Source organism: Bufo bufo, chromosome 2 (genome assembly GCF_905171765.1).
Source record: "Bufo bufo chromosome 2, aBufBuf1.1, whole genome shotgun sequence".
Classification (NCBI taxonomy): Eukaryota; Metazoa; Chordata; class Amphibia; order Anura; family Bufonidae; genus Bufo; species Bufo bufo.
The window spans coordinates 585,332,545-585,476,723 of NC_053390.1; the positions used below are offsets into that span (position 1 = coordinate 585,332,545).

Below are 144,179 nucleotides of genomic sequence, written 5' to 3' on the forward strand. Positions count from 1 at the left end.
GAGTATTCCGGAGTGACGTCACCACAGGTCCTTTTCCTGTAATTAATGCTCACCACAGGTCCTGTTCAACAAAGGAGACAGACGAGAAGCCGGGCTTCGCGATCAAGTGGATTAAGGTGAGTTAATTATTATTATTATTTTTTAACCCCTCCAGCGCTATTTTACTATGCATTCTGTATTCAGAATGCTATTATTTTCCCTCATAAACATGTTATAATGGAAAATAATACAATCTACAGAACACCGATCCCAAGCCCGAACTTCTGTGAAGAAGTTCGGGTTTGGGTACCAAACATGCACGATTTTTCTCACGCGAGTGCAAAATGCATTACAATCTTTTGCACTCGCGCGGAAAAATCACGGGTGTTCCCGTAACGCACCCGCACCTTTTCCCGCAACGCCCGTCTGAAAGAGGCCTAAATGTTTCTCCTCTATTAGTCTGCAGCGGTCATTTCATACAGAAGTATTGCAGGTTCCAGGGGTGTTCTGCCTACTGTAACTTGGGGCATTAATGGGGCTTTCAGAGACTTATATACTAATACCCTATTCTCAGGATAGGTTATCAATATCTGATCATTGGGGGGTTTGATGTGGGCCAATGTTGCGGCCTTTTCCTTAGTCCGTGATGTCAAATCCATTGGTCACATGGCCTTTCTGCAGCTCAGTCCTATTTAAGTGAATGGGACTGATCAGCAAAACCAAGCACAGCTGCTATACAATGTACATCACTGTGCTAGGTATACTAGGAGCACTCATCCAGGCCCCACAACCCCTGCAAACGGACCATCACCGTGGATACTGAGAGTGGGCCTCCACCGATCTGATATTGATGATCCTATCCTAGTCTAGGACAAAATCCTTTGAAGGGAAACTGTGACATGGATTTGTCATACTAAGGCCTCATGCACACGACAGTATTTTTTCACGGTCCGCAAAACGAGGTTCCGTTGGTCTGTGATCCGTGACCGTTTTTTCGTCCGTGGGTCTTCCTTGATTTTTGGAGGATCCACGGACATGAAAAAAAAGTCATTTTGGTGTCTGCCTGGCCGTGCGGAGCCAAACGGATCCGTCCTGAATTACAGTGCAAGTCAATGGGGACGGATCCGTTTGACGTTGACACAATATGGTGCAATTTCAAACGGATCCGTCCCCCATTGACTTTCAATGTAAAGTAAGGAGTTAATATACCATAGGATCAGAGTTTTCTCCAATCCGATGGTATATTTTAACTTGAAGCGTCCCTATCACCATGGGAACGCCTCTATGTTAGAATATACTGTCGGATATGAGTTAGATCGTAAAACTCATATCCAACAGTATATTCTAACACAGAGGCGTTCCCATAGTGATGGGGATGCTTCTAGTTAGAATATACTACGAACTGTGTACATGACTGCCCCCTGCCCAGCACCCGATCTCTTACAGGGGGCTGTGATCCGCACAATTAACCCCTCAGGTGCTGCACCTGAGGGGTTAATTGTGCATATCATAGCCCCCTATAAGAGATCAGGGGCTGCCAGGCAGCAGGGGGCAGACCCCCCTCCCTCCCCAGTTTTAATTTCATTGGTGGCGAGTGCAGCCCCCCCCCGGCCCCCCTCCTCCCTCCCATTATTGTATTATCATTGGTGGCCAGTGTGCGGCCCCCCCGGCCCCCCCTCCCTCTATTGTATTATCATTGGTGGCCAGTGTGCGGCCCCCCGGCCCCCCCCTCCCTTTATTGTAATATCATTGGTGGCCAGTGTGCGGCCTCCCCCAGCCCCCTCCCTCCCTTTATTGTATTATCATTGGTGGCCAGTGTGCGCCCCCCCCTCAATTGTATTATCATTGGTGGCCAGTGTGCGGCCCCCCCCGGCCCCCCCTCTATTGTATTAATATCATTGGTGGCCAGTGTGCGGCCTCCCCTCTCCCCCCCCCGATCATTGGTGGCAGCGGAGATTCCGATCGGAGTCCCAGTTTAATCGCTCTGGGGCTCCGATCGGTAACCATGGCAACCAGGACGCTACTGCAGGCGTGGTTGCCATGGTTACTTAGCAATATTACAATATTAGAAGCATCATACTTACCTGCTGCGCTGTCTGTGACCGGCCGGGAGCTCCTCCTACTGGTAAGTGACAGATCATTAAGCAATGCGCCGCACAGACCTGTCACTTACCAGTAGGAGGAGCTCCCGGCCGGTGGCAGCGGAGATGTGCTATTACAATAGAGGGAGGGGGGGGGCCATGAAAACTCATATCCGACAGTATATTCTAACACAGAGGCGTTCCCATGGTGATGGGGACGCTTCTAGGTAGAATATACTATGAACTGTGTACATGAATGCCCCCTGCTGCCTGGCAGCCCCTGATCTCTTATAGGGGGCTATGATATGCACAATTAACCCCTCAGGTGCAGCACCTGAGGGGTTAATTGTGCGGATCACAGCCCCCTGTAAGAGATCGGGTGCTGCCAGGCAGCAGGGGGCATTCATGTACACAGTTCGTAGTATATTCTACCTAGAAGCGTACCCATCACCATGGGAACGCCTCTGTGTTAGAATATACTGTCGGATATGAGTTTTCACGAAGTGAAAACTCATCTCTGAAAAAGCTTTTATGCAGACGGATCTTTGGATCTGTCTGTATGAAAGTAACCTACGGCCACGGATCACGGACGCGGATGCCAATCTTGTGTGCATCCGTGTTCTTTCACGGACCCATTGACTTGAATGGGTCCGTGAACCGTTGTCCGTCAAAAAAATAGGACAGGTCCTATTTTTTTGACGGACAGGAAACACGGATCACGGATGCGGCTGCAAAACGGTGCATTTTCCGATTTTTCCACGGACCCATTGAAAGTCAATGGGTCCACGAAAAAAAACGGAAAACGGCACAACGGCCACGGATGCACACAACGGTCGTGTGCATGAGGCCTAAACCAACATCAGCCCCACGTATTGGCAGTTTGGTGTACCAAATCCAAGTGACAGGTTTCCTTTAAGTTGCAACCTTCCTCAGCCATTTTGGAATTATTGATTTAACTCTTCTGGTCACATGATGAAGTATATTTCGACTTCCATATCCTGTTGAATTTCCTCCTCATCTTAGTATTGCTGCACACTCCCATAGGCACAACCCTGCACCTTCGTGCCTAGTCGGATTTAATACATACAGGAAAGGTAGGAAAACTTGCATAACAATACATATGCACCTCTTAAAAAATAAACTTATTGCTTTCTTAAAGTTCTTACGGACGTAAAGATGTTGTCCCATTACACCAACTTATCCCCTATCCACACGATATGGTATAAGTGTCTGATCGGTCTGGGTCTGACCACAGGAGCCCCTGCCGGTCACGAGAACGGAGCTGTGTTCTCCTCTTTACATGGAGATGCAGACACACGTGTGTCTGCCTCTTCAGTCAGCTCTATGGGACTGCTGGAGTTAGCGGACTACAAGCATTCACAATTTTAGCATAAAATGCTCTACACGTTGATTGCAGTGTATAGATGATTAACCCCTTAAGGACCGAGGACAAGAATGCTCATTTTAAATGGCCGGTACTTTGCGCCCCAGCATTCTCGCCCTGTGGTCCTCCCCCCCCCATGTGCGGTGACGCGATCAGCAGCACGGATCTGGCTGTTACTGACAGCCGGATCCCTGCTGCATCCACCAGCATCGGTGATACCGCGGCAATTGGGAGGTTTCCGCTTCCTCTCCTTAACCATCGGGTCCTCGCGCTGTGGTGGCGGGGACCCAAAGGTTGCCATGGCAGCCCCAAGCTGCTCCAAGGCCTTGGGGCCCGGCACGAACGGAGGCCTACAAGGCCCAGCCCACAGGCTGGGTCTCATAGGCAAACTATCAGTGTATTACACCTTGTAATACACTGATAGTCAATGCAGTACAATACAGATGTATTGTGCTGCATTGAAACAGGGCTCAGACCCTGTGGGTCCCATAGAGGGAAAAAAATAAAAGAATTATAAAAGTGAAAAAAAAGTGTTTTTAACAATAAAAAAAGGTTTCAATTAAAAAAAAGCCCCTTTCTCATAAAAAGAGACATATAAAATTGTAAAAAATTGAAAAATAAATAAAAAACAGACATATTAGGTATCACCGCGTGCATAACAACCTGCTCTATAAAAATATCACATGATCCACCCCATCTGGTCAACAGCGTAAAAAAATAAATAATAAAAACTGTGCAAAAAAAAGCAATTTTTTGTCACCTTATATCACAAAAAGTGTAATACCAAGCGATCGAAAACTCATCCCAAAATTGTACCAATCAAACCATCATCACATCCCGCAAAAAATGAGATCCTACCTAAGACAATCACCCAAAAAATAAAAAAAACTATGGCTCTAAGAATATGGAGACACTAAAACATGATTATTATTTTTTGTTTCAGAAATGCTGTCATTGTGTAAAACTTAAATAAGCAAAAAAAGTAGACATATTAGGTATCGCCGAGTCTAAAAACAACATGCTCTATAAAAATACCACATGACCTAACCCCTCAGGTGAACACCGCAAAAAAATAAAAATAAAAAATAAAAGTGTCAAAAAAGCCATTTTTGTCACCTTACATCACTTGGCTTATGCACCCTAAAATAGTACCAATCAAACCGACATCTCATACCGAAAAAAATGAGCTCCTACATAAGACAGTCACCAAAAACAAAAACAAAAAAAACTATGGCTTTCAGAATATGATGTGAAACTGAAACAAACAACCCAAAAAAGTAGTCATATTTGGTATTGTCACGTCCATAACGACCTGCTTTATAAAAATACCACATGATCTAACCTGTCAGATGAACATTGTAAATAAAAAAAATAAAAACGGTGCCAAAACAGCTATTTTTTGCTACCTTGCCTTACAAAAATGTAATATAGAGCAACCAAAAACCATATGTACCCTGAAATAGTACCAACAAAACTGCCACCTTATCTCGTAGTTTCCAAAATGGGGTCTTTTTTTGGGAGTTTCTACTCTAGGGGTGCATCAGGGGGTCTTCAACTGTGACATGGAAACTTATAATTATCCCAGTGAAATCTGCCTTCCAAAAACCAAATGGAATTCCTTTCCTTCTACGCCCTGCAATGTGCCTGTACAGCAGTTTATGATCACAAATAGGGTGTTTCTGTAAACTACAGAATCAGGGTAATAAATATAGAGTTTTGTTTGGCTGTTAACCCTTGCGTGGCTACTGGAAAAAATGGATTAAAATGGAAAATCTGTTAAAAAAGTCAAATTCTGAAAATTTCACCTCCATTTCCCTTTAATTCTTGTGGAACACCTAAAGGCCTCTTTCACACGGGCGTCGCGTGTGAGGGCCGGATAGGATGCGGGTGCGTCGCGGGAAAATCTTGCAATTTTGCCTGTGAGTGGGGTGAGTTTTGTATGCGATTACGTTGCGTCAAGTGCAATGAATGTAATACCCAAACCCGGACTTCTTCACTGAAGTGTGGGTTTGGGTTAGGTATTCAGTAGATTTTAATATTTTCCCTTATAACATGGTTATAAGGGAAAATAATAGCATTCTTAATACAGAATACTAAGTAAATTAGTGTCACGGCCATGCCCATGACCGTGACTCCTTTACCGCATGCGGTTGCCTGCGGTTTTGTATGGGCGTTCAACCACGGGTGAGGGTTGCTTGTCTGTGGCCTCACTTGTGGTTGCCGCGGGCAACCAGTGTTGTTGTTAGCAGCAGAGCAGCCTGAGCGTCGCTAGGCAGCTTGCTGCCCTGGCATGCGGTCTCACCTGACGTTCCTTTTGTTAGGTGTGTTTGTTGTGTGCACTGTGTTGTAAGTTATTGTGTGCACTTTCCCTTTATGTATGTTTGTTTTCCCTTCTGTGTTACTGGAAGGGTTAACTTCCTTCCCAGTGTGTGTGTGATGTCACTGGGTGTGTCCAATCCTTGGGTGTGGCCACTTGGGCCTATAAAGACCCTCTCTCTTGCAGAGCTCAGTAGGTTGCTTCAGCATGCTTGCTGATAGCAGCCTCCTGTGTTTGTTCATCCGCCAGTGAGAGCCACCACTGTGGTCATAGTTCATAGTATAGGTTTAAGTTAAAGTTTTATGTATGCCTATGTCTTTATGTGTGTGTTGTAGCAAGTTTGTCTGTTGGGATTTTCATATGTGTTTGTGCAGCATAACGGTTCTGGATCCCTGTCTGTTTAGGGATCCAGTCAGCAGGGCTGTGGCAGGTTGGTGAATGTCTGTTCACCTGCCATTTCCGTATTGCTGTTTCTGTCCCCCTTTTCCCAACAGCTTGGCCATTGAGGCTCCTGCTCCTCCGTGTCAAGGAGGAGTAGGTTGCCTTACCCAGCTCCTAGCTCAGGGATCTGCGGAGGGTAAGACAGGGCTCCGAGGTTCCGGCGCATGGGCCCTCCTACCTTAAAGGTCGGCCCATGCAGGTTAGGAGTTAGGGTCAGGGTAGGGACGCTGTAGGAGGTGACCTGCTCCCTGTCCTGTGGCTTCATGGCCGAGTAGCTACTTAAACACCTGGCACCTCACGGCTGAGGGTTTCCCCCATCCTCAGCCGTGACAGTATGACCACAGAGGCTTCCCGCGTGGCGTTCCCTCGAAAGAGGGTAAAGCATGCACCGCTATCTGCTGATGGGGTGCATGCTCGTTCTCCGGAGGGAGAGCGTTATGGGGCGTTCACCATTTACGGCGCGGTGAGTGGCATTCCCCGCCATTCCTTGCTCACCGTTGTCCGTGTTAGTGTCCCCTTTTGTTTGTCTTTCCCCTCCCCCCCTCCCACTGTTTCTTATGCCTCACCAACTTTCCCCTTTTGTTGTTGGGAGGGGCTTTGAGGGGTGGGAGTATGCATACCCTCGAAAGAGGGTGTAGCATGTACCGCCGTCTACGGATGGGGTGCATGCGCGCTCTTCGGAGGGAGAGCGTTCTGGGGGTTTCGCCGCTGACGGCACGGTGAGTGGCTTTTCCCCGCCACTTCCTCACCGTGTTCGTTTGGCATCCCCTGATATTTTTATCACACGTGGTGTTCGTTTGGTGTGCGTTTTGCATACCTTCGAAAGAGGGTGCAGCATGCAGTGCCATCTGTTTGTGGCCTGCATGCGCGTTCTCCGGAGGGAGAGCGTTCCTGGGGGATCTCCGTTAACGGCACGGTTGGTGGCTTTCCCCGCCACCTTACCTTCCGTGTCCGTGTTTGGGATCCCTCGTCCCTCTCCATGTTCCCATCTCTGGTCGTTTGCTGGCAGCACTCCGTAAGTGGTCCGGCTGCGTGCTGGTTAGGAGTGTCTGCTGGCAGCGACTGGAGTGGGGACGTGAGTGGAGAGTCCCCTCGTCCACTCTCTGTGGTTCCATTCCTTGTCGCTGGTGCGGGCTGCAGGCCTCGTCGGACTGGCTAGTGTGAGCTGGGAGAGGATGCAGCTGACAGTGACCCCCTGGGAACCATGTCCTGAGAGTGGACGTCTCCTTCTCCCATCCCCTTGTGTGAGTTCCTCACCAGTTTCCTTTTTTTTTGGTGGGGGGGCTTTGAGGGGTGGGAGTGTCACGGCCATGCCCATGACCGTGACTCCTTTACCGCATGCGGTTGCCTGCGGTTTTGTATGGGCGTTCAACCACGGGTGAGGGTTGCTTGTCTGTGGCCTCACTTGTGGTTGCCGCGGGCAACCAGTGTTGTTGTTAGCAGCAGAGCAGCCTGAGCGTCGCTAGGCAGCTTGCTGCCCTGGCATGCGGTCTCACCTGACGTTCCTTTTGTTAGGTGTGTTTGTTGTGTGCACTGTGTTGTAAGTTATTGTGTGCACTTTCCCTTTATGTATGTTTGTTTTCCCTTCTGTGTTACTGGAAGGGTTAACTTCCTTCCCAGTGTGTGTGTGATGTCACTGGGTGTGTCCAATCCTTGGGTGTGGCCACTTGGGCCTATAAAGACCCTCTCTCTTGCAGAGCTCAGTAGGTTGCTTCAGCATGCTTGCTGATAGCAGCCTCCTGTGTTTGTTCATCCGCCAGTGAGAGCCACCACTGTGGTCATAGTTCAAAGTATAGGTTTAAGTTAAAGTTTTATGTATGCCTATGTCTTTATGTGTGTGTTGTAGCAAGTTTGTCTGTTGGGATTTTCATATGTGTTTGTGCAGCATAACGGTTCTGGATCCCTGTCTGTTTAGGGATCCAGTCAGCAGGGCTGTGGCAGGTTGGTGAATGTCTGTTCACCTGCCATTTCCGTATTGCTGTTTCTGTCCCCCTTTTCCCAACAGCTTGGCCATTGAGGCTCCTGCTCCTCCGTGTCAAGGAGGAGTAGGTTGCCTTACCCAGCTCCTAGCTCAGGGATCTGCGGAGGGTAAGACAGGGCTCCGAGGTTCCGGCGCATGGGCCCTCCTACCTTAAAGGTCGGCCCATGCAGGTTAGGAGTTAGGGTCAGGGTAGGGACGCTGTAGGAGGTGACCTGCTCCCTGTCCTGTGGCTTCATGGCCGAGTAGCTACTTAAACACCTGGCACCTCACGGCTGAGGGTTTCCCCCATCCTCAGCCGTGACAATTAGGGATGGAGGGGTTAAAAAATTTTTTTTTTAAATTAAACTCACCTCATCCACTTGTTCGCGCAGCCCAGCTTGTCTTCTTTCTTCTTCTTTGAGGACCTGGGAGAAAAGGACCTTTGGTGACATCACTGCACTCATCACATGGTCCATCAACATGGTGATGGACCATGTGATGGACCATGTGATGAGCGCAGTGACGTCACTCAAGGTCCTTTTCTCCCAGGTCCTCAAAGAAGAAGAAAGAAAACAAGCCGGGCTGTGCGAACAAGTGGATGAGGTGAGTTTAATTTTTTATTTTATTTTTTTAACTCCTCTATACCTAATTTACTTAGCATGTATTAAGAATGCTATTATTTTCCCTTATAACAATGTTATAAGGGAAAATAATAAAGATCGGGTCCCCATCCCGATCGTCACGTAGCAACCATGCATGAAAATCGCACCGCATCCGCACTTACTTGCGGATGCTTGCGATTTTTGCGCAGCCCCATTCACTTCTATGGGGCCTGCGTTGCGTGAAAAATGCACAATATAGAGCTTGCTGCGATTTTTCACACAACGCACAAGTGATGCATGACAATCACCGCTCATTTGCACAGCCCCATTGAAGTGAATGGGTCCGGATTCAGTGGGGGTGCAATGCGTTCACCTCACGCATTGTACCCGCGTGGAATTCTCGCCCGTGTGAAAGGGGCCAAAGGGTTAACACAGTTTGTAAAATCAGTTTTGAATACCATGAGGGGTGTCGTTTCTAAAATGGGGCCATTTATGGGTGGTTTCTATTATGTAAGCCTCACAAAGTGACTTCAGACCTGAACTGGTCCTTAGAAAGTGGGTTTTGGAAATTTTCTGAAAAATTTCAAGATTTGCTTCTAAACTTCTAACGTCCCAAAAAAAGAAAATATAATTTACAAAATTATCCAAACCTGAAGTAGACATATAATGTAACTATTTTAGAAGGTATCACTATCTGTTTTAGAAGCAGAGAAATTGAAATTTTGAAAATTGCAAATTTTAAAAAATTTGGGGTAAATTTGGTATTTTTTTATAAATAAAAATTAAATATTTTAATTCAAATTTACCACTGTCATGAAGTACAATATGTGACGAGAAAACGATCTCAGAATGGCTTGGATAAGTAAAAGCGTTTTAAATTTATCACCACATAAACTGACATGTCAGATTTGCAAAAAATGGCCTGGTCCTTAAAGGGAACCTGTCACCGGGATTTTGTGTATAGAGCTGAGGACATGGGTTGCTAGTTGGCCGCTAGCACATCCGCAATACCCAGTCCCCATAGCTCTGTGTGCTTTTATTGTGTCAAAAAAAGATTTGATACATATGCAAGTTAACCTGAGATGAGTCCTGTTCCTGACACATCTCACGTACAGGACACATCTCAGGTTAATTTGCATATGTATCAAATCGTTTTTTGACACAATAAAAGCACACAGAGCTATGGGGACTGGGTATTGCGGATGTGCTAGCGGCCATACACAAAATCCTGGTGACAGGTTCCCTTTAAGTTGAAAAATGGCAAGAACCTTAAGGGGTTAAAAGCAATGTAGTAAAAGGTAAATAAAAATAAGAAAACATCATCTAGAGATGAGCAAAGCATGCAAAAATGTGATTTGGCTGCTTCGCCGAATTTGTAAAAATAAATAAATTTGTGACTTCGTCATGAAGCACATTTTTCTGTAAGTAGTGGGTGCAATGACAGGAAGCGGCAATTGCGCCGCTCCCCATCATTGTACCCTTCAGATGCCGGGTTCATAATGTAAAATTTCAAAAAAAAATAAAAAAATCATACTTACCTCATCCATTTGCTCGTGACTAGCAGGCCGCTGCCGCCGTCTTGACTGAAGATCTGGCGTGAAAGCTCGGCAGGCATGGTGACGTTATACCTCACCACGCATATGATTTCGTGCAAGATCTTCAAGAAAGATGGCAGTGGCCGGCCCATCGCGAGCAAATGTATGGCTTTTTTTTTGTTTTTTACACTATTTCAGGTAAAATCGGTTCGCTACCACAAAGCACGAGGAAATTTGGCTTTGCTGCGAATCTAATTTATCCTGTCACTAGGTGGACTATAATTCGCTCAACACTAATCATTGGTATCACCACATACAAAAATGCCCGAACTATTAAAATATAAAAACATTTATTCCGAACACAGTAACATAAAAAAAAAAAATTAAATGGCAAAATCTCAGTTTTTTGGTCACTTTGACTTTCAATTGAATAAAAAGTTATCAAAAAGTCATACATACTCCAAAATAGTATCAATAAAGAATACATCTTGCCCCACAAAGAAACAAGCCATCACACAACCCTAAACACGGAAAAAGAAAAAAGGTTATAGGTGTCAGAATATGGCAAGATTTTTGTTCCATTTTTTAGAGTATTAAAACTTTTTTTTTTAAACGATGTAAATCGTACTGACCAGTAAAAAAAAGGTGACATAATTTTTACTGCCCATTGAACCTTGCAAATACCAAACCCATAAGATCATGTTTGTTTGTTTTTAGATAATTATGTCTATCCCTGTGATAACTACATTATCACATATTGCGTTATATATCTTCAGTTCTGAGAAGCTCTGTATACCTTTCCATACATGTCTAAAAATTGTATCAGCTACTGTTGTTATCAGCCATATTAAGCCATGAGCTGCGTTCTGTGGGTTTATTGTGCCTTTAAGGTAAAGATAACTGAAAATCGGGTTGAATCTAGGGCAATTTCATTCAAAGCAACAACAAAAGTTGGACAATTGAAGAACGACTATTCTTACATATATGTCCGATGTCTCACTCAGTTTGCATTTTATTGGCAGTAACAAGTGTATGGCCATATGACAGTAGCCGTTACTTCACTGGTTTTAGCCACCTCATTGCTATTGAGACCTGGAAGGAATCTCTACTTTCTGAATTCATTGAAGCATGTCGTTTTTACAGCCTTTAACCAAACTTTGATGGCTATGTCAGATGTTTTTGCAGAGACATGATAATATCCTACAACAGCACACATAGGCACTATAGTAGCTTCTGGGTTTTTTCATGAATTTCTATTAATGCAGCTCAAAGTGGCAGATGTGGTGATGCTAACGATGGCTTGTTGGCCCTGTGGCTCTTTTTCAGAATCAATGGATGCTTAATCAGATTTCTCTTTTTATTTCCCTAATGTCCAATTCATTTGGTTCATTGTTAAAGAGGCTGAGAACTGCAATCTGCTCTTGCGTGAAAACCTTGGCAAACTTTGCCCTGGGTTGGTCCCCTTGTAATTAAACTTTCGCTGCTGGTTGCAAACCTCTGCTGTTCAAGGCAGCAATTAGTAAGCATGACACACTTTGCCTGCTAGGAAAATCTTATGAGTGATATTAACCTGTTAATAAGATGTACTCTGCCGAATATAGTTCTTTTTATCTATATTTTTAATCTTTATTTTTTATCTTTATTTATACCTATTTGGCTTATATTCCCCGTATATTATCCATGAATGGTCAGTTACTTGTGAATGGTTAACATTAAAGTTAGTAGTTACACATAAAATATAGAAATCCCACAACATCCCTTTTATCTCTTTTGATCCTGTCTCATATTGCAAAACTGTAAGAAATACACAAATAATTATTTTAGATGTGTCCTAGGAGTTCAACCACTTCTGTCTCCTGCTTTAGTTATAGAAGGCTGTAAGGAAGTTGGCTGAAGAAGAACCCCTTCAGTGTCTGCAGTAGGAGACCAAACTCTGCCCCTTGGTTAAGCACCACCCTGTCAGCCACAAAAAGTGGGTAAAAATTAAAGGTGTATTCCCATCTAGACAATCTTCTTTCATAGTGTACTTTTTGTAAAAATTAGGCACTTACCCAATGGATGTATTTTTCAAATGTTCCTCCTTTTCTTTTTGGGATTTCCTTTCCTCTTTGTTTATAGCTCATTGTCAGGGGTTATGGTCTCTAACACGGGTGGACAAGTGTGTGTGGTGCAATCTCTTCAGTTTATGAGTCTTGGGAACCTGCATACTCACACATGCATGGATGCTCTTGGCCCAGGCAACTATCTGCAACAGGAAGAGGAATTGGAAAAGGCTTGATTTTGAACAGGGTGGAAAATCCTCTTACAATTGGGTAAAAGTCCCACAAAGTTAATGCTCCCTATTAAAACTTCTATTAGTAGCATCATATAGGCAAGTGGTTTGATGATGTCACAATTTTGTGCCAAAGCAAGGGTTAACAACCAGAATCAATATTTATGGCCCTGATTCTGTAGTTTACAGAAACACCCCACATGTGGTCATAAACTGCTGTATGGGCAAACGGCAGGGCACAGAAGAAAAGGAACTCCACATGGTTTTTAGATGCCATGTCCCATTTGAAGCCCCCTGATGCACCCTTACAGTAGAAACTCCCAAGAAGTGATCCCATTTTGGAAACTAGGGGATAAGGTGCCAGTTTAATTGCTACTATTTTTGGGTACATATGATTTTTTGATCATTCGTTATAACACTTTATGGGGCAAGGTGACCAAAAAATTGGTTGTTTTAGCACAGTTTCTATTTATTTATTTTTACAGCGTTCACCTGAGGGGTTCAGTCAAGTGACATTTTTATAGAGCAGATTGTTACGGACGTGGCGATACCTAATATGTATACTTTTTCTTATTTATTAAAGTTTTACACAATAATAGCATTTTTGAAACAAAAAAAATTATAGAGAGCTATAGTTTTCTTTATTTTTTGAGAGATTTTCTTATGTAGGGGCTCATTTTTTGCGGGATGAGGTGACGGTTTTATTGGTACCATTTTGTGGGACATACGCCTTTATTGATCACTTGGTGTTGCACTTTTTGTGATGTAAGGTGACAAAAATTGCTTGTTTTGACACATTTTTTTTTTCTTCTTTTTACGGTGTTCACTTGAGGGGTTAGGTCATGTGATATTTTTATAGAGCTGTTTTTTACGGAAGTGGCAATACCTAATATGTATACTTTTTTTATTTGTTTCACTTTAACACAATAATAGCATTTTTGAAACCAAAAAAATTATGTTTTAGTGTCTCCATGTTCTAAGAGCTATAATTTTTTTATTTTTTGAGAGATTTACTTATGTAGGGGCTCATTTTTTGCGGGATGAGGTGACGGTTTTATTGGTACCATTTTGTGGGACATACGCGGTTTTGATCACTTGGTGTTGCATTTTTTGTGCTGTAAGGTGACAAAAATTGCTTGTTTTGACACAGTTTTTTTTTTTTTTTTTTACGGTGTTCACCCGAGGGGTTAGGTCATGTGATATTTTTATAGAGCTGGTTTTTACGGACATGGCAATACCAAATATGTCTATTTTATTTAATTTTTTCTATTTTTAACATTTTTTTTTTATTCCTTACTTGGGTAATTTTTTTTTTACATGTGAAACCTTTTTTTTATTTGATTTTTTTCAACCCTTTATTTTTTTTTTATTTTTTTTACACTTTTCGTCCCCCATAAGGTCATACAAGACCTCTGGGGGACATTTACTTCACTTTTTCATTTTTTTTTCACTTTTGATTTCTCCTGTAACTGGGGCTGACATAGTAGCCCCAGTTACAGGAGAAGTACACCCCCCAGAGAGGCTGTACAGCACAATACAACGCTGTACAGCCTCAGTGCAGGGCTGATCGAGGTCTGTGAAAGACCTCACACAGCTCCTGCACTCTCCGGTCCCGGCGGTCACATGACCGCCGGAACAGGAAGCGCATAGCGCTTCCTGCTCTGCATACACAGCACTCGGTGAGCGCTGTGTATGCAGCGATCTAGAAGGCAGGGACACCTGGGCACTGTCCCTGCCTTCTCTCTGGGTTGCCCTGCTGTCACTGACAGCGGGCAACCCGATCAGCAGCTGCACAATTAGCGTGCAGCTGCAGTTTCTGAACGGACGTTCTGGAACGTCCATTCAGAAATAGAGATCCACCTCCCAGACGTTTATATCCTATGGGCGGACGGGAGGTGGTTAATAAATAAAATGAACACACACTTTATACATATTGAATAACACATTTTACACACCCCAATAAAAATACATACAAATGTCCCTTTTTATCCCAAAGAGTATATTCAGCTGAGGAGGCATACATCATCATTGCCTCTGATACTGATATGGTTACAATGTTCCTCTACTCCTCCTCATCATGATCCAGTGATGAGGGACCCTCAGGAAGGCACACCTGGAGAACATCTGAGGCAGCCTCTCAGAGTGATCCCGTATGGAATCCACCACCTGAGGATCATCAGCCCCAAATTCATCAGTGTGTGGGCAGCTCAGAAATCCAGGTTGATGCTGCATGCTTTACAGAAATCTATTTCCCTGAGGATTTTATACATTTTTGGTGGCCCAAACTAACGTATATGCCAGGCAATTTATTGCCCATCATCCAATATCAGCATTTGCTCAACTCCTGATGTGGACACCAGCAAATGCTACAGAGATTATGACATGTTGAGGGTTCGCGCTACATATGGGGCTTGTTCAAAAGCCAGAAATTGCGCAATATTGGAGCACAAATGTTTTGTACCACACTCCATTTAACAGTATGGCCATGGCACGGAAATGATTCAAATGAATTTAAATCAATTCTGAAATGACCCAAGATTTGACCTATTTAAAATTAGGCCAGTCATTGACCACTTTAGTACCATGTTTGTTGAGGTGTACACCCCCAAAAAACATCTGCATAGATGAGTACTTTATATATTTTAAAGGGAGGATACAATTCAGCCAATACCTGCACAGCAAGAGGGAAATGTATGGCAATAAAATGTACAAGCTCTGTGAGAGTACCGTTGGGCACACCCACAGGTTTATAAAGTAAACCACACCCAGATTGAATCCCAGAATGTCCCCTGTCCTAGGAGTTAGTGGGAAAATAGTGTGCTGGATCAGGGTTACCACCTCTGTGTGGATAATTATTACATCAGCGTAACCCTGTTCAAGTCCCTATGTTCCAGCAGTACTGTAGCTTGTGGCACAATATGCAAAAATCAGAAAGGCCTCCCTTCTTGGGCAAGTCAGTCAGAAATCGAGACAGCAGGGCTCTCTGCAATGAGAACATGTTGGTGGTTAAGTACAAAGACAAGAGCAATGTCCTTGTACTGACAACCGTTTACAGAAACAGCAGCTCCCCTGACCCTCTATTAGGTATCCCTACCACTACATCCAAGCCAAACTGCATCCTAGACTACATTAGGCACATGGGAGGGGTTGATATTTCATATCAAGCACTGAAGCTGTACAGTGCCATGTGGAAAACACAAAAATGGTACAAAAATCTGGCAGTGCACATTGTACAGATGGCACTTATGTGTTAATTCAATCTGCAGGAAAGACAGGAACATTCTTTGAGTTTCAGAAGGTGGTGATCAAGGCCCTAATTTTTAAAAACCAGGAAGGAGAGGGCCCCAGTATTTATGTAAGTTATGACACCCATATTGTATAATGCTTAATAGGGTTATTCTATGAGTGATGCAAAAAAAATGAAAATCTGACATCATATAGTACATGGCAATCTCTTTCTCACAAAGCTAAAACCTGCCCTGTACTTCATGTAAACACCCATTAATTGCTACATTTATTTCCAGCTGGCAGCTCACGAGGCATGTCCTTGCTCAGGGGGAGTGTCCTGTAACTGTCATAGTTTCTAACAGAAGATATAGCTGTTGGCAGTTGAATGATGGAACAGAGGTTGTGCCAGAGACATGAGGAAAAAAAGAAACAGCAGGTAGCGTTATACATAGTGATTTTATTGAATAGCTCAGTAGCTAAACTACATTTTCAATTACATGTTATTATGAAAATATTCAGATCCAGGTGCTTGTTTTAAAAATATGGAATTTTTTTTTTTTTGGGCATTCTCTTTAAGAATACTTAGTATTCCAAAGTATTATACTGACAGGCAACCAATTAGGTAAACCTCTGTTATGGCTTAATAGGCAGATACTGATGGCAGACCTGGGGCCTGGCTATTGTAAGACAGCCCCACTCGTGCCACAATCTTGTGGTTATATTGGACAGTACACAAAAGGTTATTATGACAGATATGAGCTTTCAGCAAATGGTTGGAACTCCGCTAATTGTGTGGCGCATGGGGAAAGACTTGCGTCTTGCAATATTTTTGTATTTTGTTTATCCTAACATCATAGCAAGTACAATCTCTGGCGTTTCGGCTGCCCACAGCCTCTTTCAACTGCATGAACACACAATGTGCTAGTATCATATATACTTAATTCAGGGCTCTCTCTGATTGGGGAAGACATTATCCAGTTAATGAACATAAACAATCCATTATATAGATCAGTGATACTTATATTACAACAAAACATACACTAATAACAAAGTAATAAAATAAGGAACAATATGTTGAACCCATATTCCTCCCACTAGTAATATCAGCGTGGTTGTTGCATCTGTAAGAAGAAAAGATTAAAATCAATTTCATATGGACAATAATACATTATGATTAATTGATTAAATGCTTTGCATTATACACTCTTGAGTCACATTATTATGACTTCCAGCTAATATCCAGAGGAACCTCCGTGTGCAACGAGGACAGCAGCTATAGTCGTGGCCAAAAGTTTTGAGAATTACATAAATATTGGAAATTGGAAAAGTTGCTGCTTAAGTTTTTATAATAGCAATTTGCATATACTCCAGAATGTTATGAAGAGTGATCCAATGAATTGCATAGTCCTTCTTTGCCATGAAAATTAACTTAATCCCAAAAAAACCCTTTCCACTGCATTTCATTGCTGTCATTAAAGGACCTGCTGAGATCATTTCAGTAATCGTCTTGTTAACTCAGGTGAGAATGTTGACGAGCACAAGGCTGGAGATCATTATGTCAGGCTGATTGGGTTAAAATGGCAGACTTGACATGTTAAAAGGAGGGTGATGCTTGAAATCATTGTTCTTCCATTGTTAACCATGGTGACCTGCAAAGAAACGCGTGCAGCCATCATTGCGTTGCATAAAAATGGCTTCACAGGCAAGGATATTGTGGCTACTCAGATTGCACCTCAATCAACAATTTATAGGATCATCAAGAACTTCGAGGAAAGAGGTTCAATTCTTGTTAAGAAGGCTTCAGGGCGTCCAAGAAAGTCCAGCAAGCGCCAGGATCATCTCCTAAAGAGGATTCAGCTGCGGGATCGGAGTGCCAACAGTGTAAAGCTTGCTCAGGAATGGCAGCAGGCAGGTGTGAGCGCATCTGCACGCACAGTGAGGCAAAGACTTTTGGAAGATGGCCTGGTGTCAAGAAGGCCAGCAAAGAAGCCACTTCTATCCAAAAAAAACCCATCAGGGACAGATTGATCTTCTGCAGAAAGTATGGTGAATGGACTGCTGAGGACTGGGGCAAAGTCATATTCTCCGATGAAGCCTCTTTCCGATTGTTTGGGGCATCTGGAAAAAGGCTTGTCCGGAGAAGAAAAGGTCAACGCTACCATCAGTCCTGTGTCATGCCAACAGTAAAGCATCCTGAGACCAATTATTTGTGGGGTTGCTTCTCATCCAAGGGAGTGGGCTCACTCACAATTTTGCCCAAAAACATAGCCATGAATAAAGAATGGTACCAAAACACCCTCCAACAGCAACTTCTTCCAACAATCCAACAACAGTTTGGTGAAGAACAATGCATTTTCCAGCACGATGGAGCACCGTGCCATAAGGCAAAAGTGATAACTAAGTGACTCGGGGACCAAAACGTTGACATTTTGGGTCCATGGCCTGGAAACTCCCCAGATCTTAATCCCATTGAGAACTTGTGGTCAATCCTCAAGAGGCGGGTGGACAAACAAAAACCCACTAATTCTGACAAACTCCAAGAAGTGATTATGAAAGAATGGGTTGCTATCAGTCAGGAATTGGCCCAGAAGTTGATTGAGAGCATGCCCAGTCGAATTGCAGAGGTCCTGAAAAAGAAGGGCCAACACTGCAAATACTGACTCTTTGCCTAAATGTCATGTAAATGTCGATAAAAGCCTTTGAAACGTATGAAGTGCGTGTAATTATATTTCACTACATCACAGAAACAACTGAAAACAAAGATCTAAAAGCAGTTTAGCAGCAAACTTTGTGAAAACTAATATTTGTGTCATTCTCAAAACTTTTGGCCACGACTGTAGACAGGCTGGGAGTTACTCAATAAGGTCCTAATTAGTACAGAAGTAAATTACACAAAAGAATGGCGTGAAGCCGCAGTAAGACCCCTCAAAAGAGCTTAACTCAGAAACTGATAGAAAACCTACAAAAGAACACTGAAAGCTGATAAACTATAAAAATATTGTTTTATTTGGGTACATGATTAAAAGCATACATAGAGATGACAGACAAATGCACAAAGTGCAGCACAATCCTGGGAGAGTTAGTAGATTACAAAAAGGGTAAAAAGACAGAAATGACCCGAGTATGGATATATCTAAATGAGGCAAAGTTACCATATAAAATATATGTTAAAGGGATACCCACTATTGGTAAGAGTACACATGATCTCGTCAAATATAAAGTGCAAGTGCAAGCTTATATATATAAGCAAAGGAGAGGAGAAATAACCCTTCAATGTGGGTCCCTAAATACATATATATATATATACCTATTCAAGTAATCTAAGCGGGTAAATAAAGTGCATGTGCAAATCACGTAACAATTTACAAGAAAAAACACATAATGAGTGTTTGATCAAAAAACACAAGACGACCGCAGAAGTTTAAAAGGTAAGCAGGTGAACAGGAATGAGGTCACATACCGTATGTAAAATGATGGTAAGTCCACAGGAAGACTGCACACCCCGACGCGCGTTTCGATTTTAAACCTTCCTCTGGGGGTCCAGAGGAAGGTTTCAAATCGAAACGCGCGTCGGGGTGTGCAGTCTTCTGTGGTATTTTGTGCCAGAGTTGTATTTTGTGCCGCAATATGTTATGGCTGGCTCCGCTTTTTTTCTTAGCTATCACTTCTGTCAATTTGGACCCACCTACAACACGAGGCCACTTTTATTTTTGTTTTCCAGGGCCACTTTAACCCATTCACCCCTGTAGTTTTTTTATTTTTTGAGTTTTTGTTTTGCGCTCCCTGCCTTCCCAGAGCCATAACTTTTTTATTTGTCTGTTCACATAGGCATATAAGGGCTTTTTGCAGGACAAGTTGTACTTTCCAACGCTACCATTTAATATTGCATATGATGTAGTGGGGAGCGGGAAAAGAATTCCAAATGGGGTGAATGTTTAAAAAAAAAAAGCAATTCCACCAGTTTTACGGGTTTTTTATTTACGACGTTCAATGTGCGATAAAACTGACCAGTTACTTTTATTTAACAGGTCAGTACGAATCCGACAATACCTTATATGTATAGTTTTCCTTGCGTTTTGGTAGTGCTAAAAAAAATTCAATCAGTTTTATTTTTTTGTCGCCATATTTTGACCCCTGTAACTTTTTTGTAATTATGTGTACGGAGCTGTATGGGGGCTCATTTTTTGCGGGGCGAATTGAACTTTTCATTGATACCATTCTGGGGTGTGTATGACTTTTTGTAGAAAATGAAGCAAAATAACTGAAATAAAGTGGCCTAAATGGGAGGAAATGCTCAAAAACCCCAAACACTGTGGTGTGTTTATAACCGGGGGAGCAATTCCTCCGCATGTGATCTGTTGCTAATGGCAATCCCCAGCAAAAATGCATACAATGGAGGATGTCGGCAGCGGACCACATGGACCACAAAAGCATCCTACACAAGATGGGATAATGTGTGGATGCAAATATAAAAATACATAAATCACTGCGAAAGTTGCACCACAATGATATGCAACTGACAACACTGGCTAATCCCTCAAGCTGATGTTAAGAACTGAGACTTTAGCCAATGTATTCCTGTCAGGAACACATCGGAGCCCTTTTGCACCACCGTCAAGGTATCTCAGTGTGGCATGGGTTCCTACCACTAGACTACCTACGGTGTGTGAACACAGTCTGAGAGGTGCTAAGATACAACTTACAGCCAAGCCAATACTATGCAGCAGTCTCCTGTCATTCACAAAGACAGGGGCTGCTGCAAACAAGCTCCGGCTTCTCCGATCGCCACATGTGTGAGGCGGAGAATCACCGTAATCGTGCGCTTTTGGTTTTCAGCGCGCTCAGATGCCATAGTCAGGATTAATCATGGCATCTGAGGGGTTAATGTCCGCAATCGGCATTACTGCCGGTTGCGAACATGAGCCACGGGTGTCTGCTATAAGAAGCAGGCGGCCACCTGCTGCTATGGCGGCCACGGCACCATCTTCAAGCTCCCAGTCTGCCTCTGGTTTGAAGGGTGTTAATTCAGTAGGCCTCTCTACACAGTAACAATTTTTTTTATGTTACCAACTCATCTAGGAAATGCTATCTGCTCTATGATCTGAAATTTGAGTTGGGCAATAGAGTGGCATTTTTCTTTGAATTGATGTGGAATTGGCAAAAGTAAATTACCTCATTGGATTGTAGACTTATGCTTGGCTATGCAATTATATAAATGGTAAATAAAAGTTAAACCTTTAAGTGTTAGTGTTTTAAGCAGTGATGAGGGGTGAGTTGTAAAGGGTGATAAGGAGAAAGCAAATTTATTAAATATTTTTTTCTCCACTGTATTCACTGAGGAAGATGAAATGTCAGATAAAATGCAGTGTCAAAGTAAACTTCCCATTAAATGTGGCCTGTCTGACCCAGAAAGAAGTGCAGTAGCATCTTAAAAAGATTAAAATAGACAAATCTCCAGGTCCAGATGGCATGCACCCTTACTTAGAGAATTAAAGGGAATCTGTCACCTTTTTTGACTATATAAAACCGTTAACATAGCAATGTGCAATAAAGTACCTTCTTACCTACATGTGTCTTCTTTCTTTTATTCAACTTTTCATTCTTATTAAAAAGCGATTTTTCTGATATGCAAATGAAGTCTCAAGGTGCCCAGAGGGGCGTTATTACTCTGCTCTAGTGCCCAGTAACATCCCCCTGCGGTGCCCAGCCGGCCTTTCTTCAAAGCCCAGCACGCCTCCTAAGAAATAAATGTCCTCCCACATACTTGCCATACGGCGCCGCCCCCTCCTACTACGTCATTTAATTTATTCACTGCATCGTCTGTGCTCCCTCCTCTCTTTGCCTACGGCGCTGCCCCCTCCCCACTACGTCATTTAATTTATTCACTGCATCGGCCCTTGCTTCCTCCTCTCTTGGCCTACGGCGCCGCCCCCTCCCCACTAAGTCATTTAATTTATTCACTGCACGCACTGGCCCTTGCTCTGAAGATCAGATCACATTTTATGACCAATTTGTGCAGAAATCCATATCATTCCAAAGGGTTCACATACTTTTTCTTGCAACTGTATATTACAAAATTATAGCTACCTTTATAAATGATATTTGAAAGGAATATGGTGCTGGAAACCCCCTTTAAAATTTACATTTTCTGCATTCATACAGATATTTGATAAAGGGTATAAGGCTGTATAATATGCGGATGACATAGGAGGTGCAAAAATTTGAGGTCAGTTAGTGACCCTTGCTTTGTTAGCGCTGGAGATGGTTATAGTAGACTATCATTTTTGTAATTGCCTTTGAGATTACCCTCTCTAAAGCTGGCATATAGGCAAATGGTTGAATAATACAAGACAAAAAAAAGTTCACCTGCGTATCAGGCTGTTAAGCATTATTCGCAATAAAAATCTGTAGTTAAGAATTCATTTTTCCTTATTAGACATGAGATTATTTTAAGCTTATTTAGTGTTTTATGGTTATATATTCTTATGGAGGGAGTGGCTGCATGACCTCTTGATTGGTCTGGGTGCGGTTTCCTCCTCCTATAAATGTGAAGATTTAGTGAGTGTTCAATGGTCATGAGTAAGGTCTGTAACTGTTTTGTTGCCTGAACCGCGTAGACCAATATTCCCTGTACCTGGATGTTTTTAAATTTGATATGAAATAAAGTGCCACTGGAACTTCTCAACAAAAGGCTGGACAACCTCTCTTTTCATTTAAGAATTCAGAAGTATGCTGGAGCTTTGATCTACACAGATTACTGGGTTGGGATTAGGACTGAGTTGGGATCTCATGGCCAGCACCTATACACGGTGCAGTGTGCCGTGGTTTATTTTGTTATCTTGTAAGAAAATTGTAAGTCACCTTTAGATGACAGGAACCATATATTAAAGTATAACTGTCGTATTTTTATTTTTTGGGGAGTATTCGATTGTGGTGATTAATATCACCTTGGTGGCCCTATTTCAACTTTTCACTGTTTATTCAATTACCCCTTAATTCCAAATTTTTGTTCCCTGTGCTGCCTATTTTTACCTGTGCTTAAAATAGGGTTGCTAGGTATGGTCCGTCTATCTCTTGATAGAAGGAGCAGGCAGAAGCAGGCTGAGTGCAAGGTCACATTACTGACAGCCAGGGACTGTAAGTAAATGATTAAAGCCAGGTCCTCCCCAGCAGCTGATAACAGTGCCTGGTCTGTGTGCACTTCTACCTGTCCCTGCGCTTGGACGCTCCCTCACTCAGCAGAGCTGAAGAATGCAGAGTTGAAGCAGCGCAGACCAGGAAAGGGAGATCTGCCATCTGCTCAGTGTATAAATGAAAGCAACATGTGGTAAGAGGACCCCTTTGTGCTGCAGGAGATTAACCCTTTAGGGGGGAGGGCTCTGGTTACTGACACTTTTGGGGGGCTATTGTTACTGGCTAGTGAGGGCAGGCAGGATTAGCCTCAGGGTGAGGGCAGTGGCGGCCATCTTAACTGAATAGTGAAATTGCAGTTTTATGCAGACTGGTTGCTAAGGGCTGAATCTTATTAAATGGGGTAAGTCAGTCTAATAGTAACTGATTCTGGAATATCATGTTATTAGTAACTACATATATGAAAATTGAAATTAGGGTCTAAATGTGACAGTTATCCTTTAATGATAAATTGAGGATAAATTGATGATGGCCCAAATGGATTAAGTTGATGACAATCAGGTAATGGAGCAGAATGAACAAACAACTGATCCTAACTAAAAGTGGATTTACATGGCCCAATGTTCAGGCCAATTATCAGGAAGGAATGTTACTACGAACCCCGTTCTTGATAATCTGCTCATCTAAAGGTGCCGCAGATCAACCCAAGAACGAGTGAAATGCTTGTTCATCGGGTGAAATGATCGGAGGTGCAGTCACCTGAATCATCATTCCCAGGCAGCAGATTGTGCTGTCTAAACAACACTCTGCTGCTCAGGAGCAGTGATTTTGTATGGGGACGAGCAGTCCTCATACCGTGGAGGTGATCGCTTCCCTTAACGAACAGCCGACTGTCGAAAAGGAAGAGTTCTTTCGGCCTCTCCTCACTATGTGTAAATCTACTTTTACTCTCCCTGAATCTTTCCAAGATCTATTCCTGAACAATAGTTATAAAGATATCAAATACCCAAATCTGCAATATTGACAGTAACTCAACAAGAGGTGGGTACTACGACCCTGGAAACACAAACTATGCAGAACAGAACTAGAAGCAAGGTAAGGCTACTTTCACACTCTGGTTTTGGGTGAGGCAGCGTTTTGGTGTCCGCCTCCAGACCGGAATGGAGACTGAACGGAGGCAAACTGATGCATTCTGAACGGATCCTTTTCCATTCAGAATGCATTAGGGCAAAACTGATCCGTTTTGGACCGCTTGTGAGAGCCCATGACGGATCTCACAAACGGAAAGCCAAAATGCCAGTGTGAAAGTACCCTAAGATAGATCCAAACAGAAAGAAAATAAACAAAATGCAAGACTAAGAAGCAAACAGGCTAGAATAACCTCAAGAACAAAACTATGCTTTAACAAGAAGAAAACTAGACAAAGAGAAAGATACTAGAAATATACAAGGATACTGAATTTAATCGCACATAGCTTACAGTATAACCAGCAACTCAATGCAAAAGCCCAAAATATTTAATGCTGGATTTACAAAGCCCGATGGAGCAGGCGATTATCAGGAAGGAAGCATTCCTTTCCAATAAATGCCTGCTCCCCAGTGGATCTGAAGAGCTGCATTTACATGCAGTGATCACCTCCACTGTATGAGGATAAGCGATGACTATTGCTATCACTCATACAAATTCACTTTGCTGCCCATAAACGATGATTGAGGTGTCTGCATAAAAAGATTGTTTCACCCGCCCGACAATTGGCTAATGTAAATTCAGCTTAAAGAAAGGCTTACTGGCTTTCCAAAGGAGCCAGGCTGCAACAGAGAGATGAGCTAACCCGTGCTAAAGAATCAGCTGTGAGGTAGTTGCATAGTTACTGACATAAAGAAATAGAGTAGACAGAACCACAGTATTCCTGCAGATAGTAACATTACCCCACTTCCTTCAAGAAGGACTGAAGAGCCCTTAATCCTGAGTGTACCGGGAATGGCTGCATAAAAGGCTCTTATCAATCTATCGACATGAAAGTTCCAAGGATCTTTCTTCAGGAGCAAAACCCTGCAATTCTACAACATAATGGAACAGCCTGCCACACCACTTAGTGTAAAAAATCTTTGTATATTGGACAAGAATAGGTGGGGGTCTTCTAAAAGGACACACAGGCTTAAAAAGAGAACAACGATAGGTCTTTGGAAGTTCCATGCTTTAGGGCAGGTCCAACAAAAAAAAAAAAAGACTAGATTAATTTGTCTTAAAATCATCTTACAGACCAACAAACCTGGATCAGGTGGAGATGCAATTACATGTTTTCAAACCAGTATATAACTACCAGAGGAGACACTGTTCATTGTTAAGAATAAGAACTTTGTTCGAAACGCGTCAATGTTGCTGCACTAGTGGGTGGATGTCCTGTTTACTTTTTCTACTGCCTGAATAAAAAACGAAGATTTTAGCTACCAAGAAAACGTGAGTGCTGGAACCTTATTTGTTTTCATATCAACAAACCTGGGCCTCAACTTGCTACATGGCTGCTTTACCTGGTCAGTTTTTACATACAGTATATATAACTGTCCTTATATACCGTATAACTGCTTCTTCCTACTTTCTATACTTAAGGTCAATGGTGAGCGCTGACTGTCAACTATATCATGAAAAAGTAGTAATGTAGAGTCGCACTCACCAGATCTTGCGGTCATCCGGAATGCAACAGCCTGCCTGGAGCCCTAGATCCATAAAGGCTCCTACATGTAGAGTCCAGTAAGTGATAACGGAGGCAGCATGTCCGGTGAAAGAAATCCCTTTATTAGGAAATGCTTACATGAACAAACGTGTAAAAAAGTTGCTACGTTTCGGCTAATACATAGCCTTTAACAAGCACCAAGTGTTATCAAAAAGCTCCTGTTTAAAAAGTATAAGCCACCCCCACACGTGGCCAATGACATAATTGCACACTATAGTAATTAATCACAGTATCTCAAATGTGTACATATAAATCCGCTTTACCTAAACATCAGTGTTCTCCCATATGGAGCATAAAATCTAGTAGAGCACATACCTCTATGGTGCACACTTCCAGAGCGTCCCTCATCGGCCAGTGCGCATGTCCGGGGAGGAGGGGCCGTTCACTCACGTGTCCGTCACTCGTCACATGATCGCAGACTAACGTGCCCAAGCGATCATCAGTGACGCTCGTAAGAAGGGTGGTGAACAAAAAGTAAAGAAATCTCCTCATGGTGGATACTTTGCACCTGGAGTTTGGAATCTTGACAATCCCTCAGTCTACAAAAGTGTGCAGTGACCCACCATCTAAATTCTGCAGAAAATCCCTCTACTGTCCTGCTTCCATCTTTCAAGGCACAAAGATGGGCCGTGACTGAGAACACATGATGTTTGTCAACATATAGGACCCCTATGGAGGAAAGCATCCACACTTTGTAAAGCAGATTCCCAGGCTTGAGACTGAATGCTCAAGATTGGGGTTCCCCTTCCAGTGAGTCCTAATAACCCCCACTCTTTAGTCTCTGATTCTAAGGATCTGGGTCTTAATGAAAAATAAAGTTTACAACTTTCACAGAGATTAGCACAAACTCCAGAAAAAAACTGATTTGTAAATTAATGCAAGGTTAAAGGGAATCTATGGGAGTAGCTTTTTCTTGCATGTTTCATGAGTTGTTATTGTTTAAAGAGGACCTTTCACCACTCTTGGGGAATGCATGTAGGCATGTCCGGAGTGGGGAAAGGTCCCCTTTAACTAAACAAGTACTGTAAGAACACCGTGCATAAGTGAATTCAAAGTCTGAATGTGGGAAGTAAGAATAGTAATGCCAGAAATAATGTTTCCAGTTTTTAGGCTGGTGATTTTACAACAAAGCTGGCTAAACACTAAATAACAGAACTGGACTTTACCTATTACAGTTGCCTTTCCTGGGTACTAACAGTTTCTCATAGTACTCAGATACCCCTGGTCAAACTGTGCAACAGTCGGACAATCGCATGAACAATAATACAAAGCACGTATCAGAGATCTACTGACCCACAGTAATAGATAAGCTGTGACATAGTTGCATAGCTACTTCTCCAACTAAACCAATAGACAGGTGAACAAGAAGCAGTAGAAGTATTCCTGTTGATCTTAACAGATTTTGGCAATGCTTTTACTCATCAAGTGATTCTGACAGTGTTTTTCATGACATATTGTACTTTATGTTAGTGGAAAGTTTTGGGCAATGTGTGATTACTTGTAAAAACATCAACATTTACTACAAAATTTAGGGTTTTCCAAGACTTTTTAGGTTTTTCAAGACTTTTATACTGATGACCTATCATCTGGATATGTCACCAGTATCTGATCAGTGGTGGTCCAACACCCGAGACCCCCACCGATCAGCTTTTTGAGAAGGCACCGGGGCTCCTGTGAGCGCTGCTGCATTCTCCGTGCTTACCAAGCACAGCCCCGTACCTTGAATGGCGGCTGTGCTTGGTATCGCATTCAGCCCTATTCAGTTGAATGAGGCTGAGCTGGGCCTACGCCACGTGCCCGATGAATGTGTCATCACTGACCTAGAGAAAGTTGTGAAAAGGTTAGCGCGCTACTGCAAGCGCCGCTGCCTTTTCAAACAGATGATCGACAGGGGTTCTGGGTGTTGTACGCCCACTGATCAGATACTGATGACCTATCCTGAGGTTAGGTCATCAGTATTAAAGTCTATGAAGACCCCTTCAACTAGTAACATTTACAATATGTCTAATCTGTGTTGCCATTTTTTTTTCTTTTAGGACATTAGAAGTTAAGAATCAATTTTTCAAACTTTCAAGAACACATTTGAAGCATATTTTTTAGGTACCAAGTCAATTCTGAAGTGACTTAGAGGAGCCTATATATTAAAACTGCTCCTATAATTATTACCCCAATTTAAAAACTACATATCTAAAGGTATGCACAACAGCAGTTACTAAGTAATTTTTTGTACATATTCAATTGGTATTCATTTTTTTCTGTAACACAACAGGTGTTAGCTAAAAAAAAACCTGAATATGTATTACCCTAATTCTGTTATTTTTTAAATAAACCATATTTTGCTCTAGTGTACAAACTGACTGATCCACAGGTCTCAGAAATTCAGGTACACCTTTTTGGATTTTGGAGCCTACTTATTAGGAATTTTTCAGGTACTCGTTCATGTTTTCAGAGGCCTTGAGATGCATATTAGATGGACATGTACATCTGACATGCAGCAGTACCCTCTAGGTGATGAAAATCTGTAACCTGGAGTCCCTGGACATTTGTTTGGAAATTTTGCACCTCTGGTAGCCTGGACAATTTTTGCAGTTTTTACATGTACAAATAAAATCTAAATTATGAAATTAAAAAAATCATACTAACCATGCTGAGATATTTTTATGAAAGTAGACACTTGGCGCATTGTCAAAATTCCACTTAGCACTTAATACACACAGACACCTTCATGCAACTTTAAGTTAAAGTGTAATTTTTAATTAAAAAATGCAATGCAAAGTTGATATTAGTGGGTAAAAGTGTGACTCAAGTTATATGCACAACACGTTAAAAAAATTTAATTTCAACATGCTCAGCGTTTATACATACAAGATCTAAAGTTACATGCACATATCTTCAAGATCTGAAAATGCTTTAAATCTGGTTCTCAGACAGATATTAGTTTGAAAAAGCATGAAAACAAACATTTGCACATAAAATTCAGAGGTTTATACATAAAAGCAATGTAAAGATATATATTGAGATGCACAAAGCTCGTATATACCACAAGCATATACATCAACAAGATCAAAAACACAGAGGCCATACAATATTTGGAAGTCATTCACAAATGCGTTCAAATGTATACTGCATGTGGCAAACAACTGCCATGTTAACAAAATCTGTTTTCCGAGAGTGCACAGCATACTATGTATAAAATTATAACCTAATAATTAAAATGAATAACCACCTTCATTCAACTTTGCAGTAAACAGTGATTATATAAAAAAAATTGGGCGAAAAGTTCTAATTTGCAACTAATGTGTACTTAAGCAGAGTTTTCATGATAACTAACATATAGTATGCAAAGATCTGTAAGATATGATGAGTTCATGTATACCACACAATGCTGAAAAAAAACACAGAAGCGGGCAAACCGTTTGTATGCAAGTATTGGAAATTATGTGTTCGGCCTATAAGACGCACCTTGGTTTTAGAGGAGGACTTTAAAGTAGATGATCACCCGCTGTCTAGGCATTATAGAGAACAGCATAGGGGTAGGTTTGAAGGCTCCTCATTTTGAGGGGTTGAAACAGTTAAGGTGGACATACGTGGAGGAGATTACATCAAATATATCACAAAAAAAGAGACACAGTTGATTTTTAATATGGACACATTGGAACCGAGGGGAACCGAGAAATTGAGTTATTTGGGTTTGATTAAACAAACTACAGCAGGAGAAGGGTTAAACAGATAAGGATCACAGCTGATAAAAGATAGAAGAAGGCACCTAAGTGAATCCCTGACAAAGAGCACCGTAGTGCTAGAAACGCGTTGGGTAATCCCTTTTGGTGTCTGTGAGGAACCGTAGCTCTGGTGACGTCACCCGCTCCATTCCGTGAGCGAAATACGAAAGTAGAAGCTGCGCCACCGGCCGGGGCGAGCTTTGAAAAATTCTGAAAATAACTTTGCCTACTATCAGCGGAGATCCCTGAAGCCCTCTGAAGAAGAAGAATAATATTAAAATTACTCCACAAGTGGACTTACTAGCAGTCGCGAGGAGGACCTATTAAGAGAATAAGGTAAATCCTTCCCTTATATCTGATATCAGGTAGTACCCCCCTACCTTAGCGTGCAGAAGTCCAGTGGAGGTGCGCGGTGCTCCTGTACTTATTTAGAAGTCACTATATTTTACTCTATAGATCAGGTATGAACAGGATAGGGACAGTGTAAAATGTCAATTTTATTAAGCAAGAATGCTTCCTGATTGATGGGGGAAGGAAGATTGATACCATGAACAGAAATCAATTTTATTCTCCCCTGGGGATAAGTACAGTTAGACAGGGATAAAGAACATTTTGCTTCTGTTTTCTCCTCCTGCAGACTGTCAGCACTCACCCACTGGCACCCCTCACTTCCTCCAGGCTGGCTGACATCTCAGTAGGCTGGAGGGGAGGCTGCTGTATCATGGCAAATCTCGGGCTGTGTAGCTGCTACAAAAGTGAGCCTAGTTAATGCTGACAGTGTAAGCTTTAAAACAAAACCAAGATCACATCGTTAGGACCTCTAAATCAGGAGATATAGAAAGTTTAAAACTTCTGCAATCTGCAACTGGTCATCCTTCAACGATCATGTACCACAGGTGAGTGACTGCACATTCCTGCATGGTTGACCCATTACATACAGCATGTGCCACCACAGGGATCAACCTAAAATCTGCTACTATGGTATCACAATACCCCATATATGGTTGTAATCTGCTAATAGGAGTGGGATAAAGATGTATGGCATTTGAGGCCACACTTTGATCATTTTGCACCATTGTGGCATACAGGCTTTAGGTAATGGAATATTAGAAAACCAAAACAAATGACACCATTTTGAGAACATACTGCATTTGTTTTAACTAAGGCTGTACTAAATGTTTTAACCTCTCAAGAGGTTTCTAAAAAATTAATGCACAATACTGGGTGTAGAATAAAAATTTCAATTACTTTCCATTGCTTTCACATTCAGTCCTGCACAGGGGATTTGCTAAAAAATATCTTTAGTGCAGTAAGAGCAGACAGCTTAACAATGTATTTATTCAATGTCAGTACCTCAATTTATTTCATTTTACCTCATCGTAGAATTCCACATATTAGCCCAAGCATAATAAGGTGGGGTTTGAAGAGATACATTTCATGAAGTTTACTAAAGTTTCATCCACGATTTGGGTGATTAAATCTTTAGTGAAGAACAAACTAAAAATGTCAAATTCATTATACCCTAAGGTTTTATAGTCGCTACAGGAATTGAAATTAAAACAGAAGGGGGTATAATTAACCCCTTTGCCCAGGTAGGCAGAGATTGCATGAAGCAAGATCACAGCAGAGGGAGATGACTGTTTTATAGACCAATCCTGGCTGTTTAACCCCGGAGATGCAGTTGTCAATAGCAATTGTGGCATATAAGCAGTTATACAGACAGAGGGGCCTATCTTTGTCTCCCATCTGGCCTCTCCACTATGCAATGGTGGGGGTTCCAGTTGGTTGCCATGAAGGTCCATAGTCCTGCCATTGTAGTACTTCCATTAAATCTATTCTATAAATTAGAAAAAAAATATAAAACAGATATTTGCCTTTGAAAATATCCAAATTATTGAAAAATCATGTTGATTCTGTAAGCTCAATGTTGAAAAAAAATGCAAGAACTGACGTTTTTTGGTCACCCTGCCTCTCAAAAAATGATTGAAAATTTCTATGTACGGTACCCCAAAATGAAACCAATGGAAACTACAGCTAGCCCCACAAAAAAAGCCTTCACACAGATCTATTAACAGAAAAATAAAAAAGTAGTAAAACAAAAATTATAAATATGAGAGTTCCATAATCATACTGACCTGCAGAATAAACTTAATATGTCATTTTTGCTGCACAATGAATGCCAATAAAACAAAACCCAACAACAGATTTCTGATTGATGTTTGTGGGTAAATGCTAGATCCCGATAGAAAATACATGCAAAGGTAAAGTATAGCTTAACAAAAAAAAAGAGATTGTATCTAATTCAAGAGCAGTTCTCAATCATCTAGCTCTGAGGAGACATCGCAAAATTGTCTTATAGGACCCTTTGAATAGCATGCCCTCATAGTGCACTCTCAAGTAAATATGAGCATACACATGAGATTAGCGTAATTTTGGCTGACCACGTATAAAAATATTAGTGTGCTAACAACAGTCTTTTGTCTGATGAAAATGTTATTGATAGGTTGGCTGGCTGAAACTTATGCAGTTGGCCCATAACTAGCCAATCATTTGCCATTGTGCTCAAGGACCTGGTAGACAGTTTAAAAAAATAATAAAATGACTTCCTGGTTGGCCAGTTTAGTCTGGCATGTTTGCTGATGGGATCATTCAATAACTATTATAACTCGAGACCATAACTCTATGGAAAACTAGACCCTGGTTCTGAAGCCAAAATGTCAACCCAAGATAAGAGTCGATGTAGATGCAAGAAAAGTAAGCAGATAACTAATAAAGATAAAGCAAGTACTAAAAGCTAATGGAAGCTAATGGAAGATGGTGCATTACTTTGTACATTGAAAATAGGAGCAGCTTTAGTAAACACATCGTACAGTAATAATTGAAAAGAACCACCCTCACTTGGTACCCAAAACAGCTCATCCGGGCATGGTTAAAGGCCCTTTCCACAGGCTGAAACAGCAAGCAATTATTGGAAAAGAATTGTTTGTTCCCAATAACTGCCTGCTCATCAGAGAAGGTGACAGCTGCATCTACAGATGTAGCCAAGCTAAAATTGACTCTGATAACTCTGATAACACGTCACAGTATTTTTGTGCCATTTTGTACTTAACATGTTAACCATTAGGTTTAGCTCAGCTGCATCTGTAGCAATCATCTCCTCTTATAAGGAGACTAGCAATCACTTCAGTGATCTCTTATCCCCATACACAATCATTGCTTCTGGGCAGCATATCATTATTTTGACAGTGTGATCTGCTGGCCAATAACAATGATCGAGGTGACCGCATCAATATTGCTTTCACTAGATGAACAAGCTTTTACACTTTCACTAAGGACAATTATCGGGAACGAGAATTTCTAGGAACCCTCCTTCCCAATAATTGCCCATAACATTGGCCAATGTATAGGTGCCTTAACAAATGTTTTTAAAGTGTTACAGGATAAAATTAGTTAACTAGAAAAGCTACAATTTCTGGGGAAATTGTATGAAGTGTTCTTGCCTTCACTAGTAGTCTACAACTGGAGTGGGCGAAGTAACTGGGTGGAGTGGCTTGAGTAACTGTTGTGTGGATGGAGTGGCTGTAGTAACTGTGGAAAGGTTGGACTGGGCAGAGTAACTGTGTGGAGTGTTTGGAGAGAGTAAATATAGTAAACATTACACTAACCAATTGATTGATCAGATTTAAAAAGTGCACATGGCAAGCTTGATAGAGTGAGAAATGCATTTCAACTTTTATTTATTTATATAGCACATTTAATTGCAATATTGTTGCCCAAAGTACTTCACAGTTACATTAAAATATACATTTATAAAAAACATTAGCAGCCGATTTGTGTAGGATCTGCCTGAAAATGAGGGAGTGGTGGCAGTTTAGAAATCATTTCCTGATTTTTCAGCTCACACTCTAGCTTTTGTCCCTCTGCTGGCTGCTCACACACCTGGGTTCCTATGGCAACTCACTCTACAGCAAGGGCAGAGAAGAGCGGTTAAAAACAAACTGCTCCAACTTGCTCACTTCACTGGCGGTTGCCATCTTCAACCAGTTGTAGTTTAAAAATTATAAATCCTACAGCGAAGAGCTTTATATTGTGAGAATCACAAGATCCAGACATTTTGATGCATAATATGTCTCTGAAATATTAAAAATGAAGGCACAGTCGCAGTTTAGAAATTGCCCTTGAAATGTGAGGTGGCTAGAGTTTCAATGAATGTCAATGGGCGGCGTGAGTTGCAAACAAATGGTCATATTGTAAAAACTATCAGGACTATGGCTTAGTCATGGACATTTTTAGTGGCAGCAGGGATAGCTGAACGTTTTGATATAAGATTTGTGTAGGTGGGCTTAAAAGTGATGGAGTGGTGGCAGTTTAGAAATCATGTCCTGATTTTTCAGCTCCCACTCTAGTTTTGAACATTCCGCCATTTATTCCTATGGGACCAATTTCGCCACAAAAACGCTGATATTTCGTGAACCATTCGGCGAATCGTTCCACAAAGTAATAGCACACCAATCGGGAACAATCCGCACATTTCGGAATATTACTGTCTATGTAGTGTAAAAACTGTGGGAGGAGTTAGGGTGGTAAATTTGGCTATAATAATAAGAATATATATGTGAGATAACAGTGGTCTGTTAACAGTGCCATGCAAGAACACTTAATAATAAAAAACTAAATGTACTGCACACACATTAAAGGATCCCTATCAATTCATAAAATTTCTGACATGTCATAGTGACGTCAAAAGTTTTGATTGGTGGGGGTCTGGGTTCATAGAAATGATGCAGTTTTTGAAGTCAAAACCTAGTGTGGATCAAAAAGGCATCATTAAGGGATAGAGAAAGCGTACAAGGCATATTCTACTTCTCTTTTGTGAATCCACACCTGGATTTAGCTTCAAACCTGCATCAGAAAACCTGAATGTGTACGGGTAGCCTAAGGCTTTTACTACATCGAATGTACTCCATTACATGGTAACATTTTACACAGTACACTTTTGAATTCTACATACCCACCTAATCTCTAAAGTGTGCTCCAATTAACCTCAAATTAAAAACAGCCAGTGGCTAATTACAGAAATCGTACTAAGCTCATTGCATTTATCAGGGGAAATAAAAATTCAGCAGAGCCGCAACTAATATTTGGTGATTTGCATATGGTGCTTGTACCATAAGGTTCCATCACTTTCAAAGGAAAAATGTATGCAATAAGCATGCATTGCCGGATCATAGGATGAAAGGTTCTACCAGAAACAGGTAAAAGTTTCCTATCATGGCCCCATGGAATTCATGGTGATCAAATTACTGCTGCAGAGGTAACCAACAAATTTAAAACTCCTTTTTTTATTCACATATCTGGTGGACTTTCTTCGCTTTATGTGGGTGGGCAGCAGCTCATCATGAGACAATCAATCACACACATCTCCCAGGATGCATTGCAATCAGCTCTTGTTAGCCCCTTGTTAACAGAAATTGGTCCCTCTCATATAGCCGTAGAGATACGTATTGTATGTAATACCCCAATAATTTCCTTCTCCTGACAGAGGAAGAAGAGAGCAGGGAAACCACTAAGCATAATAATCCATGTAATTAATCCCTGTAGTGCCGCAAGTAATTATGATGGCCCACTGTAGTGCCCAATATATGTATATAATATATTTATCTCCTTGCAGTGCTCTCAGTAGGTATAATGCACTCTGTAGTGCCCCCAGTAGGTATGCCTCATACACTGCCCTGAGCAGGTATAATTCCCCTCTGAAGTGCCCCTAGCAGGTATACTGCCCCTCTTTAATACCGTCCATAACTTTAATGCCCCCTGTAGGTATAATGATGCTCTGGAGGACTCCCCTGCATAACGGAAACTGGACGGATCCGTTTTGCAGCCCATAGACTTCTATTATGACTGAATGAATAACGGAATGCCTGAACAAATTTCATAAGCGGAAATTCGCTCATCTCTAATCATTTTGCCATCTGAGACCAGGCACAGGGAGTCACGATGATGGCATCATTTCACGACCACCTGCGCCGGTATACTGCCTCATAGGCCTCAGGCCTGATGGCCTATGAGAGTACACTGTAGGGCACAGAGCCATTGACCCTAGACAGAATATGTAGATGCAAAGAAAAAAAAATGCTTTTTTCAAACCTTTTATTTTTTTTATGTATTAAAACAAACAATAAAAAAAACTTTATAAATTTTGCTATTGCTGTAATTGTACTGACATTCAGGTTGTCATGTCATTTTTAGCAGACAGTGAACTGTCACGGCTGAGGATGGGGGAAATCCTCAGCCGTGTAGAACCAGGTGATGTTATGGCCTACTAGGCCAGGAGAACAGGATAGGGAGCAGGTCACCTCCTAAACGCATCCCTAACCTGACCCTGGCTCCTAGCTACATGAGCCAACCTTGATGGTAGGAGGGCTCATGCTCTGGAACCTAGAAGTCCCTGCTAGCCCTCAAGATGACCCTAAGCTAGGAGCTGAGTAGACAACCCACTCCTCCTAGGCACGGAGGAGCAGGAGTCTCAACGGCCAAGCTGCTGGGAAAAAGGGGAAACACAAACAGACTAACGGAAATGGCAGGTGAACTCAGTAGCTCAACCAACCTGCCACAGCCTTGCTGACTGGATCCCTGACACAGAGAAACCAGAACCATTAGCTGCACAAACCAACATAGGAAAATCCCAACAGACCATCACCCAGACATGACACATACAGGTAAGCATAAACTTAATAAGACATAAAACCTGAACTTAAACCTATGACCACAGTGGTGGCTCTCACAGAGGAATGGAAAGCACAGGAGGCTGCCTCAGCTAACAAGACTAAAGCAACCTACTGAGCCCTGCTAGAGAGAGGGTATATATAGGCCAAAGTGGCCACACCCAAAGGTTGGACACACCCAGTGACATCACACACACACTGGGAAGGAAGTTAACCCTTCCAATGCCACAGAAGGGAAAACACACATACATAAAGGGAAAGTGCACACAATAACATACCACACGGTGCACACAACACACACACCTAACAAAAGGTTGCTAGGTGTGACCGCATGCCAGGGCAGCAAGCTACCTAGCAACGCTCAGGCTGCTCTGCTGCTAAAAACAACACTGGTTGCCCGCGGCAACCACAAGTGAGGTCACAGACAAGCGGCCCTCACCCGTGGTTGAACGCCCATACAAAACCGCAGGCAACCGGTAAAGGAGTCACGGTCATGGGCATGGCCGTGACATGAACGCTATAAAAACAAAGCCCAAAAATCTATGGCAAAAAAAAAAAATTTCCCCCCAATTTTATACCCCGAAAAAGTTTTTCAATACAAGATATGGTAAACTAATTGGTGCCATAAAAAAAAAAAAAAATACAACTTGTTCCTCCAAAAAAAATTTAAATAGACCTGAAAGGGTTAAGAATATGAAATTAGAAAATGTTAAAAAATGTAATTAGTTTAAAACAAATAGCACAAAATATTAAAAGCCGTGTTCTGTATGAACACAGAAGAATCTGTCACAAAACTTTATAAGGAATAAACCCATAGCAGAGCATATTGTTCATCTTTGTCGTACATGTCATATTTTCCATACCTTCATGGAATTTACCGTTTCTCACTTAAGAAATTTTCCATTACTCATTAATAGAACGAAGCTGTTTCTCAAGCAGCAAATTAGAGTTTCAGAACTAAATAACTGCAGACTCAAGAACGTACGAGTTCAAAAAGGCTCTTGACTCAGATCACGTGTTCATGAACTTGGATATGTCAGACTGAACAGAAACTACACTGGACTGAGATTCAGTGATGTCAACACAACTAATCTCTAGCCAAAGTACAGTAAGGGCCCATTCACACGACTGTATGACTGCTGTGATTGTGTTGCGGATTGCAAGTAGTCTGCAAAACACGGGCCTTAGCAGTGTGAACTCTGTGCTGCAGTGCTGTCCCATTGACTTGAATGGGTCTGCGATCCGCAAGATAAGGAAGAACATAGGACATATCCTATATTTTGTGGTGCAGAGGCACAGACCCGAAAGCCCACGGAAGCCCTTCTGATCCGTGCCTCTGCACCACAAAAGATAGGACGTGTCCTATCTTTATCCGTATCTTGCGGTTCGCTGACTCATTCAAGTTGAGGTCCGCAACACAGGCACGGCAGCCATTTGGTCATGTGAATGGGCCCTAAGGCTGGGTTCACACTTTGTGTAGATTTACTAAGACTGGCATTTCCTACACCAGACTTAATGTAGTTTATACTGGAGTGAGATGCCTAATTTCTGAAGTTACATAGAAAAAATGCACGTCAAGTGTGTGAAGAAAAGCGCACTTTTTTTTTTAATGCAGTTTTATGGCTTTTTTGTGGCAAAAAAAAAAAACTACGGAAAATTTATGTGTGGAATAATGCAACAGGAAAATGCGGATATTAAGTGTGCTGACAAAAATGGGCATGAAGTAACTATGTCTAAGGGTACAGCCACCCCCACCCATGGCAGGCATTGGCTTCAGTTGGTGTGGCTTGCCCATGTGCAGCTAGAAGTGCTCTATGGCTGTATCTTCAAGATCCAAATTAAACAGCAAAATGTACAATTATAGCATAAAGGGTTAAAGAGGCTATCCACTTATGACAATCCTGTTCATATATCCTAAAAGGGCATATGGGTGTCATCTCAGCCAGAGAGGCAAGAAAGACAGTGCCCTGCCCTGAATGACATGGTATGACCATGTACTACATGGATGTTTAGGCCGGCTTCACACATGACTGATTAGCTGCGAATCTGCCCTTACAGATCTTCGTGTGGCATATCCACAGTCTTGTACAGTACCAGCAAAGTGGATGAGAATCTCTGAATTGTCATCCATGATTTTTTGTTAAAAAAAAATAAAATGCAGCGGAAAATGTGCGGCATTGTAGATTTAAAATCTACAGCATCTCAATTTATACTGTGGATCTCTCCTGCAGATTTCACCCTTTGCAATGGAGAGCGTGAAATCTGCTGGGTTTCCCACAGAAAAAACCACATACTGTATATATGCATTTTTTTGTGGTTTCTGCAGCGGAAATGCAGCAAAAACCGCTGTGAAATCAAACTGTCCACTTAGGAAGCAACACTGAGTGACAATCAATTTCACATGCTGTTGTGCAAATGGGATAGACAACAGGTGGAAATTATAGGCAATTAGCAAGACACCCCCAATAAAGGAGTGGTTCTGCAGGTGGTGACCACAGACCACTTCTCAGTTCCTATGCTTCCTGGCTGATGTTTTGGTCACTTTTGAATGCTGGCGGTGCTTTCACTCTAGTGGTAGCATGAGACGGAGTCTACAACCCACACAAGTGGCTCAGGTAGTGCAGCTTATCCAGGATGGCACATCAATGCGAGCTGTGGCAAGAAGGTTTGCTGTGTCTGTCAGCGTAGTGTCCAGAGCATGGAGGCGCTACCAGGAGACAGGCCAGTACATCAGGAGACGTGGAGGAGGCCGTAGGAGGGCAACAACCCAGCAGCAGGACCGCTACCTCCGCCTTTGTGCAAAGAGGAACAGGAGGAGCAATGCCAGAGCCCTGCAAAATGACCTCCAGCAGGCCACAAATGTGCATGTGTCTGCTCAAACAGTCAGAAACAGACTCCATGAGGGTGATATGAGGGCCCGACGTCCACAGGTGGGGTTGTATTTACTGGCGCCCTGTGCTCTTCACAGATGAAAGCAGGTTCACACTGAGCACATGTGACAGACGTGACAGAGTCTGGAGACGCCATGGAGAACGTTCTGCTGCCTGCAACATCCTCCAGCATGACCGGTTTGGCATTTGGTCAGTAATGGTGTGGGGTGGCATTTCTTTGGAGGGCCGCACAGCCCTCCATGTGCTCGCCAGAGGTAGCCTGACTGCCATTAGGTACCGAGATGAGATCCTCAGACCCCTTGTGAGACCATATGCTGGTGCGGTTGGCCCTGGGTTCCTTCTAATGCAAGACAATGCTAGACCTCATGTGGCTGGAGTATGTCAGCAGTTCCTGCAAGACGAAGGCATTGATGCTATGGACTGGCCCGCCCGTTCCCCAGACCTGAATCCAATTGAGCACATCTGGGACATCATGTCTCACTCTATCCACCAACGTCACGTTGCACCACAGACTGTCCAGGAGTTGGCAGATGCTTTAGTCCAGGTCTGGGAGGAGATCCCTCAGGAGACCGTCCGCCACCTCATCAGGAGCATGCACAGGCGTTGTAGGGAGGTCATACAGGCACGTGGAGGCCACACACACTACTGAGCCTCATTTTGACTTGTTTTAAGGACATTACATCAAAGTTGGTTCAGCCTGTAGTGAGTTTTTCCACTTTAATTTTGAGTGTGACTCCAAATCCAGACCTCCATGGGTTGAAAAATTTGATTTCCATTTTTTAATTTTTGTGTGATTTTGTTGTCAGCACATTCAACTATGTAAAGAACAAAGTATTTCAAAAGAATATTTAATTTTATTTTATTTTTTTGAGCAGTGTATATATAAAAAAAATGCCAATGGTTCCCGGGTCTCCGCTGTTCTTGGCAGGAAATAAGTATGAATACCGCCCAGCCTATCATTGGCTACAGTGATAGCCTGACATTCCCAGCCATTTCCTGCCGTGTCAAGATCTCTGCAGGAAGTACAGCACAACGTTTGTATCCAACTGCAACCTTTCTTTAGCTGTAATACCCCTATAATATTTGATAACCTGGTGCCCTTTTACTCTCCCCATAAGATTACAAAGCAGAAAAAAGTTCTTAAAAAGCCATTCTGCTAAACTTGTAGTCACTATAAGGGGACATTAACACATTAGGTTTTACAGCCGAATTTTGGCTGAGACAGCCGCTCTGAAATTCACTGAAAACCCGCCAGCAACCCCATTCCTTCTGCCTCCCATACATCTTTTCAGTGGAATTTCAGCATGGCTGTCTGAGCCAAAGTTCCTCTGTAAAAAGCGTCAAGTGAATGTGCCCTAATACTACTAGGATATTACAAAATCGAACCTTTCCACTCCTCCTTACATTCCATATTAAGACAATAGGCAGTACATTGACTATCACTATTGTTATTCAGCACTGAGGTCTTCGGTTTGAATCAGATCAAGAGTGACAGGAGGTTTCTTCTAGGTACTTGGATTTCCTCCCTAAAACATGCTGAGGGCTTAATTTCATAGCTAGTTTTCTTATTGTGAATGTCTGAGATATGGGGATGAATATGTAGAGCCCTTTTGAAGACAGGAACTTTATAAGCAATGGGAAAAACATCAGGAGAAACAGGAAACCATTTACCTCAGATGTAAATGTCTAATAGACTCTTACAAAGTGGTTCTCCTTGGATAACAAATGACTACATAATGCTTTATCTATACTATGGATGAGCAAGGCAACCTCACCATTAGGTCATCGTGTCTTAGGTCTTTATTTGGCTTTGCACAAAGATGCATTGCTCATTGTAACAGTCCTTTACCGGTTGAGAGATTAAGTTTATACTGGAAGTTCTCCAGTAGATCATTTACCAAACTGAAAATGACCTCAGTCAACGTGCTTATTTCACCCCATTGTTTCTATACAGCAATGGAAATGACAGAACCTGCTAGAGGGAAGATATCGCTATAGATTTACTGGTGGTGATGGCACTCAATGTGACTATGCAGAATAGCTTAAATAAATCACCAGGCAGTGTAACTGGGGGGTGTCTTAATATCTTTACTTCACACATTGCATGAATCAAGAATTGCATTAAACAGTTTGCCAATATGTTTGCATGCTGTCAGTGGAAAGAGAAAAAGCCAAGCACTTGACTCCATGCCAATATTCTGAAAGGTTCTGGGGAATGGAATTTCAAACTACTAGCATTCAAAGAACATCTGCAAAGAATCAATGAGCTCTTTAAGAATACTCACAGGAAACATTTAAGTCGAAGAAAAAACTGATCTTGTGTTTGCATTAGAAGATTTCTGCAGGTTTCAAAGTACATTTAAATATGCTCATCCTTCCGTTTCCGCAACACAAATCAGAACAGATCCTAGCATGGACTCTAATGCAAAAGCTGCATGTTGGCCACAACTGTCTGACCACTGAAGGCTAGGCCTCCCAACTCAATCACAATGTACTGTATGGTGTTCCCCTTTACATCGACAATGTGGAACATCTCTGGGCTGATAGCTACATGTGTGAAGGGCAATCTCCGGACCGGATATTCATGAGTTTAGGTATGAAAACAGATTAAGCCTGTTTTTCTTTGTACCAGTTTTGATAAATCTCACCCTATGTGCAAACCCATATCTACTACTAGTCTGGTTATCGAGATTCTCGCCTTTCTCAGGTACTGTACATAAAAGGGACGCTGATAAAATATTCAATAAATCCCAAACGATATTTAGTCCAGTATCAAAAGAGAAGCTGAAATGTAGAAAAAATGCAAATGTGAACTGTCATTGAAATTTTTTTTTTCTGGATTAGTAGAATCCAGAGATGAAGAATTATCAGCTCACTGAGATATCAGTTTACAGCTACTGTCTATTGGACTCTATGGAGGCAGAGGAGCTACTGGCTTTACTATATCTTCCCAGTGCTGGACTCACAGATTCACTGCTCAGTACTGCTGTATAATATCCTTCATTCTACTGCACTTGAGGGTGTGCTAAAGACATAGGAAAGCAGGATCTTCTGTACATGTTCAGTGTATTGGAGACAGCATAGCAGCTAGTCTCCATCCACTTGTATAGTGTCAGACTGTGCAGGAGAACACACCTACTGGTAACACACAGTTACAATTTACTAAAGTCCTAGTAGGAATAATAAGGGAACTGCAAAACAAAGTAATATGAAACTGCCCCAGTATCAATTTTTCATGGGGAGTAGTTACTAAAGCAGGCATGTGAGGAAAACCAACATGTCCTCTTTAACCGACATGTCCTCTAACTGCATTCACCCCAGGGTTTGCCAAAACATAAAATAACTGCTGCTCCATGCTGGACTTTGTTTGCCTGGCTGAGCACTGGCCTCAGTTGGGCAACAGTGAGGCCATTGATTGGCTGCAGTGTCATGTTTTGTCGTCATGATGTCTTTGCTGCACCCATGTATAGAAAGGCCTGTGGGGAGAGACAGAACAGTAGTACTCAAACAGGTCATTCATAGCTAATCTAATAGCTGCCTTTATTATTTTACGGTTTATCCCAAAATTGCCCATTTTTTTGTTGAAAGGGGTCTGACAACCTCTTTAATAAGGGGTGTTAAAATGGATGGTCACATCCATGGATAGATGGTGTGGTGGGTAGATTTGTTTTACCACTTCTGAACTCCCCTTTTAAAAGAATGTATCACCTATGTAATGTTTACAAATTAAAACCAGATTTTTTTTTACATTTTCTGTATATGAGGGCTGCCATCACATATACACTGCTCATAAAAATAAAGGGAACACTTAAACAACACAATGTAACTCCAAGTCAATCACACTTCTGTGAAATCAAACTGTCCACTTAGGAAGCAACACTGAGTGACAATCAATTTCACATGCTGTTGTGCAAATGGGATAGACAACAGGTGGAAATTATAGGCAATTAGCAAGACACCCCCAATAAAGGAGTGGTTCTGCAGGTGGTGACCACAGACCACTTCTCAGTTCCTATGCTTCCTGGCTGATGTTTTGGTCACTTTTGAATGCTGGCAGTGCTTTCACTCTAGTGGTAGCATGAGACGGAGTCTACAACCCACACAAGTGGCTCAGGTAGTGCAGCTTATCCAGGATGGCACATCAATGCGAGCTGTGGCAAGAAGGTTTGCTCTGTCTGTCAGCGTAGTGTCCAGAGCATGGAGGCGCTACCAGGAGACAGGCCAGTACATCAGGAGACGTGGAGGAGGCCGTAGGAGGGCAACAACCCAGTAGCAGGACCGCTACCTCTGCCTTTGTGCAAGGAGGAACAGGAGAAGCTCTGCCAGACCCCTTCAAAATGACCTCCAGCAGGCCACAAATGTGCATGTGTCTGCTCAAACGGTCAGAAACAGACTCCATGAGGGTGATATGAGGGCCCGACGTCCACAGGTGGGGGTTGTGCTTACAGCCCAACACCGTGCAGGACTTTTGGCATTTGCCAGAGAACACCAAGATTGGCAAATTCGCCACTGGCGCCCTGTGCTCTTCACAGATAAAAGCAGGTTCACACTGAGCACATGTGACAGAGTCTGGAGACGCCGTGGAGAACGTTCTGCTGCCTGCAACATCCTCCAGCATGACCAGTTTGGCATTGGGTCAGTAATGGTGTGGGGTGGCATTTCTTTGGAGGGCCGCACAGCCCTCCATGTGCTCGCCAGAGGTAGCCTGACTGCCATTAGGTACCGAGATGAGATCCTCAGACCCCTTGTGAGACCATATGCTGGTGCGGTTGGCCCTGGGTTCCTCCTAATGCAAGACAATGCTAGACCTCATGTGGCTGGAGTGTGTCAGCAGTTCCTGCAAGACGAAGGCATTGATGCTATGGACTGGCCCGCCCGTTCCCCAGACTTGAATCCAATTGAGCGCATCTGGGACATCATGTCTCGCTCTATCCACCAAAGTCACGTTGCACCACAGACTGTCCAGGAGTTGGCAGATGCTTTAGTCCAGGTCTGGGAGGAGATCCCTCAGGAGACCGTCCGCCACCTCATCAGGAGCATGCACAGGCGTTGTAGGGAGGTCATACAGGCACGTGGAGGCCACACACACAAGACTGAGCCTCATTTTGACTTGTTTTAAGGACATTACATCAAAGTTGGATCAGCCTGTAGTGTGTTTTTCCACTTTAATTTTGAGTGTGACTCCAAATCCAGACCTCCATGGGTTGAAAAATTTGATTTCCATTTTTTTATTTTTGTATGATTTTGTTGTCAGCACATTCAACTATGTAAAGAACAAAGTATTTCAGAAGAATATTTAATTAACTCAGATCTAGGATGTGTTATTTTTGTGCTCCCTTTATTTTTTTGAGCAGTGTATTTCAAGATATGTTTGCAGCAGCCACATGGACTAAGGGCCACAATGCACAGGATAAAACTTACTGACTTCCATGAGAGCATTTTCTAGGCATGCTCCGTGTCTTGCACAGAGGTCATTGTAAAGGGATAATGGTGGATCCAGCAATATCTACATGGTGTTCTCTGTCACTGAAACCATACCTGTGGTTATGAGAGGACTGCTAAAAGTGATCACTTCATAATAAGTCTATAATTTGGTTTAGTGTGAAAATTGCAAGATTTTAGGATTTTGTTTAAATATAGCGACAAGAAAATGAAAAATATCACAAATTTTAAAAATAAAACTTCATTTAAATATGTAATTATTTAGGGTACATTCATGTGACCGTATTTATGAACCCATTCATTTCAATAGGGCAACAAAAGATGTGGACAGCACACTGTACTTCTGTTCCACGGGCCAGCAAAAAAGATAGAGCATGTCCTATTCTTGTCAGAGGGGCTCGCCCCCTTAAAGGGAGCCTGTCACCGGGATTTTGTGTATAGAGCTGAGGACATGGGTGGCTAGATGGCCGCTAGCACATCCGAAGTACCCAGTTACCATAGCTCTGTGTGCTTTTATTGTGTCAAAAAACTGATTTGAATCATATGCAAATTACCCTGAGATAAGTCCTGTCCCTGACTCATCTTACATACAGGACTCATCTCAGGTTAATTTGCATATGTATCAAATCGTTTTCTTTTACACAATAAAAGCACACAGAGCTATGGGGACTGGGTATTGCGGATGTGCTAGCGGCCATCTAGCAACCCATGTCCTCAGCTCTATACACAAAATCATCCCGGTGACAGGTTCCCTTTAACAGTGGCCTTTACAGCAATCTGCCCCTTAACACTGACCTCCCTGTCTTCCGTCTGGTGCAGGGCTTGGATGGACACAAGGATGTCCTTTTCAACAGCTCACTCTCAGACAGCAGCACTGTGCTGTCTGTGTGAGCTGCGGGAAGAAAGTCACCATCCCTCCAAACTCTGCAGCTGACAGAAGTTGATTATTTACTTCATTTTTGCAATCCCTGTCGGCTGAGTGGGAAGAGGTGTGGCCTATCAAGATCGGGTGTGACTTAGCAGGACCTAGAAGTTTATTTTTAACTTCATTTTTTCAATCCCTGTCAGCTGAGTGGGCGTGGCCTTTTGAACTCACTCTAAGACATCAGCACTGTGCAGTCTGAGGGGGCGTGTCTGGGCTCCTTCCTGCAAGAGTGACTCCCCTCTGGGCACCTTACTGGCTCATTTGCATACCAAATAAACTGGATTTTCAGAGGATAAAAACATCTATTGCTGGAACAAAGGCACATCTTGAAATAAGGTACTAAGTGCTATTAGGCCATAACTTTACTTCAATAGAAATTATCCTGTGACAGATTTCCTTTAAAGCTCTCCTACAGCAGTGAAGATAAATGGCTGGCTTGTTATGGAAACCTGTAGTAAAACTGTATGTGGAGGCTAGAGGACCTGCGAGCTTCTATTGGCTGATAAGGGTCACGTGACCAAGCTTCTATTGGCTAATGCATTTTTTTGGACTCTCACAGGAACGGTATGTCCCAGAGAGCTGAGACCTGGTCTAAAACCTTCCCGGACACCTGGTGTACCTGTGTGCCAAATTTCATGATTGTAAATGCGACGGTGCGTATTCCTTTAGCGGACATACACACACACACCGCTTTATATATTAGATCTGCAGGAGTGATAATATATTGCATATACAGAACATGTATCCAGATACACATCCTGTTTTTTGTCCTGCATTTAACATAGTTTAGAAGAAGAAAAAATAAGTAAATATACAAAATCATAGTACACCTTGCTTTTCCATCCTACACAGTCTATAGTGAAAAGGCATCCATTTAACTTAGTCAGGTCCATAAGTATTGGGACATCAACACAATTCTAAAATTTTTGGCTCTATACACCACCACAATGGATTTGAAATGAAACGAACAAGATGTGCTTTAACTGCAGACTATCGGCTTTAATTTGAGGGTATTTACATCCAAATCAGGTGAACGGTGTAGGAATTACAGCAGTTTGCATATGTGCCTCCCACTTGTTAAGGGACCAAAAGTAATGGGACAGAATAATCATAAATCAAACTTTCACTTTTTAATACTTGGTTGCAAATCATTTGCAGTCAATTACAGCCTGAAGTCTGGAACGCATAGACCTCACCAGACGCTGGGTTTCATCCCTGGTGATGCTCTGCCAGGCCTCTACTGCAACTGTCTTCAGTTCCTGCTTGTTCTTAGGGCATTTTCCCTTCAGTTTTGTCGTCAGCAAGTGAAATGCATGCTCAATCGGATTCAGGTCAGGTGATTGACTTGGCCATTGCATAACATTCCACTTCTTTCCCTTAAAAAACTCTTTGGTTGCTTTTGCAGTATGCTTTGGGTCATTGTCCATCTGCACTGTGAAGAGCCCGTCCAATGCGTTCTGAAGCATTTGGCTGAATATGAGCAGATAATATTGCCCAAAACACTTCAGAATTCATCCTGCTGCTTTTGTCAGCAGTCACATCATCAATAAATATAAAAGAGAACCAGTTCCATTGGCAGCCATACATGCCCACGCCATGACACTACCACCACCAAGCTTCACTGATGAGGTGGTATGCTTCGGATTATGAGCAGTTCCTTTCCTTCTCCATACTCTTCTCTTCCCATCACTCTGGTACAAGTTGATCTTGGTCTCATCTGTCCATAGGATGATGTTCCAGAACTGTGAAGGCTTTTTTAGATGTCGTTTGGCAAACTCTAATCTGGCTTTCCTGTTTGAGGCTCACCAATGGTTTACATCTTGTGGTGAACCCTCTGTATTCACTCTGGTGAAGCCTTCTCTTGATTGTTGACTTTGACACACATACACCTACCTCCTGGAGAGTGTTCTTGATCTGGCCAACTGTTGTGAAGGGCGTTTTCTTCACCAGGGAAAGAATTCTTCGGTCATCCACCACAGTTGTTTTACCATGGTCTTCGGGGTCTTTTGGTGTTGCTGAGCTCACCGATGCGTTCCTTCTTTTTAAGAATGTTCCAAACAGTTGTTTTGGCCACGGCTAATGTTTTTGCTATCTCTGATGGGTTTGTTTTGTTTCTTCAGCCTAATGATGGCTTGCTTCACTGATAGTGACAGCTCTTTGGATCTCCTCTTCAGAGTTGACAGCAACAGATTCCAAATGCAAATAGCACACTTGAAATGAACTCTGGAACTTTTATCTCCTCATTGTAATTGGGATAGATAATGAGGGAATAAAACACACCTGGCCATGGAACAGCTGAGAAGCCAATTGTCCCATTACTTTTGGTCCCTTAACAAGTGGGAGGCACATATGCAAACTGCTGTAATTCCTACACCGTTCACCTGATTTGGATGCAAATACCCTCAAATTAAAGCCGACAGTCTGCAGTTAAAGCACATCTTGTTCGTTTCATTTCAAATCCATTGTGGTGGTGTATAGAGCCAAAAATGTTAGAATAGTGTCGATGTCCCAATATTTATGGACCTGACTGTATATGTTTTTTGTATACATTGAATGTAAGATAAAAAAAAACGCGATATGAGCTTAAGATGGTCAGTAAATTGGAGAGTGCACATACCAACCAAGAAGATTGCCCAGTTACTGGAAACTGCTCTTCTAAAGTCTATGACTGACCTATGACCAGGTTTTCCCTCCTATAGTACAAGTCATGTTTTTTTTTTTTGTAAAACAAAGTTGCACAAGCATAAAGTACATACAAAGTACGAGCTCAGCAAAAAGATTCCACATTTCAAAATTCTAAAGATACCAAGGAAATGACTCGTGCACTTAAACAAAAAGAAAATGTGTTTATTTACACAGCCATCAGAATCCACGGCGTAATAAAATAATATATACACAGATACACTGTCCAAGGATCTTGACAATGTGCTCCGACAAAGCGAGGAAATAAATGGATCACTTTTTAATGAAGTGCCATAGGTCAACTGCAAAATAAAGAGAAAGAGGTTAGCAAGACATCTCCTGTGAGGGGAAAAAAAATAAAGTGACATCAGAAACGAGACAGATCAGATCATTTGCTTTGAACTACATACAATCACTTTCATTACCTTTTGTGTCGCCCCTATTCCCTCACAGATTGTAAGCTCTTGAGAGCAGGGCCCTCACTCCTAGTCTTTCACTTGTATTTTAGCCTGTAATCCTGTGATGTCTATTTTGATTTAAACATGCGCCCTCTGAAGTGTAAAGTGCTGCGGAATATGGTAGCACTATATAAAAGGTTTTTATTTCATTAGCCAAACTATACAAAAAATAAAATAACTAGACGGCAGTTACTACTTTGAACATTTGTTGCAATAACTTTGGCTAGCAACTATAATATATAGGGGAGGAGATATACAGGTCTGGGGGCTTTTTTTCAGGATCAGCAGACCAGGGGAATCTGCAGTGGTCGATATGCTGGATATGTTTAGAAGCTAGCAGATTCTATCCCAATTGATGTGCAGTTCTTTTAAATGTAACACCCCTCAAGAAAGGCAGCACCAACATGCTCCTGGGTGTCACAGCAATTACATCAGGATGCCAGAGTAGGGTGCCTGAGTTTTTCAGCACACAATGGCATTCTAAGTTATAGAGGCGTCTGATGTCACAGCCATGATACTATGTGATGAAAGAGAGAAGAGAAGGGAGCTCCTTGCTCAACGAATCTCCCAGTCTGTGATGGCTATACTGGCCTGATCCTGCACCACACTTCTGATGGAGGTACAGGCTTAGCATGGGGCTGCCCTCATACTGAAGGATTTATGCCCAAGAGCTGCTGCCTGGCCATCCTGGTCTCTGCTCCAGTACTGCCAGTGGTAAACCAGGGAAGAAAACAGGCTGGAAAGGATCTTCTCACCTTCTGCTATATGCTGACTGGATAGTCTTCCAAGCATCCCAAGGGACAGGAATCAACGGACTCATTCTAGCGAGGAGGAATCTTTTGAACTGTTTTCCAAGTTGCTTCCTGTCCCTAGGAGGCAGACAACCCCTCCTGTATGGTGTTAGGAAAATACATTATTTCTGTTACAGTTATGATAAATCTCTTTCATTGTTACACACTGACCTTCAGGGGGCACTGTACTTGATTCCCCCGGCAGTGGTGCCTGCAAGAAAAAATAAAATTGCTTTCTTATTACAGTTTACTAATTTTAAGTTTCAAGCTGTATAGCTTAGATATAGAGTTTTTGGTAAAAGAGCAATCATAAAATCTAAATCTTATCTTTCAATTGTTGACTAATACAAATCAGCAACTTAAAGTTGCATGGATCTTAAGGCTTAAAGGGGTTGTCAGAGTAATTTTTTTATTCTATGTTTCTAACTAGGCAAATGTAACAGCTTTCCAATTAACTCACTTTATCTCCAGTGGCTGGTTTCTCAGATCTCACTAGGGGTCACATGACCTGTGATGTCAGCTTCTCTCCCTGCTCTGATAATGTTGGTGCACAAGCCTGAGAGATCTGTACAGGAGACGTCAATGTTCTGGCCACGCCCCCCTGCACTGCCAGCTGCTGCTTATTGCCCTCTCCCAGGATTCTTAACCCCTTCAGCTGCACAGAGTCAGTGCTGAAGTGTTTACTGTGTAGCTGCAAGCAGTGGGGAGACAAATGCTGGGCACAGGAGCTGAAACAAGTTCTGCAGAGCATTGCAGGTAGGGGGATGATCCTGGGTGTATTAGCAGTGTCAATGTACAGCTAGGACTTGTAGTTCTATACATACAACATGCTGCTGAGACTCACAGCAGGCAGACATGTGACTCAGGGCAGCACTTTTATTCACTCCCTAAGGGTACTTTCACACTTGCGGCAAAGAGATCCGGCAAGCAGTTCCGTCGCCGGTACTGCCTGCTGGATCAGGCAAAACGTATGCCAACTGATGGCATTAGTAAGACTGATCAGGATCCTTATCAGTCTTAAAAATGCCTGATCAGTCGAAAAAATGCAATGAAATGCCGGATCCGTCTTTCCGGTGTCATCCAGCAAAACGGATCCGGCATTTATTTTTTTCACCTTTTTTTCAGTCTGCGCATGCGCATTCCTATGGGAAAAAATGCCGGATCCGGCATTCAGGCAAGTCTTCAGTTTTTTTCGCCGGATCAGTCAAAATGACTGAACTGAAGACATCCTGAACGGATTACTCTCCATTCAGAATGCATGGGGATAAAACTGATCAGTTCCTTTCCGGTATAGAGCCCCTGTATCGGAACTCTATGCCGGAAAAGAAAAACGCTAGTGTGAAAGTACCCTTAGCAGTGCAGGGGGAGGGGCAGAGATTGTTATTATTGCAAGTAAACAAAGGGCCAGAAGAGAACCAGGGAAATGAGGAAATAGACATTTTTTTTGCCTAAAACTTGCTTAGCCTAGTTATATATCGCTGACCATCAGATTTACAGTGCTATATCTTTTTTTTCCATAACTCGGACAACCCCTTTAAGAATTAAATAAGCCATATAATTTCAAATGTACTAATAAAATCATTTGACACATGGTAGATCCTTGCGCTTAAGTTTGGTTAAATATCTGTGGCAACAATGTCTGAGTGTGTTTAAAAGGGACTTTCCAGCTTTGCCCGTGTCCACAAGTCATTGTTAGACCAGAAGGTAAAGCGGGGAGGGGGATCTGTGAGGAGATTACAGCTTTTATTTTATCTTTTCACAGCATTATGATTAGCTTTAAATATCTTTTGTTTCTGCTGGAAACCCCTTGGATGTCAAAGACTATGAACAAGTACTCTCAGAGTCATTTGATCACAGAATCTTTGTATCGTGCAAACATTTGCTGTTTGGACATCAGTAAGTGCAAATGTAATCATACCGTGTTGAAACCTATCAATGATGTTACCCTTTAACAGTTCTTTACATTTAAGAGAATAAAGGTGACGTGACAAGCCTACAAAGCAATACTACATCTAAAAAGACGACAAACTCACAGCTTTGATTATAGCAGCGGCTTCTTCTTCACTGCAGCAAAAAGGGCTGTCACTAACCAAAACGTTTTTACTACGGGGCAAAAAACAAAATGAAATTGTCATTTGGTGCATTTCATAAAATTATTACTTCCTGTAAGCACTGATCACCGCTGCCACGCTTCTGTGTTCCCAGGGTGCACTGGGAAGATAGGGAGAGGAGTGGGGATGCAGCCATCCGCACCGACAATAACTGCAATATGTTCCGGTATACCTACTGTCAAGCACTGATCGCCGCATCCCTGTTCCTATCATCTCATCTTCCAGCGATAACCAGAGACGCGCTGGGAAGGTTGAGGGCAGTGCTGCTGCCAGAGACAAGCGTTGGCAGCAGATAAACTGTCTGCAGGAAAGCATGTCAAATCATTTTTAGTAAAGTTCATAACATATATGGAGGCAGAGAGATCAAAGGCAGGTTGAGAAGCCTGCCTCTGCATGATTCAGCCATCCAGTGTCTTTAGTGTTCTGTAAAATGCTGAAGATAGATTGTCCTTAGCAACCGTCATAAGACTGCTAAGATGAGACTTTACATACAGTGTTCTAATAAAAATTATCATATTAACATAATAAAGTAGCATACAAACACACTCAATGTCCCTACACAAAGAAAATAAATAGCAGTTATACTTTAATGCATTAAAACCTCACTTTTATATATTAAAGAAAAAAACATTCAAATATGAAGAAAAATGTATGGACATTACATTAAAAAGGTTCTCTATCTATTGTTCTGTGGATAAGAGATAAACGCTGTTTAGTGGAATAATCCATTTAAAGACAAATGCTTCTTTCTCCACTCAAACTCCTCTTTTCATCCACTATAGAACCTACTATCATACAGGTCAACATCATGGGAACAAATAAAATTATTTTTATATAGTAAATCATTTCAAGAAATGCAGCACAGAAGCTGGAGAAACCTAGGAAGCTACTCAGGACATTGATCAGGACCTGGTGCTAGTTCAGTGGAACCAGACACTGATACTGCATGCAGGAACACATCATAGCAGGTAATGTCTGCCCAATCTGAATCAGAGCTCAGAAAAACTGAATAGAAAAGAATAGACCAGGATAAGCCATTACACAACCAAAATTGACCAGTATGATAATTCATCTGGAATGAATGATATGCGTTAAAGGGGTTGACCCATTAAGACAATTTATCCAATATCCATAGGGTACTGGATAACTATGTGATCACAGGGGCCCCCCTTTTAATGGAGTTCCAGACATGCATCCAAGTCCAACGTTGAACTCTATGGGACTGTTGGAGATAGCCGGGTACAAGTTAGCCCCAGCAGCTCCATAAAGCAGAACAGAGTGGCAGCGCACATATGGGACTTCGCAAATGAGGGAGCATGGGCCCCTGCTCTCATAATAAGCAAGGTCCTAGCAGCCAGACCCCCACCGATCAAACATTCATCCAGTATCCTGTGGATTGGGGTTAATTTGTCTTACTCCAAATTTAGGTATTTGCCTTGTGAGCATTAATAACACTGTTTCTGTGCAGGTTTCATCAGCAGTATGCCAGATGCCCACCAGCACACTGACGTGAGACAGTTACATGACAATTGTTAGAAGGCTTCAAGCCAAATCTTTAAAGTAATAAAAGAAAAATCACCACTAGTTCTTCTACTGGACTTTGACTACAAGAGATCAAAATGTGCATGGACACTGTACAAAGAACAAGAGTATCCAACAGTCCAGCAGCAAAGACACCCATAACTTACCACACTATATCACCACACTCTGACTTCTTATGAACCATGTTCAACCAAAATTCATGAGTTTCTTTAATAACGTCAACCGCAAATGCCTAAGAAAAAAATAAAAAATAAACTTCCTAAAAATGTTATAGAATAGTACTAGCACATTAGATTCCTTAAGAAAATGGAGCAGGCAGTAACAATGTTCCCAGAGCTGTGATGACAAAGCCTGTGCCAGTAGCAGGATCTTCCAGAACAAAGGACACTTGTGACTCAAACACATGTACATAGAGCTGTACAGGGCAGAAGGAGTCCCATGTTTGATTGCCAAAACTGTGAAAAAGCACATGTTTAAAACTGAAGACCTCTACTGTGAACACCAATTGGCACCATTACTTTCTGCTTACTTTTTACATGTTTTCAGCCACAGAAATGAAAACGACCAAAAACTGCTACCAATGACTTCACTTTAACATCTGTTTGAAGTTCATAATTTTCAAGGACGGCACATTTCCATTTTAAGAATAATGGCCAACTAATTTATTAAACAAGTGTTCATAGCCGCTTCCCGCCGCAGACAGTTTTGGCCTTCCTGAAACCACCTCATTCTCCGTTTCTGATGTGTCATTTTGTGGTAATAAAATAACTTTGAAATGTTTTTAATTATCCAAGTGATTCTGACATTGCTTTTTCGTGACAGATTGTACTTCATGTTAGGCTGTGTTCACATCTGCTTCACAGGCTTTGCTTGGGGCCTGTTGCAGATTCCATTAAAAAAAACACACACCACTCAGAGATATGGGACAGGTATATTGCGGACATGGTAGCAGCAATCTAGCCTTGCATGTCCGCATCTCTATAGGGTAAAAAGAGGTGACAGAATCCCTTTAAGATGTTTCCATTCCAGCTCCTACGCCATCCATACCAGATTTTCTGTGTTACCACTTTTCCAGCATGCCTGTCAGTATATATTTTTATTATATGTTATGAGGAAGGGCTTGTATGCCCAAAACACATAAGTCAGAGTGATTTTAACACCTTCCCGACCAGCGCCGTAATATAAGGCGCTGTGGGAAGTGACTTCTCTAACAGCGCCGTAGTACTACGGCAGGCTAATCGGGTGGGTGCAGGAGCTGCACCCGGTCGATCAGTTGCAGAGGACCGGCTGTTCCCGTTAGCCGGACTCCTGCTGTATCAGCGCATTAACCCTCACTATGCCACGGTCAGCGCTGACCGTGGCATGTGCGGGGTGTGTTGAGGGAGCTCCCTCTCCTTCCCCATTGGGTCCCCGCGCTGCTGTGACGGTGACCCGACGGCAGGGAAGGCAGCCCGATGCCTTCCACAGGCATCGGGGCTGCCTTCCATGTAAGCCTGTAAGATCCAGCCCCCTGAATCTCACAGGCAGGAGGGCTGTAAGTGTATTACAGTGTGTAGTACACTTACAGCTAATGCATTACAATACAGAAGTATTGTAATGCATTGTACAGGGGATCAGACCCCCAAAAGTTGCAGGAGAAAAACAAACCCAAAAAAAACAACAACATTCTTTTCCCATAATTAAGTAATAAAAAGATTGTAAAAATTTTTTTACAAAAAGAAAAGAAAAGTATACATATTAGGTATTGCCGCGTCCGTATCGACCGGCTCTATAAAAAATATCACATGATTCACCCTGTCAGTGTCAGATGAATGCACCTTCCCTCACAAAAAGTGCATTACCAAGCGATCAAAAAGGCGTATTTAGCCCAAAATTATACCAGTCATCTCATCGTGCAAAAAATGAGACTCTACCTAAGACAATCGCCCAAAAAAATAAAATAAAATATGTCTCTCAGAAAATGGCAACACAAAAACAAGATTTAATTCTGTTGAAAAATGCATTTACTGTGTAAAACTTAACAAAAAAAATAAAAATACTACACATATTGGGTATCACCGCATACGTAACAACCTGCTCTATAAAAACAAACATAAAGCAGATATATGCAGAATGATGACTGATAACTAATTTTATGAGGCATTACTATCTGTCTTAAAAGTAGAGAAATTCTAATTTAGAAAATTGTGAAATTTTTCCCAAATTTTCGGTAAATTGGGGATTTTTTTTTATAAGTAAAGGAAGAATATATTGACTCAAATTTAGCACTGTCGTGAAGTACAATGTGTCACGAGAAAACAGTCTCAGAATGGCTTGGATAAGTAAAAGTGCTCCAAAGTTTTTAACACAAAGTGACACGTGTCAGATTTGCAAAAAATGGCCTGGGCAGGAAGGTGAAAACTGGCCCGGGGTAGAAAGGGTTAATATTTTTCTACTATGTTCTGACTCGATAAAGGAATTTGTTTTGATTTCGGTGCTGGATCTATTCAAATTTTTCCTGCATTGTTCCGGGTTGACAATCCAGATCGCGTACACCATACCTGTATGGAGGTGAGCTGATCCAAATTTCTTTTTCATTCGGGGGCATAGCTGCTTGTGCAGAGTACATCAGGGAATAATGAAGTATTTTTGGGCAGTGGGCAATGGACAAAAAGCAGCAATTCCACCACGGAGGTTTGGGTTTAGTTTGTACAGCGTCCACCATGTGGTAAAAATGACATGTTTTCCTTTGTTATGCAGGTCAGTACGATTACCAAATTTTGATTTTTTTTTTTATTATGGGATACTTTTTTTCATTATTTGTGTTAATTTTCTCTCAACGTAGCTATGTAAAGGCTTACTTTTTACAGGATAAGTTGCCATTTTCATTAGTACTATTTAGTACAACTTTTTGATAGCTTTTTTATTTCATTTTTTTCGGTTGCTGGATAAACAGCAATTCCAACATTCTTCGTGGAGTTTCACTTTTACAGAGTTTATTGTGTAGTAAAATGACAAGTTGGGCTACTTTCACACTCGCGTTTTGTGTGCGGATCCGTTCAGATAATACAACCGTCTGCATCCATTCAGAACGTATCCGTTTGTATTATCTTTAACATAGCCAAGATGGACCCATCTTGAACTCCATTGAAAGTCAATGGAGGACGTATCCGTTTTCTATTGTGCCAGTGAAAACATATTCGTCCCCATTGACTTACATTGTATGCCAGGACGGATCCGTTTGACTCAGTTTCATCAGACTGACACCAAAACGCTGCAAGCAGCGTTTTGGTGTCCGCCTCTAAAGTGGAATGGAGACTGATCGGAGGCAAACTGATGCATTCTGAGCGGATCCTTTTCCATTCAGAACGCATTAAGGCAAAACTGATCCGTTTTGGACCGCTTGTGAGAGCCCTGAACGGATCTCACAAACGGAAAGCCAAAACGCCAGTGTGAAAGTAGACTTAACTTCATTCTGCTGGTCAGTATGATTTCATATACTGTACATGTTTTTTTTAACATTTTACTCCTTTTACACAATACAAACACTTTAAAAAGCATAATGTCATATTTTATCTTTCTGTCAACAGAACTGTGTAAGGGCTTGATTTTGAGGGGCGAGTTGACGTTTTCATTGTCCCCATTTGGGGTACATATTACTTTTCTAACTACTTTTAATTATGTTTTGGGACCAAAAAATGACGGTCCTTCTGCCCACTCGGACTCAGAATGTGAATTCCAAATTAACCAATCAGTATGTTTTTGGAGTGTGAAAGTAAACCAGAACACACAGAGGAAACCCATACAAACACGGGGAGAACATACAAAGCCCATGTAGATTTTGCCATTGGTCAGATTCGAACCCCAATGTAAGGCAAGAGTACTAGACAGGTTCTTTGTAAAGAGAGATCATCATTTCTAACAGTGTTCTCTGGACTGACCTGATCTTTAAATTGTCCATTAAAGCCAAACTGGTTTTCCTGTTTCCCATCAGGCACTTTATAGGTTTTCAGCCATTCAACAGTAGCCTCGAGATAGCCAGGTTTCAACTTTTTGACATCATCAATGTCTGCAACAATATACAGTGAAAAGAGTGAATAGGTCAGTTGCAATCACTACAATTTAAAACAGATTACTAATCTGTTAATAGACCAGCAAGGATAAAAAAATATTTTATTTAAGAATATTTCATTCATAAAATTTCTGTGATAGAGGCACAATGAAAATAATGGGTTATTCACCTACTGAGCGGCACATAGAGCTGCAGCAATATAAGGATCTCAGCGAGACTACTGCTATATCTCGTTTTATAAAAAGCTTGATTTTTTTTGTCTATTGAGAACGCCCTCCCCCACTCCAATCCTACCACTCTTTTTCAGCAGAATGATGTACTGATTGAACATAATTTAAGCAAGGTCGAGTCACTGAAACCTTAATAATAGTCTCAACAGAAATAAGATGGAATGTAAGATCCAAAATTTCATTTGGCACACTGATCAAAACCCAAAACCAATTTAAAATGGAAGCCACTAAAACTTAAAGGGGTTCTCCCATGAAAAATATTCCAGTTTTCAAACCAGCACCTGGATCTGAATACTTTTACAATTGCATGTAAAATTTTGTATAACTACCAAGTTATTTAATGAAATGTATCTGTATAGCGCCACCTGCTGTTTATTCATTTTCTTATTTCTTTAACCTGCTCACTGAGAAGGCCGCACATGCTCAGTTTCATCCTACAACTGCCTCCTGAGCTGTGATAGGGAGAGCTGAGACACGCCCCCTTAGCTGCAGCAGAAAAGACACTCCCCTTGAGCTGCCAGCTTGATATGAATCTAGCAGAGCAATGAATGAGGAGATCTCTGGATCAATGTGAGGTACAGGGCTGGTTCTAGCTTTGTTAGAAAGAGATTATCATATACTATGTCATTTTTTACATTGGTCAAGGGATAACTAAATTGATTTAACTCAACACTACAAACATGTTGACACATAAGATACAGAAGCATTGCACCCAAAATGTAAAGAAGCATACGTACAAAACAGTTTTTTTGTTTATTGTTGTTTTGCTAAGGTGACCATTTTTGCATATATGAAAACAGGAAGTGCAGCCATATTGGTTACTTGCGGATTAACACCTCTAAAGGTGCTGACTAATTCAATAACAGTGGCCACTAGTCCATCAGTTTCTGAGAGGTTAATTGAAAAATTTGACAATCCAGGTGGTCTGATCTTCAAAAAATTGGTTACTGCATAAAAAAATAAATAGGTCATTAAACCTTTAAAGGGCTTTTCCAGGCTTCTGATATTAGTGACCTAATCTCAGGATAGGTCATCAATAGGCCATGACTGAGGGTCCAACACCTGGCACCCCCACTATTCAGCTGTTCCCCACAGCCTCTGGCACTGCAACTAGCACCATGAACAGGACAAGAAGAAAAGCTCCACTCAGAGTGAAGAGGTCGATTAATTTCAGCTCCTATGCACTGTGAATGAAACCGTGATTCCTTTTCCATTCAAGGTGCTAGCTCCGGAATCAGAGGCTGAAGGGAAGGGATCTAAAGGGATGCCGGGTGTCAGATAACCACTGATCGGAAATTAATGAGCTATCCTCACGATAGGTCATCAATATCAGGACAAAACAAAATCATCATCAGACATAGGCTACTAATATTTGATCACTTTTACATTTTGGGTGAAAATACTTTCATCTGGGTCTTGGGGGCAGGTACCTAGGAGGTCAACTCGCAGCAAATATATCCAAGCTATGAAATAAAACGTGACATTTAGACAAAACAAACACCTATACACAACCGGCATGCAGCAACGCAATCACTTCTACTGTAATTTAACCAACCATTGAATTTGTCGGCTTCAGGATCTTCAATATTAATTGCAATAATCTTCCAGTCCATTTCTCCTTCATCAATCAAAGCTAGAACTCCAAGTGGTTTTACTTGAATTACTTCTCCCCTAAAGCAAACCTGCAACACATGATTCATCCTGTTAAGATTTTACTACTGAATGCTTTTAATTTGATCATCTAATCTTTCCCTAGCAAGCAGCCTCCCATCACTACTGTATGGGCAAAGCCGCTATTCATCTGGGGAGACCTCTTTTTAACAGGAATCAACTGAATGCAGAATTAGGGCTCATGCACGCAAACATGTGCGCCTCATGCTGCAAACTGGAAATAGCGGTCCGGAATTTATGGGAAACTGCCGTGTGCCGTCGTTTGCAGATCCATTCACTTGAAAGGGTCCCCATTCCGCAAGATTCAGTCTGTACCACAAAAAAAAAATAGAACGTTCCACTGGAAGCGCTGCGTAGGGCTTCTGCTCTGTAACTTGCGGACCGATTCAAGTGAATGGGTCCACATCTGTGATACGGAGTGCACACGTCCGATGCCTGTATATTGAGGACCCGCTGTTTGCGAGCTGCAATAGGTGTATGGGCCACAGATGTTCATGTGTATGAGCCCTTCGAATTCTGTAAAGTGTTACTTATTTTGTTCCTTTAATCTAAGGTCTGAACTTTGAATGCTTGTATAGAGTGTACATAATCCTGTCTCCCCAACATCACACAACCCGTCTTTGACACTGACTATCCCCAGGCTGATACAATTGACATTGGGCTGGCAAATGATTCTCACAGCATTGCCATCACACCAATATTTGTATGCTTTTTATAATTCTAGCAGATTTTTTTTTTCCAGCAAAACTACATGTTAGGGGACTTTCACACTAGCGTTTTTCTTTTCCGGTATTAAGTTCCGTCAAAGGGGCTCAACACCGGAAAAAAACTGATCAGTTTTATCCCCATGCATTCTGAATGGAGAGCAATCCGTTCAGGATGCATCAGTTCAGTCCCTCTTACGTATTTTGGCCGGAGAAAATAGCGCAGCATGCTACAGTTTTCTCTCTGGCCAAAAATCCAAAACAATTGCCGGAATGCCGGATCCGGCATTAATTTCCATTGAAATGTATTAATGCCGGATCCGGTACTAAGTGTTCTGGAAAACCGGATCTGCGCATGCGCAGACCTTTAAAAATGTGAAAAAAATAAATACTGGATCCGTTTTTCCGGATGACAACCGGAAAGACGGATCTGGTATTGCAATGCATTTGTCAGATGGATCCGCATCCGGATCAGTCTCACAAATGCATCCGTTTGCGTCCGGATTACCGGATCCGGCAGGCTGTTCCGGGGAAGGAACTGCCTGTCGGAATCCTCTGCCGCAAGTGTGAAAGTACCCTTAAACCCATTGCTAACATTACGCTCTACTTCGGGCATGTGAAATTCAAGTGCCTGACCATTGTTTCCCTGTCATCTGCCTTTGGGACAATCCGTGTGTTCAGCAGACAGTCATCTAATGTGTATGTCCAACCTAAGAACTAAACTTGAAGACAAAAAAACTAAGATGGTTTATGAAGCAAAGAGCACCTTGGAGCCGATTTCGCAGACATCAATAGGGTCATTATCGCCACAACATTTCGTATCTTTGTCTTTATGACTAGGATCTTCCCAGGTCTGTTGAACAGGGCAGAAAAAAAAAAGAACACAAAAAAAAAAACACAACACAGAAATCAAAGAAGCTCAAAAGACAGTTTTCCAGCAGCAACCTCCACGCTCTTTCAACTATCTTCCCCAGAAAAATAATTAGCAGTCTTGGTCAATACTGAATGCCTTTAAAAGACAAACATTTTTACCTGAGGTAAAGCGCCATAGTTCCAAATGTATCCCTTGTGGGGGAAGATATTTGACACATATCGAAGTTTTCCTTTTTTTACATCTTGTTTAATTGGATTTAAAGACTCCTTTGTTGCAATCTAATAAAAGAAATATTGTGCATAGAAAAGCGAGACTGAAATGAAACCCCACAGCCAGTGGACATAGAAACAAATACAGTTTCTCAAACGTAAATCTCAAAAAGTAGCCAGTTACCTCCATTTTGGCATTCGTCCATCGTGGCACTTCAACCACCATGTTGAATAGGTTCTGAAATATAAATTACAGGTATTTGAAAGACAGAGACCTATAGAAAAGCCCTGTTGGGCACCTGCATATCACCAATCAAAAAGAATGAAACCTGTAACCACATTTCAAAGGTTATTGTACAGGTTACATAGCAAGCTAGAAAGAGCCTGACACTTCAACGGTAACTAGGTGCCAGTGTGGTGCACATGACTTCAGCCATGCTGCTGGAACAGGGATTAGACAAACTGCATTCCCTGTTGCTGCACCTAAGGGCTCGTTCACACGATCGTATTTTGCGTTCCGTATACGGAACCATTCATTTCAATGGGTCAGCAAAAGATGCAGACAGCACTCTGTGTGCTGTCCGCATCAGTTGCTCCGTTCCATGGCCCCGCAAAAATGAGGAGTCCTGTCCTATTCTTGTCAGTTTTGCGGACAAGAATAGGCATTTCTTTAATGGGCCCCCTGTTCTGTTCTGCAAATTGCAGAAGGCACACGGGCGGCTTCAGTTTTTTGTGGATCCGCAATTTGAAGACCGCAAAAAAAGGAGCGGTCGTGTGAACGAGCCCTAACAATGAGAGGTCCAGTATAGGGGTCTATACTAGTGTTGATCGAGCACCAATGTGCTCGGGTGCTCTACCGAACACCCAAGTATAATGGAAGTCAATGGGAGAACCAGAGCATTAAACCAGGCACCCCCTGCTCTGAAGAGGGGAGGGTGTCTGGTTCATAGGAAAAGGTCAGAAATTAATGGAAACACCACTGAAATGGTTTGAAAACAGCATGGGGAGGACATCTGGATGCATCTTGGACTCCTATTACCTATGACATACAATAGACAACCACACAAAGGCTACCGTATATGCACGCCAACAATCTATCCACGAGACAGATAACAGTCAGCATACCTTACAATGGCAGCCTTGTGCACTATGAGACATTCCAAACCAGCTCTCATCTGACTGAGAGCCAGTAAACCTCAAAGTTGCTTCATATCTGTTGGATGGCTTGGGTGGACTTGCGCACCTAAATCAATATCATTAGGGTGACAAAAAGTTTTCTGATTGAATGTTATGTTAGGACAATGACCTTTCTATACAGTTTTGACATGTAAAAACTAATTTGCATAAACATTGGCATATGGGTAAGACATGCAAATGAGCAGAATCTGCCTTGTTTTTCAGCTGAAAAACAATTTGCATGGAAAATTCGCAATAAAAATTTACAATTTGTAGATTACAATATTCGCAATCTACACTACTCATGAACAGCGCCATCTATTGGATTCATAGTCTTTTCATAAGACTATGAATCCAATAGATGGCGCTGTTCACGAGTAGTGTAGATTGCAAATATTATAATCTACAAATTGTAAATTATTGCAAATTTCCTATGCAAATGGTGTTTCAACTGAAAAACAAGCAGATTCAGCTAATTTGCATATGCCCACGATTATGCAAATGAGTTTACATGAGAAAACTGTAGAGAGGTTATTGAATATTATGTTAGGACAATCAGAAAACTTTGTCTCCCTAATGATAATGATCTAGGTGCGCAAGTCCACCCAAGCCATCCAACAGATATGAAGAAACTTTGAGGCTTACTGCCTCTCAGTCAGATGAGAGCTGGTTTTGAATGTCTCATAGTGCACAAGGCTGCCATTGTAAGGTATGCTGACTATATCTGTCTCATGGATAGATTGTTGGCTTGCACATACCCAGCTTTTGGCATATAGCGTTTGTGTGGTTGTCTATTGTATGTCATAGGTAATGGGAGTCCAAGATGCTCCAGATGTCCTTCCCATGCTGTTTCCAAACCATTTTGGTGGTGTTTCCATCCATTTCTAACCTTTTTCTGTGAACCAGACACCCTCCCTTCTTTAAAGCAGGGGGTGCCTGGTTTAATGCACAGGTCTCCCATTGATTTTCATTGTGTTCAATTGTGCTCGAGCACCCGCAGTATTCAGCCGAACACCGATGTGCCGAGCATAGCGATGCTCGAGCCGAACTGCTGTTCGGCTGAGCATGCTCGCTCAACACTAGTCTATACAAAAGCCATGTTTCTGATAGGAGAGGTCTTTGTTTGAGGCACCTGTCACATACCAGGAGCACTTTAAAGCGATTATCCAGTTTAGAACACCCATTTCCATATTCTCTATTAGGGAATCCTTAGTTAATATAGGGGAGGGGTCCTCTGGTCGGGATCCTCATCTCTTGACTAGAGAGGAGAGAAGTTACAAAATGTGTTACGGTGAAGGACCTGTATTACACAACGTCCACCTATCTGAATGTGCATAGTAACACTTCATTTCCCGTGGTGGTACTGCAGGTAAAAAAGCAAGACCAGCTTACACGGGCCAAGGCTTGCTCCATATAATTGCGCCATGCTACCAATCACCTGTTGAACAAACAATCCTCTGGGTATTGGCCCATGTAATGCCTCATTTAGTGTTTGGTCAGTGATTTTGAGCCAAAACCAGGTGCGGCTCTAAACACATAACAGGTCAAATCTTTCCCTTATACCTTACGTGGAGGCTTCAATCCTGGTTTTGGCTCCCGATCACCGATGGAAATTACTGACCAAAACACTGATGTGTGAAAGAGGACTTACAGTTCCAGCAGGGGGAGCACTTTGTGATCAGCCTACTGCCAAGGGGGCCCTTGGATCGCCTAAAGCGGTATATTAAGGATTGACCATCAGTATTATTACAATCCTTGAATGCCCCTTTATGGGAGAGTTCACATCTCAGCTTCATTTTCCATTCTTCTGACCCCTCAGAAACAGGAAGAAAAAAAAAAAAAAAAAAAAACAGTTATCAGACGAAAATGGCTCAAACTGATGTCAAATGTGCAACAGGATCAATTTTTTTTTTTTTTTACAGGATCCATTTTTTTTTTACAGGATCCTGTTTTTTTTTTTTTATGTTTCTGACGGGTCAGAAGAATGGAAGATGAAACAGATATGTGGTTAATCCTCAAGAAAGGCCATCAACATCACATCAGTGGGGGTCTGACACTCCACACCCCCGCTGATTGGTTGTTTAAAAGTAGCTCCGGCAAACATATTAATTAACTCTTGAAATTTTGATCACTGAAGGTCAGGGTGCTAAGACCTCCACCAATCCCTAAAACAAGGGACAGAAGTGCCCAACTAAACTACAGTATGTGCCCCTTAAAGGGGTTGTCTTACTTCAGCAAGTGGCATTGATCAGGTAGAGAAAAATAATACAAGGCACTTACTAATGTATAGTGATTGTCCATATGGCTCCCTTTGCTGGCTGGATTCATTTTTCCATCACATTATACACTGCTTGTTTCCATGGTTACAGATCACCCTGCAATCCATCAGTGGTGGTTGTGCTTGCACACTATATGAAAAAGCGTCAGCCTCTCTGGTGGCCGGGACCATAGGAGCTCACATAGGCTGGTGCTTTTTCCTATAGTGTGCAAGCATGACCACCACTGATGGTTTGCAGGGTGGTCTGTAACCATGGAAACAAGCAGTGTATAATGTGATGGAAAAATGAATCCAGCCAGCAAAGGAGGCAATATGGACAATCACAATACATTAGTAAAAGCCTTGTATTAACTTTCTCTACATGATAAATACCGCTTCCTGAAGTGAATGTAACGCTTCACGTTTTCATACATACAATTGCCTGTCTATCTGGAGTAGATGTTCTTTGAATATGCATTGCCTGTCAAGATCCTGGCTTCCAACACAGTATGTGGTACTCAACTGAATATTTGTTTGGGGAATCTAAACATATAGGACCAGTATTCAGGCCAAGCTGGAGTGCAAAGATCTAATGACAAGACTGAAACTGTATATAACTCCGCTTTACTACAGAATTAGGAAGCTTGGTTGATAATGTCTCTACCAACTTGTACGATTAGTTCTCATTACCTTAGCCCAATTAGATTTTGATTTCTTTGCTGGCACATCAAGGTCCTTAAAATAAAAATAAAAAAAGAGTTTGGCAGGAAAAAAAAGTGAACATACAATTTGCATAAACTACTTTAGGAATTATATGAGATAAGAAAAAAAGGGTCTGCATCTTTCCAGGATCTTTTATGCCTGTAACACAACTCTTGCACTGCTGACGTCATCTTCCTGGCTGCAGCAGTGATGCTCCTTGCACACAGATCACCGTGTAGCCAATCACTGGCCTCAGCAGTATAAGCGATTTCACTGATGAGGCCAGCGATTGGCTGCAGTGATGACCTTATTTGCACAGAACATCAATCCTCCAAGCCAGGAAAACCGTGGTGGAGAGAACTGGTGATCGATGCTGGAAGGGACAGGGGAGAAAAGTGGGAAGTATAACTTCTTTTGTTATTCTAGACCATTTTGGACACTTTCAGACGAGTGAGTGTCATGCTGCGGACTCGCAGCGCAGCACCCAGCCTGAACTTCCAGCACTGCCGGGGTCGCATAGCATTATATTGATTTATGATGCTATGTAACCCTTAAAGTTCTGGAATGTACTTGATAACACTGACATAATGCTGTCAGTGTTATCCAATACATTTCAGACCTCTAATGTTTACATAGCATCATAAATCAATATAATGCTATGTGATCCCGGCAGTGCTGGAAGTTCAGGCTGGGTGCTGCGCTGCGAGTCTGCAGTGTGACACTCGCTCGTCTGAAAGGGGCCTTACAGCTACCGTCTGAGTTTTTATTTCACTTGGATAACCCCTTTAAAGAGGACCTTTCACTGATTATTACACTATAAACTAACTATACAGACATGTAGAGTGGCACCCGGGGATCTCACTGCACCTATTATCCCCGGGCGCCGCTCCGTTCTCCCGCTATGCCCTCCGGTATCTCCGCTCACTAAGTTATAGTAGGCGGAGATTCCAGTCACTAAGTTATGGTAGGCGGAGTCTGCCCTTGTTCTGCTCTAGCGCTGGCCAATCGCAGCGCAGAGCTCACAGCCTGGGAGGTTATTTTCTCCCAGGCTGTGAGCTCTGCAATGCGATTGGCCAGCGCTACAGAAGAACAAGGGCAGACTCCGCCTACCATAACTTAGGGAACGGAGATACCGGAGGGCATAGCGGGAGAACGGAGCGGCGCCTGGGGATAATAGTAAGTGCAGTGAGATCCCCGGGCGCCGCTCTACATATCTGTATACTTAGTTCATAGTGTAATAATAGGTGAAAGGTCCTCTTTAAGATCAGTACAGAAATAATAATACAAGGCTTTGCTGTTACTGCACTCATACTGAGAAATCTTGTTAAAGGGAATGTGTTATAAAAATAACCTATTTAAATGAAGTTAACTTTTTACAATTTTTGTAATTTTTTTCCCATGTCCCTAACTTTAATAAAAATAAAAATAAATGTCAAGACTTCCTGTTCTTTGAGAGCTAGACTAGAAATGACCTCACTGACTCTCTATGGGAGAGTTTTCTAGGTATGATCTGTCACCTGTGCCCGAGGTCAAGAAGGAGTAGATATCACCGATTGTGAATAGTGGATCCTGTACAGAGGTGTCATTTGTCATTGTATTCCTGCCTGTGATGATAATGTGATGGCTACTGAAAAGTTACTTGTACAGGACAAGAAGTCCTAACATATTAAGCTTAGCAGCCAGTACAAAAACTGCACACAGTTTTAGGAGAAATATAGGACAGCAACAGTCACTTTAGAGCTATATTTCTAAGGGCTCATGTACGCGGCCATTCCATGCATTGGGGACCGCAATTTGCGGGGTGCACGCGGCTGGTGCCAGTGTATTGCGGACCCGCTTTATGTGGGCCGGGCAACGGCCGTGTGCATGAGCCCTTATAGAAAAACCGTAATTAGACTTTAAAATCGGTAATTCTGTTTCCTTGAGTCCACCATGACGGCTCTACTATGAGATTGACCCCTTGACCTCTGAAGGGGCAGGAACACAGAGTTTAAAAGGCCACCCCATCCACTCTCACCCTCAGTGCTTTCCAAATTACCAAGTGGGTGCAGCCCTAATTTAGGCAATATATTTTTTTTTTTTTTAGTATTAATTCATACTCAACCCCTCCTTAATCCTCAGGGGAGGTGGAAATATCTGGGCCGTCATGGTGGACTCAAGGAAACAGAATTACCGGTAAGTCTAATTATGGTTTCTCCATTTTGTCCACCATGACGGCTCTACTATGAGAGCTACCAGATTACTAAATAGGGTGGGCAACTGCTTACAGAACCTTCTGACCGAAGGCCAAGTCAGCAGAAGCCAAAACATTAATGCGGTAATGTTTTATAAAAGTATTTATACTTGACCAGGTGGCCGCTCTAAAAATTTTGTCTAAGGAGACACCCCCTTTTTCTGCCCACAAAGAAGCCATAGCTCTTGTAGAGTGGGCTTTTATATTTGTGGGGCTTAGACCCGATTTTTGATAGCAACAGGCAATGGTAGATCTAATCCATCGTCCAATGCCTTTTTTCCCCTTGTTTGGACCTGCGTATTGAACAAGAAGATTATCATCCTTTCTAAATTCCTTTGTTGAATCTAGGTACTGTATGATAGTATCCCGAACATGCAGGAGCTGGAACTGATCATGTGATGGACAATCTTTAGGAAAAGATGGAAGGACAATTTCCTGATCTCTGTGAAAGTCCGACACTACCTTCGTCAGGAAACCCGGATCCAGACGTAAAACTATTCTGTCTGGAAAGATAGTGAGGTATGGTTTCCGGCAGGACAGTGCCTGGATTTCGCCCAATCGTCTGGCTGAAGTTATGGCTACTAGGAAGGCCACTTTTAACCACTACAGGACCGCCGTACGCAGGATTGAGTCTTTGCGGCGGCCCTCTCATTCCTCCTGGACGCGCCGGCGCGTCCTCTCACGAGATTTCCTGTGAACGTGCGCACACAGGCGCGCGCGTTCACAGGAACTGGAGGTAAACTAGCTAATCTACAGCCTGCCAGCGGCGATCGTTCGCTGGCAGGCTGTAGATGCGATTTTTTTTAACCCCTAAAAAGGTATATTAGACTCTGTTTTGATAACAGCGTCTAATATACCTGCTACCTGGTCCTCTGGTGGTCCCTTTTGCTTGTATCGACCACCAGAGGACACCGGCAGCTCTGTAATAAGTAGCACCAAACACCACTACACTACACCCCCCCCCCTGTCACTTATTAACCCCTTATTAACCCCTGATCACCCCATATTAGACTCCCTGATAACCCCCCTGTCATTGATCACCCCCCTGTAAGGCTCCATTCAGAATTTTTTTGGGCACAAGTTAGCGGAAATTGATATTTTTTTATTTTTTCTTACAAAGTCCCATATTTCACTAACTTGTGACAAAAAATAAAATCTCACATGAACTCACCATACACCTCACGGAATCCAAATGCGTAAAAATTTTTAGACATTTATATTCCAGACTTCTTCTCACGCTTTAGGGCCCCTAAAATGCCAGGGCAGTATAAATACCCCACATGTGACTCCATTTTAGAAAGAAGATACCTCAAGGTATTTTGTGAGGGGCATGGCGAGTTCATGTAAAATTAAATTTTTTGTCACAAGTTAGCAGAAAGGGAGACTTTGTAAGAAAAAACACAAAAAAATAAAAAATCAATTTCCGCTAACTTGTGCCAAAAAAAAAAAAAAACTTCTATGAACTCGCCATGCCCCTCACGGAATACCTTGGGGTGTCTTCTTTTCAAAATGGGGTCACATGTGGGGTATTTATACTGCCCTGGCATTTTAGGGGCCCTAAAGCGTGAGAAGAAGTCTGGAATCCAAATGCCCTCCTAAAAGATACTCATTGGAATTTGGGCCCCTTTGCGCACCTAGTCTGCAAAAAAGTGTCACACATGTGGTATCGCTGTACTCAGGAGAAGTTGTATAAAAAAAAAAAAATGGGAAAAGTTGACTTTTAGAGAGATTTCTCTGACCCAGCATGGGTATATGTAAAAATACACCCCAAAACACATTGCCCTACTTCTCCTGAGTACGGCGATACCACATGTGTGACACTTTTTTGCAGCCTAGGTGGGCAAAGGGGCCCACATTCCAAAGAGCACCTTTAGGATTTCACAGGGCATTTTTTACACATTTTGATTTCAAACTACTTCTCACGCATTAGGGCCCCTAAAATGCCAGGGCAGTATAACTACCCCACAAGTGACCCCATTTTGGAAAGAAGACACCCCAAGTTATTTTGTGATGGGCATAGTGAGTTCATGGAAGTTTTTATTTTTTGTCACAAGTTAGTGGAATGAGACTTTGTAAGGGAAAAAAATAAAATAAAAAATATCATCATTTTCCGCTAACTTGTGACAAAAAAAAGTTCTATGAACTCACTATGGCCATCAGTGAATACCTTAGGGTTGTCTACTTTCCGAAATGGGGTCATTTGTGGGGTGTTTGTACTGTCTGGCCATTGTAGAACCTCAGGAAACATGACAGGTGCTCAGAAAGTCAGAGTTGCTTCAAAATGCGGAAATTCACATTTTTGTACCATAGTTTGTAAACGCTATAACTTTTACCCAAACAATTTTTTTTACCCAAACTTATTTTTTTTATCAAAGACATGTAGAACAATAAATTTTGAGAAAAATTTATATAGAAATGTAGTTTTAAAAAAAAAAAAAATGAATTACAACCGAAAGTGAAAAATGTCTTTTTTGCAAAAATTTCGTTAAATTTCGATTAATAACAAAAAAAAGTAAAAATGTCAGCAGCAATGAAATACCACCAAATGAAAGCTCTATTAGTGAGAAGAAAAGGAGGTAAAATTCATTTGGGTGGTAAGTTGTATGACCGAGCAATAAACCGTGAAAGTAGTGTAGTGCAGAATTGTAAAAAGTGGTCTGGTCATTAAGGGTGTTTAAGCTAGGGGAGCTGAGGTGGTTAATGACAGGTGTTTGAGTGAAATATCCTGAATAGGAGAAAATGGTGACCTTGTAAGACCTCTCAGGACCAAGTTCAAGTCCCATTGAGGCGTCCTAGGGGTTAAGGATGGCCTTAACCTGGAGGCAGCTCTTATAAACCTCCTTATCCACCTATGACTGGCTAGGTCAGTATCATAGCAAGCCCCCAAGGCAGAGACCAGTACTTGGTCTCAGGCCCAGATCTAATCCTCTTTGAAGAAAATCCAGTACTTTCTCAATATTTGGGGTAGAGTCTACCAGTGGGTTCTGGCCTAGCCAGCTACAGTATTTCTTCCAGATTTTAAGATAGATCACAGAGGTGACTTCTTTCCTGCTGGATTTGAGGGTATTTATAACCTTCTCAGGACCTCGCGCTCAGGATCCAGGCTGATAATTTGAACAGTCCTGGATTCTGATGAAGGATTGGGCCCTGAGAAATTATGTTCTCCTGTGGCGGAATTCTCCAGGGTTCTTCCAGAGCTAGTTCCCTTAGTACTGGGAACAAATTTCTTTTTGTCCAGTATGGAACAACCAGTATTACGGTTACTGGGTCCAACCTAATCTTTTGCAGCACTGAGTATTAGCGGCCAGGGGGGAAAGGCATAGGCTAGACCCCAAGTCCGCCTGATTGAGAATGCGTCCACTGCCCTAGGGTTGTCCCTGGGGTTTAGAGAGCAGAAAGGATGGACCTTTGCATTTTTTCTTGACGCAAACAGGTCTATCTGGGGGGTCCCCCATCTCCTGGTGATCTGATAGAATACCTATAAGTCTAGGGCCCATTCTCCTGGATCTATGGCCATCCTGCTGAGGAAGTCCGCCTGTATATTTTCTGTACCCTTTAAATGGATAGCTGTGATGGAGGGAACATTTCTTTCTGCCCAGAAGAATATTTTTTCCGCCAGATTTTTTAAGCTTGGGGATCTTGTGCCCCCCTGATGCTTCAGATATGCGACTGCTGTTACATTGTCTGAAAGGATTTTCAGGTGTTTTCCGGATACCTTGTCTTGTGACGCCTTCAGAACCTCCCAGATCGCCATCTGTTCTCTGTGGTTCGATGACTTTGTTCTTATGATGTCCGACCAAGTGCCCTGGTAGCTTAGCGAGCCTATTTTTGCTCCCCATCCTGTGCCGCTTGCATCTGTATATATTTGTATTTCTGGATTCTTTATCCAGGGTACACCTCTTAGTAAGTTTCTGTTTTCCGTCCACCAGTTTAAATCTGATCTTACGTGGTTTGGGATGGAGATTCTTTTTTCTAGAGAGCACTGCCTCTTGTCCCAATTCTTCAGGATCCACGACTGGACTATCCTGGTATGAGCCTGGGACCAAGATACTGCCGTTATACAGGAAGTCATCATACCCAAGAGGCTCATGGCACTGCGTATGGAGCACTGAGACTGACTCTGGAACTTTCTTGTTTTGACTATAAAGGATTTTATTTTCTCCTGAGGGAGGGATGTAATCTGGGAAACTGAGTCCAGGATCACTCCCAAAAATTTCATTCTGGTTGATGGGATTATGCAGGATTTCTTTAGGTTTATTATCCAGCCTAAGTCTGACAACCTGCGTATTAGGTCGTTGGTAAGGCTGGTTGTTACCAGTTACGAGGATCCTAGAACTAGAAAATCGTCCAAGTACGGAAATATTTTTATTCCTTCTGCTCTCAGGGAGGATATCATTTCCACTACGAGCTTCGTGAATACCCTTGGGGCAGAGGAAATTCCAAAGGGTAACACAGTGAACTGGAAGTGTTTTACTTCTCCCAAGTTGTCCACTAGGGCGAATCTGAGGTATTTGATAGGTTTTGTTTATATTAATAGGACGAGATAGTAAGCGTCCTTTAAGTCTATGGACGTCATGAAATCTCCGGCTTTGATCAAAGGAATGATGGATGTTATGGATTCCATCCTGAACTTTCTGTATGTGACAGCTTTGTTTAGTCCCTTTAGATTTATAATAGTGCGGAAGGTACAGTCTGGTTTCTGAACCAGAAATAATTGGAATAGTAACCCCTTCCTCTTTCCATACTGGGAACTTCTGCTACCACTCCGGAATCTATAAGTTGAAGGACCCCCTGCCAGATTTTTTCTAGAGTTTTTGGGCTGTGTGATGTTATTTTGAACTTTTTTGGAGGGGCTGAGGAAAATTCTATCCGGTAGCCATTTCGTAGGATGTCTAAGGCCCACGGAAAATTCCTCAGTCTTCCCCCTACGCTGGCGTCATTGTTTATCTGACTGTTTATTCTGGGGGTTGAGAGGAAACCTCTGCCTTTCCTCCCTTCTGGTAACTCCACCTACCCGACTTCCCTTTGCCCCAATAGGGTCTAGTCTGGGAATTGAAGGAACGAAAGGGCTTCTTTTTACTTTACTCCGGAAACCCTTTCTTTTTATCTGCAGCCTTCTCAAGAATGAAGTCTAACACTGGTCCAAAAACGTATTCCCCGGAAAAAGCTATAGAACATAGCTTGGCTTTTGATGTTCTATCCCCTCCCCATGCTTTCATCCACAATGGCCTTCTAGCTGAATTGGTGAGAGCAGCATCCTTGGAGGCGAACCTCACCGACTCTGCTGAGGCATCCGCCAAGAAGGCAGTGGCTGATCTGAGGAGTGGAATAGAATTTAATATTTCCTCTCTCGGGGTTTTGTTTTTAATATGGTTTTCCCAACTCATTGAGCCAGAAACACATGGACCTAGCAACCGACGTTGCAGCTATGTTGGTTTTAATACCAAACATAGATGCCTCCCAGGATTTTTTTAGAAGTGAGTCGGCCTTCCTTTCCATTGGGTCCTGCAGTTGTGACGAGTCCTCGAATGGGAGGGAGGTCTTTTTGACTACCTTGGCTACCTGGATGTCAATTTTTGGGGTTTCATTAAACAGTTTAACGTCCGCTGGATCGAATAATAGCCTATTCCTGAATTCCCTGGATACCCCCAGTCTTCTCTCAGGATCCGTCCACTCATCCAGGATCATATCTTTTATGTTTTCGTTCATTGGAAATACTTTTAGTTTTTTGGCTTGGAGTCCCCCAAACATCTCATCCAGGACAGATCGTGTTTTTTTTCACCTCCTCAATACCCATGGTTGCTCTGACAGCGCCCAATAATTCCTCCGTGTCCTCGGAAGAGAAAAAATATTTTTTACTATCCTCCACAATTTCTCCCTCTGATAGAGCGTCAATATCAACGTTCTGTCTAGAGGTGGAGGCCTTCTCGTCCATATCCTCTGAATCAGAGGAGGATGGGACAGACATCCTAGGTTTTTTTCGCCGGAGGTGTAGGAGGGACAGATCTGAGAGAGGCCAGGGAGGACTTTATTTCGTTCTGAATTAGGGATTTGACCTCCATCAGTATGGATGGTTGCTCCTCTTTTACAAGATCATTGATGCAAACTTGGCAGACTTTCTTTTTATGATTCTCAGGAAGTCTCTTGCTACAAGTCGCACACCTATGAACTTTAGTTCTGGTTCTGGGCTCTTTTACTCCCTATAAGAGAGGAGCAACCAGGTATCAATAGACATGATAATAAAACAAGTCGATATGATACATCATTTTCTCTCTCCCCACAGGGGAACTCACGGTTGGAGTAGCCGAGGGGGCTTCAGATTCCATCTGGACTGCAGGGGCGTCAGGGACAGACATCTGTGGTTTGTCTGCTCTAGGAGGGAGACCCGGTTGTATGCCACAGCCTATTCAAACCTGACGCTTCTAATACTCAGAGCGGCGTCTGACGCCATCGCATTGCGCCTCGGTCCAAGCTCCGCCCCTTCCGCCTCCTGACGGTCCGAAGCAGAGTGCAACGCTGAGGCTTCAACCAGGAGTCGGCGTGCAGAGTGCTCTGCGACGCGTGGTCAGCTTCCTCAATGCAGGGAAGGGGGACAGACGCTGTGGGGGAGAGATACAGGCTCCTGCAGACATGGAACGAGATCAGCGCCATAGGTATCCTCTGCCCAGCTTTGGACTCAACCGCAGGAGGGCAGAGGAAAGGGACACAAATCCCAAGGTATTTCTTTAAAATAATAAAAGTCTTCACCTCCACCAGGAGGCCTCTCTGTGAGGTGCCCCCGTAGGGACAGGAAACACTGAGGGTGAGAGTGGGTGGTGGCCTTTTAAACTCTGTGTTCTTGCCCCTACACAGGTCAAGGGGTCAATCTCATAGTAGAGCAGTCATGGTGGACGAATGGAAATATACGATTTCAGTATTTAAAGTACATTACAAAAAGGTGGACATGAACACTGCCCCTATACTTTACAAAAATAAAGTTACACTTTAAATATAGATTGAGACATTGAAAATGTAAAAAAAATCTGTAAATTCTAAAAATAAAATAAAAAGTTGAACATAAAAAGGTGATTTAATCAGATCATTTTCTGATGATACATTATCATTTAAAAAGCAGAATATGATTTTAAAAGGGGTATTCCATTAACACAAAGTCATCCCCTATCCACTGGATAAAGTCTAACTTTTAGATTATGGGAGTCTAAGGGGGTCTTTACACGTGGCCGATTTTGTTGGAGAAAATTTCTGTGACTGAAAATCAGTTCCATTCACCTGAATGAGGCTTGCAGAAATCCATGTGCTTGCAATTAAAACAACCCCTTTCACATGAATGAATGATTTTTCAGCTGCAGAAATTTCTGCAACAAAATCAGCCGTGTGTGAAGGCTCTCTAAACCGCTGGAACCCCACCAATAATATGTCCCTCATTAACATGGGGCAGTGGGCTGCTCCACTCAAATGGCTATTGGACTGCCAGAGATAGAGTGCTGTCTTTTAGTATTTCCATACACTTTGAATGGAGCAGTGGGGCGCATGCTCAACCTGCCGCTCCAAGAGTTATCCCCCATCAAGTGGGCAGGGATAAAGGGGTATTCTAGTAACAAGTAAAGTTTGACAAGTTCAGTTGAACAGCTTGCTGGTTCCAAAAATGAATGAGCACCTTGCTACTAATCTCACATGGAAATGAGCCATCACTGATTTACGTAAATATACAGCCATTTGTATGCAGAAGCATCACATCCGTATATGCATGGTTTCTATGTAAATGTTAGATTGTACCTCTTTAGTTCTTGGATACAGGGGGATGTCATGAAAAGGAGAGATGAATTTACCATCTTCATTCTCTGCAAAGCAAAGAGAACAACATTACAAAAATAAAAACTTGAAAACCTTTTGAAAACCCTGCATGTGCTAGAGCTAAAACAGAAAAGCATGATTCACACTTAGAACATCAAGGTTTCATCCAGTGATTAGTACTGGCTGAGCACATGTATTAATGGTTTGGTAGAAGCACATGGCTAGAACTTTCTTGATCTGGTTGCTGCAACCCACTCCCAAACTGGTGACAACTTTCAGTTGAGAGCAAGATAAAAAAACACTTCCTTGGCTCTGCAATTTTGTGACCAGAAAAAAAAATAGACCTGTCCAAATATCGGAGGTGCCCACCCCAACCTTAAGTCTCACCACTCAGAGATCCACAGGTGTCTTCAGTCCTGCCTGCACACTCAGGCCCCTTTGTTGCGGGGTGCGTTGCCAGCAAAACCCACGAGAGTAGGTACCCAATTGCAGTCACGAGTGTAGTACCCATTTGCAGTCACGAGTGTAGGTACCCAATTGCAGTAGATTGTATTATTTCCCCTTATAACATGGTTACAAGGGAAAATAATAGCATTCTGAATACAGAATGCATAGTACAATAGGGCTGGAGCGGTTAAAAAAAAAAAAAAATTATAATAATTTAACTCACCTTAATCCACTTGTTCGCGCCGCCGGCATCTTCTTTGAGGAAACGACCTTTGAGGACGTCACTGCGCTCATCACATGGTCCATCGCATGATCTTTTTACCATGGTGAATGGATCATGTGATGAGCGCAGTGACGTCATCAAAAGGTCCTATTCCTCAAAGAAGAAGAACAGAAGAGATGTCTGCTACGCGAACAAGTGGATTAAGGCGAGTTAAATTATTTTTTATTTGTTTTAATCCCTCCAGCCCTTTTGTACTATGCATTCTGTATTCAGAATGCTATTATTTTCCCTTTTTAACCATGTTATAAGGGGAAAATAATAAAGATCGGGTCCCCATCCCGATCATCTCCTAGCAACCGTGCGTGAAAACGCACACCGCATCCGCACTTGCTTGCGGATGCTTGCGATTTTCACGCAGCCCAATTCACTTCTATGGGGCTTGCGTTGCGTGAAAACGCACAAGAGGAGCATGCTGCGATTTTCACGCAACGGACAAGTAAGGAGTGAAAATCACCACTTATGTGCACAGCCCCATAGAAATGAATGGGTCCAGATTCAGTGCGGGTGCAATGCGTTCACGTCACGCATTTGCACCCGCGCGAAAAACTCGCTCGTGTGAAAAGGGGCCTCAGACTCCAGGTAGTGGTGATGTGACAGCTGGGTAACTTGTATAGTCCATGCCAAACCTCGCTGGAACACTGGGGCAGATTTGCGATTGCAAATACATTAAAACTTTGGCGGATTGAGCCAAAATTCTGTTGTACGTGCCTTACACCACACATTTTTTCCCCCATACCCGACAGGCCAGGCATAGCTTAAGATTAAGCACCACACACACACCAAAATTCGATATAAGCCAAGCAATAGTTTGCATAAAGTTAATCTAAGGCTACATGCACATGACCGTATGTGTTTTGCGGTCTGCAAATTGCGGATCCGCAAAAAAAAGTATTTTTTTTTGCGGATCCATTGTAACAATGCCCAAACGGACAAGAATAGGACATGTTCTATTTTTTTTGCGGGGCTACAGAACGGACATACTGATGCGGACAGCACACGGTGTGCTATCTGCATTTTTTGCGGACCCATTGAAATGAACGGGTCCGTATCCTATTCGCAAAAAAATAAATGGAACAGACACAAACCACGTTGTCTGTGCATGAGGCCTAAAAATGTGGCAGATTTACTATTCAGCTTTAGCCACCGAGATAATATTACAAATTTCAAGACTACGTAATGTTAGAGCAGATTAGTAAATCTGCTCCACTATGTTCCAATGTATGCACAATTGGTTAAATTATTGAATCATCTATGTTGCTGATCAATATGATTGTAGAAGAATAAGGCTAGGGCTACAGGACGACATGTGTCGCGTGACAATTTTTATAATGATAGTCTATGGTGTCGCACTGCAACATGCCTGCGACTGAGACAGTAGCAAAAAATACATCCAAGATGGATTTTTCTGCAACTGTGCGTCGCAGTGCGACACCCATAGACTATCATATAAATTGTCACGCGACACATATTGCAGTGCAGTTGTGCCCTATGTGTCGCGCGCCACATGTCGTTGTGTAGCCCTAGCCTAAAGCTGTGTCTATGGCTTCTTTTCATCTTGCTTTAATATGGAGGAAGGCACATTGATTTTAGAGGTCTCTTCTTCTGGCTGCTGCATGGTTGAACAGGAACCTTATTTAGGTCTAGACTAGAGGATTGATACTTGTGTGCAACATGATGTTCAACCCGGTCAAATGATCTCATCCAGTGTCAAACAAAGTGCTGCCTACTGTATTAAACTAAGCCAAAGCCTAAACTGAAGAGATCCAAGTCACATTTCTGCAGCCTTCTAAATGAAGACACTGTGATCCACGATCCAAGCCAGAAATAGTTATGCTTGAAGGGTCATCTGTCTAATAGAATAAAAAGACATTTTAAGCTGTTTATTTCCAGACCCTGACATTTTCTCCATGGTGACATGTCATGCAGGCAGTGATGGGGTATGGTTGGTTTGCAACTTTGAATGAAGGCCCCTTTACTATATCATGGAGTAATTAGAGACCCAGAACTCTGAGTTTGCAACAGTCAGAATAAGGGCACATGCACACAAACGTATTTTCTTTCAAGTCAATGGGGCCGCAAAAAATACAGAACGCACACGGAACACATCGTATGTTCATCCAATATTTCATCCGTTATTTTGCAGATCCATACTGTAGAAAATGCTATGCCCTGCCCATATTGCTCATGTGTTTGGTGATTAATAAGTTACCGTTTCTGTATACGAGTCGCAAAAAACGGATCAAATACGGAAACCATACGGATATGTTTTGTGCAATAACGGAACTGAATAGGACTTAAATCAGAGGGAAAAAAAACTCAGATACGGAACTGATCCGTGAAAAACGGACAGCAAACAACAACGGTCGTGTGCATGAGCCCTTAAGCAGAGAACAGCTTGCTGGACATCAGATCAGACGACTACCGTTCACTGCCGGAAACCCCATAGACCTGTGATGGCCAACTCTGGCACTTCAGCTGTGGTGAAACTACAACTCCCAGCATGCCCCATTCATTTCTGTAGAGTTCTGAGAACAGCCAAGCATCTTGGGAGTTGTAGTTTTACCACAGCTGGAGTGCAGAGGTAGCCATCACAGCCATAAACTATATAGTCCTCAGAGAACTGTAGTATCTGGCAATGCCTTATCCTGTGATACTCCAGTGCGGCTATCCTCTGCCGTATCAGGCTACCCACACATATTAATGTAGCCTAACTTACCAGTCTGCTTTTGAGAGCAGTGAAAAAACAGCTCCTGGACTGGTTTGTAAATGGCTTTTAAAGCTAGAGTATCAGGCTTCTTTCACACGACTGTATGGCTTTTTCAGTGTTTTCTGTTCCGTTTTTCTGTACAGCATATACAGTAATTACATAGAAAAAAATTGGGCTGGGATTAAAATTTCAATAGATGGTTCCGCAAAAACTGAACAGATACGGAAGACATACGGATGCATTTCCGTATGTGTTCCGTTATTTTTGTGGACCCATTGAGTTGAATGGAGCCACGGAACGCGATTTGTGGGCAATAATAGGACATGTTCTATCTTTCAACGGATAAGGAATGCATACAGAGTACACTGGTTCTGTATACGAAACGGGAAAAAAAACGGTCGTGTGCAGAGCCTTACTTCAGTCCCTGGATCAGCTCCAGCAGTATATATTTTATTTCAAGGACGTCCTCCATGACAGCACTACATGGAGGTTGTCTCCCCCGCCCACTATTGGGACAGGAAAACAGAAAGAGGTTAAAAGCTTCCCCCCCCCCCCCCACCCACCTTCACCAGTGTTTTTTCCTGTCCCAATATTAGATACAGGGGCAGAGAGGGTTCCTCTTTTTGGACCTTTATTTTTTCCTTCTTTTCTTATCTCGCCGGGCTAAAACCCCTAAGCTGGGTCCCTTAGCCTCCCAGCCCCTCCAGTACCTGTGGGTCATGCAGCTCACTTCTGGAAGCGAAAATCCTAGGGGCTGGGGAACGGTAGCCGCAACCCCGCCGGGGCTCTGGGCCTGCAGGATGCCTTCTCCAGGGGAGACCGCGCGGGAGCCGGAGCGTCTACTGTCACTTCCGGCCTTCTGCGCTGAGCCGGAAGTGATGTAGAGACGCCTGGAAGGAGGTGCGCATGCGCGTAACCTCCGACACCGGATCCAGTTATGGCGGCGCCCTGCGATCGATCCCAACGCCGAAGGAGCGTACCCCCGAGAGCGACCGAAAGGAGAAATGGGAGGAGCATCCACGTCAGGAGGGGTAAGTGCCATTGGCATTTAAAGTCTGGTTGGGCTAAGTGTGAGTCCCTCACTCATGGATTCTCCGGTATGAGAGAGCAGTCCCAGACCCTCCTGCCCATGGACATGTGAGTAATCAAGCACTACATGGATGGGAATAATGATAGAATAAGCAGGCTATAATGCTTCGCTAAACCTAATCATCATGTCTCTTAGGGAGAAAAGATCCTCGCTCAAGGTGGAGAGTAAAAAGAAGCCTAAAAGACTGCGCTATCTGCAGCAAAAGGCTTCAAGATTCATATACAAGAGCTTTATGCGAAATTGTATTAATAAAATGAAAGAGGAACAGTCGACCCTACTTAACAGACCTTAGAGCCATCATTAAAGAAGAAGATAAAGCGTCAGTTTCCTCCTTGATAACGCCGCCCTAAGGTGGCTGAACAAACCACCGGGATAAAAGACCTAGAGAAGCCTTAGAGTCAGACCCAAGAGGTTATAGAGGTGGAATTTTTGGAGGAGGAGGAAGAAGAGTCCTTGCCTTCTTCATCCCACGAGGAGAAACTTAAATCTTGTTTCTCACCTGAGACATGGGATTCCCTTCTGACCGCAGTTAGGCAGACTATGGATATCTCGGATGAACCGACAAAAAGATCCATTCAGGAGGAAATGTTTGCTGGCCTAATTACAAAAAAAGATAAAAGTTTTTCCCTTGAACTCTAGTTTAAAACAAATGATCCTGGATGAGTGGGAAGATGTAGAAAAAAAGGCTTTTATTCCTAGGGAATTCAAAAGTCGCTTATCCTTTGACAAAGAGGATACTAAAACTATGGGAAGAAATCCCCATACTAGACGCCACCAGTCGCCAGGGTAGCTAAAAAAAACAGCGATCCCATTTGAGGCTCCTCCCAGCTGAAAGACCACATGGACCGCAAGGCTGATGGTCTCCCTGAGAAAATCTTGGGAGGCCTTCTGCGGCCTTGATTTCAAACCTAACGTCGCAGCTACCTCAGTTGCGAGATCCTTACTATGTGGTTCTCAGGTGGAGATTCATTTGTCAATGGGAACCATTCTGGAGACTATCCCGCTCTAAAGATGGCGACTGCCTATACAGTGGACGCCTCGGCTGAGTCAGTCAGGTTCGCAGCTGAAAGTGGGGCCCTTCTGAACACCGCAAGGAGAGCTCTGTGGTTAAGAAACTGGTCTGGCGATCTTACCTCAAAAAATATAATTGTGTGCAATTCCATTTTCAGGATCATATGCGTTTGGGCCTAGCCTGGATAAAATTCTTGAGAAAGCCTCAGATAAAAAAAAATATATTATATTGGGTTTCCAGAAACGAAACTAGGAAAACACATTTGTTTTTCGTAAAAAGTTCCAGCCAAAAAAACAAACGTATATGGATAAGGGAAAGTCGGAAAGATGGTCCTATCCAAAAGGGGGTAAGGGTTAGTGGATTTCTGCTTAACCCCAACACTTCCCAAGACAAACAATGACGCCAGGCCAGTCGGGGGAGATTAAGATCCTTTCTCCCAGCATGGAGCCAAATAACTAAAAACCCCGTGGGTGCTCCAAATTATTCAAGAGGGATACAAAAGAGTTTGTATCAGCTCCGCAACAAAATTTGTGCTGACAGGGTTCGGAGTAAGGTACATCACAAGCAAATCTCTTAAAAGACTGAGCAAAATTGAGGAATCTAGGCGCGGTGACCCGCGTCCCTGCAGATCAGGAAGGCAAGGGCTACTATTCAAGGTTATTCCTGGTAAAAAAGCCAGATGGTTCATTCAGAACTATAATCAACCTAAAACATCTAAACGTCTTCATAAAGTATCGCCGCTTCAAGATGGAATCAGTAAGATCAACTACACCCCTCATCTCTCAGGGTGCGGTAATGTGCACCTTGGACTTAAAGGATGCTTACTACCATGTACCAATACATCCGGACCACCAAAAATTCCTAAGATTTGCAGTAAGAGAAGCGGGGAAAGTAAATCATTATCAGTTTCAATGCCTGCCCTTTGGGATATCAACAGCCCCTCGGGTGTTTACAAAGCTGGTAATAGAGATAGTGGCCTTCCTCAGACTGAAGGGAATAAAGATTGTACCTTATTTAGACGATCTTCTCCTAACAGCAGATTCCGCGGTAGTACTAACGGAGCAAACACAGACGATGATATCCCTCCTACAGGATCTAGGCTGGATCCTAAATTGGGAAAAAATAAAATAAAATAAAAATAAAAAAATCGGACCTAGTACCAGAAAATTTTTCCTTGGAACGATGCTAGATTCGAATCTACAGGTCTTTCCTTCCAGTTCAAAAACAACATCTCTGGATTGGTGGCAAATATCAGACAACCTATCCCAAAAGGAGCCCCCTGGAATCTAAGTCCATATATCGTAGTGACAACAGATGCCAGCCAACAAGGATGGGGTGCAAAGGTTGGAATCTACTACTTCCAGGGAATCTGGAACCAAACCATAAAAAACTGATCTTCAAATTTCAGAGAGCTTCAGGCCGTTTGGGAGACGCTCAAACAGAGTCAAGATCTCCTGAGCGGACAGAATATAAGAATCCTATCAGACAATATGACAGCGGTCTCCTTCCTCAAACATCAACGGGGAACAAAATATCCTCTCCTTCAGAATCCGGCAAATACATTTTTTTCCTGGGCAGAAGAGAATGTGCTGTCAATCTCAGCGGTACACCTACAGGGTTCAAGAAACCAGTCGACAGATTTCCTCAGCAGACATTTTATAGATCCAAACGAATGGACTCTGAACAGACAGGTGTTTCTAGAACTGACATCAACATGAGGATATCCAGAGATCGATCTCTTTGCATCAAGGGAGAATGCACAAACAGCTTCCTTCTCCCGAAATCCAGCCGATCATCCCACAGCAGTAGACGCTTTATCTCAGCCCTGGAACATGAAGCTAGCTTATGCATTGATTTTAATAGCCCTGAGGAAGATCAGCAGAGAATCATCCAGAGTGATCTTCATGCCTCCTTTTTGGCCAAAACAGGCCTGGTTCCCGGTACTGTCCTCACTAAGTCAAGAAGATCCGATCCCTCTCAGGCCAGACCTGTTGCATTAGGGTCCAATCTGGAATCCGGAAATAACCAAGATGAAATTAACAGCGTGGCTTCTGAAAGGGACTTGTTAAAATTACAGGGATTCTCAGACGAAGTAATATCCACCATTCAGAAAGGCCATAAACAGGTTACATCTGCAATTTATAATAAAATCTGGAAAAAATTCTGCTCCTGGATGACAGAGAAGAATCCTCTACTCCCGAGTCTGGGAGATATTCTAGATTTCCGCCAGGAAGGGTTCAATATGGGTCTTAAACCCAGTACCCTTAAGGTTCAGACAGCAGCCTTAAGCTGGTTTCTAAATTACTCTTTCAGAAAATCGATGGGTAAACAGGTTTTTAAAGGCAACCATGCGGATTAGACCAACACTAAGGTCCCCGATTCCTCCTTGGGATCTGTCGCTAGTTCTCAATGCCTTAACAAAGCCACCCTTCGAACCTTTACATGAAAGCAGCTTAAGGAACTTAACCTTGAAAATGATGTTTCTAGTAGCTATCACAGCTCGTAGACTAGGAAAAATCCAAACCCTTACTATCTGTGAGCCATACGTTACAATTTGTGAGGATAGAGTCATACTAAGGCTAGACCCATCCTTTATTCCTAAGGTGGTTTCTTCCTTTCATCGTAATCAGGGAATAGTACTACCAACCTTCTACACAGATCCGAAAACCGAAAGGGAGAAGGAGTTCCATCTTCTAGACGGTCTCTCCTTTCCTACCTAGACGTTACCAGTACCTTCAGATTAGATTCTAATCTGTTTATTCAGTTTTCAGGCCGCAATAAAGGCAAGAAAGCTTCTAAAGCGACATTAGCAAGATGGATTAAAATAGTAATTAAAGAGGCCTATCAGGGCCAGGGGCTTCTCTGTCCTCAAGATATTAGGGCTCATTCAACGAGAGCAGTCTCTGCTTCATGGGCCGAACATGCAAATGCTTCTATTGACCAGATATGTAAGGCAGCCACCTGGGAAAGCTCCCATGCTTTTTGTAAGCATTACAGATTAAATGTGTCAGGGAATAATGACCAGTCCTTCGGACATAAAGTTCTTCAGGCTGCGGTCCCTCCCTAGTTGTTAGATTAATTTGGTATTTCTACTCCATGTAGTGCTGTCATGGAGGACGTCCTGGAAAGTAAGAATTAGTCTTACCGGTAATGAGGTTTCCAGGAGTCCGACATGACAGCACTGGTAGTTCCCTCCCTAATGTTTGAAGTATTTTTCTTTTGTATTACGATACCCATTATTGTGTGAATCTATAAAACACTGATGAAGGTGGGTGGGGGGGGCCCAGCTTTTAACCTATCTCTGTTTCCTGTCCCAATAGTGGGCGGGGGAGACAACCTCCATGTAGTGCTGTCATGTTGGACTCCTGGAAACATCATTACCGGTAAGACTAATTCTTACTTTTTTAATCCCTGTGAGGAGGGTAGCGGCGCTGCAAAAAGGATCTGTGAGCTCTCTACAAAAATGTATACTGCACGTTGTTTGTCAATGACAAAAACGGGTTGTACAAGCCTAAAAGGCAATATAAAGGCAACATAGGGGTCCCCTGATCAGGACCCACTACATGAGCAAGGGCAGCTGTTCTAGCAAGTGGAGAACAGCACCCTAAGGCCTCATGCGCACCAATGTATTTTGTATCAGTGTCTGATCCGCATTTTTGGAAGATTGCCCATGGATGCATTCAGTTCTATGGGTTCGTTCAGTAAATTATAAAACATGGTCTATTCTTGTCCGTATTGCAGACAAGAATAGCCATTTTGAGTCATGGGAGTGAGGAAAAATGCAGATTGCACACAGGAGGTGTCTGCATTTTGTGGATCTTGGGTTTGCGGAACACAATCCGGTCATTTGCATGAAGCCTAAATAAATGTACTACCACTAACTTCAACTGGTGTAAGGTTTCAATTTTCCTGAAGCGATGAGACATTTCCATTGAAGCACCTTCATTAATAGCCATAGGTGTAAAAAAAAAAAAAAAAAATTATAACTGAATGAAAATGATCTGAGAAAAAGAAACTTTATTGTAGCGGCGAATAAAATACAAGCTAAGGCTACTTTCACACTAGCGTTGTTTTAATCCGGCGTTCAATTCCAACACCGGAACTGCCCGCCGGATCCGGAAAAATGGATTACATTTGAATCCTGATCAGGATTTTGATCACAATGAAAAAATGCATTGGAAAAAACGGATCCGCCATTTATGAACTTTAACTTTTTTTTCACATTTTTCGGGTTTAGGCCTCCTGCACACGAATATGACCTGTCCTATTTTTTTCACAGTCAACGGTTCGCGGACCCATTCAAGTCAATGGGTCCGTGAAAAATCACGGATGCACACAAGATTGTCAACCGCGTCTGTGATCTGTCAGTTTTTTCCTATCATTTCAATGGCAAATTTGACTTAGATTTTTTTTTCATTTTTCATGTCCGTGGATCCTCCAAAAATCAAGGAAGACCCATGGACGAAAAAACGGTCACGGATCACGGACCAACGGAACCCCGTTTTGCGGACCGTGAAAAAATACTGTCGTGTGCAGGAGGCCTAAACATGCAAAAGCCGGGTCCGGTTTGACTGAACACACAGCGTCGGATCCGGCGTTAATGCAAGTCAATGGGAAAAAGACCGGATCCGGCGTTCAGTCAAAGTGTTCAGGATTTTTGGCCGGAGGTAAAAATACAACATGCTACGTTTTTCTGAAAAGCCTGATCAGTCAAAAAGACTGAACTGAAGACATCCTGAACAGATTACTCTCCATTCAGAATGCATTAGGATAAAACTGATCAGTTATTTTCCGGATTTGAGCCCCTAGGACGGAACTCAGCGCCGGAAAAGAAAAACGTTAGTGTGAAACTACCCTTACGCGTTTTGGGCTACACTAGCCCATTCTCAAAGCATACCGACATTGTAACAAGTAAATTTTAAATACTAACCAAATTAAGGGTCAATTCTCACATCCGTAGTGCATTGCGGATCCGCAATACACCCGGCCGGCACCCCCATAGAACTGCCTATTCTTGTCCGCAATTGAAGACAAGAATAGGACATGTTCTATTTTTTCCGGAGCCGCGGACCGGAAGACCAGATAATTGCCGAACCGGTGCGGACACATTCTACGGACATGTGAATGGACCCTAAGGATGAGGAGATAGTCTAGCCGGGCACTAATAAACATGAGGCGAGAATTGGCAAACACAAGTAGGTATGAGTTGTTACTAAAGGATAAATCAAGTAAGATTAAGATAGTACTGAGCAGCTTCTAGTTTTTAGCACGTTCTATAGCCAGGAACATCACAAAGTGACTAAGATTACCAGCAGATCATAGTAATAGTAGTATATTCCAAGTTCTATATCAGGACAACTCCTTCTCAGAGGTTTTACAGAAGAGCTCATGCACACAAACATATTTTTTCCGTGTCAGTTCCATTTTTTTTGCAACCTGTATGTGGAACCATTCACTTCAACGGGGCTGCAAAAAATTCCGGAAATAACTGAGCATTCAGTGTCCACATGGCCGTTCCATAAAAATATCCAATGGTCATGTGCATGAGCCCTAAGGGTTATAAACGTTTCACAGGGGGCCCATATCTAATATTGTCTTGCCTAGATTATGTATGGAGAAACTGTAAAAACCAATCAAAAGGGGCATAGATGCCCGTGATAAGAACATAGTCCTACCACTTTACAAATCACTAGTCAGACCACACATGTGTACAGTTCTGGGCTCCTGTGAACAAGGCAGACATACAGGGAGTGCAGAATTATTAGGCAAGTTGTATTTTTGAGGATTCATTTTATTATTGAACAACAACCATGTTCTCAATGAACCCAAAAAACTCATTAATATCAAAGCTGAATATTTTTGGAAGTAGTTTTTAGTTTGTTTTTAGTTTTAGCTATTTTAGGGGGATATCTGTGTGTGCAGGTGACTATTACTGTGCATAATTATTAGGCAACTTAGCAAAAAACAAATATATACCCATTTCAATTATTTATTTTTACCAGTGAAACCAATATAACATCTCAACATTCACAAATATACATTTCTGACATTCAGAAACAAAACAAAAACAAATAAGTGACCAATATAGCCACCTTTCTTTGCAAGGACACTCAAAAGCCTGCCATCCATGGATTCTGTCAGTGTTTTGATCTGTTCACCATTAACATTGCGTGCAGCAGCAACCACAGCCTCCAAGACACTGTTCAGAGAGGTGTACTGTTTTCCCTCCTTGTAAATCTCACATTTGATGATGGACCACAGGTTCTCAATGGGGTTCAGATCAGGTGAACAAGGAGGCCATGTCATTAGATTTTCTTCTTTTATACCCTTTCTTGCCAGCCACGCTGTGGAGTACTTGGACGCGTGTGATGGAGCATTGTCCTGCATGAAAATCATGTTTTTCTTGAAGGATGCAGACTTCTTCCTGTACCACTGCTTGAAGAAGGTGTCTTCCAGAAACTGGCAGTAGGACTGGGAGTTGAGCTTGACTCCATCCTCAACCCGAAAAGGCCCCACAAGCTCATCTTTGATGATACCAGCCCAAACCAGTACTCCACCTCCACCTTGCTGGCGTCTGAGTCTGACTGGAGCTCTCTGCCCTTTACCAATCCAGCCACAGGCCCATCCATCTGGCCCATCAAGACTCACTCTCATTTCATCAGTCCATAAAACCTTAGAAAAATCAGTCTTGAGATATTTCTTGGCCCAGTCTTGACGTTTCAGCTTGTGTGTCTTGTTCAGTGGTGGTCGTCTTTTAGCCTTTCTTACCTTGGCCATGTCTCTGAGTATTGCACACCTTGTGCTTTTGGGCACTCCAGTGATGTTGCAGCTCTGAAATATGGCCAAACTGGTGGCAAGTGGCATCTTGGCAGCTGCACGCTTGACTTTTCTCAGTTCATGGGCAGTTATTTTGCGCCTTGGTTTTTCCACACGCTTCTTGCGACCCTGTTGACTATTTTGAATGAAACGCTTGATTGTTCGATGATCACGCTTCAGAAGCTTTGCAATTTTAAGAGTGCTGCATCCCTCTGCAAGATATCTCACTATTTTTGACTTTTCTGAGCCTGTCAAGTCCTTCTTTTGACCCATTTTGCCAAAGGAAAGGAAGTTGCCTAATAATTATGTACATCTAATATAGGGTGTTGATGTCATTAGACCACACCCCTTCTCATTACAGAGATGCACATCACCTAATATGCTTAATTGGTAGTAGGCTTTCGAGCCTATACAGCTTGGAGTAAGACAACATGCATAAAGAGGATGATGTGGTCAAAATACTCATTTGCCTAATAATTCTGCACGCAGTGTAGAGCTGGAGAGGGTCCAGAGGAGAACTAAAGTAATAATTAGAATGGGTGAACTACAGTACCCTGACAGATTATCAACATTAGGGTTATTCACTTTAGAAAAAGACAACTGAGGAGAGATCTAATTACTATGTATAAATATATCAGGGGTCAGTACAGAGATCTATCACATCATCTATTTAACCCCAGGACTGTAACTGTGACGAGGGGACATCCTCTGCGTCTGGAGGAAAGAAGGTTTGTACACAAACATAGAAGAGGATTCTTTACGGTAAGAGCAGTGAGACTATGGAACTCTCTGCCTGAGGAGGTGGTGATGGTGAGTACAATAAAGGAATTCAAGAGGGGCCCGGATGTATTTCTGGTGTAATATTATTACAGGCTATAGCTTACAAACATAGAATGTGTCGGCAGATAAGAACCATTTGGCCCATCTAGTCGGCCCAATATACTGAATACTATGAATAGCCCCTGGCCCTATTTTATATGAAGGATGGCCATATGCCTATCCCATGCATGCTTAACCCTTTCATGACCAAGGGTCATTGATGCCCCAGTGTCCAGGTCAAAATTTACAAATCTGACATGCGTCACTTTATGTGGTAATTGCTTTGGAACACTTATTTATCCAAGCCATTCTGAGATTGTATTCTCGTGACATATTGTACTTCATGATCATGTCATTTTATTTTTTTAGGACGTTAGAAGGCTTAGAAGTTTAGAAGCAATTCTTCAAATTTTTAAGAAAATTTCCAAAACCCTCTTTTTAAGGACCAGGTTCAGGTCTGAAGTCACTTTGTGGGGCTTACATAGTGGAAACCCCCCATAAATGACCCCATGTAGAAACTACACCCCTCAAGTTACTCAAAACTGATTTTACTAACTTTGTTAACCCTTTAGGTGTTCCACAAGAATTAAAGGAAAATGGAGATGAAATTTCTAAATTTCACTTTTTTGGCAGATTTTCCATTTTATTAATTTTTTTTCTTTAACACATTGAGGGTTAACAGCCAAACATAACTCAATATTTATTACCCCAATTCTGCGGTTTACAGAAACTCCCCACATGTGGTCGTAAACTGATGTAAGGGCGCACGGCAGGGCGCAGAAGGAAAGGAACGCCGTATGGTTTTTGGAAGGCAGATTTTGCTAAACTGGTTTTAGATGCCATGTCCCATTTAAAGCCCCCCTGATGCACCCATACAGTAGAAACTCCCAAAAAGTGACCCTATTTTGGAAACTAGGAGATAATGTGCCAGTTTTATTGGTACTATTTTGGGGTACATATGATTTTTAATTGCTCTATATTAAGTTTTTTGTGAGGCAAGGTAACTGAAAAACGGCTGTTTTGGCACAGTTTTTTTTTTTTTTTTTTACAAGATTCATCTGACAGGGCAGATCATGTGCTATTTTTATAGAGCAGGTTGTTACGGACGCAATGATATCAAATATGTCTACTTTCTTTGTTTGTTTCAGTTTTACATAATAAAGCAATTTTGAAAAATAAATAATGTTTTTGTGTGTCCATTTTCTGAACGCCATATGTTTTTTTATTTTTCTGCCGATCGTCTTGTGCAGGGGCTCGTTTTTTGCAGAAAGAGTTAAGGTTTTTATTGGTACCATTTTGGGGTACATAGGATTTTTTGATCATTCATTATTACACTTTATGGGGCAAGGTGACCAAAAAATTGGCTGTTTTGGAACAGTTTTTATTTATTTATTTTTACAGCGTTTCTGAGGGGTTAGGTCATGTGACAGTTTTATAGAGCAGATTGTTACGGACGTGGCAATACCCAATATGTATACTTTTTCTTATTTATTTAAAAGGGATTCTGTCACCTCTCATAACCCAAATTTGGATTTTAAACCAGTCATGCTCCACAGCTTACCTTGAATCGGCTGTGCTGTTCTATATTGTAATCCGTCCAGTAGTTTTGCAGAAAAAATACTTTTATAATTATGCAAATTAACCCTGAAGGTGCCCAGAGGGGCGTTAGGTTCCCCACTAAGGGCTGCGCCAGTGCGATTTGCTGGAGACTGAGGGAAGAGCGAGCATGCGTCGAGCCCAGTGAAGTCCGATGCTCGCTCTTCCCTCAATCTCCAGCAAATCGCACTGGCGCAGCCCTCAGTGGGTACTGCGTCTGCGCGAGACTTCGCTCAGCCGTCAGGGAGGGGGAGGAGAGGGATGAGACGCTGTGGGCGGTTAGGGATTCTGGAGGAAGGCGTTTTGGGGACTGTAAGAGGGGCGTTACTGGGCACACAAAGGGGAACATAACGCCCCTCTGGGCACCTTCAGGGTTAATTTGCATAATTATAAAAGTCGTTTTTCTGCAAAACTACTGGACGGATTGCAATATAGAACAGCACAGCCGATTCAAGGTAAGCTGACGAGCATGACTGGCTTAAAATCTGAATTTGTGTTATGAGAGGTGACAGAATCCCTTTAAGTTTTACACAAGAATAGCATTTCTGAAACCCAAAAAAATGATGTTTTAGTGTCTCCATAGTCTGAGAGCCATAGATTTTTTTTTATTTTTTGGGCGATTGTCTTAAATAGGGTATAATTTTTTGCGGGATGGGGTAACTGTTTGATTGGTACTATTTTGGGGGTCATAACCCTTTTTGATCGCTTGCTGTTGCACTTTTTGTGATGTAAGGTGACAAATGGCTTTTTTCTTTTTTACAGTTTTTTTTTATGCTGTTTATCGGACGGGGTCTATTATGTGATATTTTTATAGAGACGGTCGTTACGGACGCGGTGATACCTAATATGTGTATTTTTATTTTATTTTTTCATTTTTTAATAATAGGAAAAAGCAATTTCTTTTTTTAACTTTACATTTTTATTTATTTATTTTTACTTTTATTATTTTCACATTTTTTTTTTATCAAGTCCCTTATGGATCTTGAAGATCCAGTGGGGCTGATGGCTGTACTATACTTTGCACTGCTCTTGCATTGCAAAGTATAATCCAATCAGATGCCCTGTAGGTGGCAACAGCTGACGCTTTTGCAAAGCGTCCGGTTGCCATGGCAACCATCGGGCGCTGCAATCGCAGCGCAGCCCCGATGATGGAGAGAGGGAGCCCCCTCCCTCTATTAACCCCATGGATGCCGCTGCATCTATGGGGTTACAGCAGAGTGTCAGCATAGAGCTGACACTCTCTGCTGATGGCGGTGGCTCAGGAATGGAGTCATGTGACCAACTGTCTGATCTCCACAGGACAGGACGTCAGTTACTTCTCTATTCATTCCTATGAGCCTGACATTGAAGCTCCCATAGGAATACATAGAGAAACTGACTTCCCGTCCACACAAGATGCTGTGTTATTTGGAAAGGCAGTGTGTTGGTCACATGACACAGCTGAGGATCAGAAGGGAGGGGATAACTCAACTACAGGCTCTGGTAAGAAAATTACCTTCACTATAGGTTACATCATGTACCTTTCTAACAGGTCAGGAGAATAAAAATGTTTGTGAGAGTTCTGCTAATGTTTTTTTTTTTTTATGTGGCCACAAGGTTTGTCTTACATATAAATTTGCGAAACCCACTCAGCAATTTTGGTCATACAAGGGTAATGTGTATAAGATACTTACCTACATCAGTTGTAATACAGCATTTGTAGGGCACCTCATTAATGTCGCCATTTGACAGGTGCAGTATTTGGGTTGCACCACTAATGCCTTAAAAGTGAAGATCCTCAGATACAAACATTGATAATACGACTGCGGTTAACCCTTTACCGGTGTCTAGGCATTTCACTACAGTCAGGGGGGGGGGGCAATAACTTAGGTTATAAGAGGGTGTCAGTTAGAGGAGGCGATCTGAGGAAAAAAACACTTGGCTAGGGAAACTTCCAGGATTCTCACATTTGGGACTTGTCAACCATTGGGATTGACAGTGAAGCGGGACGTAATCCTCAGTTATTGACTTGTTGTCCAATATTCACACCAGTTTTGTATATTGAAGCCGTTTCAATAACTATTCATGTTTGTTCCAGCATCATTACTTTTTGCATAGGCTCCACACAGACTTGTAAATCAGAGGTCATGCTTTGTATTTATGGCTATTTAAAAGGGTTGTGTCATCTGGAACTTTAATAGCACATCACTAGGATATGCCAAAGTCAAACAGTTTTCTCCGAGAAGGGACCCACACCTATCTCCAAGACAGGTGCCCTGGAGTCAAGGAAGGCAACAGAGTGCTCCTCATTGAGTTCCAAAAAAGCTGTGCAAGCGAGCTTGGCTACTTTTGGCATACCCATAGAAATGAACGGCGAGCGCAGCCACCACTCCATTCACTTCTATGGGACTGTTAGAAATAGTAAGCAAACTCCCACAGAAATTAATGGGGGTGGTCAAGCATGCACGACTGCTCTCATCAGGGGTCCTGTCCTGGAGATGGGACCTGCACATACTTGACATTGGTGGCATATCCCAGTGCAGTGATGGCGAACCTTTTAGAATTGGAAAAAGAAATAGAAAGTTTTTACCACTTACAAGGCGCCACCTGAATCAGAGAATTTACTGATAATAAATATAAGATCTGGATAAAATCAGATTTACTCACTTCACCCAGGAGGAGAGATTAGGGATAAGCACAAAACACCCTCATCAACTACCTCCTGCGCGTGGTTCGCTTGGAAGATTTTTCTGGAAAAACAGCAGTCCAAATTCTGGAAATCTTGTAGTTCCAAATAGCTTTATTCAACATAAGGTTATTGGTGAAGAAAAGAGACCAACGCCTTTCGGGGATTTTCATCTAGGAATCCCCTTCTTCAAGAGCCATAATATACATTAGTGACACAGGCATATTTATACATTAAAAAAGCGGCAAAAAGCATCTACATGACATCACTTCCGGTCGCCAGGTGCGCTCCAACGTGGAACGCACCGGAAACGGAAGCCGGATCCCTGGATTGTTACATCCGGTCGCTGGGTGCGTTCCACCGTGGAACGCACCGGGAGGAGACTGAATCCCCTAAGTGTGATGTAAATCGTTAGGCGGGCTTATCCCAATATCGGGGCATCCCTATCTATAATATAAACCTCAAATTAGCTGGTCTCGGGTCAAAGAAAAGAAACGGAGTAACTCCAGGAGGCCTGATGCGTTCCAAGCTGGAACGCACCGGAAGTGACGTCTATTCAGTATATGAAAAAATAGGTTAAATATTTGAATGATTAAATACCAATAGTTGACAGATATAGATCCAGATACAATATGAATACAGACATGACTATCCGAAAATACATCTTATATATTAAAACAGGGCTTGACAAATTTCCTTGGAATCTAGGAGCCAGCTAAAAAAGTTAGGAGCCAGGCGGAGCCGCGTCATAAAGCCCCCAGTAGGTGCCCCCATAGTGCTCCCCCCCCCACTTTTCCATAGAGCCCCCCCAATAATGCTGTATACCATGTTACACATACCGCCGCTCCGTCCCCGGACCCTATTGACTATAATGGGGACGGGGGTGGAGCTCCGGCGCAGCATGGCAGTTCGCGGTGAGAGGCCGCTGGACTAAAAAGTTGGACATGCAGTACTTTTACCATGCACTGCCGTGCTGCGCCAGAGCTCTGCCCCCATTATAGTCAATGGGGACAGAGCTGCGGTCCGGCGAAACAGCGGAAGGACGGATCTGACAGGGTGAACAGCCTGCCGGATCCATCCTGCCGCAAGTGTGAAAGTACCCTTAGTTCTATAGCTACTGAATGAGACAGAAGAAGGGATGCCTTCAACATATAGATCTCCTTGAGAAGCCAATTTGATCCTAAAGGGTTAATTCACACTGTAATCTAAACTGTGTCCTGTCACTGTCTTATCACTGCTGCAAAAGCATCAGCACAGCCTCAGTGTAACCTGTTCTTTTAACTCAAAGAATCGAATGAGTCACTAACTAAGTCGGATCTTTAGATTCTTTTAATCTGAGACTCATTCGATTCTTTCTTACTTAGGGCTCTTTCACACCTGCGTTGTTGTCTTCCGGCATAGAGTTCCGTCGTCGGGGCTCTATGCCGGAAGAATCCTGATCAGGATTATCCTAATGCATTCTGAATGGAGAGAAATCCGTTCAGGATGCATCAGGATGTCTTCAGTTCCGGAACGGAACGTTTTTTGGCCGGAGAAAATACCGCAGCATGCTGCGCTTTTTGCTCCGGCCAAAAATCCGGAACACTTGCCGCAAGGCCGGATCCGGAATTAATGCCCATTGAAAGGCATTGATCCGGATCCGGCCTTAAGCTAAACATCGTTTCGGCGCATTGCCGCATCCGACATTTAGCTTTTTCAGAGTGGTTACCATGGCTGCCGGGACGCTAAAGTCCTGGCAGCCATGGTAAAGTGTAGTGGGGAGCGGGGAGCAGTGTACTTACCGTCCGTGCGGCTCCCCGGGCGCTCCAGGGTGACGTCAGGGCGCCCCAAGCGCATGGATCATGTGATCACATGGATCACGTCATTCATGCGCATGGGGCGCTCTGACGTCATTCTGGAGCGCCCGGGGAGCCGCACGGACTGTAAGTATACCGCTCCCCACTACTACTATGGCACCCAGGACGCTATTAAAGTCCTGGGTGCCATAGTAACACTGAAAGCATTTGGAAGACGGTTCCGTCTTCAAATGCTTTCAGTACACTTGCGTTTTTCCGGATCCGGAGTGTAATTCCGGCAAGTGGAGTACACGCCGGATCCGGACAACGCAAGTGTGAAAGAGGCCTTAGACTCCCTGTACTTGTGTCAGTGACTCAGAGCTGCTAGTTCTTGCCTTGCCTCAGCTCTGATTGGTTGGTGGGCGGGGAGGGGCTGGCAGAAGCAGCTTCCACTCTAGGATCAGATTACACTCCTCCCGAGCCCCTCCCCTCCCTGCTGCCAGCGTCTCTGCTATTGTGTGCTGTGACGGAGCTGCTTCACACGGTGCTGCCTCCGGACAGAACGGCAGCTCCGCACCCATCGCCCGGGCACCTTTGAAAACGGGCTGACAAATACCCAAGCGCCAGGACTACATTCCTGGTCGCCATGGCGACCTGGCGCCTGGGATTTGTCGAGCCCTGTATTAAGAGATGATGCAAATATATGTATGAGGGCCGAATACATAGGTCTCGCGAGATCACGGCCCAAGTCAGATCTCAAGTTGTGTGGAAAGCACTAAGGTGTCGCGGGATAGAGACATGATGGTGTCACATCCGGTGTCGTGGAACGCACCTTTGGAACGCAAAATCCCATGGAGACGAGACAGTCATACCTCTAGTATGATGAAACGTGCATTTAAAGCGCAAGTGCCCTCGGGCGATGTATATAAAATTATAAAATTCTTTTGATTTACGCTCAAATTAATGAAATAAAAAATGGGCTCAGAGACAACTAGGAACAGATACATAGATACATTTAAATAAGAATAAATAAATATATAAGTAAGTTAATATCAGTATCAAATAAATAGATGCTTAGCTCTCTGATATTTGCTAGCTGCACTGGAGATAGTAAAGGGATACTCTGCACAAAAAAAGCGAGAGTATATATAGCTGGATAGATATATGTATAAGAATTGGATCAATAGATATATAGATAAATAGTGTATATATAAAGTATATATTAAAAAACTCCATAGAATATGATCGATAGATATGGTTTTGGGGGGACCGTTATAGTAAAAGAGTATATGTATACATAAGAGACAGGCTTTTGTGGCACTTGATTGATAACGATGACTAAGGCCCCTTTCACACGGGCGAGTTTTCCGCGCGGGTGCAATGCGGGAGGTGAACGCATTGCACCCGCACTGAATCCGAACCCATTCATTTCTATGGGGCTGTTCACATGAGCGGTGATTTTCACGCATCACTTATGCGTTGCGTGAAAATCGCAGTATGCTCTATATTCTGCGTTTTTCACGCAACGCAGGCCCCATAGAAGTGAATGGGGTTGCGTGAAAATCGCAAGCATCCGCAAGCAAGTGCGGTGCGATTTTCACGCACGGTTGCTAGGAGACGATCGGGATGGAGACCCGATCATTATTATTTTCCCTTATAACATGGTTATAAGGGAAAATAATAGCATTCTGAATACAGAATGCAAAGTAAAATAGCACTGGAGGGGTTAAAAAAATAAATAAAAATCATTTAACTCACCTTAATCCACTTGCTCGCGTAGCCCAGCATCTCCTTGTGTCTCCTTTGATGAAGGACCTGTGATGACGTCACTCCGGTCATCACATGGTACGTCACATGATCTTTTACCATGGTGAATCACCATGGTAAAAGATCATGTGACGTACCTTGTGATGACCGGAGTGACGTCATCACAGGTCCTTCATCAAAGGAGACACAAGGAGATGCCGGGCTACGCGAGCAAGTGGATTAAGGGGAGTTAAAGAGGACCTTTCACCGATTCTTACCCTATGAACTAACTATACAGATAGGTAGAGCGGCACCCGGGGATCTCACTGCACTTACTATTATCCCCGGGCGCCGCTCCGTTCTCCTGCTATGTCCTCCGGTATCTCCGTTCCCTAAGTTATGGTAGGCGGAGTCTGCCCTAGCGCTGGCCAATCGCACTGCAGAGCTCACAGCCTGGGAGAAAATAACCTCCCAGGCTGTGAGCTCTGCGCTGCGATTGGCCAGCGCTAGGGCAGACTCCGCCTACCATAACTTAGGGACTGGTATCTCCGCCTACTATAACTTAGTGAGCGGAGATACCGGAGGGCATAGCGGCAGAACGGAGCGGCGCCCGGGGATAATAGTAAGTGCAGTGAGATCCCCGGGTGCCGCTCTACCTATCTGTATAGTTAGTTCATAGGGTAAGAATCGGTGAAAGGTCCTCTTTAAATGATTTTTTTTTTTTTTTTAACCCCTCCAGTGCTATTTTACTTTGCATTCTGTATTCAGAATGCTATTATTTTCCCTTATAACCATGTTATAAGGGAAAATAATACAATCCACAGAACACCGATCCCAAGCCCGAACTTCTGTGAAGAAGTTCGGGTTTGGGTACCAAACGCGCACGATTTTTCTCACGCGAGTGCAAAACGCATTACAATGTTTTGCACTCGTGCGGAAAAATTGCGGGTGTTCCCGCAACGCACCCGCACATTTTTCCGCAACGCCCGTGTGAAGGAGGCCTTAATGTGAAAGATGTAGAAAGTAGAAAACAGTGCATCGAATAGTAGTAGACCTAACCAATATGGGTCTATTGTATTCTATAAATAGAATAACCAATTAGTAGTTGGAATATTCTAGGTCAGGGGTGTCAAACTCAAATTCATCGGGGGCCGCATCAACAGTTTGGTCACCCTCAAAGGGCCGGTTGTATCTGTAGGACTATGTGTCCACTCTTTATTATCATAAATTATTGTCACTGCATTCAATTATTACTGGTTTTTTTGTATAATGTAAGTAATAAACTAGCTCTGAAAGCAGAAACAAACATAGTCAGAATAATGGCAAGTAGATATTCAAATGTACATTATTGTACAATTTATTGAAAAATGATTTTTGGTAACAGACAGTAATTTTTTTTTTTTTTTTTAAACATCTGTGGATGACGGACACTGTTATGGGGGGATCTGTGGATGATGGACACTGTTATGGGGGGGATCTGTGGATGACAGGCACTTATGGGGGATCTGTGGATGACAGGCACTTATGGGGGGGATCTGTGGATGACAGGCACTTATGGGGGGGATCTGTGGATGACAGGCACTTATGGGGGGGATCTGTGGATGACAGGCACTTATGGGGGGGATCTGTGGATGACAGGCACTTATGGGGGGGATCTGTGGATGACAGGCACTTATGGGGGGGATCTGTGGATGACAGGCACTTATGGGGGGGATCTGTGGATGACAGGCACTTATGGGGGGGATCTGTGGATGACAGGCACTTATGGGGGGATCTGTGGATGACAGGCACTTATGGGGGGGGATCTGTGGATGACAGGCACTTATGGGGGGGATCTGTGGATGACAGACACTGTTACAGGGGGGGGGGGAGATCTGTGGATGACAGACACTGTTACAGGGGGGGGGGGATCTGTGGCTGGCACTGTTACAGGGGGGGGGGGGGGATCTGTGGATGGCAGTGTTATATATGTGCCATCCACAGACCCCCCCCCCCATAACAGTGCCATCCCCAGACCCCCCACCCCTCAACAGTGCCATCCACAGATTCCGTGTAAACCCCCCTCCCCCAGTATACAAATATAAAATGTATTATTGAATTAAAAGTTATTAAACATGCCCCCCTCACTCCTAATTGTACCGTATATCCTAATTGCTTGTGTATAATGCCGGCAGGCAGGACGGGCGGCCGGCGCGTCACTCACTGACGTCACTTGCCTGCGCCGCCTGCTTCATTCATAAAGGAGGCGGTGCAGGCACGTGACATCAGGGAGTTACGTTGCCGCCCGCCCGGCCTGCATTCTACACAAGCAATTAGGATATACGGTACAATTATTTCCTGTGTAGAACGGCCGGCGCCGCTAGAGGGCAGACGAGAATAAAAAGGTGAAGGCTGGCGGCGGCTGCGCGTGCCACATGACGAGGCCTTGTGTTTGACACCTGTGTTCTAGGGTCTCATTCAGCCCATATGGAGATAGGGTATTCAAGCAGTAAATCCAGTGCATCTCCTTTCTGCAGAGGAGCTGATAGGATTGTGCGACATGTTCTATAGGGAATTAGTTTCAAAAGTGATGAATCGCTATTATGTTTATCTAAAAAGTGTCTGGAGACGCTATGTGTGATGACGCCTTGTTTTATATTCGAACGGTGTTCCGACATTCTATCTCTAACGGCCTGAGTAGTTCGGCCTACATATTTCAGGTTGCAGGGGCATATTAATAGGTAGATGACATTCCTAGTTGCGCAAGTCATTCCCTGCCTGAGTTTCCAAATGTCTTCCGCTGTTACTGAGATTTCTGTGGTGTCTAGAGGGATCATGCAACAACATTTGCACTTGCTAACTCCGCAGCGATAGGCCCCCGGATTGGAGTTTAGCTTTCACTAATAAGTGTCTGATCCCTATTGTGTTGGGGCAATTTAGGGCAAGAAGGAGCCTAAATTGTTTTTAAGTGACTGTGCTCGTCTGAAGGTAATGGATGTCTGTCTTGGAAGTATAGTTTTAAGAATAGGATCCTTTAAGAGAATACCCCAATGTTTATTCAGGATGCGACGAATATCTACATGTTTAGTGTTATATCTGGTAATGAGGTTAGAATAGTAGGTGTTTTTACTATCCTTTTTTGTTTGGGGGGGGGCTTTAAGGCAGACTTTTGATCTATCATTGAGATTCTTTTTTCTGATGCTCTTATAAGGCTATTAGGGTAGCCCTTTTCCTTAAAGCGATCTTTAGAATACCCAGTTGTTTGTTGAACGGTTAGGTTGTCCGAGCAATTTCTTCTATACACTTCATCTGGCTATAGGGAATATTTCTTTTCTATTTTGAATGGTGACAACTTGTATATTCCTAGTAGCTATTGGCATCCATCTTTTTTAAAAAGGTGCTGGTATGTATTTTTTTGTTGATTATTTGTATATGTAGGTCAAGATAAAATGCTTCAAGAGGATCTGATTCAGAACTAAATTGAAGGCCCCAATCATTCTGATTGAGGGTCTCAATAAAAGTCAAAAGTTTTTCAGTGCCGCCTTCCCAAATCAAAATAATGTCGTCTATATATCTTCGATAGAAGATAATGTTGGGGTGAGAAAGAAGGTTAAAATGATCTTCAAAGCAGCCTACAAAAAGATTGGCGTAAGAAGGAGCGAATTTAGTGCCCATGGCTGTGCCTTTTGTTTGGATATAAAATTTATCATTAAATGAGAAATAATTGTGATTTAAAATATATTCTATGGAGCCAAGTAGAAATTCTCTCTGTGGTGGTGGTAATTCGCAGTCTTTGACAAGAACTGACCGGATGGCCTCAAGACCAAGGTCGTGTCCGATATTGCTGTATAAAGATGACACGTCTAAGGTAACCCATAAAAAAATTCTCCTTCCAGACTATATGATCTAATAAGTTGATGAGAGCCGCTGAGTCTTGTATATAGGAGGGTAGCTGTTGGACATATTTTGTTGATTTTTGTCTAAATAGGCCGATAAATTCGATGTGAGGGAATCTATCCCAGAAATGATCGGTGGTCTTGTATGGATTTCTTAAAGATGGGGGTAGGATCTTCGCCAAGAGTCCTGTAATATTCAGGATCTGATAAAATAAGGTTTGATTCCGTGAGATAATAATCCTAATCCATAATCACCACTCCACCGCCTTTATCTGCACTTTTGGATGACTATATCTTTATTGTTTTTTTATATTGTTCATGGCATTTCTTTCTGACCTAGTGAGATTATTTAGTGATTTATTGTAACCCTGATTGGTTTTGTTTTGTGATTTCTTAGATCTTTGAAATCTTCTAGGACAATATTAAAGAAACTCTCTAAATGTGGGCCTCTACTTCTAGGGGTAGAAATGTGATGTGTTCTTGAGACCTGAATGGATAGATATGGAAGTGAGATCACACGAGGATGTAATGTCGGCAAAAAGAGAGACCTTTACCTAAAAGGAGGTCTCTTCTGGTTTGAGGAGTGTTCTTTGAGACCCCAGAGACCAATACATCTCTCTAATTCATCACAATATTCAACACCTCAAAGGTTCACAGCCCACACCCATGAGCACACAGTGAGAACCCTTGAACCTTCCGTCAATAGTTCTTCTAGATCACAAATCACACCGAAGACCTCCCCACATCACTAGGAGATCCTCTTCTAGAGACATCTACTCATTCAGTATCCAGTACTCATTCGAAACTTTTTTAGCCCTTCCCACTGGCCTCACCGAGAGTGCATCTTTTTTAGGGAGGTTTTCCCCCCAGACCTCCAGCTCCCCAACAATACGACTCATCCATTGACCACCCGGACCAGTACGCAGACACTCAGTCCTTTTTTCACTCCGGTGGGACGATTGGCATCATCCCCTCCTTTTCAATCACACACCCCGAAAATCACCAATTTTTTCACCCCTTTGGGTACGTCAAGAAAAAGACAAAAAAACGACAAAGGATGCAGAGGGGGGGGGGGGGGGAACGTAGACACACCAAGCCCAAAAAAGCAAAAATAAATAAAGGAGAGCAACATTGAGAACCAGCCCCGAGTAAGTGAGGTTCCCCCCATAACATCGGAGGGATGCCGTCATGCTATCTTCAACATCTCAAAGTACACCCTCAAACCAGAAGAGACCTCCCTTTTAGGTAAAGGTCTCTTTTTGCCCTGCCAGTCACCCTGATCAATTTGAACTCTTTGTTGATCTCAATCAACTAATTAGACGTCTTACATTGAAAAGACACTTCACCATTAAACAAATAAAGACAACTCTCAACCTGCCACGGTAGCCTCTGACTCAGAAGTTCATAATAAAATCCCCATCTCCATAAATTACCCTCCTGACGATTCCACCATTACATCCTCGTGTGATCTCACTTCCATACCTATCCATTCAGGTCTCAAGAACACATCACATTTCTACCCTCTAGAAAGTAGAGGCCCACATTTAGAGAGTTTTCTTTAATATTGGTCCTAGAAGATTTCAAAGATCTAATGAAAATCACAAAACAAAACCAATCAGGGTTACAATAAATCACTAAATAATCTCACTAGGGTCAGAAAGAAAATGCCATGAACAATATAAAAAAAACAATAAAGATATAGTCATCAAAAGTGCGGATAAAAGGCGGTGGAGTGGTTGATTATGGATCAGGATTATTATCTCACGGAATCAAACGTATTTTATCAGATCCTGAATATACAGGACTCTTGGCGAAGATCCTACCCCCATCTTTAAGAAATCCTTACAAGACCTTATAGATTCAGGTTTTAATCCAACATTTTTGATAAAAAAGAAAAACTATTTTTGATCAACTGTCACCCTTCAGTAGCCAGATTTTATTTTTTACCCAAAATACACAAGAACATGACTCACCCACCCGGTCGCCCAATCATTTCTGGGATAGATTCCCTCTCATCAAATTTATCGGCCTATGTAGACAAATATCTACAAAAATATTGCCAACAGCTACCCTCCTATTTACAAGACTCAGCGGCTCTCATCCACTTATTAGATCATATAGTCTGAAGGAGAATTTTTTTATGGGTTACCTTAGACGTGTCATCTTTATACAAGCAAATCAGACACGACCTTGGTCTTGAGGCCATCCGGTCAGTCTATTGTCAAAGACTGCGAATTACCACCACCACAGAGAAAATTTCTACTTGGCTCCATAGAATATATATTAAATCACTATTATTTCTCATTTAACGATAAATTTTATATCCAAACAAAAGGCACAGCCAAGGGCACTAAATTCACTCCTTCTTACGCCAATCTTTTTGTAGGCTGCTTTGAAGATCATTTTAACCTTCTTTCTCACCCCAACATTATCTTCTAGCGAAGATATATAGACTACATTATTTGATTTGGGGAAGGGCGGCACTGAAACTTTTGACTTTTATTGAGACCCTCAATCAGAATGATTGGGGCCTTCAATTTAGTTCTGAATCAGATCCTCTGAAGCATTTATCTTGACCTACATATACAAATAATCAACAAAAAAATACATACCAGCACCTTTTTAAAAAAGTGGATGCCAATAGCTACTTGGAATATACAAGTTGTCACCATTCAAAATGGAAAAGAAATATTCCCTATAGCCAGATGAAGCGTATAAGAAGAAATTGCTCGGACAACCTAACCTTCAAACAACTGGGTATTCTAAAGGATCGCTTTAAGGAAAAAAGGGCTACCCTAATAGCCTTATAAGAGCATCAGAAAAAAGAATCTCAATGATAGATCAAAAGTCTGCCTTAAAGCCCCCCCAAACAAAAAAAGGATAGTAAAAACACCTACTATTCTAACCTCATTACCAGATATAACACTAAACATGTAGATATTCGTCGCATCCTGAATAAACATTGGGGTATTCTCTTAAAGGATCCTATTCTTAAAACTATACTTCCAAGACAGACATCCATTACCTTCAGACGAGCACAGTCACTAAAAACATTTTGGCTCCTTCTTGCCCTAAATTGCCCCAACACAATAGGGGTCAGACACTTATTAGGAAGCTAAACTCCAATCCGGGGGCCTATCTCCATATGGGCTGAATGAGACCCTAGAATATTCCAACTACTTAATTGGTTATTCTATTTATAGAATACAATAGACCCATATTGGTTAGGTCTACTACTATTCGATGCACTGTTTTCTACTTTCTACATCTTTCACATTAGGTCCTAGTTATCTATCAAGTGCCACAAAAGCCTGTCTCTTATGTATACATATACTCTTTTACTATAACGGTCCCCCAAAACCATATCTATCGATCATATTCTATGGAGTTTTTTAATATATACTTTATATATACACTATTTATCTATAGATCTATTGATCCAATTCTTATACATATCTATCCAGCTATATATACTCTCGCTTTTTTTTTGTGCAGAGTATCCCTTTACTATCTCCAGTACAGCTAGCAAATATCAGAGAGCTAAGCATCTATTTATTTGATACTGATATTAACTTACTTATATATTTATTTAATTCTTATTTAAATGTATCTATGTATCTGTTCCTAGGTTGTCTCTGAGCCCATTTTTTATTTCATTAATTTAAGCGTAAATCAAAGGAACTTTATAATTTTATATACATCGCACGAGGGCACTTGCGCTTTAAATGCACGTTTCATCATACTAGAGGTATGACTGTCTCGTCTCCATGGGATTTTGCGTTCCAAAGGTGCGTTCCACGACACCGGATGTGACACCATCATGTCTCTATCCCGCGACACCTTAGTGCTTTCCACACAACTTGAGATCTGACTTGGGCCCGTGATCTCGCAGACCTATGTATTCGGCCCTCATACATATTTTGCATCATCTCTTAATATATAAAGATGTATTTTCGGATAGTCATGTCTGTATTCATATTGTATCTGGATCTATATCTGTCCAACTATTGGTATTTAATCATTCAAATATTTAACCTATTTTTTCAATACTGAATAGACTCACTTCCGGTGCGTTCCAGCTTGGAACGCATCAGGCCTCCTGGAGTTACTCCGTTTCTTTTCTTTGACCCGAGACCAGCTAATTTGAGGTTTATATTATAGATAGGGATGCCCCGATATGGGATAAGCCCGCCTAACGATTTACATCACACTTAGGGGATTCAGTCTCCTCCCGGTGCGTTCCACGGTGGAACGCACCCAGAAGACCGGATGTTACAATCCAGGGATCCGGCTTCCGTTTCCGGTGCGTTCCACGTTGGAGCGCACCTGGCGACCGGGAAGTGATGTCATGTAGATGCTTTTTGCCGCTTTTTTTATGTATAAATATGCCTGTGTCACTAATGTATATTATGGCTCTTGAAGAAGGGGATTCCTAGACGAAAATCCCGAAAGGCGTTGGTCCTCTTTTCCTCACCAATAACCTTATGTTGAATAAAGCTATTTGGAACTACAAGATTTCCAGAATTTGGACTGCTGTTTTTCCAGAAAAATCTTCCAAGCGAACCAGGCGCAGGAGGTAGTTGATGAGGGTGTTTTGTGCTTATCCCTCATCTCTCCTCCTGGGTGAAGTGAGTAAATCTGATTTTATCCAGATCTTATATTTATTATCAGTAAATTCTCTGATTCAGGTGGCGCCTTGTAAGTGTAAAAACTTCTATTTCTTTTTCCAATTTTAACATTGTCCTATCCGCCCGGATCTCCCGGCCGGACTTCTTACCACTGGCAGCCTCTGTTTTCTCACCTTACAGTGTCTTTTCTCCCTCTCCACTATTCCATACCCTTGGCGCCGTGCTTTATTAGTCCAGTACTACCTATCACGGTAGCAGAGTGACTAACCCTCTCCTTTTTTCTTCACGTCTCGAACCTTTTAGAGACAGAGTGCCCAAACTGCAACCCAAAACCCACTTATTTTTCTCAAAGTGCCAACACGGCAACTTAACCTGAATACTGAGGTTTTGGTTTAGAAAAGAAACCCGCCTACATTTACATAGGCCGGACTGGCAATTAAAAGCAGCCGTGGCACCTAAACCTCACCAGCCCTCAGAAGCCCAGCAGAATTTGACGTTCTCCTTCCTGCACGAAGCAATGTTGCTGAAGGCCCTCGCAGCGCTATTGGAGGACAGGCGTGCAGTCAGCCCAGACGAGTCACCGTGCCTCACTTTTAAAAGGGGTTTTACCATCACATACAATTGGGGCATATCACTAGGATATGCCCCCATTGTCTGATAAGCACCCACACCTACAACAAAAACAGAGCGGAAGAAATGAATGGAGGGCGCACTGCACAACCGCCCTCCATTCATTTCATCAGGGCCGGCAAAATAGAGCGCTGGCACGGCTATTTCTGTTTGACCCATAGAAATGAATGGGAGCAGGGGCCGCGTGTGCGCACAGCACCCTCCAGCCACAGCTCTCCCCGCTCCGTTCTCCTTGTAGGTGTGGGTCCCAGAGGTGGGATCTGCACCTATCAGACAATGGGGGCATATCCTAGCGATATGCCCCCATTGTATGTGATGGGAATACCCCTTTAAAGAACAGACTGGCCGGCCTACATGCCTATAATCCATGCCATAGGTTTGCCACCAATGTCCAAGCACATTTAATGCACAGTACAACACGAAGTGTGTAGAGCAATATAACCATTGCAGTAATATCGGACTTTATTTATCTGAAATAACGGTCTCCTATTGGTTGCACACACAATTTGGTTAGTATTTTAAAGAGACTTTTTTTTGTTAAACTTAGTACCTTTACAAGCAGGGTACGCTCCACTGCTGCAAGTTTCTTTTTGCAAACGCCCCTCGGCTGCCCCTGTTCTCTTTTCGCACCATGTCTGCTAATAGATAGCATCAGTACAGGGAGGAGACTCCAGCGTTTCTCAGTGGGAGTCTCCTTCTCCTTGGCTGTGGAGCGGTCTAATCACATTGGACCACGTCCCACCAGGGAGAAAAACCAGCTCTCCTCCTCCCTGGTGTGACGCTCTGGCTGCGATTGGACAGCGTCACAGCCAGAGAGAAAGACTCCCATTGAGAAGCGCTGGCATCTCCTCCTCCTCTGTACCGATGCTATTAACTTCCTCTGTACCGATGCTATTAACTAGCATACAGGGCACAAAAAACAGAAGGGCACGTGGAGCAGTTTGGAAAAAAAAGTTAAAATAAAAATAACTATAGAGTTATAGCAGCATCAGTGAGAGTACCCCATTTGTAAAAGTACTTAGTAAGTACTTAGTCAATATGCTTTAAGAAAGGGTGCGTGTAGCCCGAAATACAGTAGTTTATTCTCTACAAGAACGTCCCCGTTTTTTGGAGATCTCAACGCTCGATAAGGCCCTTTCACACAAGCAGGTGCGATGCGTGACATGAACGCATAGCACCGGCGCCAAATCCTGACCCTTCCTTTCAATGGGTCTGTGTACATAAGCTTTTTTCACGTATAATTTCTGCGTTGCTGCGATTCTCACCCATGTTCTATATGCCGACTTTTATACACAGCCCTGGTCCCATAGAAGTGAATGGGGCTTCGGTGAAAAACGCATTGCATCCGGATGAAGTCCAGGTGCAATGTGTTTTCACTAAGGGCTCTTTCACACCTGCGTTCTTTTCTTCCGGCATAGAGTTCCGTCGTCGGGGCTCTATGCCGGAAGAATCCTGATGAGGATTATCCCAATGCATTCTGAATGGAGTGAAATCCGTTCAGGATGCATCAGGATGTCTTCAGTTCCGGTACGGAACGTTTTTTGGCCGGAGAAAATACCGCAGCATGCTGCGCTTTTTGCTCCGGCCAAAAATCCTGAAGACTTGCCGCAAGGCCGGATCCGGAATTAATGCCCATTGAAAGGCATTGATCCGGATCCGGCCTTAAGCTAAACGTCGTTTCGGCGCATTGCCGCATCCGACGTTTAGCTTTTTTCTGAATGGTTACCATGGCTGCCGGGACGCTAAAGTCCTGGCAGCCATGGTAAAGTGTAGTGGGGAGCGGGGGAGCAGCATACTTACCGTCCGTGCGGCTCCCGGGGCGCTCAGAGTGACGTCAGGGCGCCCCAAGCGCATGGATCACGTGATCACATGGACACGTCATCCATGTGCATGGGGCGCTCTGACGTCATTCTGGAGCGCCCCGGGAGCCGCACGGACTGTAAGTATACTGCTCCCAGCTCCTCCTATGGCAACCAGGAATTTAATAGCGTCCTGGGTGCCATAGTAACACTGAACGCATTTTGAAGACGGATCCGTCTTCAAATGCTTTCAGTACACTTGCGTTTTTCCGGATCCGGCGTGTAATTCCGGCAAGTGGAGTACACGCTGGATCCGGACAACGCAAGTGTGAAAGAGGCCTTACAGTTGCTAGAAGTTTTTTTTTTTACTCTTCAGTTTTTTTCCCACACACGTGAAATACGCATTAAAAGCAAATTGCACCCATGTGGAAATAACTGAAATATTGAACGCAAGGTCGCAGACAAAACTGACTGAACTTGCTTCCGAAACAGTGCAAGTGTCACTGGACGCCCCCTCACACAATCTGCATTGTTCATTTCCACTGTGAAGTTTTTGTACAAATTCAATTATTGTGTATGGGTTAAAAAAAAAATAATAATAATTAAAAACGCCCACAGCAGGTCACTTTGAGGTGCAGCCATTATTATACATGTGCAGTCTGCAGTGGGGGGCCACGAGCCTTGTCACTGCCTCACTCCACCTCCCCTCTGACAGAGCCAGCCGTGTTATAAACTCCTTTTTGCTGGCGTTTGTCCTGCGTTCAGGTTTCTTTCAATAAGTACAACAGGTGTGGCAAGGTGACCGGGGCGACCAGGCGACACTACAGCCATCCAAACAGCAGTAGTGGACTGGTACCACACTGCTACACCGCACGGTGGAAGGGCTTATTTGTAGTCTCCGCTAGGTCCATGTGGTTTGACGGGAGAGGGGAGTTCCAATGCTCCTTGACAGCAGCGCGCCAGGCTCATACATCAGAACACCCCTCTCCAGAAACTGCTCCTACTTACTGAAGTAGAGCCGGTACTCGGCAGTGTTGGGTCGCCCCCGCTCCTCGGTGCTGTAGCGCTGCATGCTGAACCAGCGGCGACACGCTACAGGTCTTCCGGGACTACAGGCGGTCGCGGCTCGGTGGAGCTTGAGCAAGCCGCAGCGCCATAGACCGCTCATGTTTTATTCCCCTCCTCTGACAGTGAGGCACGGCCCCTGCGTGTACACTAGGGCGAGCCGACACTGCCATCTACACGCCTGACAAGGGCAGGGCAAGGAGACCTCCTAGCCAGAACATGGCCGCTGGGAAAATAAAGCGTCGCATAGAAAATGGCTGACCAGGCTGTGACAGCTATAATGAGCCGTGCCGCCGCTCATTGGCGTCCTTGTCAGTGCGCACGTGCCGGGAATGTCATTGTCACTGGTTCCCGTGCACACAGCGGTGGAGCCTGCACAGCCGCTGTCCGCACCTGACGGAGGCTGCAGTGATTCTGCTTCAGGAAAAAAGGCGCCAAATTGAGTAGTGGATTCGGCTGTCAGTATATTGCAGGCTATTTATTAAAAGTGCCACAGCAGTTAATGAATGAGGCGACATTTATTATAATAATAGTCAATGGTGTCGCAAAAAAAATCCAGGCATGTTGAATTTTTGAGCAACTGTCCCCAGTATGGTGCAGTCACCGTTAAAAAATAAATAAAAGTTGCGCGACTTTTTGTGATATGAATGTAGTAATGTCTGCAAATTAGGAATAGAACATGTTGAGGCACATTTACTAAAGTGTCTGCGACACATTTTAGTCATATTTCCTCTTTGATACCCTTGTTTTTTTTTTGTGTCCGCACAATTTAGGAACATTGTTGCGCCTGTTTTTTTTATATTTTGCGACGCCTGCGCCATTTTCTGACCTTACGACGAATTCTTCAGGCGCACTTAGGTACACCTTTTTTTAGGACATATTTAACAATGTGCACCAATTTGTCAGTCCGTTATTGGCGTACAAAGTGGCTTAAAACTACAACACTCTGGGGGAAGTATTTTTTGTCCACATGTGGATGATTTTGTGGCGCAATTGAGATTTTTTTTTTTTTGGTGCACTTTTTCAGATGTGTTCTACAATGTAATCTTTGACCTTTTCAAACAGCTTTTTCTCTAATAAACTTTGTTTTACTTTTTTTTGTGCTTGCTAATGTACAGGGATAGGGAACATTTTTCTAATATACTTTATTTAGGGAAAAGCTTTTGTTTATAGTATAAAACTAGGGCAGAAATGTCCTATCTTTTTGCGGATCGCAGACCCAACGGGTCGTCCCACGGATGGTGTTCGTGCATTGCGGCCCGCAGCACGGCCACGTTAAAAACGCAGCATGTTCTATAGTCTGCGTTTTTCACTGATGGTTGCTAGGAGATGTTGTTTGCAAACCTTCAGTTTTTTATCACGCGCGTGAAAAACGCATTGCACCCGTGCAGAAAAAACTGAACGCAATCGCAGACAAAACTGACTGAACTTGCTTGCAAAATGGTGCGAGTTTCACTGAACGCATCCGGACCTAATCCGTCACGCTCGTGTGAAAGAGGCCTAAGGCCCCTTTCTCACAGCCGGGTTTTCCACGCGGCTGCAATGCGTGAGGTGAACACATTGCATCCGGACCCATATACTTCAATGGAGCTGTGCACATGAGCGGTGTTTTTGCGTTGCGGGAAAATCGCAGCGTGTTCTATATTCAGCGTTTTTCACGCAACACAGGCCCCATAGAAGTAAATGGGGCTGCGTGAAAATCGCAAGCATCCGCAAGTAAGTGCGGATGAGGTGCGATTTACACACATGGTTGCTAGGAGATGATGTTAGTAAATTGATTAAAGTCAATTTGCTTTATTATTTTCCCTTACAACATGGCTATAAAGGAAAATAATAGCATTCTTAATACAGGATGCTTAGTAAAATGTTGCTTTAGGTGTTAAAAAATAAAAACAATTAACTCACCTCATCCACTTGATCGCGCAGCCGGCATCATCTTCTTTCTTCTTCTGGCAGGACCTGCAAAAGGACCTTTTATGACGTAATCGCACTCACCACATGGTGAGCGCGGTGACGTCAGCGCAGGTCCTGCTGGATGAAGATAGAAGGGATCTGAAAGAAGACAATGCCGTCTGTGTGATCAATTGGATAAGGTGAGTTCATTTTTTTAACCCCTCAATCGACATTATACTTAGCATTCTGTATTAAAAATGCTATTATTTTCCTTTATAACCATGTTATAAGGGAAAAAAATAACTTCTACACAACACCGAACCCAAACCCGAACTTCAGTGAAAAAGTTCTGGTCTGGGTACCACATTCAGTTTTTTATCGCACGCTCGCAAAACGCATTGCACCTGTGCGATAAAAACTGAACAACGCATTCGCAGTCAAAACTGACTGAAATTGTGTGCGCATCCGTGCGGGTTTCCCGCAATGCACCCAGGACGCCTGTCTGAAAGAGGCCTAAGGGTCGATTCACATGTCCGCAAAATGGGTCCAGCCGTGTGCGGTCCACAAAATGCAGAACGCACATGGCTGGTGTCCGTGTTTTGCGGACCTCAAAATAGTTGCGTTTTTACTGGATCCGGCATGGTTCAGCAAAAACGCTTCCGTTACTGATAATACAACTGTCTGCATCCGTTATGAAAGGATACAGTTGTATTATCTGTAACATAGCCAAGACGAATCCGTCATGAACTCCACTGAAAGTCAATGAGGGACGGATCCTTTTTCTATTGTGTCAGAGTTAAACGGATCCATCCCCCATTGACTTGCAATGTCGGTCATGCCGGATCCGTCTTGCTCCGCATCCCATGACGGAAATAAAATTGCAGCATGCTGCAGTTTGCTCTCCGGTATGGGAATGCAACCAAACAGAACGGAATGCATTTTGGTGCACTCCGTTCTGTTCAGTTACATTTTGTCCCCATTGAAAATGAATAGGGACAAAGTGGAAGCGTTTTTTTTCCGGTATTGAGACCCTATGACGGATCTCAATACCGGAAAAGAGAAACGTTAGTGCGAAGGGAGATATTTTTTAATATTTTAATAGTTCAAACTTTTTCGGACGTGGCGATACTTAATATGTTTTTTTATTGTTTATATATTTTATTTTGTGAAAGGGGGCAATTTAAACTTTTAATATTTTGGTGTTTCGGAGCCTCGTGATTTTACTGGGGTGGGCTCAGTTCGGAAGCTGCCACTGCCACCAATGAAATTTCTGAGGAGGAGGGGAGAGGACCCTGTGGCCACTGCCACCAATGAAGATAATTTAATTTGATTCAACTTTATTGTCATTACACATGTTTAAACACAGGGTAACGAAATACAGTTTGCATCTAATTAGAAGTGCAAAGAGCAACAAGTGCAATAAAAACAAATTATATATACAGATAAGGATAGTGTAGAAAGTAGGAATAGTTATGTACAAATTATGTACAAATAAGTATACAGGTGTTTATGTTGCTATGTAGAGAGCAAATATACATATGTACTATGGACAAATATACTGATGTACTGATGTATACATGTATGCAGATGTGCTGATATACGTTGCCACCCCCAAAAAAAGGACACACAATCTTTTGTTATTGTTTCGATAAGCTTCTGCAATGTCACAAGATTTATTTCCATCCAGTATTGCATTAATTTTTCACCAAGATCTTGCATTGATGATGGTAGAGTCTGACTGCTGCGCAAAGCCTTCTCCAGCACATCCCAAAGATTCTCAATGGGGTTAAGGTCTGGACTCTGTGGTGGCCAATCCATGTGTGAAAATTATGTCTCATGCTCCCTGAACCACTCTTTCACAATTTGAGCCCGATGAATCCTGCCATTGCCATCTTGAAATATATCCCTTGCCATCAAGGAAGTGCAAATCCAGTGATGGAATAACCTTGGTCATTCAGTATGTTCAAGTAGTCAGCTGACTTCATTCTTGGGGCACATACTGTTGCTGAACCTAGACCTGACCAACTGCAGCAACACCAGATCATAGCACTGCCCCCACAGGCTGGTACAGTAGGCACTAGGCATGATTGGTGCATCACTTCATCTGCCTCTCTTCTTACCCTGATGCACCCATCACTCTGCTCCAGAGTCCAATCTTTATGCTCCCTAGCAAATTGAAGCCTTTTTTTCATGCCGATCGCCGATCATGATCATTCAGGATTTTTTTCCCGCTACATTTTTTCCTCAAATACGATGGGTCCCCACAATCCTTCCAGTTTTTAATAATGCGTTGGACAGTTCTAATCTTAACCCAATTTTAGTAATTTTTGCAATCTCCTTAGATGTTTTCTCTGCTTGATGCATGTCAATGATTTGACCCTTCTCAAACAGACTAACATCTTTTCCACGACCACGAGATGTGTCTTTCGACATGGTTGTTTAAGAAATGAGAAGCAACTCATTGCACCAGTTGAGGTTAAATAACTTGTTGCCGGCTGAAAAATAATCGCCCATGCAATAATTATCCAATGGGATGCTCCTAACTATTTGCTTAGTTAAATCCAGGTGGCGACTTTTTTTTTTTTTAACTGTTCTATATTGCTATACAGACGGCAAATACACAGATGTACTATGAACAAGTATACAAATGTGCTACGTATATACAAATTTACAGATGTATAGTGAAGGACAGAAGTATTTGAACACCCTGCGATTTTGCAAGTTCTACCACTTAGAAATCATGGAGGGGTCTGAAATTCACATTGTAGGTGCATTCCCACTCTGAGAGACAGAATAAAAAAAAAAATCTGGAAATCACATTGTAATGTCTGATTTTTAAAGAATTTATTTGTCTTGCAATGCTGAACATAAGTATTTGACCACCTGAGAAAATCAGTGTTAATATTTGGTACAGAAGCTTTTGTTTGCAATTACAGAGGTCAAACGTTTCCTGTAGTTCTTGACCAGGTTTGCACTCGCTGCAACAGGGATTTTGGCCCACTCCTCCACACAGATCTCCTCTAGATCTGTCAGGTTTCGGGACTGTCGCTGAGCAACACAGAGTTTCAGCTCCCTCCAAAGATATTCTATTGGATTTAGGTCTGGAGACTGGCTAGGCCACTCTAGAACCTTGACATGCTTCTTACGGAGCCACTCCTTGGTTACCCTGGCTGTGTGCTTCAGGTCGTTGTCATGTTGGAAGACGCAGCCACGACCCATCTTCAATGCTGTGACTGAGGGAAGGAGATTGTTGCTCAAAATCTCACAATAAATGGCCCCATTCATCCTCTCTTTAATACAGTGCAGTCATCCTGTCCCCTTCGCAGAAAAGCACCCTGAAAGCATGATGTTACCACCCCCATGCTTCATAGTAGGGATGGTGTTCTTGGGATGCAACTCATCCTTCTTTTTCCTCCAAACACGACGAGTGAAGTTTAGACCAAAAAGTTCTACTTTGGTCTCATCTGACCACATTACTTTCTCCCATGCCTCCTCTGGATTATCCAGATGGTCATTGGCAAACTTCAGGACTTAAGCAGGGGAACCTTCTGTGCAATGCATGATTTGAAACCATGACGGCGTAGTGTTCTACCGACCTTTGAAACTGTGGTCCCAGCTCTCTTCATGTCATTGACCAGCTCCTCCCTTGTAGTTCTGGGCTGATTCCTCACCTTTCTTATCATCAGTGATACCCCACGAGGTGAGATCTTGCATGGAGCCCAAGTCCAAGGGAGACTGACAGTCATCTTTAGCCTCTTCCATTTTCTAACAATTGCTCTAACAGTTGATCTATTTTCACCAAACTGCTTGGCAATTGTCTCTGGTGTCTTTTGACAGCTCTTTGGTCTTACCCAAGGTTGTAGTTGGCATCTGACTGACTGTGGGGTGGACATGTGTCTTTATAGAGCTCAGACAGGTGCTACTAAGTTAGATTAATGAGTGGAGTAGAGGTGGACTTTTTAAAGGCACAGTAACAGGTCTCTGAGAGCCAGAATTCTTCTTATTTCTCAGGTGTTCAAATACTTATGTTCAGCAGTGCCAGACACATACATTCTTTAAAAATCATTCAATGCGATTTCCTGAATTGCTTTTTTAATTCTGTCTCTCAGAGTGGGAAAGCACCTACAATGTGAATTTCAGACCCCTCCATGATTTCTAAGTGGGAGAACTTGCAAAATCGCAGGGTGTTCAAATACTTCTGTTCCTCACTGTAAGCCTGTTGCCACTTAAAGAGATCTTGGGTGGAATTTCCCAGGAGGGTTATCAGTTTTGCTTGTGTCTGTGTTGGAGTACTTTATGCTACATTTATCAAATATTGTATGCTGATAAATTTGTCTTATCCTTAAATGTAACAGTTTTGTCTAGAAAAGCTACTCCAGTTTTCCTACTGCAGCCTCCTACTGGAGTGAGATTGAAACTTAAAAAAAAAAATTGTTTCAGTGATAAATCTGTAGTGAAACCTAATTGTGACTTTTTGAATCCAGAATTCTGGAGTGAAGGCGTGATGAATCAGGGACTTTTTTTTTTCACCAAACTTGTTGCCTCTAATCAAGTCTGTATTTTGTTTTGCAGTGTTCACCTGACTGCATAGGTCACGTGATATTTTTATAGAGCAGGTTGTTTTTTTTTATTTATGTGAAGGGATTGTGCCAAGTTCTGTTGAGCCACAGGATAGGGTATAACCAGCTAATAGCCTGGGGTCTGACTGATGGGACCCCTACCGATCACAAAGATGAGGGTCGTGTTCTCCCATTCTGATGGAGCGGCAGGTCAGCCATGCCTACTATCCCTCCATTCATTTTTTATGGGTGCACTGGAGGTAGCCAAGTACAGCATTTGGCTATCTCCGGAACTCTCATAGATAATCCCATAGATCTAATTCCCCTCTGACTGTGCGTAGATATACGGCGCTGATCCAGAAGGGATTAAACACGCTGTTTATTATCACTGTCAACTCTGTTTACCCATGGGTATTGTTGTGCATTTTCATACGTATACAATATTACCTAATGCCTTTAAGAATAAGATCAGCCGAGGAAGCCAAGATGAGTTCATGGCAAGTTCAGTTTATATAAAAAAATAATAATAATTGTGAACATAAACGGACATTGTATTTAAAAGTTATTGCTAAAGATATGGGACCATCTGTTAAGGAGTAAGTCAACTCCCTAAGACCTGTCTGGAGGGAACAAGGTTACTTGATAAGGGTTCTTATCCTTGAGGCACACCTGCTGTATGAGGTTCAATTTATATATTCATAATTATATTATATATATATCTCTGCATGGTATATTTAGTTTACAACATATGTTAATCAATAATTCATATAATGTGTTATCTATGTGTAACAATGTATCGATTTATATATATGTTATACCATGTATTTACCATTTAGAAGGTATTGTAGAAGGTACAGAAACAAGTAAGTTTATGTTAATTGGATTTCAAAACAATAGTTATTCATGAATGTAGATAAGTGAAATGTACAAGTTCCGATGCCAAGCATCAAAGCCTCTATATAAAATTTTCATCAAGTCAACCTATTTTTCAAAAAGATAGGAGAAGACAGTCAACTCCAACAAGTCCAGGATATAGGTAATTAAAAGTGTCAGGAAAATACCTTCCTCAATGATTTAGTAAGAAAGGTCAACGAGGTCCTGTGAACATGTTATTAGATATTTAATTTTAATGCTTAAAAGTTGGGATGTTCATCTACAGTACCGCAGTGCCATCTGGAGGCAGATGGACAACATTATATTATTTCATTATTTGTTCTATACCATATTAGGAGTTGATATTACATCATGATGTTATTAGCATGCGAATACACCCACCTTACCTGATTGGGAATCCCTAATCTAAAGGGGATGATTCTTAGATAAGGGGGGGGGGAAATAACATGTGGAAGCTAGCAAGAGAAAAAAAAAAGAGAGCTAGAGGAAAAGATCCATATATCCATTGATCCATCCATTCATTCAATCAAAAATAAAAACTTTACCAGAAGAAACTTGGATTATTCTTTTTGGATTACTAGGAAAGTTCTTTAGAACTGGTCCCATCTGAACTCTGTCTACCTTTGACCCGGTAACGTATATTTTGTTTACTACTCGTGATATTAATAAGATATTTCTCTCGGTATATAGCCAAGAGTTCCCATATTGTGGGAATATATAGTGTTAGGTGCCTCCATAATGCTGATTATTCGCTTAGCAAAGATGCATATTGTTAATGGAAGATCTGACATTATTTGAAAAGAGGACTAAACCCTTGGAAAGTTATTTTCCTTAGTCTGATTGCCAAGCTGAATATTTTATCATATTAATATCATATATTTTTGATTGGTCATAGGAAAACAGAGTCAAGGGATAACAGTTATTTTCCTGTAAATCCATGTTTTATTGTTATAGCCTGTTTGATAACAGAAGATCCTAAGTTTCTCTTGGTATATGAGTCCGTTTGTTAAAAGTATGACACTGGTTGTCATAAATCAATAAATCATACTGTGCTGATCAGATAGGGGTGTGTTAACACCACTGTGTGGTACATTTTGGATGTTACGTTGTAACTTCATCATTTGTTTTGCAGTTGTATTGTTTTTTATATTCTTTGTTTTTATAATAAACGATTATATATTTTTGCATATACAATTATTCCTTTGTTTCACTGCTTGCACAAATCAAATTAAGAGCCTTGATAAAAAGAACTTAGAGGCTTTTTTTAGGTCCGCCTGAAGGATAATATATATATTTTTTTATCCTCTCTTTTATATGAAGATTCTTTTTAATATAGAAGATATATGACAGTATATACAGTATGTCTTTGTCACTCTGACATTATTTGATATTGCTGTCATTGCGTTAAAGAGGAGCGGGAGAGAGAGAGCAAAAATTCAATAAAAAAAATTTGATAAAGAGAACAAGATATAAAAAAAAGTCCTAGGAGACCACAGGGTGTCATAACAATTTTCAGGCCAATAAGAGCACTTTTTGATTCATGTAGAATTGGCTACAAATCAATAAAAAAAAAATAAAAAAAAATCGATGAATCGGACACAAAACAAATTTCAAAAATTCTAATAGGTACAGTCAGGTCCATAAATATTGGGACATCAACACAATTCTAACATTTTTAGCTCCATACACCACCACAATGGATTTGAAATGAAACGAACAAGATGTGCTTTAACTGCAGACTGTCAGCTTTAATTTGAGGGTATTTACATCCAAATCAGGTGAACGGTGTAGGAATTACAACAGTTTGCATATGTGCCTCCCACTTGTTAAGGGATCAAAAGTAATGGGTTTCATCCCTGGTGATGCTCTGCCAGGCCTCTACTGCAACTGTCTTCAGTTCCTGCTTGTTCTTGGGGTATTTTCCCTTCAATTTTGTCTTCAGCAAGTGAAATGCATGCTCAATCGGATTCAGGTCAGGTGATTGACTTGGCCATTGCATAACATTCCACTTCTTTCCCTTAAAGGGAATCTGTCACTAGCATATTAGCAAAAAAATTTTTTTATGAATCCATGTGTAATAAAGTACCTTATTTCCATATGTCTTGTTCTTTTTATTCTGTGTCTTGTCATTTCTTAAAAAAAACCGCTGTTGAAGCTGTTGCCCTCAGTCGTCTTATCATGGCGCAGGCAATCGTCGGCACTGTGCCTGTGTGGGATTTCGGATTCGGGCGAGAGGAGGATCGGGGGTGTTTGCCGCAGAGCGCGACGCTGGGGGGGGGGGGGGGGAGCACTTAGCCTTGCCTCTTGGAGGTGATTTAGGCGATCTTGGAGGAGTTCTTAGTTTTCAAATTTAGGCGGGCACGGCACTTCAGAGGGGCGTTCCTGGGCACCGTGGACAAAGAATAACGCCCCTCTGGGCTCCTTACAGCTTCATTTGAAAATTATAAAAAGCGTTTTTTTGAAGAAATGACAAGACAGAATAAAAAGAACAAGACATATGGAAATAAGGTACTTTATTACACATGGATTCATTAAAAAAAAAAATTGCTAATATGCTAGTGGCAGATTCCCTTTAAAAAACTCTTTGGTTGCTTTTGCAGTATGCTTTGGGTCATTGTCCATCTGCACTGTGAAGCGCCATCCAATGAGTTCTGAAGCATTTGGCTGAATATGAGCTGATAATATTGCCCGAAACACTTCAGAATTCATCCTGCTGCTTTTGTCAGCAGTCACATCATCAATAAATACAAGAGAACCAGTTCCATTGGCAGCCATACATGCCCACGCCATGACACTACCACCACCATGCTTCACTGATGAGGTGGTATGCATACTGCAAAAGCAACCAAAGAGTTTTTTAAGGGAAAGAAGTGGAATGTTATGCAATGGCCAAGTCAATCACCTGAGCTGAATCCGATTGAGCATGCATTTCACTTGCGGAAGACAAAACTGAAGAGAAAGTGCCCCAAGAACAAGCAGGAACTGAAGACAGTTGCAGTAGAGGCCTGGCAGAGCATCACCAGGGATGAAACCCAGCGTCTGGTGATGTCTATGCGTTCCAGACTTCAGGCTGTAATTGACTACAAAGGATTTGCAACCAAGTATTAAAAAGTGAAAGTTTGATTTATGATTATTATTCTGTCCCATTACTTTTGGTCCCTTAACAAGTGGCAGGCACATATGCAAACTGTTGTAATTCCTACACCGTTCACCTGATTTGGATGTAAATACCCTCAAATTAAAGCTGACAGTCTGCAGTTAAAGCACATCTTATTCGTTTCATTTCAAATCCATTGTGGTGGTGTATAGAGCCAAAAATGTTAGAATTGTGTCGATGTCCCAATACTTATGGACCTGACTGTATATATGAAAACTGGTACTGAAACTGAAAAAAGTTTTAATGCAGCTTTATACTTTTTTTTTATCATTGGTGCTATAATCAACCGGTCAGATTATAAGAACTTTCTTTTTTCTATATTATTGCTTGCCTGAGCATTCATAAAAGATCGGCACTGTGTAATGAGTTTTTCCATGAAGGCATTCAAATGGCCTACCAATATTATTTGTCTTGCTTAGCAGAGAGTGGCAAATTACCAAGATACTAACTACACAACGTGATAATGGTTAGTTTATTACTCAGCTTTGCAAGCAATCTGCATAGATGACGCCTCTAATGATCTATCAGACTCGCACCACTCCAAACTTTTATTATAATGAGTAACAGTAACCAGGAGAACTCTGTGCTCATTAAGTGTTTATGCATAAATATTTATGGCAGAGAAGGATGACGTTTCTTGCTTAGTCTGTGCACGTTCTCACAAGTTTTTCAGAAGCTCTGTTGTGTCAACACATCCTGCGTTGTACAGTGCTGATTATAATGATAGATGTGGTCTGGTGTATTGAAAATCATACATAATTCAGAATAATCAGATCTCCTAAATACCAGTTTTATAGTAATATTTTTATGTCATGGTATTAAGTTGTATAATATAGTTGAGTTAAAAGTACAAAACTTTTGTCATTTACAATATTTTTATGTGATTTTGCTTGGTTCACACTGGTCCCTGAAGCATACCTAATAGCTTTTATTTTCCATCCAATACAAGATACTGTCATTCAAGTTCAATAGTTACTTTTCAGGATCCACATGTACATTATGTGATATCTAAATAAATCACCTTGCCTGGTCATTGCTTCTCTGTTCAAGTTCCCTGGCTCTCTTCGCTGGTCTTCCTATCTTCGTCTGTCAATGGCTGCATGGATGGGGTCATGTGTGCTACTGCAGCCAATGACTAGCCTCTGAATAGCATGTTCCCAAGCCACAAGTGCCATGCTACTTGAGGACATGTCACTGCTGAGGCCAGCCATTGGCTGCAACTGCAAACGTTAGTCCATTTGTGTGGAAGTTAACAGGCAGGGACTAGAAGTCCAGAAAAGAGAGCCATGGAGCCTTGAAGGATGTGTAGGGAGCAGATAAGTATAGATTTCTTCACAGGTACTGCTGGACATCCTGGACTACCACTTTAAGTTTCTTTGTCTTACCTAGGGCAAAGAGGAACCCACAGCAAGGACCCAGAACAACATATTTTCATTCTAGTTTTAAAAAAACACACTCATATGGCTCACAGCCACCACTGTTATTGTTAGGGTATGTTCACTCTACCGTTGTCCTTCACATCACATGAGTTCACATCACCGTTTGTTTTTCTGTTCTTCTGATCCATCAGAAGAAAATAAAACTTAAAAACTGATCCTGAGCATCAGTTATGCACATTTGGCATCTGTTTTAGCCATTTCCTTCTGACATCAGGCAGGATTTTTCTTCTGTGTAAAATAACGGATCTCATATGGAACTACAGATTTTAGATACAGTCAGGTCCATAAATATTGGGACATCGACACAATTCTACCATTTTTGGCTCTATACACCACCACAATGGATTTGAAATGAAACAAACAAGATGTGCTTTAACTGCAGACTGTCAGCTTTAATTTGAGGGTATTTACATCCAAATCAGGTGAACGGTGTAGGAATTACAACAGTTTGCATATGTGCCTCCCACTTGTTAAGGGACCAATAGTAATGGGACAGAATAATAATTATAAATCAAACTTTCACTTTTTAATACTTTTAATTACAGCCTGAAGTCTGGAACGCATAGACATCACCAGATGCTGGGTTTCATCCCTGGTGATGCTCTGCCAGGCCTCTACTGCAACTGTCTTCAGTTACTGCTTGTTCTTGGGGCATTTTCCCTTCAGTTTTGTCTTCAGCAAGTGAAATGCATGCTCAATCGGATTCAGGTCAGGTGATTGACTTGGCCATTGCATAACATTCCACTTCTTTCTGTTAAAAAACTATTTGATTGCTTTTGCAGTATGCTTTGGGTCATTGTCCATCTGCACTGTGAAGCGCCGCCCAATGAGTTCTGAAGCATTTGGCTGAATATGAGCAGATAATATTGCCCAAAACACTTCAGAATTTATCCTGCTGTCACATCATCAATAAATACGAGAGAACCAGTTCCATTGGCAGCCATAAATGCCCACGCCATGACACTACCACCACCATGCTTTACTGATGAGGTGGTATGCTTAGGATCATGGGCAGTTCCTTTCCTTCTCCATACTCTTCTCTTCCCATCACTCTGGTACAATTGATCTTGGTCTCATCTATCCATAGGATGTTGTTCCAGAACTGTGAAAGCTTTTTTAGATGTCGTTTGGAAAACTGTAATCTGGCCTTCCTGTTTTTGAGGCTCACCAATGTTTTACATCTTCTGGTGAACCCTCTGTATTCACTCTGGTGAAGTCTTCTCTTGATTATTGACTTTGACACACATACACCTACCTCCGGGAGAGTGTTCTTGATCTGGCCAACTGTTGTGAAGGGTGTTTTCTTCACCAGGGAAATAATTCTTCGGTCATCCACCACAGTTGCTTTCCGTGGTCTTCCGGGTCTTTTGGTGCTGCTGGGCTCACTCCTTTTTAAGAATGTTCCAAACAGTTGTTTTGGCCACGCCTAATGTTTTTGCTATCTCTCTGATGGGTTTGTTGTGTTTTTTCAGCCTAATGATGGCTTGCTACACTGATAGTGAAAGCTCTTTGGATCTCATCTTGAGAGTTGACTACAACAGATTCCAAATACAAATAACACACTTGAAATGAACTCTGGACCTTTTATCTCCTCATTGTAATTGGGATAATAAGGGAATAACGCACACCTGGCCATGGAGCAGCTGAGAAGCCAATTGTCCCATTACTTTTAGCCCCTTAACAAGTGGGAGGCACATATGCAAACTGTTGTAATTCCTACACCGTTCACCTGATTTGGATGTAAATACCCTCAAATTAAATCTGACAGTCTGCAGTTAAAGCACATCTTGTTTGTTTCATTTAAAATCCATTGTGGTGGTGTATAGAGCCAAAAATGTTAGAATTGTGTTGATGTCCCAATATTTATGGACCCGAGTGTAAGTGTGAAATAAAAACACTTAAATCGGACTTTATCCTGTCTGTGTCCCTGCTTCCTGAACAGCTACCAAGTGTCTACCAGAGTGATCCCCCACAATATATGCACACACATAATATATATGTACTATATACAGTGTGTATATATAGGTTTTACGCCTACATATACAGTGTATATATAGGCTTAGATATTACAGATATTAGATATTTAATTTATACTGTACATAAATATATATGCATGGCTTACATACATTACACATTAAATATACAGGCATTACATACACATACATTACATGTATGCATATTTTACATACATACACTCACACTCCCTTTCTGTGTATACTAAATTAGTAGTGTAGGGAGACTCCAGAAGTGAACAGTAGGGAAAGGGGTTAAGTATACGGAAGGCCTTCAACTTAGTCTCCTCAACCGGATGGTGCAGTGTACATGCCCTTCCTCTCCTCCTTCGTGTCTGGCGGGCAGAAACAGGTGGAAGGGGAAAGTTAATGAAGCACATAAGATACTGAGCAGGTTACAGCTGCCAATAAAAGTCAAGAGGCTCTTAGCTGAAAAGGACTGCCTCCCCGTCCTGCATCTGCATCTACTCTGAAGAGCTGGGGCCTGAAAAAGCAACAATGGAAGATTGATGCACTCACTGAGCCTTACGACATGTGACACCCCTCATGTGTAGTACTGCTGTTTTTCACCTGTGCTGCCCGTATCTCTTGATCGGAACTCCCACCTCTTCTGCAATCATATCAGAGGCTACAGCACCAGCCCAGAGCATGCTGCTCATCAATCGCACTGTGCAGTCCGTTTGCCTAGGCTGATTCTTTACTTAAGTGATCAATTTCAGTTCTTCCCCCTTCCCATTTGGTGATGCTGCCTGAGACGATCGGCTGTCCCACCCTCATGGTGTGCCCCTGGCTGTGTGGCTGCAAAAGGAGGTCACTTCTGAGCACTACTTCTTAGGCTCTGATTAGACTACAGCCACAATTGTCAGCCAAATCCTGTTTTAACCCCTTTGGGACACAGCTTTATTTCACCTTAACCACTTCAGCCCCCAGTGCTTAAACACCCTGAAAGACAAGGCCACTTTTTACACTTCTGACCTACACTACTTTCACCATTTATTGCTCGGTCATGCAACTTACCACCCAAATGAATTTTACCTCCTTTTCTTCTCACTAATAGAGCTTTCATTTGGTGGTATTTCTTTGCTGCTGACATTTTTACTTTTTTTGTTATTAATCGAAATTTAACGATTTTTTTGCAAAAAAATGACATTTTTCACTTTCAGTTGTCAAATTTTGCAAAAAAAACTACATCCATATATAAATTTTGCTCTAAATTTATTGTTCTACATGTCTTTGATAAAAAAAAAATGTTTGGGTAAAAAAAAAATGGTTTGGGTAAAAGTTATAGCGTTTACAAACTATGGTACAAAAATGTGAATTTCCGCTTTTTGAAGCAGCTCTGACTTTCTGAGCACCTGTCATGTTTCCTGAGGTTCTACAATGCCCAGACAGTACAAACACCCCACAAATGACCCCATTTCGGAAAGTACAAGGTATTCGCTGATGGGCATAGTGAGTTCATAGAACTTTTTATTTTTTGTCACAAGTTAGCGGAAAATGATGATTTTTTTTTTTTTTTTTCTTACAAAGTCTCATATTCCACTAACTTGTGACAAAAAATAAAAAGTTCTATGAACTCACTATGCCCATCAGCGAATACCTTGGGGTCTCTTCTTTCCAAAATGGGGTCACTTGTGGGGTAGTTATACTGCCCTGGCATTCTAGGGGCCCAAATGTGTGGTAAGGAGTTTGAAATCAAATTCTGTAAAAAATGACCTGTGAAATCCGAAAGGTGCTCTTTGGAATATGGGCCCCTTTGCCCACTTAGGCTGCAAAAAAGTGTCACACATCTGGTATCTCCGTACTCAGGAGAAGGTGGGGAATGTGTTTTGGGGTGTCTTTTTACATATACCCATGCTGGGTGAGATAAATATCTTGGTCAAATGCCAACTTTGTATAAAAAAATGGGAAAAGTTGTCTTTTGCCAAGATATTTCTCTCACCCAGCAGGGGTATATGTAAAATGACACCCCAAAACACATTCCCCACCTTCTCCTGAGTACGGAGATACCAGATGTGTGGCACTTTTTTGCAGCCTAGGTGGGCAAAGGGGCCCATATTCCAAAGAGCACCTTTCGGATTTCACAGGTCATTTTTTACAGAATTTGATTTCAAACTCCTTACCACACATTTGGGCCCCTAGAATGCCAGGGCAGTATAACTACCCCACAAGTGACCCCATTTTGGAAAGAAGAGACCCCAAGGTATTCGCTGATGGGCATAGTGAGTTCATGGAAGTTTTTATTTTTTGTCACAAGTTAGTGGAATATGAGACTTTGTATGAAAAAAAAAAAATCAGCATTTTCCACTAACTTGTGACAAAAAATAAAAAATTCTAGGAACTCGCCATGCCCCTCACGGAATACCTTGGGGTGTCTTCTTTCCAAAATGGGGTCACTTGTGGGGTAGTTATACTGCCCTGGCATTTTCCAGGGGCCCGAATGTGTGGTAAGTAGGTAAATGACCGGTGAAATCCTAAAGGTGCTCTTTGGAATATGGGCCCCTTTGCCCACCTAGGCTGCAAAAAAGTGTCACACATGTGGTATCGCCGTATTCAGGAGAAGTTGGGGAATGTGTTTTGGGGTGTCATTTTACATATACCCTTGCTGGGTGAGAGAAATATCTTGGCAAAAGACAACTTTTCCCATTTTTTTATACAAAGTTGGCATTTGACCAAGATATTTATCTCACCCAGCATGGGTATATGTAAAATGACACCCCAAAACACATTCCCCAACTTCTCCTGAGTACGGCGATACCAGATGTGTGACACTTTTTTGCAGCCTAGATGCGCAAAGGTGCCCAAATTCCTTTTAGGAGGGCATTTTTAGATATTTGGATACCAGACTTCTTCTCACGCTTTGGGGCCCCTAGAATGCCAGGGCAGTATAAATACCCCACATGTGACCCCATTTTGGAAAGAAGACACCCCAAGGTATTCAATGAGGGGCATGGCGAGTTCATAGAAATTTTTTTTTTTTGGCACAAGTTAGCGGAAATTGATATTTTTAATTTTTTTCTCACAAAGTCTCCCGTTCCGCTAACTTGGGACAAAAATTTCAATCTTTCATGGACTCAATATGCCCCTCACGGAATACCTGGGGGTGTCTTCTTTCCGAAATGGGGTCACATGTGGGGTATTTATACTGCCCTGGCATTCTAGGGGCCCTAAAGCGTGAGAAGAAGTCTGGAATATAAATGTCTAAAAAATTTTACGCATTTGGTTTCCGTGAGGGGTATGGTGAGTTCATGTGAGATTTTATTTTTTGACACAAGTTAGTGGAATATGAGACTTTGTAAGAAAAAAAAAAAATAATTCCGCTAACTTGGGCCAAAAAAATGTCTGAATGGAGCCTTACAGGGGGGTGATCAATGACAGGGGGGGTGATCAATGACAGGGGGTTGATCAATGACAGGGGGGTGATCAGGGAGTCTATATGGGGTGATCACCACAGTCATTGATCACGCCCCTGTAAGGCTTCATTCAGACGTCCGGATGCGTTTTGCGGATCCGATCCATCTATCAGTGGATCCGTAAAAATCATGCGGACGTCTGAATGGAGCTTTACAGGGGGGTAATCAATGACAGGGGGGGTGATCAATGACAGGGGGTTGATCAATGACAGGGGGGTGATCAGGGAGTCTATATGGGGTGATCACCACAGTCATTGATCATGCCCCTGTAAGGCTTCATTCAGACGTCCGGATGCGTTTTGCGGATCGGATCCATCTATCAGTGCATCCGTAAAAATCATGCGGACATCTGAATGGAGCTTTACAGGGGGGTGATCAGGGAGTCTATATGGGGTGATCACCACAGTCATTGATCATGCCCCTGTAAGGCTTCATTCAGACGTCCGGATGCGTTTTGCGGATCGGATCCATCTATCAGTGCATCCGTAAAAATCATGCGGACATCGGAATGGAGCTTTACAGGGGGGTGATCAGGGAGTCTATATGGGGTGATCACCACAGTCATTGATCATGCCCCTGTAAGGCTTCATTCAGACGTCCGGATGCGTTTTGCGGATCGGATCCATCTATCAGTGCATCCGTAAAAATCATGCGGACATCTGAATGGAGCTTTACAGGGGGGTGATCAGGGAGTCTATATGGGGTGATCACCACAGTCATTGATCACGCCCCTGTAAGGCTTCATTCAGACGTCCGGATGCGTTTTGCGGATCCGATCCATCTATCAGTGGATCCGTAAAAATCATGCGGACGTCTGAATGGAGCTTTACAGGGGGTTGATCAATGACAGGGGTGTAATCAATGACGGGGGGGGTGATCAGGGAGTCTATATGGGGTGATAACCACAGTCATTGATCACGCCCCTGTAAGGCTTCATTCAGACGTCCGGATGCGTTTTGTGGATCCGATCCATCTATCAGTGGATCCGTAAAAATCATGCGGACATCTGAATGGAGCTTTACAGGGGGGTGATCAATGACAGGGGGGTAATCAATGACAGGGGGGTGATCAGGGAGTCTATATGGGGTGATCAGGGGCTAATAAGGGGTTAATAAGTGACGGGGGGGGGGGGTGTAGTGTAGTGTAGTGGTGCTTGGTGGGACTTTACTGAGCTGCCTGTGTCCTCTGGTGGTCGATCCAAACAAATGGGACCACCAGAGGACCAGGTAGCAGGTATATTAGACGCTGTTATCAAAACAGCGTCTAATATACCTGTTAGGGGTTAAAAAAAACACATCTCCAGCCTGCCAGCGAACGATCGCCGCTGGCAGGCTGGAGATCAACTCTCTTACCTTCCGTTCCTGTGAGCGCGCGCGCCTGTGTGCGCGCGTTCACAGGAAATCTCGGCCATCGCGAGATGACGCATATATGCGTGACTCTGCGCAGGGAGGTGGAGATGGTTAAAGGGAACCTGTCACCAGTTTTATGGTATCCTAAATAAGGGCAACATAAATAAGTGACTGATTCTCTTAGCAAAATGCTGGATCACTTTCTTTAATTGACCCAGTCAATCTGCCAACATCTTGTATTGAAAAGCTCCAGCTCATAATGATGAGTCCTGAATATTCATGAGCTCCTGACTCTCCCTGCCTACCTGCTGCTGAATGACAGTTATTTTCCATATGAATCAGCAGCAGGTGGACAGGGGAGTGGCTATAGCTCTGAATTAAATAAACGCTGGACTCACTGACATCACGCTGGACTCAAATCAGCTCATTAGCATGCAGCATGTGGCATCTTTGTGTCTATATTATGAGGTAACCATCTGTCACACCAGTAAGTGAATACATCTAAGGTACTTTTTAGTAGTTAATGATTATAATCTAACTAATTATATACAATCAAATATCCACATGACAGGTTCCCTTTAACCCCTTAAGGACACATGACGTATCGGTACGGCATGTTTCCCGAGTCCTTAAGGACACATGACGTACCGGTACGTCATGTGTTGTTCCGATCACTGCCGTGCGGCCGGCTGTGATCGGAACAAGGTGCCTGCTCAAATCATTGAGCAGGCACCTCGGCTAAATGCGCGGGGGGGTCCCGTGACCCCCCGATGTCCGCGATCGCAACAAGCCGCAGGTCAATTCAGACCTGCGGTTTGTTGCGCTTTCTGCAATTTCTGATCGCTGCGGTCCCTGACCGCGGCGATCAGAAACTTTAGTGTGGCGAAAATATATATTTATCACCCCCCCCTGCACCTCTGAATGATTTTAGCCCGGTGGGAGGTGCAGGGGGGGTGTTGCGGGCGGTGGGGGCGGTGCGGGAGGCGGGCGGTGCGGCAGGCGGGATCGCGATCCCCCGCCCGCCTCCCATTGAATAATCGTTGGTGTAGAGTGGGTATACCAGGGTGCCAGCACATTGCTGGCACCCTGGTATAAACGGCTGACATCGGTGATGCGATGTCAGCCGTTTAACCCTTTCCATACAGCGGTCCGTACGGACCGCTGTATGGAAAAAGTTAACAGTAAGAGGGAGCTCCCTCCCTCTCCGATCGGGGGGCTACTGTGCCTTTGCAGCCCCCCGATGGAGAGGGAGAGAGCCCCCAGACAGCCCCCCGCAGCCCCGTGCTCACCCTTCCCCGTCTGCGAAGTTCTGAGCAGACGGGGAAGGTTCCCATGGCAACAGGACGCCTGCTCTGGCGTCTTGCTGTCCATGGTGCTGAACAGATCTGTGCTGAAAGCATAGATCTGTTCAGTGTAAGTAAAATACAGTACAGAACAATATGTATTGTACTGTACTGTATTATACAGACATCAGACCCACTGGATCTTCAAGAACCAAGTGGGTCTGGGTCAAAAAAAAAGTGAAAAAAAGTAAAAATCAAAAAACACATTTATCACTGATTAAAAATTAAAAAAATAAAATTCCCTACACATGTTTGGTATCGTCGCGTCCGTAACGACCTGATCTATAAAACGGTCATGTTACTTTACCCGAACGGTGAACACCATAAAAATAAAAAACTATGATGAAATTGAAATTTTGCCCACCTTACTTCCCAAAAAAAGGTAATAAAAAGTGATCAAAAAAGTCGCATGTACGCCAAAATTGTAACAATCAAACCGTCATCTCATCCCGCAAAAAATGAGACCCTACTTAAGATAATCGCCCAAAAACTGAAAAAACTATGGCTCTTAGACTATGGAAACACTAAAACATCATTTTTTTTGTTTCAAAAATGAAATCATTGTGTAAAACTTACATAAATAAAAAAAAAAAGTATACATATTAGGTATCGCCACGTCCGTATCGACCGGCTCTATAAAAATATCACATGACCTAACCCCTCAGGTGACCACCGTAAAAAAATAAAAATAAAAACGGTGTAAAAAAAGCCATTTTTTGTCATCTTACGTCACAAAAAGTGTAATAGCAAGCGATCAAAAAGTCATATGCACCCCAAAATAGTGCAAATCAAACCGTCATCTCATCCCGCAAAAAATGAGACCCTACTTAAGATAATCGCCCAAAAACTGAAAAAACTATGGCTCTTAGACTATGGAGACACTAAAACTTTTTTTTGTTTTAAAAATGAAATCATTGGGTAAAACTTACATAAATTAAAAAAATTGTATACATATTAGTTATCGCCGCGTCCGTGACAACCTGCTCTATGAAATTACCACATGATCTAACCTGTCAGATGAATGGTGTAAATAACAAAAAAAAAAAAACGGTGCCAAAAAAGCTATTTCTTGTTACCTTGCCGCACAAAAAGTGTAATATAGAGCAACCAAAAATCATATGTACCCTAAACTAGTACCAACAAAACTGCCATCCTATCCCGTAGTTTCTAAAATGGGGTCACTTTTCTGGAGTTTCTACTCTAGGGGTGCATCAGGGGGGCTTCAAATGGGACATGGTGTCAAAAAAAACAGTCCAGCAAAATCTGCCTTCCAAAAACCGTATGGCATTCCTTTCCTTCTGCGCCCTGCCGTGTGCCCGTACAGCAGTTTACAACCACATATGGGGTGTTTCTGTAAACTACAGAATCAGGGCCATAAATAATGAGTTTTGTTTGGCTGTTAACCCTTGCTTTGTAACTGGAAAAAAAATATTAAAATGGAAAATCTGCCAAAAAAGTGAAATTTTGAAATTGTATCTCTATTTTCCATTAAATCTTGTGCAACACCTAAAGGGTTAACAACGTTTGTAAAATCAGTTTTGAATACCTTGAGGGGTGTAGTTTCTTAGATGGGGTCACTTTTATGGAGTTTCTACTCTAGGGGTGCATCAGGGGGCTTCAAATGGGACATGGTGTCAAAAAAACAGTCCAGCAAAATCTGCCTTCTAAAAACCAAACGGCGCACCTTTCACTCTATGCCCCGCTGTGTGGCCGTACAGTAGTTTATGGACACATATTGGGTGTTTCTGTAAACGGCAGAGTCAGGGCAATAAAGATACAGTCTTGTTTGGCTGTTAACCCTTGCTTTGTTAGTGGAAAAAATGGGTTAAAATGGAAAATTAGGCAAAAAAATGAAATTCTCAAATTTTATCCCCATTTGCCAATAACTCTTGTGCAACACCTAAAGGGTTAACGAAGTTTGTCAAATCAGTTTTGAATACCTTGAGGGGTGTAGTTTATAGAATGGGGTCATTTCTGGGTGGTTTCTATTATGTAAGCCTCGCAAAGTGACTTCAGAGCTGTAGTGGTCCCTAAAAATTGTGTTTTTGTAAATTTCTGAAAAATTTCAAGATTTGCTTCTAAACTTCTAAGCCTTGTAACATCTCCAAAAAATAAAATATCATTCCCAAAATGATCCAAACATGATCCCACTTTTTGGGCAGATTTTAATATTTTTTTTCCAGTTACAAAGTAAGGGTTAACAGCCAAACCAAACTCCATATTTATGGCCCTGATTCTGTAGTTTACAGAAACACCCCATATGTGGTCGTAAACCGCTGTACGGGCAGACGGCAGGGCGCAGAAGGAAAGGAATGCCATACGGTTTTTGGAAGGCAGGTTTTGCTGGACAGTTTTTTTTGACACCATATCCCATTTGAAGCCCCCCTGATGCACCCCTAGAGTAGAAACTCCATAAAAGTGACCCCATCTAAGAAACTACACCCCTCAAGGTATTCAAAACTGATTTTATAAATGTTGTTAACCCTTTAGGTGTTCCACAAGAATTAATGGAAAATAGAGATACAATTTAAAAATTTCACTTTTTTGGCTGATTTTCCATATTAATCCATTTTTTCCAGTAACAAAGCAAGGGTTAACAGCCAAACAAAACTCAATATTTATGGCCCTGATTCTGTAGTTTACAGAAACACCCCATATGTGGTCGTAAACTGCTGTACGGGCACACGGCAGGACGCAGAAGGAAAGGAATGCCATACGGTTTTTGGAAGGCAGATTTTGCTGGACTGTTTTTTTGACACCATGTCCCATTTGAAGCCACCCTGATGCACCCCTAGAGTAGAAACTCCAAAAAAGTGACCCCATTTTAGAAACTACGAGATAGGATGGCAGTATTGTTGGTACTAGTTTAGGGTACATATGATTTTTGGTTGCTCTATATTACACTTTTTGTGAGGCAAGGTAACAAGAAATAGCTGTTTTGGCACAGTTTTTATTTTTTGTTATTTGCAACATTCATCTGACAGGTTAGATCATGTGATATTTTTTTAGACCAGGTTGTCACGGATGGGGGCTGGATCTCACAGGCTCATCACCGGAAGGCAGCGCGATGCCTTCCTTAGGCATCGCGCTGCCTTCCATGCCATCGGGTCCCCCCTACAGCCGCATGGGGACCCGATGGCACCGCCTGCCGCCGCCGCAACCGCAGGTAAAAGTTGCAAACCACAGGTCTGAATTGACCTGCGGTTTGCGGCGATCGTCAACACGGGGGGGGGGGTCACGGGACCCCCCCTCGCATTTAGCCAAGGTGCCTGCTCAATGATTTGAGCAGGCACCTTGTTCCGATCACCGCCCGCCGGTGATCGGAAATACACATGACGTACCGGTACGTCATGTGTCCTTAAGTACCAGGACAACATGCCGTACCGGTACGTCATGTGTCCTGAAGAGGTTAAAGCTGACAATCTAAGCTTTAATATAGGACTAACCACAATACAGAGCAATTTACAGACCTTGGAAATGAGTTCCAGTGAGAGCTGCATATACCAGTACTCTCAATCCTGACCCAATTTCTAAAGACTGCATCTCAGCTAGAGCTGTGATCCTGGTCTTGTTTTAAAGGTTAGATTGTCAGCTATCAAACAAGACCAGACTGATATATTAAAGTAGCCCTCCCCCTTCAGCCAGCTGTGATTTCAGCTATCCTGGAGGAGGAGGGCAGGCAGTTAAGGACATGCTGACAGGCTTCAGGAAGAGAGAGACATAGGGGGAAATTCATTATCTTCCCTATGCCTGTTTACAATAGGGCTGGAGGGGTTAAAAAAATAATAATAATAATAATTTAACTCACCTTAATCCACTTGTTCGCGCAGCCGGCATCTCTTCTGTCTTCTTTTGTGAGGAATAGGACCTTTGATGACGTCACTACGCTCATCACATGGTCCGTCACATGATCCATCACCATGGATTTTTTTTTAACCCCTCCAGCCCTAATGTACTATGCATTCTGTATTCAGAATGGTATTTTTTTCCCTTATAACCATGTTATAAGGGAAAATAATAATGATCGGGTCCCCATCATCACCTAGCAACCGTGCGTGAAAATCGCACCGCATCCGCACTTGCTTGTGAAAATCACCGCTCATGTGCACAGCCCCATAGAAATGAATAGGTCCGGATTCAGTGCGGGTGCAATGCGTTCATCTCACGCATTGCACCCGCGCAGAAATCTCGCCCGTGAGAAAGGGGCCTTAGAGATGAATGGAGAGCACATCACGCTTGGACAGTGTGCTCGTCTTCACTTTGAGGGCCCCATTGTGGAGATAGGAGCAGGTTCCAGAAGTAGGATCCACATCTATTGATATTGATAGCATATCCTAGCGAGATGCTATCAATGTATGAAATGAGCCAACCCCTAATATGTATATTATTTATGGGTCTAAAAACAAAAAAAGTGCCAGAATTGCTCTTTTCGATTCATCTCACCTACCAAAACAGAATAAACAGCAATGAAAAATGTTGAAAGCACTTATCTCTCTGTGCGCTATATAATCCAAATAGTTGTGTATGGACATCAAACATTTAACACTGGCAGTCTTGGTTAGGTTGGCATGGAGAACGGCTGGTCCATCCTCCTCTGGTTAGTTAGTGTTTCTTAGCTGAGCAGAGCAAGAGACAAGAACTATGTGTGTGAGCTCTTGCTAAGTAGGCCCAAAAGAGAAGCCTCATCTAGAAAGCCCCATTACCAAGACTGAAAAGCTTCCAAAGAACAATCTCACTGAGAGACTACCCCTGACAGAAAGAGAACAGAGACCCACAGAAGGTCTAGAACAGGGGTGCACAACCTTTTTCACTCTATTTCAAGGGGCTGCAAATAAAATAACAAAGTTGATTGGCGCTCATATGCTTCGGCCTGTTACACAAACCAATGCAAAGTGACTGGGGAGGAATGATTACTACCACAGTCATTCCTCCTTCAATTAGTTATATTGATTATTGATAGCCCATCCCTGATTACACAGGGAGATGTGCTGCCGATAATTGTACATCTTTCATCATAGTAACATAGTATATAAGGCCGAAAAAAGACATCTGTCCATCCAGTTCGGCCTGTTATCCTGCCCATCTCTAGTAGCTATAGCCTGTAATATTATTACACTCCAGAAATACATCCAGGCCCCTCTTGAACTCATTTAGTGAACTCACCATCACCACCTCCTCAGGCAGAGAGTTCCATAGTCTCACTGCTCTTACCGTAAAGAATCCTCTTCTATGTTTGTGTACAAACCTTCTTTCCTCCAGGCGCAGAGGATGTCCCCTTGTCACAGTCACAGTCCTGGGGATAAATAGATGATGGGAGAGATCTCTGTACTGACCCCTGATATATTTATACATAGTAATTAAATCTCCCCTCAGTTGTCTTTTTTCTAAAGTGAATAACCCTATTTTGATCATCTTTCAGGGTACTGTAGTTCCCTCATTCCAGTTATTACTTTAGTTGCCCTCCTCTGAACCCTCTCCAGTTCTGCTATGTCTGCCTTGTTCACAGGAGACCAGAACTGTACACAGTACTCCATGTGTGGTCTGACCAGTGATTTGTAAAGTGGTAGGACTATGTTCTCATCACGGGCATCTATGCCCCTTTTGATGCAACCCATTATCTTATTGGCCTTCGCAGCAGCTGCCTGACACTGGTTTTTACAGCTTAGTTTGCTGTTCACTAAAATTCCTAGGTCCTTTTCCATGTCAGTGTTACCCTGCGTTTTACCATTTAGTATGTACGGGTGACTTGCATTATTCCTTACCATGTGCATAACCTTACTGTCACGGTCACGTACAGTCACACACAGGGGGGAGGATAGTGACCACTGCGCTCCACCCTCACCTTTGGCCCTGCCTACTTGCCTGGCAAGTCCTAATGACAGGGGACAACTGGACGGCAGTTCCTAGCTTAGAATACGTGCTGGGAGGACAGACAAGACAAACAACAGATAGTGAATGGACCGAATCAATACCAAGAGGGCGACGAAGTACAAATGGAGAAGGCAGAGAATAGTAACAAATAGCCTTGAGTAATTAATCACAGGCATATTATATATATACACTGAAGAGCAGAGGTCATGTGATGTGGCCGGCGTCACATGACCTCCCACCCTTGTCAGTAGCCGAGCGCCGAGTGGCCAGCTTAAGCATAGCTATGGGAACGCCGGCCACACAGAGAGGAAGTGTGCGGCTGGGCGCGCTTCGCCCCCCGTTACCCCGGCAACCAAGATGCCGAGCGGCTCCCGGCTCGGCGCTGCAACAGGACACGGTGTGCGAGTCTGCCACTGTGTCGTCCCAGGGCGCTGGCGGCACAGGAGAGGAGAAGCACTCCGCCGGCGCCCTGTGACAGTACCCCTCTTCCACGAGGGGCCTCTGGACCCAAGGAGCACGGAAGCGACTTCTCCGGGTGTTCACGATGAAATTTTTTAATCAAATTGGTCGCATGCATCCTATGCACTGGTACCCAGGACCTCTCCTCAGGTCTGAAACCCTTCCAATGGACCAAGTACTGTAAAGAGTTCTGAACCCTCCTGACATCAATAATCTTAGAGATGACAAATTCGTCTTGGCCCTCTATCTCCACAGGAGAAGGAGGTCCTTGTAAAGGTACCACGGGTGAAATGTATCTCTTTAGCAGTGATTTGTGAAATACATTGTGGATGTGAAGGGAGTCAGGTAGTTTCAATCAAAAAGACACGAGATTAATAATGTCAATAATCTCCTAGGGTCCAACGAAACGCCGCGCAAAGTTTCTGGAAACGCCTTTCAAGGAAAGATTCTTGGTGGACAGCCATACCTTGTCACCGACCTCAAAATTAACTCCCTTGGAGAATCTCTTATCAGCTTGCTCCCTCTGAACCTCCTGGGCCTTTTCCAGGTTCGTTAGAGCCTGGGCCCAGACTGTGCACAGTTCTGAAGTAAAACTATCTGCCTCCGGGTTGAGTGAGGACACTGAAGGACTCAAACAAAAACGAGGATGGAAGCCCAGGTTACAGAAAAATGGGGACACCCCCGTGGACGAGTTCACCCAATTGTTGATGGCAAACTCCGTCAACGGAAGGTATCTCACCCACTGATGCTGATTGTCAGACACATAACATCTCAGAAATTGTTCAACCACCTGATTTAACCGTTCCGTCTGCCCATTGGTCTCAGGATGGAAGGCTGACGAAAAGGACAAAGAAATTTCACACCTTTGACAAAAGGCTTTCCAAAACTTAGAGACGAACTGCACACCCCTGTCAGAGACAATATTTTCGGGAACTCCATGCAAACGTACAATGTGGTCAATAAACAACGATGCCAGAGTCTTGGCATTAGGGAGCTTAATCAGAGGGACGAAGTGCACCATTTTACTAAATCGGTCGACCACTACCCAAACAACTGACTTCCCTCAGAGATAGGCAAGTCTGTAATAAAATCCATGGAAATACAGTCATGTGAAAAAATTAGGACACCCTTTGAAAGCATGTGGTTTTTTGTAACATTTTTAATAAATGGTTATTTCATCTCCGTTTCAACAATACAGAGAGATTAAAGTAATCCGACTAAACAAAGAAAACTGAAGAAAAGTCTTTTCAAGATCTTCTGTAAATGTCATTCTACAAAAATGCCTATTCTAACTGAGGAAAAAGATAGGACACCCTTGCCCCTAATAGCGAGTGTTACCTCCTTTGGCTGAAATAACTGCAGTGAGACGGTTCTTGTAGCCATCTACCAGTCTTCGACATCGGTCTGAGGAAATTTTACCCCACTCCTCAATGCAGAACTTTTTCAGCTGTGAGATGTTTGAGGGGTTTCTTGCACGTACAGCCCTTTTCAAGTCACCCCACAGCATCTCAATGGGATTCAAATCTGGACTTTGACTTGGCCATTCCAGGACTCTCCATTTCTTCTTTTTCAGCCAATCTTTGGTTGATTTACTAGTATGTTTTGGGTCATTGTCATGTTGCATGGTCCAGTTCCGCTTCAGCTTTAATTTTCTAACTGATGGTCTCACATGTTCTTCAAGCACCTTCTGATACACAGTAGAATTCATCGTGGATTCTATGATGGTGAGCTGACCAGGTCCTGCTGCAGCAAAGCAGCCCCAAACCATGACACTTCCACCTCCATGCTTCACAGTTGGTATGAGGTTCTTTTCTTGGAATGCTGTGTTTGGTTTACGCCAAACATGTCCTCTGCTGTTGTGTCCAAATAATTCAATTTTGGACTCATCTGTCCAAAGAACATTATTCCAGAAGTCCTGGTCTTTGTCAACTTTATCGCTGGCAAATGTCAGTCTGGCCTCGATGTTTCTCTTGGAAAGCAAAGGTTTCCTCCTTGCACACCTCCCATGCAAGTTAAACTTGTACAGTCTCTTTCTGATTGTAGAGGCATGTACTTCTACATCAACAGTAGCCAGAGCCTGCTGTAGTTCTCGAGATGACACTTTAGGGTTTTTGGATACCTCTTTTAGCATCTTGCGGTCTGCTCTTGGGGTGAACTTGCTGGGGCGACCAGTCCTGGGCATGTTGGCAGTTGTTTTGAAAGCCCTCCACTTGTAGACTATCTTCCGGACAGTGGAATGGCTGATTTCAAAATCTTTTGAGATCTTTTTAAATCCCTTCCCAGACTCATAGGCTGCTACAATCTTTTTTCTGAAGTCCTCTGACAGCTCTTTTGCTCTCACCATGGTGCTCACTCTCACTTCAACAGTCAGGAGCACACCAAACTAAATGTCTGAGGTTTAAATAGGGCAAGCCTCATTCAACATGCAGAGTAACGATCTACTAATTATGTGCACCTGGTGTGATATACCTGTGTGAGATCTGAGCCAATTTAAGAGGGAATACATGTGAGGGTGTCCTATCTTTTTCCTCAGTTAGAATAGGCATTTTTGTAGAATGACATTTACAGAAGATCTTGAAAAGACTTTTCTTCAGTTTTCTTTGTTTAGTTGGATTACTTTAATCTCTCTGTATTGTTGAAACGGAGATGAAATAACCATTTATTAAAAATGTTACAAAAAACCACATGCTTTCAAAGGGTGTCCTAATTTTTTCACATGACTGTATGTGACCATGGTCTGCATGGAATGGATAGGGGTCGTAATTCACCAGCAGGGCGCGTTCTTGGAGTTTTAGATCTGGCACATACGTCACAAGCAGACACATAAGAACGGACATCTCTAGATAACGTGGGCCACCAGAAAGACAATCGATACCAGGATGGCCGCATAAAACAGAGTCATGGCACTCACCCAAAAACCGGAGACGGAAGTGCCCAGGAACGAATAACTTATCTGAGGGTGTCCGTGCAGGGACCAGATGTTGTGCTGAAGCAATTTTAGAAGAGAGGTCTGCAGATATTGATGCCAAAATGATATTAGTTGGTAGGATGGGTTCAGGAGGGGTGTCAGGAGGCTGGAAGGCACAAAAGCTTCGGGACAAGGCGTCCGCCTTGACATTCTTACTTCCTGGCCTGAAAGTAATAGAAAAATTAAAACATGTGAAGAACAGGGCCCCCTTTACCCCAGCAACCAAGACACCGAGCAGCTCCCCGCTCGGCGCTTCAACAGGACACGGTGTGCGAGTCTGCCGCTGTGTCGTCCCAGGGCGCCGCCGGCACAGGAGAGGAGAAGCACGCCGCCCGGGCCCTGTGAAACTTACATTTGTCAGTGTTAAACCTCATCTGCCACTTCTCTGCCCAAGCCTCCAATCTATCCAGATCCATCTGTAGCAGTATACTGTCCTCTTCCGTGTCAATTACTTTACACAGTAGTGTCATCTACAAAAATGTATTATTATAATTTTACTGTGCAAGCCTTCTACAAGATCATTAATAAATATATTGAAGAGGATAGGGCCCAGCACTGACCCCTGATGTACTCCACTAGTGACGGTGACCCCATCTGAGTGTGTTCCATTAATAACCGCCCTCTGTTTTCTGTTACTGAGCCAGTTACTTACCCACATACAGACATTTTCTCCTAGCCCGAGCATTCTCATTTTATATACTAACCTTTTATGCAGTACAATGTCAAATGCTTTGGAGAAGTCCACATATACGACATCCATTGATTCGCCGCTGTCAAGTCTAGAACTTACCTCCTCATAGAAACTGATTAGATTAGTTTGACATGACCTATCCCTCATGAAGCCATGCTGATTAGTGTTGATCACGAATATTCGAATTTCAAATTTTTATCGCGAATATAGGTACTTCGAAAATTCGCGAAAATGTCGAATATAGTTATATATATTCGTCATTTCGAATATTCTAATTCTTTTAAATTTTTTTATTTATTTTTATCAGTACACATGATCCCTCACTGCTTCTAGCTTGTGGGCCAATAAGAAGGCTGCAATATACTTGACTTTAGGAGTAGTAGTGTTTGCGAATTTTGCTCTATATTCTTTTTTTTTGAACATTCGCTATATTGCTATATATTCTTGTTTTAGAATATTACGAATATTCGAAAAAACAAAGTTATAGCAATATAGAGAATATTCGAAAAAAATCGAATAGAGCAATTTAGCTAATATAGTGCTATAATCTTCTTTGTCTAATAGTTGTAAGTTGAAAAATTCGCAATAAAAAATTTGAATCCGAAAATTCGAATTCCGTAAAATTTGCATATTACACAATCATTATCTTTCCGATTTTTCGAATAAAAAAAAAAAAAAAACGCGAATTTTCGAATTTGCACATTTTCAACGAATATTCTACAAAATATTCGTGAAATATCGCAAATTCGAATATGACCCCTGCCGCTCATCACTAATGCTGATATGGCGTTATTTGCTTATTTTCATTGACGTGCTCCAAGATAGCATCTCTTAGAAAATCTTCAAGCAGTTTACCCACGACGCATGTTAAAATTACCGGCCTATAGTTTCCGGGCTCTGTTTTTGGACCCTTTTTGTATATTGGCACCACATTTGCTATGCGTCAATTATGTGGAACACTCCCTGTCAGTATAGAGTCCTTAAATATCATAAATAAGGGTATGGCTATGACATTACTTAATTCTCTTAGGATACAGGGGTGTATGCCATCTGGTCCTGGCGATTTGTCTATTTTAATCTTTTTAAGATGCCGCTGTGCTTCTTCCTGGGTCAGACTGGGCACTTTTAATGGGGAATTTACTTTTACGTTCTGCATTTCATCTGACAGTTTATTTTCTTCAGTGAATACAGTGGAGAAAAAAAATATTTAATAGCTTTGCTTTCTCCCCATCGCTCTCTACAACTCCCCCCCTCATCGCTCTGTAAAGGGCTGACACCTTCAGATTTATACTTTTTACCATTTATATAATTGAAGAACATTTTAGGGTTCATTTTGCTCTCTTAGCCAATTAATCTCTTGGTCTCTAGTTTGGCAGCTTTTTTTGTTTTTTACATATTATATTTTTTTCCTTATAGTTTTTCAGTTCTTCCTCACTACCCTCCTATTTTAATGATTTAAATGCTTTCTATTTGTCATTTATTGCTTTCTTTACAGTTCTATTTATCCACATTGGTTTCTTCTTGTTCCTTAACCTTTTATTCCCATAAGGTATGTACCTCTCTCAATTAGATTTTAGAATGCTTTTAAAAATATCCAATTTTGTGGCTGTATTTTTATTTTTGAGGACTTTGTCCCAGTTAGTTAGGCCTATGGCCTCTCTTAGTTGGCTAAATTTAGCTTTTTTGAAGTTTGGTATTTTTGTTCCTCTCTGAAGAAATACTCTTTTGAATGATAAGTGAAAGGTTATTACTTTATGGTCACTATTTCCCAGGTGTCCCCCAACCTGCACATCTGTTGTTCTGTCTGGTCTATTGGTTAATACTAAGTCTAGTATGGCCGTCCCTCTATTCGGGTCCTGAACCAGTTGGGAAAGGTAATTGTCTTTGGTTATTGCCAAGAACCTGTTTCCTTAATGAGATGTACAAGTTTCAGTTTCCCAGTCTATATCTGGGTAGTTGAAGTCCCCCATAATAATGACCTCATCATGGTTTGCTGCCTCGTCTGTCTCATTTAGTAGTAGATTTTCTGTGGACTCTGATATATTAGGTGGTTTATAATAAACTCCTATTTATGGGCAGGGCTAAATGCGTCTTGGACGTGGGTAAGGCATGCCGAACCTGAACTATGGCTGAGTTGTGCCGGTAGCCACGGGCGTGGGTAAGCCTGGAGAGGGCAAAAAGACAAGTACACTATGTTGTCTACACTGGTTTATTCATATTCTTCCAGCCCGCATGACCTATAACACCAACGACTGAAAAGCTTGAGAAATTTCCCGGTGTGGATTCGGAATGTATCTGTTGAAGCAAGATGACCTCCAGCGCCCCATGGATCGAATAACGTGAGCGGGGACTTGGTGTTTCGAAGCTGACGATGCCGCCCTGATACGGAACGAGTGACCCGAAATGGCTCCTGGGTCGTACTCCAGACCTGCCGCCAGAGAGCGGATGTGGGACGTGAATTGGTTTGAAGTGAGGGGTTCGTTCTTGAAGGGCAGGAGCAGACTGTCAGGAGGCGCTGTCTGCAACAGGGACAATAATTTATTGAGGATCTGGACTGGACACCAATTATTCCGGGTAGGGAAATACTTAATTTCCGTGGATGGCCCTGTCTGGTTTGTTTTGGTTGACGGAATGCTGAGTACATAATAGTTATAGTGCCACGACAGTTGTTCTTTGCGAAGACCGCCGGGTCTCGGAGAGCTGCCAGTGAACTCTCCTGGCAGGAGGAAGCCGTAAAAACGTAGAAACATGGCCGCTTGGATGACTGTGCTGGTCAAGGGCCAAAAAGGATCGCCGTCCAGGGCAGAAGACAAATCCCTGAACAGCTTGCCGGACACCGGCTGTCTGCGGGTGGCAGCCTGTTTTGCATTTTCCTGTATTCCCCTGAGGGCCGTCTTGATGACCTGGTTGGACAAGATAGAAGAACAACCCAGATTACTGAGCATAAAATGGAGTTGAAGGCCTGCTAGGTATAATTGGATAGTATTATATGAGAGCTTTTGTTGGGAATGGCAGAAGGCTATGAACGCCAGTAAGTAAGATATTTCGTCGCGGCCGCCCTGAGGATAGAGAAGTCTAAATCTCTCAAACGCTTTCAACCCCGCTTTATAATTCCTGGACATATTTGGGGCTAATGATTGTGTTATGAGGTGTTTTGCTGTTGAGATCAGAGATTCTAATCCATCACTGGGGTGTTGTGTGCCGGGGTTGTATCACCCGTGGGGTCCGCGTCGGCCATCTCCTTGCGGGGCTTTGCCTGCTTTTAGAATGATAATGGCCGGAGACGCTTCTAGGAATCTGGGGGAAACATAAAGTAAACTGAATAACGTACCCGTGGGGATAGGATAAGGACCGTGAGACCCCTTGACCATCCGGGAGACTCCTAACTAAGAACCGAGCCCGGATGGCCTGGAGTGGGGTGTGGCAGACTCAATATGACGTATGGCGTGGAAACAACAATGGCTAAATTGAAGGTCCAGTTGTCGCCCAACATTTGGCTCATCCTGGCGGGACCCAGAGGCAAGATAAATGATGTGACATGGTATCAGTGGTAGCTGAACCTGGACGATCTAGGTGACATACAACACTGAACTCAGCCTGGACGATCCAGGTGACATACAACATTAAAACTCGGCCTGGACGATCCAGGTGACATACAACGCTAAAGTTGGCCTGGACGATCCAGGTGACATACAACACTGAACTCGGCCTGGACGATCCAGGTGACATACAACACTGAACTCGGCCTGGACGATCCAGGTGACATACAACATTGAACTTGGCCTGAGTGGTCCAGGCGACAGATAATTTAAGTACGCGGTATATGTGGTAACTAAACTGATCGCGCGCCACTGACGAATCTTCCCAGCCAAACCTGCGTTTGGAAAACGGGGAGCCTGCCACGCGCAATTTTGTGCCCCTGACACCTGCTGGCAGAGTGAATCCCTGCCTCCATGCCGAGACACAATTCTGACCTGCAGGGACCAAGTAGCTTACTGGCCCATGTGCTGTTGATTAATATATGTAAATACGCACACCAAAATTGCCCCTGACACAGGCTGGAAGCTGGGCTGCTGCAGCTTGGTGTAACACCGGCAACAATGCCCCCTGCTTCCGACCTGTGCCGCCTCTGCTATATAGCGTCTCTGCTGGGGCAATGATTTTATTATCCCTTTTTTTTTTTTAAACTGGGGTGAATATTTCCAAATGGACATGTGGCGCACTCATGGCCGCTGCAGGGAGGGGAAGGGGGACCCCCGTGCCTGCGACCCTGCTAGGACTGGGATGTGTGTTCCCCAAGTGCGAGCCTGGAGTGGACGGACGTGTGTGCCTTTCAAGGGGAACCTAGACTTTGTACTCTTTCCCTAACTAAACATAGCTACCCCCGACTGCCCATTTCCTGCCACCGTAGGAGCTCCGGAAGGCAGAGCGAGCAGTGGACGTGTACAGGAGGGTCATTTCTTCGGCGCTCGGCTGAACATGCCTGTGGAGGCCCGGCGGTCACGTGTGCGTTCCACCGTGAACCGCACGCCATCTGCGAGAAGGGCAGACCGACCCGTGGTCGCAAGTATACGGCACGCTCCATTGGACAAGTACTTACCTGGTGACGGACCGGAAAAACACTTTAAGTATTGCACTATACCGTGTAGCGAACCGAAACTTTTGAAACAACCGTGATGCTTGCACGTGCCGGCAGCTGGATGTGGCTCCTCTTGAGAACGAAAACTTCTCTCAGGAATGTCGCACTGTGCAGAGAATCGTACTGAAGAGAAAAAACAGACGTGAAGCTTGCTGGGCAGCTAGATGTGGCTCTTCCTACAGAGGCAAGTGAGACACACCACCTGAGGGAAGGAATTGGCAGGTATATATAGGGAGCTAACGCCCTGCCCACAAATACAGGCTGAAATCAGCCTTAATACTAGTAATTTATTATTGTTTTTGCCTCAGTGTATTTCTACCCACAATGACTCCACATGTTCATGTCCCTCACTTATATCTTCTCAGACTGTGGGCTTAGACAGAACTTTACATAAAGGCAGACCCCTCCCCCTCTCCGGTTTTGGCGATCCTTTCTAAACAGACTGTAACCCTGGGAGCTGTTTTGCAGCAGAATAAAAGTGCTTTTTCTGGACATGGAATAAAGGCACAAAGTACACACAGGTATGTCTGGAATGTGTCTGCAATCTTCTCTGGGGCAGTGCTCTTAGTTATATTGGTGAAAATTAGGTGACAGACTCCCTTTAACATGTTCCTGCAGCATAGCCCCTGAAACCGAAGAGTTATACTTACCTGTTCCCCACTGCTCCCGTCCTCTGCACTGCCCCTTCTGCCTCCATTTTCCGTTCCCTGTGCTGTTTTCACCTGGCAGTGCATGGGCATAGCCACATGCACCTCTCCAGCCAATGGCTGGCTTCAGCAGTGATGTGGCCACAAGCAGCATGTCACTGCTGAAGCCAATCATTGACTGGAGCTGTGTATGTGACCATGTCCATGCACTGCCAGGTGTAAACAGCCCAGGAAACAGAAGATGGAAGCAGTGGGGGCCGAGGAATGGAGCAGGTAAGTATGAATCTTGTATGTTAGGGGCCATGCTGCAGGAACTTGTTAAAAAATCATTTTTACCGGAAAAACCTGGAAAAGTGGTGAAATTTTCTTCCATTCTGCCTCCTATTCATAAATCAGCACTTTCCTTCACTGCAGAGGACAGCACTCACTGGGTATTACCTTCTCCTGCCCCACAGTTACAGGTGCCATGTAATAACCAGTAAGCACTTTCCCTTACTAGCAGGGAAAGCGCTCACTGGTTAACACTTTAACGACCAGGCCTGAAAAGGCCGTAATAACCAGATACTTTCTTTGTGATTTAGCGCACGCGGTGGTTCAAACAGCTGTAGCTTTTTTATTTGTTGGACTACCAAAATTATTTTTGCTAAATTTTTTGATGTGAAACATAGGCTTTTATAATTTATAAAAAAAAAAAAATATTTGGGGGAAACTGGACAAAACATTTTTAAAAAGTTTAAAACTATGGCTCCTTATTTATGATTAGTTCCCTATTTTGTGTCGGTTGTTTTGCTATATAATGTGTATAGTTTCACGTGATTGGGGTGAAAAGGGCGGCGATTTTGGTTGGTGTGTTTTTTTTTTCTTTTATGTATCTTATTATTACAATTTTTTTTACTTAATTTTTCATATATTTCTACTACATAATATGTCCCCCAAGAGGTCATATAAAGACCTTTGGGGGACACTGACACTTTTTTATTTTGTACTGTTTCCTCTTTATTTTTTACCTTAGTTTGTATTTTATTAATATATTAATAT

At 42.7% G+C, this 144,179-nt stretch overlaps 1 protein-coding gene across 1 annotated transcript; it reads right to left on the reverse strand.

Annotated features, from left to right (window-relative positions):
* Positions 1 to 48,192: 48,192 nt before the first annotated feature.
* On the reverse strand, positions 48,193 to 107,994 carry PPA2 (inorganic pyrophosphatase 2). The gene is made up of 12 exons (XM_040418244.1): positions 107,751 to 107,994; positions 74,837 to 74,901; positions 64,816 to 64,860; positions 60,877 to 60,930; positions 60,642 to 60,761; positions 60,376 to 60,462; positions 58,790 to 58,916; positions 56,874 to 57,001; positions 53,100 to 53,185; positions 51,334 to 51,403; positions 49,472 to 49,511; positions 48,193 to 48,353 (listed from the first exon to the last, which is right to left on the reverse strand). The coding sequence occupies exons 1-12, from the start codon at positions 107,908 to 107,910 to the stop codon at positions 48,325 to 48,327; spliced, it is 1,011 nt and encodes a 336-aa protein (XP_040274178.1). The 5' UTR covers positions 107,911 to 107,994; the 3' UTR covers positions 48,193 to 48,324.
* Between the last annotated feature and the right edge of the window lie 36,185 nt (positions 107,995 to 144,179).

Coding starts and splice junctions, on each gene's coding strand:
- PPA2 (XM_040418244.1), bottom strand. CDS start 107,910: ATGAGCGGTCTATGGCGCTGCGGCTTGCTCAAGCTCCACCGAGCCGCG. Junction 74,902..107,750: donor CGAGTACCGGCTCTACTTCA/GTAAGTAGGAGC, acceptor TTTGCTTTGCAG/AGAATGAAGATGGTAAATTC. Junction 48,354..49,471: donor AAGTACAGTGCCCCCTGAAG/GTCAGTGTGTAA, acceptor TTTATTTTGCAG/TTGACCTATGGCACTTCATT.